The sequence below is a fragment of the Eretmochelys imbricata genome, chromosome 22, assembly GCF_965152235.1.
Source record: "Eretmochelys imbricata isolate rEreImb1 chromosome 22, rEreImb1.hap1, whole genome shotgun sequence".
NCBI lineage: Eukaryota > Metazoa > Chordata > Testudines > Cheloniidae > Eretmochelys > Eretmochelys imbricata.
Window position 1 is genome coordinate 103561 of NC_135593.1, and position 144179 is coordinate 247739.

General features: G+C 46.5%; 2 protein-coding genes and 4 pseudogenes across 2 annotated transcripts; 5 read left to right on the plus strand and 1 right to left on the minus strand.

The window, feature by feature from the left end:
- Window positions 1–51750: 51750 nt before the first annotated feature.
- Window positions 51751–70284, plus strand: LOC144278362 (zinc finger protein RFP-like; annotated as a pseudogene).
- Window positions 70285–71463: 1179 nt separating this feature from the next.
- Window positions 71464–83780, plus strand: LOC144278363 (zinc-binding protein A33-like; annotated as a pseudogene).
- A 5648-nt stretch (window positions 83781–89428) lies between these two features.
- On the plus strand, window positions 89429–91827 carry LOC144278364 (uncharacterized). Its single transcript, XM_077839629.1, has 3 exons — window positions 89429–89462; window positions 90071–90184; window positions 90513–91827. The coding sequence occupies exons 1-3, from the start codon at window positions 89429–89431 to the stop codon at window positions 91661–91663; spliced, it is 1299 nt and encodes a 432-aa protein (XP_077695755.1). The 3' UTR covers window positions 91664–91827.
- A 6815-nt stretch (window positions 91828–98642) lies between these two features.
- LOC144278365 (class I histocompatibility antigen, F10 alpha chain-like) lies at window positions 98643–102910 on the minus strand (annotated as a pseudogene).
- Window positions 102911–113646: 10736 nt separating this feature from the next.
- Window positions 113647–114420, plus strand: LOC144278366 (olfactory receptor 14A16-like; annotated as a pseudogene).
- A 14701-nt stretch (window positions 114421–129121) lies between these two features.
- LOC144278367 (olfactory receptor 14A16-like) lies at window positions 129122–129913 on the plus strand. The gene has a single exon (XM_077839630.1). The coding sequence runs from the start codon at window positions 129122–129124 to the stop codon at window positions 129911–129913; it is 792 nt and encodes a 263-aa protein (XP_077695756.1).
- The last annotated feature ends 14266 nt before the right edge of the window (window positions 129914–144179 follow it).

Consider the following 144179-nt stretch of genomic DNA (forward strand, 5'->3'; position numbering starts at 1 on the left):
AGAATGCAATTGTTTTTCCGGTGGATGATTCCATGGGAAATTCATCAGAAGACGGGTGAGGAAGCAATTTTCTCTTTCCTACTAATTTTCACAAGCCGATTTTATTCACAATCACCAGGAGTTAATTATCAAAGGATTTGGGAGGATGATTCCAAGTGTCATTAATAACTAACATTGATCAGGAAGAACTGTCTCATTTGGAGTAATTTTCATCAAATCATGAACTGATAGCTACCAAATCCCAAGAAGCGAATCTGAAAGGCTTTTGGGGGGTGATTCCATTTGTCACTGATTTTTAACATTTAACAGTTATAACTTTCTCATTTTTAGCAATTTTCACGATCAATCGCCACCAAATGCTGAAGAGAGAATAGACTTGTGTTTTGGTGGATGTTTCCATGAGAAATAGATCAGGATACCAGATTAGGCATGTCTTTCTCATCTGGAGTAATTTTCACGAACTGCTCTGTACCATAGGACGAGAAGTGACTCCTCGGGTCTTTCAGGAAGATTTCTTCTCCAATTTATCTGTCGCGCACATCCAAGATGAATTTCTCATTTTGAGTATATTTCAGGAACTGATTTCTTCCAAGTCAACAGGAGCGAATTGGAATGTACAAAGGAGGCTCATTATGTGAGGAATGAATGACTACCACGAAGCCGTTCAGAATTGATTATTCTTCGGAATTTTCGAGACTCGACCTATCACCAGAAATCACCAGAAGCAAATCTGAAAGGATTTTGGAGGATCATGCCAGATGGAGTTAATGACTAGCAGTGATCAGTAATTACTGTTGAATTTTTGTAATTTTCATGAACCCATCTCTACCAAAGGATCAGGAGAGAATCCGAATGGCTTTTCGAGGAAGCGTGCATGAGACATCAATGGCTACATCTGATTCGTATTGAAGGGCTCATTTTTAGCAATTTACACTACCCGTCTCTACCAAGTGACCAGCAGAGTATCTAAAAGGTCTTGGAGGATGATTCCATGAGGTACTAATTATATGCAGTGATCAGTAATAAATGTTTGATTTTTTAGTAATTTTCATGAACCGATCTCTACAAAGTCAGGAGGCGAGAATCTGGATTGCCGGAGTCTTTACCACGAGGTGCTTGTAAAGAATGATTTTCGTTCTTTGAGTAATTTGCACAAACCGATCTGTTCCAACGCACCAAGAGAGAATGCAATTGTTTTTCCGGTGGATGATTCCATGGGAAATTCATCAGAAGACGGGTGAGGAAGCAATTTTCTCTTTCCTACTAATTTTCACAAGCCGATTTTATTCACAATCACCAGGAGTTAATTATCAAAGGATTTGGGAGGATGATTCCAAGTGTCATTAATAACTAACATTGATCAGGAAGAACTGTCTCATTTGGAGTAATTTTCATCAAATCATGAACTGATAGCTACCAAATCCCAAGAAGCGAATCTGAAAGGCTTTTGGGGGGTGATTCCATTTGTCACTGATTTTTAACATTTAACAGTTATAACTTTCTCATTTTTAGCAACTTTCACGATCAATCGCCACCAAATGCTGAAGAGAGAATAGACTTGTGTTTTGGTGGATGTTTCCATGAGAAATAGATCAGGATACCAGATTAGGCATGTCTTTCTCATCTGGAGTAATTTTCACGAACTGCTCTGTACCATAGGACGAGAAGTGACTCCTCGGGTCTTTCAGGAAGATTTCTTCTCCAATTTATCTGTCGCGCACATCCAAGATGAATTTCTCATTTTGAGTATATTTCAGGAACTGATTTCTTCCAAGTCAACAGGAGCGAATTGGAATGTACAAAGGAGGCTCATTATGTGAGGAATGAATGACTACCACGAAGCCGTTCAGAATTGATTATTTTTCGGAATTTTCGAGACTCGACCTATCACCAGAAATCACCAGAAGCAAATCTGAAAGGATTTTGGAGGATCATGCCAGATGAAGTTAATGACTAGCAGTGATCAGTAATTACTGTTGAATTTTTGTAATTTTCATGAACCCATCTCTACCAAAGGATCAGGAGAGAATCCGAATGGCTTTTCGAGGAAGCGTGCATGAGACATCAATGGCTACATCTGATTCGTATTGAAGGGCTCATTTTTAGCAATTTACACTACCCGTCTCTACCAAGTGACCAGCAGAGTATCTAAAAGGTCTTGGAGGATGATTCCATGAGGTACTAATTATATGCAGTGATCAGTAATAAATGTTTGATTTTTTAGTAATTTTCATGAACCAATCTCTACAAAGTCAGGAGGCGAGAATCTGGATTGCCGGAGTCTTTACCACGAGGTGCTTGTAAAGAATGATTTTCGTTCTTTGAGTAATTTGCACAAACCGATCTGTTCCAACGCACCAAGAGAGAATGCAATTGTTTTTCCGGTGGATGATTCCATGGGAAATTCATCAGAAGACGGGTGAGGAAGCAATTTTCTCTTTCCTACTAATTTTCACAAGCCGATTTTATTCACAATCACCAGGAGTTAATTATCAAAGGATTTGGGAGGATGATTCCAAGTGTCATTAATAACTAACATTGATCAGGAAGAACTGTCTCATTTGGAGTAATTTTCATCAAATCATGAACTGATAGCTACCAAATCCCAAGAAGCGAATCTGAAAGTCTTTTGGGGGATGATTCCATTTGTCACTGATTTATTGCATTTAACAGTTATAACTTTCTCATTTTTAGCAATTTTCACGATCAATCGCCAGCAAATGCTGAAGAGAGAATAGACTTGTGTTTTGGTGGATGTTTCCATGAGAAATAGATCAGGATACCAGATTAGGCATGTCTTTCTCATCTGGAGTAATTTTCACGAACTGCTCTGTACCATAGGACGAGAAGTGACTCCTCGGGTCTTTCAGGAAGATTTCTTCTCCAATTTATCTGTCGCGCACATCCAAGATGAATTTCTCATTTTGAGTATATTTCAGGAACTGATTTCTTCCAAGTCAACAGGAGCGAATTGGAATGTACAAAGGAGGCTCATTATGTGAGGAATGAATGACTACCACGAAGCCGTTCAGAATTGATTATTTTTCGGAATTTTCGAGACTCGACCTATCACCAGAAATCACCAGAAGCAAATCTGAAAGGATTTTGGAGGATCATGCCAGATGGAGTTAATGACTAGCAGTGATCAGTAATTACTGTTGAATTTTTGTAATTTTCATGAACCCATCTCTACCAAAGGATCAGGAGAGAATCCGAATGGCTTTTCGAGGAAGCGTGCATGAGACATCAATGGCTACATCTGATTCGTATTGAAGGGCTCATTTTTAGCAATTTACACTACCCGTCTCTACCAAGTGACCAGCAGAGTATCTAAAAGGTCTTGGAGGATGATTCCATGAGGTACTAATTATATGCAGTGATCAGTAATAAATGTTTGATTTTTTAGTAATTTTCATGAACCAATCTCTACAAAGTCAGGAGGCGAGAATCTGGATTGCCGGAGTCTTTACCACGAGGTGCTTGTAAAGAATGATTTTCGTTCTTTGAGTAATTTGCACAAACCGATCTGTTCCAACGCACCAAGAGAGAATGCAATTGTTTTTCCGGTGGATGATTCCATGGGAAATTCATCAGAAGACGGGTGAGGAAGCAATTTTCTCTTTCCTACTAATTTTCACAAGCCGATTTTATTCACAATCACCAGGAGTTAATTATCAAAGGATTTGGGAGGATGATTCCAAGTGTCATTAATAACTAATATTGATCAGGAAGAACTGTCTCATTTGGAGTAATTTTCATCAAATCATGAACTGATAGCTACCAAATCCCAAGAAGCGAATCTGAAAGGCTTTTGGGGGGTGATTCCATTTGTCACTGATTTTTAACATTTAACAGTTATAACTTTCTCATTTTTAGCAATTTTCACGATCAATCGCCACCAAATGCTGAAGAGAGAATAGACTTGTGTTTTGGTGGATGTTTCCATGAGAAATAGATCAGGATACCAGATTAGGCATGTCTTTCTCATCTGGAGTAATTTTCACGAACTGCTCTGTACCATAGGACGAGAAGTGACTCCTCGGGTCTTTCAGGAAGATTTCTTCTCCAATTTATCTGTCGCGCACATCCAAGATGAATTTCTCATTTTGAGTATATTTCAGGAACTGATTTCTTCCAAGTCAACAGGAGCGAATTGGAATGTACAAAGGAGGCTCATTATGTGAGGAATGAATGACTACCACGAAGCCGTTCAGAATTGATTATTCTTCGGAATTTTCGAGACTCGACCTATCACCAGAAATCACCAGAAGCAAATCTGAAAGGATTTTGGAGGATCATGCCAGATGGAGTTAATGACTAGCAGTGATCAGTAATTACTGTTGAATTTTTGTAATTTTCATGAACCCATCTCTACCAAAGGATCAGGAGAGAATCCGAATGGCTTTTCGAGGAAGCGTGCATGAGACATCAATGGCTACATCTGATTCGTATTGAAGGGCTCATTTTTAGCAATTTACACTACCCGTCTCTACCAAGTGACCAGCAGAGTATCTAAAAGGTCTTGGAGGATGATTCCATGAGGTACTAATTATATGCAGTGATCAGTAATAAATGTTTGATTTTTTAGTAATTTTCATGAACCGATCTCTACAAAGTCAGGAGGCGAGAATCTGGATTGCCGGAGTCTTTACCACGAGGTGCTTGTAAAGAATGATTTTCGTTCTTTGAGTAATTTGCACAAACCGATCTGTTCCAACGCACCAAGAGAGAATGCAATTGTTTTTCCGGTGGATGATTCCATGGGAAATTCATCAGAAGACGGGTGAGGAAGCAATTTTCTCTTTCCTACTAATTTTCACAAGCCGATTTTATTCACAATCACCAGGAGTTAATTATCAAAGGATTTGGGAGGATGATTCCAAGTGTCATTAATAACTAACATTGATCAGGAAGAACTGTCTCATTTGGAGTAATTTTCATCAAATCATGAACTGATAGCTACCAAATCCCAAGAAGCGAATCTGAAAGGCTTTTGGGGGATGATTCCATTTGTCACTGATTTATTGCATTTAACAGTTATAACTTTCTCATTTTTAGCAATTTTCACGATCAATCGCCACCAAATGCTGAAGAGAGAATAGACTTGTGTTTTGGTGGATGTTTCCATGAGAAATAGATCAGGATACCAGATTAGGCATGTCTTTCTCATCTGGAGTAATTTTCACGAACTGCTCTGTACCATAGGACGAGAAGTGACTCCTCGGGTCTTTCAGGAAGATTTCTTCTCCAATTTATCTGTCGCGCACATCCAAGATGAATTTCTCATTTTGAGTATATTTCAGGAACTGATTTCTTCCAAGTCAACAGGAGCGAATTGGAATGTACAAAGGAGGCTCATTATGTGAGGAATGAATGACTACCACGAAGCCGTTCAGAATTGATTATTTTTCGGAATTTTCGAGACTCGACCTATCACCAGAAATCACCAGAAGCAAATCTGAAAGGATTTTGGAGGATCATGCCAGATGGAGTTAATGACTAGCAGTGATCAGTAATTACTGTTGAATTTTTGTAATTTTCATGAACCCATCTCTACCAAAGGATCAGGAGAGAATCCGAATGGCTTTTCGAGGAAGCGTGCATGAGACATCAATGGCTACATCTGATTCGTATTGAAGGGCTCATTTTTAGCAATTTACACTACCCGTCTCTACCAAGTGACCAGCAGAGTATCTAAAAGGTCTTGGAGGATGATTCCATGAGGTACTAATTATATGCAGTGATCAGTAATAAATGTTTGATTTTTTAGTAATTTTCATGAACCAATCTCTACAAAGTCAGGAGGCGAGAATCTGGATTGCCGGAGTCTTTACCACGAGGTGCTTGTAAAGAATGATTTTCGTTCTTTGAGTAATTTGCACAAACCGATCTGTTCCAACGCACCAAGAGAGAATGCAATTGTTTTTCCGGTGGATGATTCCATGGGAAATTCATCAGAAGACGGGTGAGGAAGCAATTTTCTCTTTCCTACTAATTTTCACAAGCCGATTTTATTCACAATCACCAGGAGTTAATTATCAAAGGATTTGGGAGGATGATTCCAAGTGTCATTAATAACTAACATTGATCAGGAAGAACTGTCTCATTTGGAGTAATTTTCATCAAATCATGAACTGATAGCTACCAAATCCCAAGAAGCGAATCTGAAAGGCTTTTGGGGGGTGATTCCATTTGTCACTGATTTATTGCATTTAACAGTTATAACTTTCTCATTTTTAGCAATTTTCACGATCAATCGCCACCAAATGCTGAAGAGAGAATAGACTTGTGTTTTGGTGGATGTTTCCATGAGAAATAGATCAGGATACCAGATTAGGCATGTCTTTCTCATCTGGAGTAATTTTCACGAACTGCTCTGTACCATAGGACGAGAAGTGACTCCTCGGGTCTTTCAGCAAGATTTCTTCTCCAATTTATCTGTCGCGCACATCCAAGATGAATTTCTCATTTTGAGTATATTTCAGGAACTGATTTCTTCCAAGTCAACAGGAGCGAATTGGAATGTACAAAGGAGGCTCATTATGTGAGGAATGAATGACTACCACGAAGCCGTTCAGAATTGATTATTTTTCGGAATTTTCGAGACTCGACCTATCACCAGAAATCACCAGAAGCAAATCTGAAAGGATTTTGGAGGATCATGCCAGATGGAGTTAATGACTAGCAGTGATCAGTAATTACTGTTGAATTTTTGTAATTTTCATGACCCATCTCTACCAAAGGATCAGGAGAGAATCCGAATGGCTTTTCGAGGAAGCGTGCATGAGACATCAATGGCTACATCTGATTCGTATTGAAGGGCTCATTTTTAGCAATTTACACTACCCGTCTCTACCAAGTGACCAGCAGAGTATCTAAAAGGTCTTGGAGGATGATTCCATGAGGTACTAATTATATGCAGTGATCAGTAATAAATGTTTGATTTTTTAGTAATTTTCATGAACCAATCTCTACAAAGTCAGGAGGCGAGAATCTGGATTGCCGGAGTCTTTACCACGAGGTGCTTGTAAAGAATGATTTTCGTTCTTTGAGTAATTTGCACAAACCGATCTGTTCCAACGCACCAAGAGAGAATGCAATTGTTTTTCCGGTGGATGATTCCATGGGAAATTCATCAGAAGACGGGTGAGGAAGCAATTTTCTCTTTCCTACTAATTTTCACAAGCCGATTTTATTCACAATCACCAGGAGTTAATTATCAAAGGATTTGGGAGGATGATTCCAAGTGTCATTAATAACTAACATTGATCAGGAAGAACTGTCTCATTTGGAGTAATTTTCATCAAATCATGAACTGATAGCTACCAAATCCCAAGAAGCGAATCTGAAAGGCTTTTGGGGGATGATTCCATTTGTCACTGATTTATTGCATTTAACAGTTATAACTTTCTCATTTTTAGCAATTTTCACGATCAATCGCCACCAAATGCTGAAGAGAGAATAGACTTGTGTTTTGGTGGATGTTTCCATGAGAAATAGATCAGGATACCAGATTAGGCATGTCTTTCTCATCTGGAGTAATTTTCACGAACTGCTCTGTACCATAGGACGAGAAGTGACTCCTCGGGTCTTTCAGGAAGATTTCTTCTCCAATTTATCTGTCGCGCACATCCAAGATGAATTTCTCATTTTGAGTATATTTCAGGAACTGATTTCTTCCAAGTCAACAGGAGCGAATTGGAATGTACAAAGGAGGCTCATTATGTGAGGAATGAATGACTACCACGAAGCCGTTCAGAATTGATTATTCTTCGGAATTTTCGAGACTCGACCTATCACCAGAAATCACCAGAAGCAAATCTGAAAGGATTTTGGAGGATCATGCCAGATGGAGTTAATGACTAGCAGTGATCAGTAATTACTGTTGAATTTTTGTAATTTTCATGAACCCATCTCTACCAAAGGATCAGGAGAGAATCCGAATGGCTTTTCGAGGAAGCGTGCATGAGACATCAATGGCTACATCTGATTCGTATTGAAGGGCTCATTTTTAGCAATTTACACTACCCGTCTCTACCAAGTGACCAGCAGAGTATCTAAAAGGTCTTGGAGGATGATTCCATGAGGTACTAATTATATGCAGTGATCAGTAATAAATGTTTGATTTTTTAGTAATTTTCATGAACCAATCTCTACAAAGTCAGGAGGCGAGAATCTGGATTGCCGGAGTCTTTACCACGAGGTGCTTGTAAAGAATGATTTTCGTTCTTTGAGTAATTTGCACAAACCGATCTGTTCCAACGCACCAAGAGAGAATGCAATTGTTTTTCCGGTGGATGATTCCATGGGAAATTCATCAGAAGACGGGTGAGGAAGCAATTTTCTCTTTCCTACTAATTTTCACAAGCCGATTTTATTCACAATCACCAGGAGTTAATTATCAAAGGATTTGGGAGGATGATTCCAAGTGTCATTAATAACTAACATTGATCAGGAAGAACTGTCTCATTTGGAGTAATTTTCATCAAATCATGAACTGATAGCTACCAAATCCCAAGAAGCGAATCTGAAAGGCTTTTGGGGGGTGATTCCATTTGTCACTGATTTATTGCATTTAACAGTTATAACTTTCTCATTTTTAGCAATTTTCACGATCAATCGCCACCAAATGCTGAAGAGAGAATAGACTTGTGTTTTGGTGGATGTTTCCATGAGAAATAGATCAGGATACCAGATTAGGCATGTCTTTCTCATCTGGAGTAATTTTCACGAACTGCTCTGTACCATAGGACGAGAAGTGACTCCTCGGGTCTTTCAGGAAGATTTCTTCTCCAATTTATCTGTCGCGCACATCCAAGATGAATTTCTCATTTTGAGTATATTTCAGGAACTGATTTCTTCCAAGTCAACAGGAGCGAATTGGAATGTACAAAGGAGGCTCATTATGTGAGGAATGAATGACTACCACGAAGCCGTTCAGAATTGATTATTTTTCGGAATTTTCGAGACTCGACCTATCACCAGAAATCACCAGAAGCAAATCTGAAAGGATTTTGGAGGATCATGCCAGATGGAGTTAATGACTAGCAGTGATCAGTAATTACTGTTGAATTTTTGTAATTTTCATGAACCCATCTCTACCAAAGGATCAGGAGAGAATCCGAATGGCTTTTCGAGGAAGCGTGCATGAGACATCAATGGCTACATCTGATTCGTATTGAAGGGCTCATTTTTAGCAATTTACACTACCCGTCTCTACCAAGTGACCAGCAGAGTATCTAAAAGGTCTTGGAGGATGATTCCATGAGGTACTAATTATATGCAGTGATCAGTAATAAATGTTTGATTTTTTAGTAATTTTCATGAACCAATCTCTACAAATTCAGGAGGCGAGAATCTGGATTGCCGGAGTCTTTACCACGAGGTGCTTGTAAAGAATGATTTTCGTTCTTTGAGTAATTTGCACAAACAGATCTGTTCCAACGCACCAAGAGAGAATGCAATTGTTTTTCCGGTGGATGATTCCATGGGAAATTCATCAGAAGACGGGTGAGGAAGCAATTTTCTCTTTCCTACTAATTTTCACAAGCCGATTTTATTCACAATCACCAGGAGTTAATTATCAAAGGATTTGGGAGGATGATTCCAAGTGTCATTAATAACTAACATTGATCAGGAAGAACTGTCTCATTTGGAGTAATTTTCATCAAATCATGAACTGATAGCTACCAAATCCCAAGAAGCGAATCTGAAAGGCTTTTGGGGGATGATTCCATTTGTCACTGATTTATTGCATTTAACAGTTATAACTTTCTCATTTTTAGCAATTTTCACGATCAATCGCCACCAAATGCTGAAGAGAGAATAGACTTGTGTTTTGGTGGATGTTTCCATGAGAAATAGATCAGGATACCAGATTAGGCATGTCTTTCTCATCTGGAGTAATTTTCACGAACTGCTCTGTACCATAGGACGAGAAGTGACTCCTCGGGTCTTTCAGGAAGATTTCTTCTCCAATTTATCTGTCGCGCACATCCAAGATGAATTTCTCATTTTGAGTATATTTCAGGAACTGATTTCTTCCAAGTCAACAGGAGCGAATTGGAATGTACAAAGGAGGCTCATTATGTGAGGAATGAATGACTACCACGAAGCCGTTCAGAATTGATTATTTTTCGGAATTTTCGAGACTCGACCTATCACCAGAAATCACCAGAAGCAAATCTGAAAGGATTTTGGAGGATCATGCCAGATGGAGTTAATGACTAGCAGTGATCAGTAATTACTGTTGAATTTTTGTAATTTTCATGAACCCATCTCTACCAAAGGATCAGGAGAGAATCCGAATGGCTTTTCGAGGAAGCGTGCATGAGACATCAATGGCTACATCTGATTCGTATTGAAGGGCTCATTTTTAGCAATTTACACTACCCGTCTCTACCAAGTGACCAGCAGAGTATCTAAAAGGTCTTGGAGGATGATTCCATGAGGTACTAATTATATGCAGTGATCAGTAATAAATGTTTGATTTTTTAGTAATTTTCATGAACCAATCTCTACAAAGTCAGGAGGCGAGAATCTGGATTGCCGGAGTCTTTACCACGAGGTGCTTGTAAAGAATGATTTTCGTTCTTTGAGTAATTTGCACAAACCGATCTGTTCCAACGCACCAAGAGAGAATGCAATTGTTTTTCCGGTGGATGATTCCATGGGAAATTCATCAGAAGACGGGTGAGGAAGCAATTTTCTCTTTCCTACTAATTTTCACAAGCCGATTTTATTCACAATCACCAGGAGTTAATTATCAAAGGATTTGGGAGGATGATTCCAAGTGTCATTAATAACTAACATTGATCAGGAAGAACTGTCTCATTTGGAGTAATTTTCATCAAATCATGAACTGATAGCTACCAAATCCCAAGAAGCGAATCTGAAAGGCTTTTGGGGGGTGATTCCATTTGTCACTGATTTTTAACATTTAACAGTTATAACTTTCTCATTTTTAGCAATTTTCACGATCAATCGCCACCAAATGCTGAAGAGAGAATAGACTTGTGTTTTGGTGGATGTTTCCATGAGAAATAGATCAGGATACCAGATTAGGCATGTCTTTCTCATCTGGAGTAATTTTCACGAACTGCTCTGTACCATAGGACGAGAAGTGACTCCTCGGGTCTTTCAGGAAGATTTCTTCTCCAATTTATCTGTCGCGCACATCCAAGATGAATTTCTCATTTTGAGTATATTTCAGGAACTGATTTCTTCCAAGTCAACAGGAGCGAATTGGAATGTACAAAGGAGGCTCATTATGTGAGGAATGAATGACTACCACGAAGCCGTTCAGAATTGATTATTTTTCGGAATTTTCGAGACTCGACCTATCACCAGAAATCACCAGAAGCAAATCTGAAAGGATTTTGGAGGATCATGCCAGATGGAGTTAATGACTAGCAGTGATCAGTAATTACTGTTGAATTTTTGTAATTTTCATGAACCCATCTCTACCAAAGGATCAGGAGAGAATCCGAATGGCTTTTCGAGGAAGCGTGCATGAGACATCAATGGCTACATCTGATTCGTATTGAAGGGCTCATTTTTAGCAATTTACACTACCCGTCTCTACCAAGTGACCAGCAGAGTATCTAAAAGGTCTTGGAGGATGATTCCATGAGGTACTAATTATATGCAGTGATCAGTAATAAATGTTTGATTTTTTAGTAATTTTCATGAACCAATCTCTACAAAGTCAGGAGGCGAGAATCTGGATTGCCGGAGTCTTTACCACGAGGTGCTTGTAAAGAATGATTTTCGTTCTTTGAGTAATTTGCACAAACCGATCTGTTCCAACGCACCAAGAGAGAATGCAATTGTTTTTCCGGTGGATGATTCCATGGGAAATTCATCAGAAGACGGGTGAGGAAGCAATTTTCTCTTTCCTACTAATTTTCACAAGCCGATTTTATTCACAATCACCAGGAGTTAATTATCAAAGGATTTGGGAGGATGATTCCAAGTGTCATTAATAACTAACATTGATCAGGAAGAACTGTCTCATTTGGAGTAATTTTCATCAAATCATGAACTGATAGCTACCAAATCCCAAGAAGCGAATCTGAAAGGCTTTTGGGGGATGATTCCATTTGTCACTGATTTATTGCATTTAACAGTTATAACTTTCTCATTTTTAGCAATTTTCACGATCAATCGCCACCAAATGCTGAAGAGAGAATAGACTTGTGTTTTGGTGGATGTTTCCATGAGAAATAGATCAGGATACCAGATTAGGCATGTCTTTCTCATCTGGAGTAATTTTCACGAACTGCTCTGTACCATAGGACGAGAAGTGACTCCTCGGGTCTTTCAGGAAGATTTCTTCTCCAATTTATCTGTCGCGCACATCCAAGATGAATTTCTCATTTTGAGTATATTTCAGGAACTGATTTCTTCCAAGTCAACAGGAGCGAATTGGAATGTACAAAGGAGGCTCATTATGTGAGGAATGAATGACTACCACGAAGCCGTTCAGAATTGATTATTTTTCGGAATTTTCGAGACTCGACCTATCACCAGAAATCACCAGAAGCAAATCTGAAAGGATTTTGGAGGATCATGCCAGATGGAGTTAATGACTAGCAGTGATCAGTAATTACTGTTGAATTTTTGTAATTTTCATGAACCCATCTCTACCAAAGGATCAGGAGAGAATCCGAATGGCTTTTCGAGGAAGCGTGCATGAGACATCAATGGCTACATCTGATTCGTATTGAAGGGCTCATTTTTAGCAATTTACACTACCCGTCTCTACCAAGTGACCAGCAGAGTATCTAAAAGGTCTTGGAGGATGATTCCATGAGGTACTAATTATATGCAGTGATCAGTAATAAATGTTTGATTTTTTAGTAATTTTCATGAACCAATCTCTACAAAGTCAGGAGGCGAGAATCTGGATTGCCGGAGTCTTTACCACGAGGTGCTTGTAAAGAATGATTTTCGTTCTTTGAGTAATTTGCACAAACCGATCTGTTCCAACGCACCAAGAGAGAATGCAATTGTTTTTCCGGTGGATGATTCCATGGGAAATTCATCAGAAGACGGGTGAGGAAGCAATTTTCTCTTTCCTACTAATTTTCACAAGCCGATTTTATTCACAATCACCAGGAGTTAATTATCAAAGGATTTGGGAGGATGATTCCAAGTGTCATTAATAACTAACATTGATCAGGAAGAACTGTCTCATTTGGAGTAATTTTCATCAAATCATGAACTGATAGCTACCAAATCCCAAGAAGCGAATCTGAAAGGCTTTTGGGGGGTGATTCCATTTGTCACTGATTTATTGCATTTAACAGTTATAACTTTCTCATTTTTAGCAATTTTCACGATCAATCGCCACCAAATGCTGAAGAGAGAATAGACTTGTGTTTTGGTGGATGTTTCCATGAGAAATAGATCAGGATACCAGATTAGGCATGTCTTTCTCATCTGGAGCAATTTTCACGAACTGCTCTGTACCATAGGACGAGAAGTGACTCCTCGGGTCTTTCAGCAAGATTTCTTCTCCAATTTATCTGTCGCGCACATCCAAGATGAATTTCTCATTTTGAGTATATTTCAGGAACTGATTTCTTCCAAGTCAACAGGAGCGAATTGGAATGTACAAAGGAGGCTCATTATGTGAGGAATGAATGACTACCACGAAGCCGTTCAGAATTGATTATTTTTCGGAATTTTCGAGACTCGACCTATCACCAGAAATCACCAGAAGCAAATCTGAAAGGATTTTGGAGGATCATGCCAGATGGAGTTAATGACTAGCAGTGATCAGTAATTACTGTTGAATTTTTGTAATTTTCATGACCCATCTCTACCAAAGGATCAGGAGAGAATCCGAATGGCTTTTCGAGGAAGCGTGCATGAGACATCAATGGCTACATCTGATTCGTATTGAAGGGCTCATTTTTAGCAATTTACACTACCCGTCTCTACCAAGTGACCAGCAGAGTATCTAAAAGGTCTTGGAGGATGATTCCATGAGGTACTAATTATATGCAGTGATCAGTAATAAATGTTTGATTTTTTAGTAATTTTCATGAACCAATCTCTACAAAGTCAGGAGGCGAGAATCTGGATTGCCGGAGTCTTTACCACGAGGTGCTTGTAAAGAATGATTTTCGTTCTTTGAGTAATTTGCACAAACCGATCTGTTCCAACGCACCAAGAGAGAATGCAATTGTTTTTCCGGTGGATGATTCCATGGGAAATTCATCAGAAGACGGGTGAGGAAGCAATTTTCTCTTTCCTACTAATTTTCACAAGCCGATTTTATTCACAATCACCAGGAGTTAATTATCAAAGGATTTGGGAGGATGATTCCAAGTGTCATTAATAACTAACATTGATCAGGAAGAACTGTCTCATTTGGAGTAATTTTCATCAAATCATGAACTGATAGCTACCAAATCCCAAGAAGCGAATCTGAAAGGCTTTTGGGGGATGATTCCATTTGTCACTGATTTATTGCATTTAACAGTTATAACTTTCTCATTTTTAGCAATTTTCACGATCAATCGCCACCAAATGCTGAAGAGAGAATAGACTTGTGTTTTGGTGGATGTTTCCATGAGAAATAGATCAGGATACCAGATTAGGCATGTCTTTCTCATCTGGAGTAATTTTCACGAACTGCTCTGTACCATAGGACGAGAAGTGACTCCTCGGGTCTTTCAGGAAGATTTCTTCTCCAATTTATCTGTCGCGCACATCCAAGATGAATTTCTCATTTTGAGTATATTTCAGGAACTGATTTCTTCCAAGTCAACAGGAGCGAATTGGAATGTACAAAGGAGGCTCATTATGTGAGGAATGAATGACTACCACGAAGCCGTTCAGAATTGATTATTCTTCGGAATTTTCGAGACTCGACCTATCACCAGAAATCACCAGAAGCAAATCTGAAAGGATTTTGGAGGATCATGCCAGATGGAGTTAATGACTAGCAGTGATCAGTAATTACTGTTGAATTTTTGTAATTTTCATGAACCCATCTCTACCAAAGGATCAGGAGAGAATCCGAATGGCTTTTCGAGGAAGCGTGCATGAGACATCAATGGCTACATCTGATTCGTATTGAAGGGCTCATTTTTAGCAATTTACACTACCCGTCTCTACCAAGTGACCAGCAGAGTATCTAAAAGGTCTTGGAGGATGATTCCATGAGGTACTAATTATATGCAGTGATCAGTAATAAATGTTTGATTTTTTAGTAATTTTCATGAACCAATCTCTACAAAGTCAGGAGGCGAGAATCTGGATTGCCGGAGTCTTTACCACGAGGTGCTTGTAAAGAATGATTTTCGTTCTTTGAGTAATTTGCACAAACCGATCTGTTCCAACGCACCAAGAGAGAATGCAATTGTTTTTCCGGTGGATGATTCCATGGGAAATTCATCAGAAGACGGGTGAGGAAGCAATTTTCTCTTTCCTACTAATTTTCACAAGCCGATTTTATTCACAATCACCAGGAGTTAATTATCAAAGGATTTGGGAGGATGATTCCAAGTGTCATTAATAACTAACATTGATCAGGAAGAACTGTCTCATTTGGAGTAATTTTCATCAAATCATGAACTGATAGCTACCAAATCCCAAGAAGCGAATCTGAAAGGCTTTTGGGGGGTGATTCCATTTGTCACTGATTTATTGCATTTAACAGTTATAACTTTCTCATTTTTAGCAATTTTCACGATCAATCGCCACCAAATGCTGAAGAGAGAATAGACTTGTGTTTTGGTGGATGTTTCCATGAGAAATAGATCAGGATACCAGATTAGGCATGTCTTTCTCATCTGGAGTAATTTTCACGAACTGCTCTGTACCATAGGACGAGAAGTGACTCCTCGGGTCTTTCAGCAAGATTTCTTCTCCAATTTATCTGTCGCGCACATCCAAGATGAATTTCTCATTTTGAGTATATTTCAGGAACTGATTTCTTCCAAGTCAACAGGAGCGAATTGGAATGTACAAAGGAGGCTCATTATGTGAGGAATGAATGACTACCACGAAGCCGTTCAGAATTGATTATTTTTCGGAATTTTCGAGACTCGACCTATCACCAGAAATCACCAGAAGCAAATCTGAAAGGATTTTGGAGGATCATGCCAGATGGAGTTAATGACTAGCAGTGATCAGTAATTACTGTTGAATTTTTGTAATTTTCATGAACCCATCTCTACCAAAGGATCAGGAGAGAATCCGAATGGCTTTTCGAGGAAGCGTGCATGAGACATCAATGGCTACATCTGATTCGTATTGAAGGGCTCATTTTTAGCAATTTACACTACCCGTCTCTACCAAGTGACCAGCAGAGTATCTAAAAGGTCTTGGAGGATGATTCCATGAGGTACTAATTATATGCAGTGATCAGTAATAAATGTTTGATTTTTTAGTAATTTTCATGAACCAATCTCTACAAATTCAGGAGGCGAGAATCTGGATTGCCGGAGTCTTTACCACGAGGTGCTTGTAAAGAATGATTTTCGTTCTTTGAGTAATTTGCACAAACAGATCTGTTCCAACGCACCAAGAGAGAATGCAATTGTTTTTCCGGTGGATGATTCCATGGGAAATTCATCAGAAGACGGGTGAGGAAGCAATTTTCTCTTTCCTACTAATTTTCACAAGCCGATTTTATTCACAATCACCAGGAGTTAATTATCAAAGGATTTGGGAGGATGATTCCAAGTGTCATTAATAACTAACATTGATCAGGAAGAACTGTCTCATTTGGAGTAATTTTCATCAAATCATGAACTGATAGCTACCAAATCCCAAGAAGCGAATCTGAAAGGCTTTTGGGGGATGATTCCATTTGTCACTGATTTATTGCATTTAACAGTTATAACTTTCTCATTTTTAGCAATTTTCACGATCAATCGCCACCAAATGCTGAAGAGAGAATAGACTTGTGTTTTGGTGGATGTTTCCATGAGAAATAGATCAGGATACCAGATTAGGCATGTCTTTCTCATCTGGAGTAATTTTCACGAACTGCTCTGTACCATAGGACGAGAAGTGACTCCTCGGGTCTTTCAGGAAGATTTCTTCTCCAATTTATCTGTCGCGCACATCCAAGATGAATTTCTCATTTTGAGTATATTTCAGGAACTGATTTCTTCCAAGTCAACAGGAGCGAATTGGAATGTACAAAGGAGGCTCATTATGTGAGGAATGAATGACTACCACGAAGCCGTTCAGAATTGATTATTTTTCGGAATTTTCGAGACTCGACCTATCACCAGAAATCACCAGAAGCAAATCTGAAAGGATTTTGGAGGATCATGCCAGATGGAGTTAATGACTAGCAGTGATCAGTAATTACTGTTGAATTTTTGTAATTTTCATGAACCCATCTCTACCAAAGGATCAGGAGAGAATCCGAATGGCTTTTCGAGGAAGCGTGCATGAGACATCAATGGCTACATCTGATTCGTATTGAAGGGCTCATTTTTAGCAATTTACACTACCCGTCTCTACCAAGTGACCAGCAGAGTATCTAAAAGGTCTTGGAGGATGATTCCATGAGGTACTAATTATATGCAGTGATCAGTAATAAATGTTTGATTTTTTAGTAATTTTCATGAACCAATCTCTACAAAGTCAGGAGGCGAGAATCTGGATTGCCGGAGTCTTTACCACGAGGTGCTTGTAAAGAATGATTTTCGTTCTTTGAGTAATTTGCACAAACCGATCTGTTCCAACGCACCAAGAGAGAATGCAATTGTTTTTCCGGTGGATGATTCCATGGGAAATTCATCAGAAGACGGGTGAGGAAGCAATTTTCTCTTTCCTACTAATTTTCACAAGCCGATTTTATTCACAATCACCAGGAGTTAATTATCAAAGGATTTGGGAGGATGATTCCAAGTGTCATTAATAACTAACATTGATCAGGAAGAACTGTCTCATTTGGAGTAATTTTCATCAAATCATGAACTGATAGCTACCAAATCCCAAGAAGCGAATCTGAAAGGCTTTTGGGGGGTGATTCCATTTGTCACTGATTTTTAACATTTAACAGTTATAACTTTCTCATTTTTAGCAATTTTCACGATCAATCGCCACCAAATGCTGAAGAGAGAATAGACTTGTGTTTTGGTGGATGTTTCCATGAGAAATAGATCAGGATACCAGATTAGGCATGTCTTTCTCATCTGGAGTAATTTTCACGAACTGCTCTGTACCATAGGACGAGAAGTGACTCCTCGGGTCTTTCAGGAAGATTTCTTCTCCAATTTATCTGTCGCGCACATCCAAGATGAATTTCTCATTTTGAGTATATTTCAGGAACTGATTTCTTCCAAGTCAACAGGAGCGAATTGGAATGTACAAAGGAGGCTCATTATGTGAGGAATGAATGACTACCACGAAGCCGTTCAGAATTGATTATTTTTCGGAATTTTCGAGACTCGACCTATCACCAGAAATCACCAGAAGCAAATCTGAAAGGATTTTGGAGGATCATGCCAGATGGAGTTAATGACTAGCAGTGATCAGTAATTACTGTTGAATTTTTGTAATTTTCATGAACCCATCTCTACCAAAGGATCAGGAGAGAATCCGAATGGCTTTTCGAGGAAGCGTGCATGAGACATCAATGGCTACATCTGATTCGTATTGAAGGGCTCATTTTTAGCAATTTACACTACCCGTCTCTACCAAGTGACCAGCAGAGTATCTAAAAGGTCTTGGAGGATGATTCCATGAGGTACTAATTATATGCAGTGATCAGTAATAAATGTTTGATTTTTTAGTAATTTTCATGAACCAATCTCTACAAAGTCAGGAGGCGAGAATCTGGATTGCCGGAGTCTTTACCACGAGGTGCTTGTAAAGAATGATTTTCGTTCTTTGAGTAATTTGCACAAACCGATCTGTTCCAACGCACCAAGAGAGAATGCAATTGTTTTTCCGGTGGATGATTCCATGGGAAATTCATCAGAAGACGGGTGAGGAAGCAATTTTCTCTTTCCTACTAATTTTCACAAGCCGATTTTATTCACAATCACCAGGAGTTAATTATCAAAGGATTTGGGAGGATGATTCCAAGTGTCATTAATAACTAACATTGATCAGGAAGAACTGTCTCATTTGGAGTAATTTTCATCAAATCATGAACTGATAGCTACCAAATCCCAAGAAGCGAATCTGAAAGGCTTTTGGGGGGTGATTCCATTTGTCACTGATTTTTAACATTTAACAGTTATAACTTTCTCATTTTTAGCAATTTTCACGATCAATCGCCACCAAATGCTGAAGAGAGAATAGACTTGTGTTTTGGTGGATGTTTCCATGAGAAATAGATCAGGATACCAGATTAGGCATGTCTTTCTCATCTGGAGTAATTTTCACGAACTGCTCTGTACCATAGGACGAGAAGTGACTCCTCGGGTCTTTCAGGAAGATTTCTTCTCCAATTTATCTGTCGCGCACATCCAAGATGAATTTCTCATTTTGAGTATATTTCAGGAACTGATTTCTTCCAAGTCAACAGGAGCGAATTGGAATGTACAAAGGAGGCTCATTATGTGAGGAATGAATGACTACCACGAAGCCGTTCAGAATTGATTATTCTTCGGAATTTTCGAGACTCGACCTATCACCAGAAATCACCAGAAGCAAATCTGAAAGGATTTTGGAGGATCATGCCAGATGGAGTTAATGACTAGCAGTGATCAGTAATTACTGTTGAATTTTTGTAATTTTCATGAACCCATCTCTACCAAAGGATCAGGAGAGAATCCGAATGGCTTTTCGAGGAAGCGTGCATGAGACATCAATGGCTACATCTGATTCGTATTGAAGGGCTCATTTTTAGCAATTTACACTACCCGTCTCTACCAAGTGACCAGCAGAGTATCTAAAAGGTCTTGGAGGATGATTCCATGAGGTACTAATTATATGCAGTGATCAGTAATAAATGTTTGATTTTTTAGTAATTTTCATGAACCGATCTCTACAAAGTCAGGAGGCGAGAATCTGGATTGCCGGAGTCTTTACCACGAGGTGCTTGTAAAGAATGATTTTCGTTCTTTGAGTAATTTGCACAAACCGATCTGTTCCAACGCACCAAGAGAGAATGCAATTGTTTTTCCGGTGGATGATTCCATGGGAAATTCATCAGAAGACGGGTGAGGAAGCAATTTTCTCTTTCCTACTAATTTTCACAAGCCGATTTTATTCACAATCACCAGGAGTTAATTATCAAAGGATTTGGGAGGATGATTCCAAGTGTCATTAATAACTAACATTGATCAGGAAGAACTGTCTCATTTGGAGTAATTTTCATCAAATCATGAACTGATAGCTACCAAATCCCAAGAAGCGAATCTGAAAGGCTTTTGGGGGATGATTCCATTTGTCACTGATTTATTGCATTTAACAGTTATAACTTTCTCATTTTTAGCAATTTTCACGATCAATCGCCACCAAATGCTGAAGAGAGAATAGACTTGTGTTTTGGTGGATGTTTCCATGAGAAATAGATCAGGATACCAGATTAGGCATGTCTTTCTCATCTGGAGTAATTTTCACGAACTGCTCTGTACCATAGGACGAGAAGTGACTCCTCGGGTCTTTCAGGAAGATTTCTTCTCCAATTTATCTGTCGCGCACATCCAAGATGAATTTCTCATTTTGAGTATATTTCAGGAACTGATTTCTTCCAAGTCAACAGGAGCGAATTGGAATGTACAAAGGAGGCTCATTATGTGAGGAATGAATGACTACCACGAAGCCGTTCAGAATTGATTATTTTTCGGAATTTTCGAGACTCGACCTATCACCAGAAATCACCAGAAGCAAATCTGAAAGGATTTTGGAGGATCATGCCAGATGGAGTTAATGACTAGCAGTGATCAGTAATTACTGTTGAATTTTTGTAATTTTCATGAACCCATCTCTACCAAAGGATCAGGAGAGAATCCGAATGGCTTTTCGAGGAAGCGTGCATGAGACATCAATGGCTACATCTGATTCGTATTGAAGGGCTCATTTTTAGCAATTTACACTACCCGTCTCTACCAAGTGACCAGCAGAGTATCTAAAAGGTCTTGGAGGATGATTCCATGAGGTACTAATTATATGCAGTGATCAGTAATAAATGTTTGATTTTTTAGTAATTTTCATGAACCAATCTCTACAAAGTCAGGAGGCGAGAATCTGGATTGCCGGAGTCTTTACCACGAGGTGCTTGTAAAGAATGATTTTCGTTCTTTGAGTAATTTGCACAAACCGATCTGTTCCAACGCACCAAGAGAGAATGCAATTGTTTTTCCGGTGGATGATTCCATGGGAAATTCATCAGAAGACGGGTGAGGAAGCAATTTTCTCTTTCCTACTAATTTTCACAAGCCGATTTTATTCACAATCACCAGGAGTTAATTATCAAAGGATTTGGGAGGATGATTCCAAGTGTCATTAATAACTAACATTGATCAGGAAGAACTGTCTCATTTGGAGTAATTTTCATCAAATCATGAACTGATAGCTACCAAATCCCAAGAAGCGAATCTGAAAGGCTTTTGGGGGGTGATTCCATTTGTCACTGATTTATTGCATTTAACAGTTATAACTTTCTCATTTTTAGCAATTTTCACGATCAATCGCCACCAAATGCTGAAGAGAGAATAGACTTGTGTTTTGGTGGATGTTTCCATGAGAAATAGATCAGGATACCAGATTAGGCATGTCTTTCTCATCTGGAGTAATTTTCACGAACTGCTCTGTACCATAGGACGAGAAGTGACTCCTCGGGTCTTTCAGCAAGATTTCTTCTCCAATTTATCTGTCGCGCACATCCAAGATGAATTTCTCATTTTGAGTATATTTCAGGAACTGATTTCTTCCAAGTCAACAGGAGCGAATTGGAATGTACAAAGGAGGCTCATTATGTGAGGAATGAATGACTACCACGAAGCCGTTCAGAATTGATTATTTTTCGGAATTTTCGAGACTCGACCTATCACCAGAAATCACCAGAAGCAAATCTGAAAGGATTTTGGAGGATCATGCCAGATGGAGTTAATGACTAGCAGTGATCAGTAATTACTGTTGAATTTTTGTAATTTTCATGACCCATCTCTACCAAAGGATCAGGAGAGAATCCGAATGGCTTTTCGAGGAAGCGTGCATGAGACATCAATGGCTACATCTGATTCGTATTGAAGGGCTCATTTTTAGCAATTTACACTACCCGTCTCTACCAAGTGACCAGCAGAGTATCTAAAAGGTCTTGGAGGATGATTCCATGAGGTACTAATTATATGCAGTGATCAGTAATAAATGTTTGATTTTTTAGTAATTTTCATGAACCAATCTCTACAAAGTCAGGAGGCGAGAATCTGGATTGCCGGAGTCTTTACCACGAGGTGCTTGTAAAGAATGATTTTCGTTCTTTGAGTAATTTGCACAAACCGATCTGTTCCAACGCACCAAGAGAGAATGCAATTGTTTTTCCGGTGGATGATTCCATGGGAAATTCATCAGAAGACGGGTGAGGAAGCAATTTTCTCTTTCCTACTAATTTTCACAAGCCGATTTTATTCACAATCACCAGGAGTTAATTATCAAAGGATTTGGGAGGATGATTCCAAGTGTCATTAATAACTAACATTGATCAGGAAGAACTGTCTCATTTGGAGTAATTTTCATCAAATCATGAACTGATAGCTACCAAATCCCAAGAAGCGAATCTGAAAGGCTTTTGGGGGATGATTCCATTTGTCACTGATTTATTGCATTTAACAGTTATAACTTTCTCATTTTTAGCAATTTTCACGATCAATCGCCACCAAATGCTGAAGAGAGAATAGACTTGTGTTTTGGTGGATGTTTCCATGAGAAATAGATCAGGATACCAGATTAGGCATGTCTTTCTCATCTGGAGTAATTTTCACGAACTGCTCTGTACCATAGGACGAGAAGTGACTCCTCGGGTCTTTCAGGAAGATTTCTTCTCCAATTTATCTGTCGCGCACATCCAAGATGAATTTCTCATTTTGAGTATATTTCAGGAACTGATTTCTTCCAAGTCAACAGGAGCGAATTGGAATGTACAAAGGAGGCTCATTATGTGAGGAATGAATGACTACCACGAAGCCGTTCAGAATTGATTATTCTTCGGAATTTTCGAGACTCGACCTATCACCAGAAATCACCAGAAGCAAATCTGAAAGGATTTTGGAGGATCATGCCAGATGGAGTTAATGACTAGCAGTGATCAGTAATTACTGTTGAATTTTTGTAATTTTCATGAACCCATCTCTACCAAAGGATCAGGAGAGAATCCGAATGGCTTTTCGAGGAAGCGTGCATGAGACATCAATGGCTACATCTGATTCGTATTGAAGGGCTCATTTTTAGCAATTTACACTACCCGTCTCTACCAAGTGACCAGCAGAGTATCTAAAAGGTCTTGGAGGATGATTCCATGAGGTACTAATTATATGCAGTGATCAGTAATAAATGTTTGATTTTTTAGTAATTTTCATGAACCAATCTCTACAAAGTCAGGAGGCGAGAATCTGGATTGCCGGAGTCTTTACCACGAGGTGCTTGTAAAGAATGATTTTCGTTCTTTGAGTAATTTGCACAAACCGATCTGTTCCAACGCACCAAGAGAGAATGCAATTGTTTTTCCGGTGGATGATTCCATGGGAAATTCATCAGAAGACGGGTGAGGAAGCAATTTTCTCTTTCCTACTAATTTTCACAAGCCGATTTTATTCACAATCACCAGGAGTTAATTATCAAAGGATTTGGGAGGATGATTCCAAGTGTCATTAATAACTAACATTGATCAGGAAGAACTGTCTCATTTGGAGTAATTTTCATCAAATCATGAACTGATAGCTACCAAATCCCAAGAAGCGAATCTGAAAGGCTTTTGGGGGGTGATTCCATTTGTCACTGATTTATTGCATTTAACAGTTATAACTTTCTCATTTTTAGCAATTTTCACGATCAATCGCCACCAAATGCTGAAGAGAGAATAGACTTGTGTTTTGGTGGATGTTTCCATGAGAAATAGATCAGGATACCAGATTAGGCATGTCTTTCTCATCTGGAGTAATTTTCACGAACTGCTCTGTACCATAGGACGAGAAGTGACTCCTCGGGTCTTTCAGCAAGATTTCTTCTCCAATTTATCTGTCGCGCACATCCAAGATGAATTTCTCATTTTGAGTATATTTCAGGAACTGATTTCTTCCAAGTCAACAGGAGCGAATTGGAATGTACAAAGGAGGCTCATTATGTGAGGAATGAATGACTACCACGAAGCCGTTCAGAATTGATTATTTTTCGGAATTTTCGAGACTCGACCTATCACCAGAAATCACCAGAAGCAAATCTGAAAGGATTTTGGAGGATCATGCCAGATGGAGTTAATGACTAGCAGTGATCAGTAATTACTGTTGAATTTTTGTAATTTTCATGAACCCATCTCTACCAAAGGATCAGGAGAGAATCCGAATGGCTTTTCGAGGAAGCGTGCATGAGACATCAATGGCTACATCTGATTCGTATTGAAGGGCTCATTTTTAGCAATTTACACTACCCGTCTCTACCAAGTGACCAGCAGAGTATCTAAAAGGTCTTGGAGGATGATTCCATGAGGTACTAATTATATGCAGTGATCAGTAATAAATGTTTGATTTTTTAGTAATTTTCATGAACCAATCTCTACAAATTCAGGAGGCGAGAATCTGGATTGCCGGAGTCTTTACCACGAGGTGCTTGTAAAGAATGATTTTCGTTCTTTGAGTAATTTGCACAAACAGATCTGTTCCAACGCACCAAGAGAGAATGCAATTGTTTTTCCGGTGGATGATTCCATGGGAAATTCATCAGAAGACGGGTGAGGAAGCAATTTTCTCTTTCCTACTAATTTTCACAAGCCGATTTTATTCACAATCACCAGGAGTTAATTATCAAAGGATTTGGGAGGATGATTCCAAGTGTCATTAATAACTAACATTGATCAGGAAGAACTGTCTCATTTGGAGTAATTTTCATCAAATCATGAACTGATAGCTACCAAATCCCAAGAAGCGAATCTGAAAGGCTTTTGGGGGATGATTCCATTTGTCACTGATTTATTGCATTTAACAGTTATAACTTTCTCATTTTTAGCAATTTTCACGATCAATCGCCACCAAATGCTGAAGAGAGAATAGACTTGTGTTTTGGTGGATGTTTCCATGAGAAATAGATCAGGATACCAGATTAGGCATGTCTTTCTCATCTGGAGTAATTTTCACGAACTGCTCTGTACCATAGGACGAGAAGTGACTCCTCGGGTCTTTCAGGAAGATTTCTTCTCCAATTTATCTGTCGCGCACATCCAAGATGAATTTCTCATTTTGAGTATATTTCAGGAACTGATTTCTTCCAAGTCAACAGGAGCGAATTGGAATGTACAAAGGAGGCTCATTATGTGAGGAATGAATGACTACCACGAAGCCGTTCAGAATTGATTATTTTTCGGAATTTTCGAGACTCGACCTATCACCAGAAATCACCAGAAGCAAATCTGAAAGGATTTTGGAGGATCATGCCAGATGGAGTTAATGACTAGCAGTGATCAGTAATTACTGTTGAATTTTTGTAATTTTCATGAACCCATCTCTACCAAAGGATCAGGAGAGAATCCGAATGGCTTTTCGAGGAAGCGTGCATGAGACATCAATGGCTACATCTGATTCGTATTGAAGGGCTCATTTTTAGCAATTTACACTACCCGTCTCTACCAAGTGACCAGCAGAGTATCTAAAAGGTCTTGGAGGATGATTCCATGAGGTACTAATTATATGCAGTGATCAGTAATAAATGTTTGATTTTTTAGTAATTTTCATGAACCAATCTCTACAAAGTCAGGAGGCGAGAATCTGGATTGCCGGAGTCTTTACCACGAGGTGCTTGTAAAGAATGATTTTCGTTCTTTGAGTAATTTGCACAAACCGATCTGTTCCAACGCACCAAGAGAGAATGCAATTGTTTTTCCGGTGGATGATTCCATGGGAAATTCATCAGAAGACGGGTGAGGAAGCAATTTTCTCTTTCCTACTAATTTTCACAAGCCGATTTTATTCACAATCACCAGGAGTTAATTATCAAAGGATTTGGGAGGATGATTCCAAGTGTCATTAATAACTAACATTGATCAGGAAGAACTGTCTCATTTGGAGTAATTTTCATCAAATCATGAACTGATAGCTACCAAATCCCAAGAAGCGAATCTGAAAGGCTTTTGGGGGGTGATTCCATTTGTCACTGATTTTTAACATTTAACAGTTATAACTTTCTCATTTTTAGCAATTTTCACGATCAATCGCCACCAAATGCTGAAGAGAGAATAGACTTGTGTTTTGGTGGATGTTTCCATGAGAAATAGATCAGGATACCAGATTAGGCATGTCTTTCTCATCTGGAGTAATTTTCACGAACTGCTCTGTACCATAGGACGAGAAGTGACTCCTCGGGTCTTTCAGGAAGATTTCTTCTCCAATTTATCTGTCGCGCACATCCAAGATGAATTTCTCATTTTGAGTATATTTCAGGAACTGATTTCTTCCAAGTCAACAGGAGCGAATTGGAATGTACAAAGGAGGCTCATTATGTGAGGAATGAATGACTACCACGAAGCCGTTCAGAATTGATTATTCTTCGGAATTTTCGAGACTCGACCTATCACCAGAAATCACCAGAAGCAAATCTGAAAGGATTTTGGAGGATCATGCCAGATGGAGTTAATGACTAGCAGTGATCAGTAATTACTGTTGAATTTTTGTAATTTTCATGAACCCATCTCTACCAAAGGATCAGGAGAGAATCCGAATGGCTTTTCGAGGAAGCGTGCATGAGACATCAATGGCTACATCTGATTCGTATTGAAGGGCTCATTTTTAGCAATTTACACTACCCGTCTCTACCAAGTGACCAGCAGAGTATCTAAAAGGTCTTGGAGGATGATTCCATGAGGTACTAATTATATGCAGTGATCAGTAATAAATGTTTGATTTTTTAGTAATTTTCATGAACCAATCTCTACAAAGTCAGGAGGCGAGAATCTGGATTGCCGGAGTCTTTACCACGAGGTGCTTGTAAAGAATGATTTTCGTTCTTTGAGTAATTTGCACAAACCGATCTGTTCCAACGCACCAAGAGAGAATGCAATTGTTTTTCCGGTGGATGATTCCATGGGAAATTCATCAGAAGACGGGTGAGGAAGCAATTTTCTCTTTCCTACTAATTTTCACAAGCCGATTTTATTCACAATCACCAGGAGTTAATTATCAAAGGATTTGGGAGGATGATTCCAAGTGTCATTAATAACTAACATTGATCAGGAAGAACTGTCTCATTTGGAGTAATTTTCATCAAATCATGAACTGATAGCTACCAAATCCCAAGAAGCGAATCTGAAAGGCTTTTGGGGGATGATTCCATTTGTCACTGATTTATTGCATTTAACAGTTATAACTTTCTCATTTTTAGCAATTTTCACGATCAATCGCCACCAAATGCTGAAGAGAGAATAGACTTGTGTTTTGGTGGATGTTTCCATGAGAAATAGATCAGGATACCAGATTAGGCATGTCTTTCTCATCTGGAGTAATTTTCACGAACTGCTCTGTACCATAGGACGAGAAGTGACTCCTCGGGTCTTTCAGGAAGATTTCTTCTCCAATTTATCTGTCGCGCACATCCAAGATGAATTTCTCATTTTGAGTATATTTCAGGAACTGATTTCTTCCAAGTCAACAGGAGCGAATTGGAATGTACAAAGGAGGCTCATTATGTGAGGAATGAATGACTACCACGAAGCCGTTCAGAATTGATTATTTTTCGGAATTTTCGAGACTCGACCTATCACCAGAAATCACCAGAAGCAAATCTGAAAGGATTTTGGAGGATCATGCCAGATGGAGTTAATGACTAGCAGTGATCAGTAATTACTGTTGAATTTTTGTAATTTTCATGAACCCATCTCTACCAAAGGATCAGGAGAGAATCCGAATGGCTTTTCGAGGAAGCGTGCATGAGACATCAATGGCTACATCTGATTCGTATTGAAGGGCTCATTTTTAGCAATTTACACTACCCGTCTCTACCAAGTGACCAGCAGAGTATCTAAAAGGTCTTGGAGGATGATTCCATGAGGTACTAATTATATGCAGTGATCAGTAATAAATGTTTGATTTTTTAGTAATTTTCATGAACCAATCTCTACAAAGTCAGGAGGCGAGAATCTGGATTGCCGGAGTCTTTACCACGAGGTGCTTGTAAAGAATGATTTTCGTTCTTTGAGTAATTTGCACAAACCGATCTGTTCCAACGCACCAAGAGAGAATGCAATTGTTTTTCCGGTGGATGATTCCATGGGAAATTCATCAGAAGACGGGTGAGGAAGCAATTTTCTCTTTCCTACTAATTTTCACAAGCCGATTTTATTCACAATCACCAGGAGTTAATTATCAAAGGATTTGGGAGGATGATTCCAAGTGTCATTAATAACTAATATTGATCAGGAAGAACTGTCTCATTTGGAGTAATTTTCATCAAATCATGAACTGATAGCTACCAAATCCCAAGAAGCGAATCTGAAAGGCTTTTGGGGGGTGATTCCATTTGTCACTGATTTTTAACATTTAACAGTTATAACTTTCTCATTTTTAGCAATTTTCACGATCAATCGCCACCAAATGCTGAAGAGAGAATAGACTTGTGTTTTGGTGGATGTTTCCATGAGAAATAGATCAGGATACCAGATTAGGCATGTCTTTCTCATCTGGAGTAATTTTCACGAACTGCTCTGTACCATAGGACGAGAAGTGACTCCTCGGGTCTTTCAGGAAGATTTCTTCTCCAATTTATCTGTCGCGCACATCCAAGATGAATTTCTCATTTTGAGTATATTTCAGGAACTGATTTCTTCCAAGTCAACAGGAGCGAATTGGAATGTACAAAGGAGGCTCATTATGTGAGGAATGAATGACTACCACGAAGCCGTTCAGAATTGATTATTTTTCGGAATTTTCGAGACTCGACCTATCACCAGAAATCACCAGAAGCAAATCTGAAAGGATTTTGGAGGATCATGCCAGATGGAGTTAATGACTAGCAGTGATCAGTAATTACTGTTGAATTTTTGTAATTTTCATGAACCCATCTCTACCAAAGGATCAGGAGAGAATCCGAATGGCTTTTCGAGGAAGCGTGCATGAGACATCAATGGCTACATCTGATTCGTATTGAAGGGCTCATTTTTAGCAATTTACACTACCCGTCTCTACCAAGTGACCAGCAGAGTATCTAAAAGGTCTTGGAGGATGATTCCATGAGGTACTAATTATATGCAGTGATCAGTAATAAATGTTTGATTTTTTAGTAATTTTCATGAACCAATCTCTACAAAGTCAGGAGGCGAGAATCTGGATTGCCGGAGTCTTTACCACGAGGTGCTTGTAAAGAATGATTTTCGTTCTTTGAGTAATTTGCACAAACCGATCTGTTCCAACGCACCAAGAGAGAATGCAATTGTTTTTCCGGTGGATGATTCCATGGGAAATTCATCAGAAGACGGGTGAGGAAGCAATTTTCTCTTTCCTACTAATTTTCACAAGCCGATTTTATTCACAATCACCAGGAGTTAATTATCAAAGGATTTGGGAGGATGATTCCAAGTGTCATTAATAACTAACATTGATCAGGAAGAACTGTCTCATTTGGAGTAATTTTCATCAAATCATGAACTGATAGCTACCAAATCCCAAGAAGCGAATCTGAAAGGCTTTTGGGGGGTGATTCCATTTGTCACTGATTTTTAACATTTAACAGTTATAACTTTCTCATTTTTAGCAATTTTCACGATCAATCGCCACCAAATGCTGAAGAGAGAATAGACTTGTGTTTTGGTGGATGTTTCCATGAGAAATAGATCAGGATACCAGATTAGGCATGTCTTTCTCATCTGGAGTAATTTTCACGAACTGCTCTGTACCATAGGACGAGAAGTGACTCCTCGGGTCTTTCAGGAAGATTTCTTCTCCAATTTATCTGTCGCGCACATCCAAGATGAATTTCTCATTTTGAGTATATTTCAGGAACTGATTTCTTCCAAGTCAACAGGAGCGAATTGGAATGTACAAAGGAGGCTCATTATGTGAGGAATGAATGACTACCACGAAGCCGTTCAGAATTGATTATTCTTCGGAATTTTCGAGACTCGACCTATCACCAGAAATCACCAGAAGCAAATCTGAAAGGATTTTGGAGGATCATGCCAGATGGAGTTAATGACTAGCAGTGATCAGTAATTACTGTTGAATTTTTGTAATTTTCATGAACCCATCTCTACCAAAGGATCAGGAGAGAATCCGAATGGCTTTTCGAGGAAGCGTGCATGAGACATCAATGGCTACATCTGATTCGTATTGAAGGGCTCATTTTTAGCAATTTACACTACCCGTCTCTACCAAGTGACCAGCAGAGTATCTAAAAGGTCTTGGAGGATGATTCCATGAGGTACTAATTATATGCAGTGATCAGTAATAAATGTTTGATTTTTTAGTAATTTTCATGAACCGATCTCTACAAAGTCAGGAGGCGAGAATCTGGATTGCCGGAGTCTTTACCACGAGGTGCTTGTAAAGAATGATTTTCGTTCTTTGAGTAATTTGCACAAACCGATCTGTTCCAACGCACCAAGAGAGAATGCAATTGTTTTTCCGGTGGATGATTCCATGGGAAATTCATCAGAAGACGGGTGAGGAAGCAATTTTCTCTTTCCTACTAATTTTCACAAGCCGATTTTATTCACAATCACCAGGAGTTAATTATCAAAGGATTTGGGAGGATGATTCCAAGTGTCATTAATAACTAACATTGATCAGGAAGAACTGTCTCATTTGGAGTAATTTTCATCAAATCATGAACTGATAGCTACCAAATCCCAAGAAGCGAATCTGAAAGGCTTTTGGGGGGTGATTCCATTTGTCACTGATTTTTAACATTTAACAGTTATAACTTTCTCATTTTTAGCAACTTTCACGATCAATCGCCACCAAATGCTGAAGAGAGAATAGACTTGTGTTTTGGTGGATGTTTCCATGAGAAATAGATCAGGATACCAGATTAGGCATGTCTTTCTCATCTGGAGTAATTTTCACGAACTGCTCTGTACCATAGGACGAGAAGTGACTCCTCGGGTCTTTCAGGAAGATTTCTTCTCCAATTTATCTGTCGCGCACATCCAAGATGAATTTCTCATTTTGAGTATATTTCAGGAACTGATTTCTTCCAAGTCAACAGGAGCGAATTGGAATGTACAAAGGAGGCTCATTATGTGAGGAATGAATGACTACCACGAAGCCGTTCAGAATTGATTATTTTTCGGAATTTTCGAGACTCGACCTATCACCAGAAATCACCAGAAGCAAATCTGAAAGGATTTTGGAGGATCATGCCAGATGAAGTTAATGACTAGCAGTGATCAGTAATTACTGTTGAATTTTTGTAATTTTCATGAACCCATCTCTACCAAAGGATCAGGAGAGAATCCGAATGGCTTTTCGAGGAAGCGTGCATGAGACATCAATGGCTACATCTGATTCGTATTGAAGGGCTCATTTTTAGCAATTTACACTACCCGTCTCTACCAAGTGACCAGCAGAGTATCTAAAAGGTCTTGGAGGATGATTCCATGAGGTACTAATTATATGCAGTGATCAGTAATAAATGTTTGATTTTTTAGTAATTTTCATGAACCAATCTCTACAAAGTCAGGAGGCGAGAATCTGGATTGCCGGAGTCTTTACCACGAGGTGCTTGTAAAGAATGATTTTCGTTCTTTGAGTAATTTGCACAAACCGATCTGTTCCAACGCACCAAGAGAGAATGCAATTGTTTTTCCGGTGGATGATTCCATGGGAAATTCATCAGAAGACGGGTGAGGAAGCAATTTTCTCTTTCCTACTAATTTTCACAAGCCGATTTTATTCACAATCACCAGGAGTTAATTATCAAAGGATTTGGGAGGATGATTCCAAGTGTCATTAATAACTAACATTGATCAGGAAGAACTGTCTCATTTGGAGTAATTTTCATCAAATCATGAACTGATAGCTACCAAATCCCAAGAAGCGAATCTGAAAGTCTTTTGGGGGATGATTCCATTTGTCACTGATTTATTGCATTTAACAGTTATAACTTTCTCATTTTTAGCAATTTTCACGATCAATCGCCAGCAAATGCTGAAGAGAGAATAGACTTGTGTTTTGGTGGATGTTTCCATGAGAAATAGATCAGGATACCAGATTAGGCATGTCTTTCTCATCTGGAGTAATTTTCACGAACTGCTCTGTACCATAGGACGAGAAGTGACTCCTCGGGTCTTTCAGGAAGATTTCTTCTCCAATTTATCTGTCGCGCACATCCAAGATGAATTTCTCATTTTGAGTATATTTCAGGAACTGATTTCTTCCAAGTCAACAGGAGCGAATTGGAATGTACAAAGGAGGCTCATTATGTGAGGAATGAATGACTACCACGAAGCCGTTCAGAATTGATTATTTTTCGGAATTTTCGAGACTCGACCTATCACCAGAAATCACCAGAAGCAAATCTGAAAGGATTTTGGAGGATCATGCCAGATGGAGTTAATGACTAGCAGTGATCAGTAATTACTGTTGAATTTTTGTAATTTTCATGAACCCATCTCTACCAAAGGATCAGGAGAGAATCCGAATGGCTTTTCGAGGAAGCGTGCATGAGACATCAATGGCTACATCTGATTCGTATTGAAGGGCTCATTTTTAGCAATTTACACTACCCGTCTCTACCAAGTGACCAGCAGAGTATCTAAAAGGTCTTGGAGGATGATTCCATGAGGTACTAATTATATGCAGTGATCAGTAATAAATGTTTGATTTTTTAGTAATTTTCATGAACCAATCTCTACAAAGTCAGGAGGCGAGAATCTGGATTGCCGGAGTCTTTACCACGAGGTGCTTGTAAAGAATGATTTTCGTTCTTTGAGTAATTTGCACAAACCGATCTGTTCCAACGCACCAAGAGAGAATGCAATTGTTTTTCCGGTGGATGATTCCATGGGAAATTCATCAGAAGACGGGTGAGGAAGCAATTTTCTCTTTCCTACTAATTTTCACAAGCCGATTTTATTCACAATCACCAGGAGTTAATTATCAAAGGATTTGGGAGGATGATTCCAAGTGTCATTAATAACTAATATTGATCAGGAAGAACTGTCTCATTTGGAGTAATTTTCATCAAATCATGAACTGATAGCTACCAAATCCCAAGAAGCGAATCTGAAAGGCTTTTGGGGGGTGATTCCATTTGTCACTGATTTTTAACATTTAACAGTTATAACTTTCTCATTTTTAGCAATTTTCACGATCAATCGCCACCAAATGCTGAAGAGAGAATAGACTTGTGTTTTGGTGGATGTTTCCATGAGAAATAGATCAGGATACCAGATTAGGCATGTCTTTCTCATCTGGAGTAATTTTCACGAACTGCTCTGTACCATAGGACGAGAAGTGACTCCTCGGGTCTTTCAGGAAGATTTCTTCTCCAATTTATCTGTCGCGCACATCCAAGATGAATTTCTCATTTTGAGTATATTTCAGGAACTGATTTCTTCCAAGTCAACAGGAGCGAATTGGAATGTACAAAGGAGGCTCATTATGTGAGGAATGAATGACTACCACGAAGCCGTTCAGAATTGATTATTCTTCGGAATTTTCGAGACTCGACCTATCACCAGAAATCACCAGAAGCAAATCTGAAAGGATTTTGGAGGATCATGCCAGATGGAGTTAATGACTAGCAGTGATCAGTAATTACTGTTGAATTTTTGTAATTTTCATGAACCCATCTCTACCAAAGGATCAGGAGAGAATCCGAATGGCTTTTCGAGGAAGCGTGCATGAGACATCAATGGCTACATCTGATTCGTATTGAAGGGCTCATTTTTAGCAATTTACACTACCCGTCTCTACCAAGTGACCAGCAGAGTATCTAAAAGGTCTTGGAGGATGATTCCATGAGGTACTAATTATATGCAGTGATCAGTAATAAATGTTTGATTTTTTAGTAATTTTCATGAACCAATCTCTACAAAGTCAGGAGGCGAGAATCTGGATTGCCGGAGTCTTTACCACGAGGTGCTTGTAAAGAATGATTTTCGTTCTTTGAGTAATTTGCACAAACCGATCTGTTCCAACGCACCAAGAGAGAATGCAATTGTTTTTCCGGTGGATGATTCCATGGGAAATTCATCAGAAGACGGGTGAGGAAGCAATTTTCTCTTTCCTACTAATTTTCACAAGCCGATTTTATTCACAATCACCAGGAGTTAATTATCAAAGGATTTGGGAGGATGATTCCAAGTGTCATTAATAACTAACATTGATCAGGAAGAACTGTCTCATTTGGAGTAATTTTCATCAAATCATGAACTGATAGCTACCAAATCCCAAGAAGCGAATCTGAAAGGCTTTTGGGGGATGATTCCATTTGTCACTGATTTATTGCATTTAACAGTTATAACTTTCTCATTTTTAGCAATTTTCACGATCAATCGCCACCAAATGCTGAAGAGAGAATAGACTTGTGTTTTGGTGGATGTTTCCATGAGAAATAGATCAGGATACCAGATTAGGCATGTCTTTCTCATCTGGAGTAATTTTCACGAACTGCTCTGTACCATAGGACGAGAAGTGACTCCTCGGGTCTTTCAGGAAGATTTCTTCTCCAATTTATCTGTCGCGCACATCCAAGATGAATTTCTCATTTTGAGTATATTTCAGGAACTGATTTCTTCCAAGTCAACAGGAGCGAATTGGAATGTACAAAGGAGGCTCATTATGTGAGGAATGAATGACTACCACGAAGCCGTTCAGAATTGATTATTTTTCGGAATTTTCGAGACTCGACCTATCACCAGAAATCACCAGAAGCAAATCTGAAAGGATTTTGGAGGATCATGCCAGATGGAGTTAATGACTAGCAGTGATCAGTAATTACTGTTGAATTTTTGTAATTTTCATGAACCCATCTCTACCAAAGGATCAGGAGAGAATCCGAATGGCTTTTCGAGGAAGCGTGCATGAGACATCAATGGCTACATCTGATTCGTATTGAAGGGCTCATTTTTAGCAATTTACACTACCCGTCTCTACCAAGTGACCAGCAGAGTATCTAAAAGGTCTTGGAGGATGATTCCATGAGGTACTAATTATATGCAGTGATCAGTAATAAATGTTTGATTTTTTAGTAATTTTCATGAACCAATCTCTACAAAGTCAGGAGGCGAGAATCTGGATTGCCGGAGTCTTTACCACGAGGTGCTTGTAAAGAATGATTTTCGTTCTTTGAGTAATTTGCACAAACCGATCTGTTCCAACGCACCAAGAGAGAATGCAATTGTTTTTCCGGTGGATGATTCCATGGGAAATTCATCAGAAGACGGGTGAGGAAGCAATTTTCTCTTTCCTACTAATTTTCACAAGCCGATTTTATTCACAATCACCAGGAGTTAATTATCAAAGGATTTGGGAGGATGATTCCAAGTGTCATTAATAACTAATATTGATCAGGAAGAACTGTCTCATTTGGAGTAATTTTCATCAAATCATGAACTGATAGCTACCAAATCCCAAGAAGCGAATCTGAAAGGCTTTTGGGGGGTGATTCCATTTGTCACTGATTTTTAACATTTAACAGTTATAACTTTCTCATTTTTAGCAATTTTCACGATCAATCGCCACCAAATGCTGAAGAGAGAATAGACTTGTGTTTTGGTGGATGTTTCCATGAGAAATAGATCAGGATACCAGATTAGGCATGTCTTTCTCATCTGGAGTAATTTTCACGAACTGCTCTGTACCATAGGACGAGAAGTGACTCCTCGGGTCTTTCAGGAAGATTTCTTCTCCAATTTATCTGTCGCGCACATCCAAGATGAATTTCTCATTTTGAGTATATTTCAGGAACTGATTTCTTCCAAGTCAACAGGAGCGAATTGGAATGTACAAAGGAGGCTCATTATGTGAGGAATGAATGACTACCACGAAGCCGTTCAGAATTGATTATTCTTCGGAATTTTCGAGACTCGACCTATCACCAGAAATCACCAGAAGCAAATCTGAAAGGATTTTGGAGGATCATGCCAGATGGAGTTAATGACTAGCAGTGATCAGTAATTACTGTTGAATTTTTGTAATTTTCATGAACCCATCTCTACCAAAGGATCAGGAGAGAATCCGAATGGCTTTTCGAGGAAGCGTGCATGAGACATCAATGGCTACATCTGATTCGTATTGAAGGGCTCATTTTTAGCAATTTACACTACCCGTCTCTACCAAGTGACCAGCAGAGTATCTAAAAGGTCTTGGAGGATGATTCCATGAGGTACTAATTATATGCAGTGATCAGTAATAAATGTTTGATTTTTTAGTAATTTTCATGAACCAATCTCTACAAAGTCAGGAGGCGAGAATCTGGATTGCCGGAGTCTTTACCACGAGGTGCTTGTAAAGAATGATTTTCGTTCTTTGAGTAATTTGCACAAACCGATCTGTTCCAACGCACCAAGAGAGAATGCAATTGTTTTTCCGGTGGATGATTCCATGGGAAATTCATCAGAAGACGGGTGAGGAAGCAATTTTCTCTTTCCTACTAATTTTCACAAGCCGATTTTATTCACAATCACCAGGAGTTAATTATCAAAGGATTTGGGAGGATGATTCCAAGTGTCATTAATAACTAACATTGATCAGGAAGAACTGTCTCATTTGGAGTAATTTTCATCAAATCATGAACTGATAGCTACCAAATCCCAAGAAGCGAATCTGAAAGGCTTTTGGGGGGTGATTCCATTTGTCACTGATTTTTAACATTTAACAGTTATAACTTTCTCATTTTTAGCAATTTTCACGATCAATCGCCACCAAATGCTGAAGAGAGAATAGACTTGTGTTTTGGTGGATGTTTCCATGAGAAATAGATCAGGATACCAGATTAGGCATGTCTTTCTCATCTGGAGTAATTTTCACGAACTGCTCTGTACCATAGGACGAGAAGTGACTCCTCGGGTCTTTCAGGAAGATTTCTTCTCCAATTTATCTGTCGCGCACATCCAAGATGAATTTCTCATTTTGAGTATATTTCAGGAACTGATTTCTTCCAAGTCAACAGGAGCGAATTGGAATGTACAAAGGAGGCTCATTATGTGAGGAATGAATGACTACCACGAAGCCGTTCAGAATTGATTATTTTTCGGAATTTTCGAGACTCGACCTATCACCAGAAATCACCAGAAGCAAATCTGAAAGGATTTTGGAGGATCATGCCAGATGGAGTTAATGACTAGCAGTGATCAGTAATTACTGTTGAATTTTTGTAATTTTCATGAACCCATCTCTACCAAAGGATCAGGAGAGAATCCGAATGGCTTTTCGAGGAAGCGTGCATGAGACATCAATGGCTACATCTGATTCGTATTGAAGGGCTCATTTTTAGCAATTTACACTACCCGTCTCTACCAAGTGACCAGCAGAGTATCTAAAAGGTCTTGGAGGATGATTCCATGAGGTACTAATTATATGCAGTGATCAGTAATAAATGTTTGATTTTTTAGTAATTTTCATGAACCGATCTCTACAAAGTCAGGAGGCGAGAATCTGGATTGCCGGAGTCTTTACCACGAGGTGCTTGTAAAGAATGATTTTCGTTCTTTGAGTAATTTGCACAAACCGATCTGTTCCAACGCACCAAGAGAGAATGCAATTGTTTTTCCGGTGGATGATTCCATGGGAAATTCATCAGAAGACGGGTGAGGAAGCAATTTTCTCTTTCCTACTAATTTTCACAAGCCGATTTTATTCACAATCACCAGGAGTTAATTATCAAAGGATTTGGGAGGATGATTCCAAGTGTCATTAATAACTAACATTGATCAGGAAGAACTGTCTCATTTGGAGTAATTTTCATCAAATCATGAACTGATAGCTACCAAATCCCAAGAAGCGAATCTGAAAGGCTTTTGGGGGGTGATTCCATTTGTCACTGATTTTTAACATTTAACAGTTATAACTTTCTCATTTTTAGCAATTTTCACGATCAATCGCCACCAAATGCTGAAGAGAGAATAGACTTGTGTTTTGGTGGATGTTTCCATGAGAAATAGATCAGGATACCAGATTAGGCATGTCTTTCTCATCTGGAGTAATTTTCACGAACTGCTCTGTACCATAGGACGAGAAGTGACTCCTCGGGTCTTTCAGGAAGATTTCTTCTCCAATTTATCTGTCGCGCACATCCAAGATGAATTTCTCATTTTGAGTATATTTCAGGAACTGATTTCTTCCAAGTCAACAGGAGCGAATTGGAATGTACAAAGGAGGCTCATTATGTGAGGAATGAATGACTACCACGAAGCCGTTCAGAATTGATTATTCTTCGGAATTTTCGAGACTCGACCTATCACCAGAAATCACCAGAAGCAAATCTGAAAGGATTTTGGAGGATCATGCCAGATGGAGTTAATGACTAGCAGTGATCAGTAATTACTGTTGAATTTTTGTAATTTTCATGAACCCATCTCTACCAAAGGATCAGGAGAGAATCCGAATGGCTTTTCGAGGAAGCGTGCATGAGACATCAATGGCTACATCTGATTCGTATTGAAGGGCTCATTTTTAGCAATTTACACTACCCGTCTCTACCAAGTGACCAGCAGAGTATCTAAAAGGTCTTGGAGGATGATTCCATGAGGTACTAATTATATGCAGTGATCAGTAATAAATGTTTGATTTTTTAGTAATTTTCATGAACCGATCTCTACAAAGTCAGGAGGCGAGAATGAGGATTGCCGGAGTCTTTACCACGAGGTGCTTGTAAAGAATGATTTTCGTTCTTTGAGTAATTTGCACAAACCGATCTGTTCCAACGCACCAAGAGAGAATGCAATTGTTTTTCCGGTGGATGATTCCATGGGAAATTCATCAGAAGACGGGTGAGGAAGCAATTTTCTCTTTCCTACTAATTTTCACAAGCCGATTTTATTCACAATCACCAGGAGTTAATTATCAAAGGATTTGGGAGGATGATTCCAAGTGTCATTAATTACTAACATTGATCAGGAAGAACTGTCTCTTTTGGAGTAATTTTCATCAAATCATGAACTGATAGCTACCAAATCCCAAGAAGCGAATCTGAAAGGCTTTTGGGGGATGATTCCATTTGTCACTGATTTTAACATTTAACAGTTATAACTTTCTCATTTTTAGCAATTTTCACGATCAATCGCCACCAAATGCTGAAGAGAGAATAGACTTGTGTTTTGGTGGATGTTTCCATGAGAAATAGATCAGGATACCAGATTAGGCATGTCTTTCTCATCTGGAGTAATTTTCACGAACTGCTCTGTACCATAGGACGAGAAGTGACTCCTCGGGTCTTTCAGGAAGATTTCTTCTCCAATTTATCTGTCGCGCACATCCAAGATGAATTTCTCATTTTGAGTATATTTCAGGAACTGATTTCTTCCAAGTCAACAGGAGCGAATTGGAATGTACAAAGGAGGCTCATTATGTGAGGAATGAATGACTACCACGAAGCCGTTCGGAATTGATTATTTTTCGGAATTTTCGAGACTCGACCTATCACCAGAAATCACCAGAAGCAAATCTGAAAGGATTTTGGAGGATCATGCCAGATGGAGTTAATGACTAGCAGTGATCAGTAATTACTGTTGAATTTTTGTAATTTTCATGAACCCATCTCTACCAAAGGATCAGGAGAGAATCCGAATGGCTTTTCGAGGAAGCGTGCATGAGACATCAATGGCTAAATCTGATTCGTATTGAAGGTCTCATTTTTAGCAATTTACACTACCCATCTCTATCAAGTGACCAGCAGAGTATCTAAAAGATCTTTGGAGGCACTAATTAATTGCATTAATTGCACTAATTCCATGAGGCACTAATTAATTGCACTTTTCCGGTATAACTGGCTCCTTTGTAGTAAGTTTCACTGACCGATATTCACCAAATCCTCAGGCGAGAATCCTTATGGCTTTCTCGGATGACTCAATGAGAACTAGATTAGAAGCCCTGAGAAGGCATTACTTTCTCATTGTTCAGGAAATTTCAGGACTGGAGCTGCAGCTTGGAGCAGAAGTGAATCCTACGGGCTCTTCAGACGATTCTTTGAGAAGGTTATCAGTCGCACACATCGATGATGAATTTTTCATCTTTAGAAATTTTCACGAACCGATTATTTCCACATCATCCTCAGAGACTGGAAAAGAGTGTTGTGTGAAAGCAGAATAAATTGTATTGAAATTATAAGTCTTTAAAGATATGCTGTTTGAAGGCTTTCTTGAAATAGAGTTGTCAGGAAGAGAAATATTAAGGCCTGTGAGTCCATGGGTCCTCAAACTAATTAAGTTAGAGCTCCCCCTGAGGTAGGAAACTGGTAAAAGTTCGTGTGAAAATAAGATATGTATGTAAAGTTCTCAGTTTCCGCTTCCTTTTGTCTCCTATGTTAAACTGGTTTAGAGTAGCTATATAAATAAGTTAGCTTGAGTTTTGGAGGAGACTCACATCTGTCTGGGTGCATTGGCAATGCGTTTTGCTAATATAGAGAGTGGTCTGACAAATTCAGTGAGTCTTGAATCTGACTTTGACAGCTGGAAGATGATTGCTGGAGTCTTTATCACTAGTACTTGTTAAGAATGATTTCCTCATGTTTAGTCATTTTCACCAAGCTAGCTTTACCAAATCCTGAAGAGAGAATACAATTGTTTTTTGCTGCATGATTGCATGAGAAATATAGCAGGAGACCTGAGGAGGAATAACTTTCTGATATGAATTTTCACAAACTGATCTGTAACATAGCGTGAGAAGTGAATCCTCTTGGCTTTCAGGAAGATTCCCTCTCAAATTTATCTGTCGCACAGGTCAAAGATGAATTTCTCTATTTTAGTAGATTTCAAGAAACGATTTCTTCCAAATCACCAGCAGGGAATCGAAAAGCGTTTTGGTGAATCATTCGAGGAGAAATTGATCACTAGTACTTGTCAATAATGTCTGTCTCATTATGAGTAATTTTCTTGAACAGATCTCTACCAAATGATCAGGCGAGATTACGTATGTCTTTTCGAGGAAGAGTGCATGAGACATCAACGGCTCCATCTGAATAGTAATGAATGTCTCCTTTTTAGCAATTTACACTACCCATCTGTATGTCTGACGTGTTCTGTGTGTGTGTGTCGGTGTCGTGCTGTGTGTGTTGTCTTGGGTGGCCACACAGGGTAATGCACAAAGCATTCCCCTCCTGGAGGAAGAGTGACACGACGTGGCCACTCAGGAGTAACACACAAACAATCCCCCGCCTCCCCCCCACCCCCCACCCGGAGCAACAGTGATGTGTGTGGCCAATTCTGGTCATGCACAAAGCATTTCCCTCCTGGAGCAACAGTGACACTGGGTGGCCAGTCAGTGTCATGCACAAATCATTTCCCTCCTGGACCAACAGTGACACTGGGTGGCCACTTGGAGTAATGCAGAAAGCATTTCCCTGACGGAGCAATGGTGACACTGCGTGGCCAATTCAGGTAGTGCTCAAATTATTTCCCTCCTGCAGCAACAGTGACACCGGGCAGCCCCTTGGAGTAATACACAAATCATTTTCTCACGGAGCACCAGTTGCACAAACTGAGTTGAATAATAATAATAATAATAAAAATTAAAAAAAAAATAGACAGGTAGATTTTCAGTGATTAGAAGGGAGAGCAAACAGAAGAAGGCAGATTGCTAAGCAGCTCCAAATACGCACGCATACTGAGCCTAAGATCTTCAAGAGACTGGATTCAAGAAGTAATTTCATATCCTACATTCTTTCGGCAACTTGAAGAGTTTCTGTAGCTTAGATTTCCCGTTGTTTCTCTTTACAGACTAGACTCCTATTTTTGGCTGGACTTCCCCCTTCTCATTTCCTTTGTCTCTTCTGGTACTTTCAGCAGCCTTTCTACTGCCCTGCATGATTTTCGTCCGCTCCGACTTTTCCATGGCTCCCGAGACCTCCCTTGTGGGAATGCACACCTACCCGTGTCCTGTGAAGGGACACGGCACGAGGAGAGAAGAAGAGAGAAGAGAAAGAGAGAGTTGGCGAACACAGGAGAGAAAACAGAGAAACAGGAGAGCAAGGCGAGCAACTCACCACCTGGAGTCATCCTCTTGGATCCAAGCAGCCCGGAGCAGCAAGAACAAAAGTGGCAGCAGCTCTTCACGCCCCCACCCCCAGGTCCACCTGCGGAAGGGGCAGCTGTGTGACGGCTGCTGCTCTCAGTGGGGTTTGCGTGGCTCAGGCCAGACACCTGGGCTGGGGACCCCCCCCCATATCACTGGGAGAGCGTCTGGGCCCAGGGTGTTCACATCCCGTCCTCAGCCCTCCCTCAGCCCAGCCTGGCTCCTCACCTGGAACAAAGCAGTGGTCTCCATCGGCCTGGCTGCTGCCAGAGGCCCAGGTGCTGCCGCTGTCCCCTGCTGAGCTGCCGGTGCTGGGACAGGGACCTTCCACCTCCTGGGCTGCGGGGGCTGGAAGGTCCTCAGTGAGCAGGCAGGGCGATGCCTCCTGATGGGAAGGAGGCCTGGGCTCCTGGGGCCGCTGCTGCCCACACAACAAGCCCCAGAGCCACCCTGCCCGGCGCCCCTCCTGGGCTGGGTCCTGTCTGCAAAGCTGCAGCCTGGGCCAGCTCCACTGGGGCCTGGTCGGGGCCGCTCCCAGCTCGGCGCCTGCGCCGGGAGCCGGGGTCCTTTTCCAGAAGGCCGGGCACTTCCGCCGTCTGGCCTGGACGGGAGCTGCTTCCCCGCCAGCGGGGACACAGGGCTTGCTCTGCCCCTTGGGAAGGTGGCAGCTGCTTCCCTCAGGCTCTGGGGCCACCTGCAGAGCCTTCCTCCTGAACATCCGCAGGAGCCTGGCCATCCTGGAAACGAGCGGGGAGCAGGGGTGAGTCTGGGCTCAAGGCAGCCTTTCACTCCTGGCCCTTTTCCGTCCCTCCTCCTCCCTGCTCCAACCACAGCCGCCCCCTCTGCCCCCACAGGAGTGCAGGGAGTGCCATCTACACACACGGGCAGGAGTTCATTGCATGATCTGCTCCCAACATTCCCCCTCGTAATCCCTGCTGCTGCAATATCCAGGAAGTCTCATCCTTTTCGAGCAGTGGGGTCAGTCCCAAACACCACCGGTTCCTCTGGACAAGCAGCCTGCTCCTGTCATCCCAGACCACTCTCCCACCCGGCTAGAGAAGGAAGAGAACCCAGGAGCCCGAACTTCTCCTGGGAAACCATTCCCCACATCAAAGTCACAAAGAGCCAAGGCACAGGAAGCCCAGGGCCCTCCTCGTTCCCCATTGATTTCCAGGCTCAGCAGCTCACAGGGTCTGGCCCAGCTCCGAGACTCTCAGCCTGGGGAACAGTGTCCCACAAGGGAAGGACTAGGAGCCCCCTTGCTGGAACCTTTCCAAACACACTGGAGACGGCTCTGGAGAAGCCCCTGCCTGGCCTAAGAGTGAGGGGCTCTTGGGGGCTGTTTGCAAAGGAAATCCCCCTTTGGAGATAGTCTCTCCCCTCTTTTCTGCCTCTCCCCAGACAGACAGGGGAAGCCACTGAGGAACCCGAATGCCACTCACTTGCTCTCAGTGATGGGATAATGGATGGCGGATGTTCAGGGTCAGCAGACGTCCCTCGCCCTCCTCCTCACTCTCCAAGCCCAAGGCAGGCTGGAGAGGATGGTGACCTCAGGAGTTACCCTGCCCAGCCAGCAGGCAGGGTGATGACACGAGGGCGATCTACTGGCTGTGAAAACAAGAGTCTGTCTGATTGCCAAGGGACGGAGAAACTCAGCCAGCAGCAGGGGGGTGCAGAACACGGCCCTAGGGCGGAGGTGACAGCGCCTCCAGGATCCTGACATCCCAGCACTTTACACACCTTCCTGGAGCCTCCCAAGCCCACTGGACTGTAGCCATGGGACCCCAACCCTACTGATGGCAAACGGGCCTCAGCTACCAGCTCAGGGTCACACTGAGTGTCAGAGCCATGGATGGACCCCTTCACTAACCACGGCCGCACACTCCCTCCCACAGCTGGCAATTGCAACCAGGCCCTAATGTCTGGTCCCCCTGCCTTTGAGAGGGAGTGTCACTCCTGCTTCCATTGCTGCCTATTGATCTGTGGGACTTTGGGCAAGTTGCTCCCCCTCTCTATGGCTCTCTGGGACTCACATCCCTGAATGGGCTTTAAAAAAGACAATGGTTCAAGTTTGGCCCCAACTAGTTCTTATTTCTCGAGACTAGCCATTTTAGCAAAGTTTACAATTCTTGACATTCAACACCTGGAAACATCCTCTTCTCCTTCGCAGATGGCCTTAACATCCTTTATCTCACCCAGGCTCCCTGCTGCCTGGAGTTAGAGAATTGACCCTGTTCCCATTGGACCTACCCAAGGTGTCACACAGCAAAGCGGTGACGGAGCCAGAAAGAGAAGACAACAGTCCTGACTGCTGTTCTAACAGACAACAACCCCACCCCACCCCGGAGGCAGGGATAAAGCCCAGGAAATCAGGTGTGAACATTTTCATGGAAACCGTTTTCTGTCAGAAAATCCATTCCGACGAAACCACTTTGTTTCTTGAAATCATAAGAAGTAGGATGAAATTTCTTTGCAAAAATATTTGTTTGCAAAACAAGACCATCTCCTGTTTGTCACAGTGCATTAAACTGTCTCGTCATTCACAGAGGGGAGACACTATGATCTAGCAAAAAGAAAAAGGAGTACTTGTGGCACCTTAGAGACTAACGAATTTATTTGAGCATAAGCTTTCGTGAGCTCCAGCTCACTTCATCGGATGCATCTGTAGCTCACGACAGCTGTAGCTCACGAAAGCTTATGCTCAAATAAATTGGTTAGTCTCTAAGGTGCCACAAGGACTCCTTTTCTTTTTGCGAATACAGACTAACACGGCTGCTACTCTGAAAACAACTATGATCTAGAAAATTAGACGAGATGCTTCAGTCTGAGCTAAGTAGTTGCTGCTCTTCACAATTTCAAAAGAATAAAATACAAATCCATTTGAATATTAGGTCATAATTGGATATGGCTCAGTGTGATAGGACACCCCTAGTCTGCACTGCTCCGAGTGACACTCTTCAGTGGATCCCCAGCATCCACCCATGGCGAGGTAGGTGGGAGAGGATTGTTATTCGTTCTTGACAGAAGGAGAAACGAAGGCTGAGAAAGGAGCAGGGACTTGTCTTAGCTGATGCAACCAGTCAGCAGCAGAGTTGCTCTCAAATGAGCTACAGACCAACAATTGTTCATAGTGATTATTCAGCAAGTATTTGAGAAGAATTGGAATGTTGGAGAGGATCATGAACTGCTCCAGGACAATGAATGGAGACCAGCATCAACATTGGTCAAACATTTAACTGGTTGTGACTTATTTGCTTGGTCATAAAAGAGAACAACAAAGACTAGAGTTTCCTCCCTGTCAATAGCCCCCTCCTCAGCCAATCAAGGTTGAGACTTTGAGGGGTGGGAGGCTAAGGGTTCTCATCAAATAGCCCAAAGAATGGCCCTGGTTACCACCGAGGGGATCACTCTCAGAGCACTATTCCAGTTTCACCTCTCTGTGTGGGCCTCCCACAACCCCCCTCCCCCCCCCATCCAGCCCCCGCTCCACACACAGAGCTCCTGGTTGTGGGAGGAGAGCAGAGGAAAAGGAAAAAGGAAGCAAGAAGAGAAAGGTAGGAGGGACAGAGAAAAAGGAGAAACCCCAGTGATTCTAAGGGACAAAGTCCTAGGTCGGAAATAAAATACTGCCCCCACAATCTAATGTTTTCCTTTCCCAAAAATCAGCCGGCACCTGATGGATCAGACTGAACAGGTTCCAAACCTCTCCGAGGCTCTTACCTTCTATATAGGGACGTCTGCTTTCGAGTAAAACCACTAAAAGAAAAGGAGAAAACTCCAAAGAGGGTCCTCCTTGCGCTCACGTACGTGAAAGTGAATGCTCTCTCAGTCCTCCAGGAGAGACCTCGAGAAGGAGACGTGCTGAAGCAAAGCCACAGGGATCTCCGAGGTTGCCCCGTCCTGCACCCCTGTCCTGCCTGGCTGATGTCAAGATCTCTCTGTGAGGTCATCGCCTCCCCACCACCTTTGTCCAATAGGCTGAGGTCCTGCCAAAGGCCCTTGTGATGTCACTGCCACACCCACCCCTCCCCTGCAGTGCTGATGTCCTGCCCCTGTCCAGCCACACTGGATGTTTCAGCTGCTTCCCCTGGATCATCCCACTCAATGACTCTTCCTTGTGAGGTGACACCGACTACACAGTCGAACACAGAGGTTCTTCCCCAGGCTGCAATTCGGTTTTCCAAGTTTCCAAGACTTTATGGCTAGAAGGAACCGTTAGAGCATTTAATCTGATCCCCTGCGTATCCTAAGGCCTCCTGTATGTCAGAAGAGCTGGGCTTTTCTTTTACTCAAACGTTTTCCAGAAAGGCATCTAGTCTTTATTCAAAGAGATCAAGAGATGGAGAAGCCATCATTTCTCTTGGTTCTTTGTGCCAATGACGAACCACCCTCTTACAAATCTGGGTCTTATTGTCATTATACTTTTTCTGATTTCTGCTTCCATCCATGGGGTCTTGTCATGCCTCTGCTACATAAAAAGAGCCATTTACACTCAACATTTTCTCTCCATGAAGTCAAGCAACTCACCTCTCATTCTTCTTTTGTATATACTAAACAGATTGAGCTTTTTTAATGTCTCATTAGAAGGCATCATCCCCATCACTCACTTACGAATCTTTTCTGTACCCTCTCCCATTGTTTTAACATAATATTCAAAATGTGGACACAAGAACTGGATTCAACATTCCAACATCAGTCTCACCAATGCTCTTTCACTTCCCTTTCCATCCTCACTACTCTATCCAGCCAAGAATGGCTTTAACCTTTTTTAACACAGTTTCACACTGACAGATCATGTTGAGCAGCTAGTCCACTATGGCCCCGAAATCCTTTTCAGGGTCAATGCTTTCCAGCGGATTGTCCCCCATTCTGTAGGGTGCCACCTGACTCCTTTGTTACTGGAGCTATGGGGTTGCATTTGGCTTTATTAAAACCTAATTCTTTAGTAAGTGTTTTAGAAGAACTAGCCCATTAGAGAGAGAATCGTGAATTACTCCAAGACAATGAATGGAGAAAAGCGGCAAGAGCAATCAAATACATGTTTGGTTACAGCCTATTTCCTTGGTCTTAAAAGAGGGTAACAAAGACCTGAGCCTCCTCCCTCACAATAGCCCCAAGCTCCCCCAGTCAGCATTGAGACTCTGAGAAGCAGAAAGCTGAGAGTTCTCACCAGATGTCCCGGGTCACCACCGGAGGGAGTCACTCTTAGGGCACCATTCCAGCCACATGTCTTTGGGAGGGCCTCCCGCAATGAGAGTTGGAATGCAACCCCCCCCCCCCACCTCCCCTCCATCCCCAACTCCACATGCACAGACAGGTCCTGGTGGTGAAAGGAAAGCAGGGGAAAGGGACAAAGATGCAAGAGAAGACGAGAAAAGAGGGAGAGACAGGAAAAGGGAAAACAAAAAGGAGAAACCCCAACGTCCCCAGTAATTCTAAGGGACAAAGTCCTAGGTCGGAAATAAAATACTGCCCCCACAATCGAGTCTTTTCCTTTCCTAAAAATCAGATGGCACGTGATAGATCAGACTGAACAGGTTCCAAAACTCTCCGAGGCTCTTACCTTTTCTATAGGGACGTCTGTTTTCAAGCAAAACCACTACAAGAAAAGGAGAAAACTCCGAAGAGGGTCCTCCTTGCGCTCACAAACGTGCAAGTGAATGCTCTCTCAGTCCTCCAGGAGAGACCTCGAGAAGGAGACGTGCTGAAGCAAAGCCACAGGGATCTCCGAGGTTGCCCCTGTCCTGCACCCCTGTCCTGCCTGGCTGATGTCAAGATCTCTCTGTGAGATCATCGCCTCCCCACCACCTTTGTCCAATAGGCTGAGGTCCTGCCAAAGGCCCTTGTGATGTCACTGCCACACCCACCCCTCCCCTGCAGTGCTGATGTCCTGCCCCTGTCCAGCCACACTGGATGTTTCAGCTGCTTCCCCTGGATCACCCCACGCAATGAGCGTTCATTGTGGGCTCAAGCCAACTACACAGTAAAACATCAGAGGCTTCTCCCCATGCTACGCTCAGTTTTTCATACATGAGCAGACTTTATGGACAGAAGAGACAATTAGAGCATGTCATCTGACCCCCTGCATATCACATGATTTCTGGAGAGCATAGGAGCTAGTTTTTGACTACACACGTTCCAGAAAGGCATCTCGTCTTCATTAGAAGACATCAAGAGGTGGGGAATTCCCACCACTTCCCTTTCTAGTTTGTTCCTTTGGTGATTCATCCTCACGGTTGAATATGTGTGCCCTCTTTCGAATACGAATTGGTCTCTTTTGAGTTTCCAGCCACTGTTATGCTTTTCTCTGCTAGATTAATGAGCCCTTTCTTACCCGATATTTTCTCTCCATGAAGTCACTTCAACACTTCAATGACGTCACTTCCCAATCTTTTTTATCATCGAAACAGGCTGAGCTCTTTCAATAGCTCACTCGCAGGCATTTTTCTCCAGCCCACAAAACGTTTCATTGCTTTTTGCTGCCCCATCTCCAAGATTTCCAAATCTTTTTTCAAAGGTGGATGCCAAAACTGAATGCAGGACTCCATGATCCGTCTTCCTCATAGTGTGTCACCTCCCTATGCTCCTCACTGCTCTTTTCATACATCTAATGATGGCTTTAGCCCTGTTCACCACAGCATCCGCCTGGGTGCTCATGTTGAATGGCTTGCCCAGCATGGCCCCGAAATCCTCTTCACGCTCAGAGCTTTCCTGGATACACTTCCCCATTCTGTAGGTGTGGCTTGCATGCTTGTCGCTAGCTATAGGACCCTTCCTTTGGTTCTTTTCCAACTTGTTTTCTTTGAATGGCTCCAGCTTCTCAAGGGATGCGATTGCTCTGTTGCACTGCCCTCTCCTCATCATTAATTACCACTCTGCTACTATTTTATCACCCACCAATGTTAGCAGCAGTGATTTTTTTATTTGGGTTGCAGTTCTATTTGGGGGGGAGGGATAGCAGTTCTATTTGAGGGGGAGGGATAGCTCAGTGGTTTGAGCATTGGCCTGCTAAACCCAGGGTTGTGAGTTCAATCCTTGAGGGGGCCATTTGGGTCAAAAATTGAGGATTGGCCCTGCTTTGAGCAGGGGCGTGGACTAGATGACCTCCTGAGGTCACTTCCAACCCTGATATTCTATGATTCTTTGATATTTATTTTCAAGAATTAGTCCTTGAGAGCCTCTTCTTATCCCTCGTGCTCAGAACCTGCTCCGCACAGCACAGCGAGAAAAGGCCGCCCAGCCCAGCTGTGCCCTAGGGGCTAAGCACAGAACAAACGTAGGGACCTTCTGTCATCCACAGCTTCTGAACAACATGTGGGGGTCATCAGCTTACAGATACACTCTAGACCAGTCGCGTAGACAGGCCCCAAATGTATCTAAGTGTCCCGCCTTGAAAAACAGGAGAGAAAAAAACATAATCTTGAGTAACTTTATTTTATAGTCGTGAAAACTGAGGCACACAGAAGCAAAGAGATTCGCTCATGGTCCAAAAGCCAGGAAGAGAAAACGGCAGATCTGCTGATAGTCAGTCCTGGGCCCTAGCCGCGTTTGTCCTGGCCTCTCTGCTTCAGCTCCAGTAACAACCCGAGTCGAGGTTTTCTTCTTCTCCGTGTCCTTTAACTTCACGTCACTGGAGAAGAAAGATTTTTTCTGACCAGCTGGCTCTAATGCTTGGAGATGTCTTTCCAGAAGTTGTGCTCTGGCTCAGTCCCACGTAGTAGGTTTTCTGGAGGAAGCACCCGGTGACGTTCTAGGGCTTGTGTTACACAGAAGATGGACAGAATGGTCCTTTCTGACCTTCAATTATTTCTTTCGCTAGGAGGATAACGCTGGACATTTTCTCTCATTCACTTTCCTTTGGAATAATTTCAATCCAGTCCAAAGGATTTCCTCTTCCATTGCGTCTTCAGCTCCTTTCCTAGCAAACAGTTACTGTTCGAGCACAGGTTTCCAGTTTCAGGCTGCCCCAGGGTGAGATGGCCATGAAAGCGGTAGTAGCTCAACTGAACCTATCCCCAGGTGAAGGGAATAAGTGCAGGGGTCACATGAGAAGGAGCAGCATGTAACTAGGTTCCAAGCCTGTTGGACGATATAAGAACAGCCTGTGCTCGGCCAGGAGAGAGACCCACAATGGGAGCAGGCCTGGGAGGGGCTTGGATAGTCCTTTCAAGTCAGTTTCGGTACACAGTAGGGCATGGAACAGCCAAGCTGCTAGGGTTGGGAGCTGAGCCTATCGTTGTCACTATCATTGACCCCATTTTAGAGGTGTGGAAACTGAGGTCCAGAGAGGGGTCTGGCCTTAAACCTGAATCTGAGCCCAGGTTTACTATGTGGTGTAGAATCTGTCGACTGTGTGGTTCTTCCATCTTCCTCAGAGACACCTGGTGCCGACTGCTGCTGGAGACAGGATTCTGGTGTAGTTGGGCCCTGGATTTGATCCCGCCTGGATCAGCATCACTATGTTCCAGTGACAAAATTGAGGCAGCAGAATGAGTAGCCCCATTATAGACACTAAACCAAAGCAAAATCGGAGGTGGATTTAAGCAACTTTTTACACATCAGTTTCATTCCTCTCCTCAGACAGACAAGGTTTAATTTCTGCCTACGTTCTCCACCCCTCCAAATCACCCAAAACAAGCCAATCTGCTTTGGGTCGGCACCGGTCCATGTCCGTCATGCCAGTGGCCGACCGCTAGTACAGCCGTAATACCACCGGACCCCCAAAAAACCCCCCTCAACAGCGCACCACCCCATCAGAAATGCCCCAAGCATCACTGGCCAACAGCGGTGGTGCTGTGCACGCCACTCCCTCCCCCCACAACCCCCAAACCCAGCCTGGCCACTCCCCAGTCCTCCCCGGCCCCAACTTGGCCCAAGCTATGCTGCAGCTTTGCAACACCCTGTCACCCACTGCCTGCGTCCCCCCTCCCCCATGCAGGTGCAACACCACCACCAGAAATGCACCAACAGAAAGATCACTGACCACAGCCCACTGTTATCAGCTCACCCAACCCCCTGAGCAGTCCAGGCAGGAGGCAGGCGGTGGGGAGAGAGTAGGCTCTGCAGGGCACGGACACACACACACGCATGCATGCAACACTCTCACCGCGAGGACCTCACTTAGGGAAGACGAACCCAACCCACAGCTGACTGAGCTGGATTCCAGGTTCCCTCCTTCATCTGTAATGCCCTATCGGGCTGACCTGTCTCACTGGCCTCTCCCCCATTGGCCCTGGGCACTGTCAGTCTCAGAGTCCTGGTTTCTTCCCCTCTCCTTGCTTTGGGTGTTGGGAGAGGGATTGGGCAACAGGGAGCCAATCATGTTCTCCGGCAGGACATTTGGGGGAAAAAAAAAAAAAAGCAGCCAAAAAAGCCCCCAAAGAAGCCATGTGAAAAACGCCCTGTTGGGGTTAAGCCACATCTTAGATCCCTGTGACACTGTCTGCAGGGAGCCATGGCTGCAGTGAATCCTCTGAAAAGCTTCTGAGATGAAGCAACTTGCTCCATCTGTCTGAGTTTTTATAAGGATCCCGTGTTTTTAGATTGCGGGCACAGTTTCTGCCAAGCCTGCATCGCCCAGTGCTGGGAGGGATCGGATACAGCTGTCTCCTGTCCTCAGTGCAGAGAGACCTTTCCCCAGAGGACCCTCAGGCCGAACAGACAACTGGGGAACTTTGTAGAAATTGCCAAGCAGCTGAGTTTCCAAACAGCAGCAGGAGAAGTTGGTGCAAGGTGCACCAGGAGCCTTTCAAACTCTTCTGTAACCAGGACCAAATGCTCATCTGTGTGATCTGCAGAGAGTCCCGGGCTCACCGTACTCACAGCGTGGTCCCCACAGAGGAGGCCGCCCAGGCCTACAAGGTAGGAATCTGCTGTGCAGGGTAATTACTTCGGTTTGGGCATGTTTGCAATTTTTATTACAATAGCTCCTAAAGGCACCAAGATCAGGGCCCTTGTTGTGCGAGGCTCTGTACAAACACACAGAGAGTCTAAACCAGTGGTCCCCAAATTTTTCCCCTCAGGCTCTCCCTTACCCTGGCTATGGCCCCCCACCCGCAGCTGCGGTTAGGAGCTGTGAGTGGGGCCACAGTCAGAGGCTGGGGCCACAGCTGTGGGGGTGTCTTGGGGTTGGAGGTGGGGCTGCCGGGAGTCGGGGGCTCAAACTGGGTTTGGGAGCAGAGCCAGGGTCAAGACTGGGGCTGGGAGTGGAGCTGGGGTAGGAGCCAGGGCCAAGGGGGCCATAGCAGATCTGAGGGGCACTCCCTTCCTGCCCCTTGTGGGGGCTGGTCTTGGCCCTGCCATGCTCCCTCAAATGTTCCTCTATGCTCCAGTTTGGGGACCACTGATGTAGACAGTCAAGGTAGACAAAGGCTGGGGATTCTGAAAGGTACTTAAGGTGTCTATACCCCAGATTTAAGTGGATAAATCTGGAGTTTAGGCACCTAAATGCCAGTTTTAGGCTCCACTGCAATCCCCAGAATTCCTGTAGGAGCCCAAAAAGAAAAGGAGTACTTGTGGCACCTTAGAGACTAACCAATTTATCTGAGCATAAGCTTTCGTGAGCTACAGCTCACTTCATCGGATGCATAAAAGTGGAAAATGCAGTGAGGATGTTTTTGTACACACAGAGCATGAAAAAATGGGTGTTTATCACTTCAAAAGGTTTTCTCCCCCGACCCCACTCTCCTGCTGGTAATAGCTTATCTAAAGTGATCACTCTCCTTACAATGTGTATGATAATCCACTTTTATGCATCCGATGAAGTGAGCTGTAGCTCACGAAAGCTTATGCTCAAATAAATTGGTTAGTCTCTAAGGTGCCACAAGTCCTCCTTTTCTTTTTGCGAATACAGACTAACACGGCTGCTACTCTGAAACCTGTCATTATGGAGGAGCCCAGACTCACTCAGTGCCTGTGTATTCAGGGTACAACTTCTTTCAGTGCCTGTGTTTCTGTCTCTGGGCATGTGCACAGCTGCCCCCCATGGCATCTGGCTGCCTGTCTCCTGGCCACACCCAGAGCAATCCATGAGCTGGGGAAAACCAGGCATTCTGCTTCTCTCCTCTACGGGGCCTGATCTGGTGGGCATGCTCGGAGACAAGTCAAAGGAGTGGGAGTGAAACAGAGGCACAGAAGCGGCAGTGACTTAACCAAGCTCACAAAGCAGCTCAGTAGGAGAGCCAGGAATTAAACCCTGGCCTCCCCATGCCCATCCTAGTACCCTAGCCACTCGACCACACCGCCTCTCATCACTCCTGTCATGCAGTTCTCTACCATCACATTACCAACATCTCAGCACAGCTGCAGACTGGAGGCGTAGCGCCCCAGCTTGAGCATTTCACAGCTGATGACCGCTGCTTTCAGGCGAGCCACAGGAAAATAACACATGGTCAGCAGTGTTCTCAAGGAGTTTGTTCTCTGCTACTTTCTGACGCATAAGGTGCCCTGAAAGATTTCTGTTTAAGAAACAAAGGTTAATCTGCGTAACTTTTTCCTCAAGGAAAAACCAGGATGATGAATTCCCGTTTTCCCAGGTTTGCTGAAGGATGGTCACTTTGCTGCTCCTGAAGCAGAAATCATGGGCGACGGGTATGACGGGCCAGGGGAGGCACAGCCCTGCGTGGCCCCCTCCACCCCCAGACTCCCTCTTGCTTCCTGCCGGGGATCTGCAGCTCTTCCCCCATGGCTGGTCTGGGGGGGCCTCTGGCAGAAGGGGCCGGACTGGGGGTTAGCCTCCCTGAACCAGTGGCTCACGTCCTGCCCATACAACCTTTGAAGTTTTGCAACATTCTAGGGCCCATGAAGCCCAAGTGGACTGGAACCTTAAAAAGCCTGTTGGACAGAGCAATCCCCTCGGGGCAGAATCCGCTGTGCTGTACGCCACTCTAGCTGTAAGGACGAAGTGGGCTGTAGTAGTGCCACAATAAGATTAAAGGAAGAAAATGGCTGATTCCCAGGACAATGTTGAACAAGCCCTTTCCCCCATGCCGAACAATCGAGCACAATATTTATGCACCTTGTGAGTGTGTTGGATTTTTAACCAGGAGTCTCTTTCTCCCAAGAGTTCATTAGGCACCGGAGTTTAATGTACTATTTTTTTTTTAAAGTGTGTTAAACATTCTTACCAAAACTCCCTTCCCTTTAAGTTGCTCAGCTTTAAGTCTCTGATGTCCAGCTTTCTTCATATAGTTTTCTCTGTCATTGCCTGGGAGCAGGGCACCCTACCCTACACTGCTGCAAAATGGATACGACTTCAACCCTTTGCCCTGCAGCACTTGGAGGATTTGCTGGAGGCAAAGGGCTGTTCTAGACAGAGTCCCTAGGTCTCTATATTAGGTCTGGTGCCCCCAAAGGCCTCTCTCTTTCCTGGCAGCATGACATATACAGCATAGAAGGAAAGTAAGCAGGGCTGAGAATGGGGCCTGAGATGCCCAGCTGCCATGAAATGAACGGGAGCTGTGCTTTTAAATCCTCTCTGTGACTCTGCAACACCTCACCCCCGGGGAATTATAGAAGAAGATCCTTCGAGCACATTTTCAAGAGCACCAACTGACTTTAGAGCCGAAGTCCCATTTGCAAAGGAGATTTAGGCCCGAATCCCCAAATGCACTTGGGTGTTGTGATGCTCAGCACTGCAATGCCTAACTTTTAGACACCTAGAAAATCACTAAGGACATAAGAACGGCTGCACTGGGTCAGACCAATGGTCCATGTAGCCCAGTATCGTGTCTTCCAACAGTGGCCAATGCCAGGTGCCCCAGAGGGAATGAACAGAACCCGGCAGTTATCAAAGGATTAATTCCCTGTTGCCCAGTCCCAGCATCTGACAATCAGACAAGCCCTTACGGTTGCCGGCCTGTAATTGCCAGGATTTCCTCTGCAGCCTTTTTAAAAAAGCTGGCTTTCCATCAGCTATCCTCCAGTCATCTGGTACAGTTTGGAACAACAAATCCTGAATTAGGCATTTGGGGGGAGAGAGGCATCCACAAAAGCCAGCATGCTAGCTGGGGAGACTAGCCCTCCGGAGATACTGATGAGAGGGGTGTGTCCTAAGCCCCAACTCCCTCAGAGTTTGGTGTAGGAATGGGCCTGTCTCTGATCCACACCTGGGAACCCCTCTCCTGGAGTCGAGTTGCTTAGCTACCTAAGCTGTTTCATGCAAGATGGAGTTCTGCACCTGTGTTGCTCCGCACAACGTGGCCGGGGAAGAATCATAGAATATCAGGGTTGGAAGCGACCTCAGGAGGTCATCTAGTCCAACCCCCTGCTCAAAGCAGGACCAATCGCCAATTAAATCATCCCAGCCAGGGCTTTGTCAAGCCTGACCTTAAAAACCTCTAAGGAAGGAGATTCTACCACCTCCCTAGGTAACGCATTCCAGTGTTTCACCACCCTCCTAGTGAAAAAGTTTTTCCTAATATCCAACCTAAACCTTCCCCACTGCAACTTGAGACCATTATTCCTTGTCCTGTCCTCTTCTACCACTGAGAATAGTCTAGAACCATCCTCTCTGGAACCACCTCTCAGGTAGTTGAAAGCAGCTATCAAATCCCCCCCTCATTCTTCTCTTCTGCAGACTAAACAATCCCAGTTCCCTCAGCCTCTCCTCATAAGTCATGTGTTCCAGACCCCTAATCATTTTTGTTGCCCTTCGCTGGACTCTCTCCAATTTATCCACATCCTTCTTGTAGTGTGGGGCCCAAAACTGGACACAGTACTCCAGATGAGGCCTCACCAATGTTGAATAGAGGGGAACGATCACGTCCCTCGATCTGCTCACTATGCCCCTACTTATACATCCCAAAATGCCATTGGCCTTCTTGGCAACAAGGGCACACTGCTGACTCATATCCAGCTTCTCGTCCACTGTCACCCCTAGGTTGAAGACTTTCTTCATAACCGTTAGCCTGGGGGTAGGGCACTCACCTTGTATGTGGGAGACTCCAGTTCAAGTTCTCCCTCTGCCTGGTGAGGAGAAGAGATTTGAGTCTCCCACCTCTCAAGAGTCAGTTGTGACATTGCCATGAGCACCGTCCTAGAGCAACTTGAGAGGGAGATGGAAATCAATGGTAGGTGAGAACCCAACTTCATGAGACTTCTTTGAAAATCCCAGCTTCAGATAATGAAATCAGCACTGCAATGTATATAAATTGCACAGAGGACAGACTCCTTAGCAGGTTGACCTTCCCCCCCACCCCCAACATTGTTTTACTTGCCTCAGGAACAAATTCAAACCCAGTTGAACACACTGAAGCAAGAGAGAGGAGAACTTCTGGAGTGGAAACAGGATGCAGAGACGCAAAGCCAGGAATATCTGGTAGGTCCCCATTGTTATGGTCCAGAAGTTACATCAATCAGGGGTGATATTTCTCTCTGTGGGGAGAGTGTCAGCCCTTGTCTACACGCAGCACTGCTTTGATTTAGCTATGGCTACATCTACACGGCACACCGCTGGGGGCATCCTGTAGGGTATGTGTAGCTACACAGCACAGTGAGAAACAGGCTGTGTCCACACCGTCATGTGTAGCTACATGTGTGAATAAAAGACTCAGGGGGAGGCAGCAGAGCAGCCGGAGCCTTCCTCCACTCCCTGGAGCCTTTTCCTGTGGTGGGGAAAGGCTCTGGCACTGGGGAAGCAGCGGGACACTCAGTGTAGATGGGGGAGGCCCTGCTTGGAGGCGTATAGAGTCCTGTGTGTAGGGTTTATACCCAGAGGGTTCAGGCATATCGCGACTCTACTTGCTTAAGCCATGCCTCGCCATCTACACTGCTATTTATGCCCATGTTAGCGGGTGCATATAGTGTACGTCCTCTACACACCACCACAACATTTGTGTAGTACAGATGTACCTTAAATCACTTTTTAATGTAATGTCTTTATTCTGGTGCAAGGCCCTCACAGGCAAACATTTTGAACCTAGTTTAATTTGACCCTAGTGTGGTGTGTAGGGTTCACCTTGTCCAGTTAAACTGAGATAAAATGTGCTAACTGGGAGCAAGGTCAAGTTCAGATCAGGGTTAGCTGTGATGTAATAGGGACCGAGAGACTTTGTCCGTTGGACCATATGAACTGGAACCATAAACTCACTGAATGTTAAATCTCACAAAATGAGGGTCAGTCCATCCTCATGATTGTATCCACTCATTATATTCCACACCTGAACATAGCTATTATATGAACAACGTACCCTCATGTCTCAATGTCTATACTTTGACCCCTTAACCTCTTACCCCCAATCGGGGATATTGCAGAGTATGTATTCCTTACGCCACTCGATCTGAAACCGAACTTTGCTCCTCTTGATAATCCGTACATTATTTCCTGGTATCCAGAAACGTCTACTCCGGGGGTTCTCAAACTGGGGGTCAGGTCCCCTCAGGAGGTCGCAAGGTTATTACATGGGGGGTCGTGAGCTGTCAACCTCCACCCCAAACCCCGCTTTTCCTCCAGCATTTATAATGATGTTAAAAATATTCAAAAGTGTTTTTAATTTATTAGGGGGGTCGCACTCAGAGGCTTGCTATGTGAAAGGGGTCGCCAGTAAAAAAGTTTGAGAACCACTGTTCTACTCTGTACTGTTCACGGTTTTTTTTTTTTAAACATCATCTTGATAACCTCAAGCACTTTGTCTCTTGTTGAGACACCCTTGCAGGGTGTGATCATGTTTATCTTTGTTTATCATCCCTCTGGGCTCATTCCTCCACTGGCTTCCAGTTTCAACTCAAAACACTGATCTTATTCCCCACACATCCAGCTACAAACACTGATTGCAGGGGAGATTTTCAAAGGCACGTATGGTGATTAGGTGCCTAATTCACATGGACTGTCAGTAGGACTTAGGCACCCAGTGGCTGTTTTGTATCTCAGAAATCTTCCTCCTGAATCTCCACCAGGCACAACTGGTTTCCTCTGGGACAGTGTAATTAACAGAATGCCAGATGAAACATGCAAAAGCTGGAGAAGAAGCATTTTGCATGGTGTGTTTTGTAACTGGTGTTTTATGTGGATAACCAGCAGAACCCTTTCCTTCTTCAGTCTTCTCCACAACTCTCTGCCAACGTATTTCTGATTCTGAGTCAGACCTCCCCCCTTCCAACCTTTCTGCTATTGGAAGATTCTAGATGATCAACAGAATATATTAAGCCACTCAGACCTGAAAACTCATCATTTTAGAGAGATTGGGTGACATTTTCAGAAGTGCCTAAGTGATTTTGGAGCCTAGGGTTAACAATTTTGCAGGTGGTTAAGGGCCAGATTCTCAAAGGTATTTAGGGGCTTAAAATGCAGGGAGAGCTGTCCCATTTTCAAAAGTCACTTTCAAAGAAACTTAGGCTCCTTAGCATCCAAAGTGACCTTTTGAAAATGGGAACTGGACGCGTAAGTCCTGAAGGCGCTTCGGAACATGTTGTTCGTTCAGGCCAGCTGAGAGACTGTCAGGCATATTCTCCTGAAATCTCAACCATGTGTTTGTAGTAGGTTGATATGAAAAGAGGGCTCTAAGAACTGTTCCTATCAGGGACATGGGGAGAGTCTGGGATGTCCAACTTTCTCATTTGTGAAAACCGGATGCTGAGCACTGGAACCTGCCCTGTGCCCTACCGCCACTTTCCCTTGAGGCCCCGCCCCCCACTCCTCTTTCCCTCTCCCACTGTCGCTTGCTGCTCTCTCCACCTCCCTCCCCCTGCCAGCTGAGCAGAGCTCTAGGGGTGTGGTGGAGGTGACTGGGGCAGGGTGGGAGAGGGAGAGCCACGCTCCAGGGGTGGAGGGGTGATTGGAGCAGGATGGGGGAGATGCTGGTACTTTTCTCCTCCCCATGGAGCCATCCCTAAGTGCTCCTCCAGGCTCCAGCAGCAGCTGCTGCTCTTCTCGCCCTCTGGTGGTGGAAGCCAGTTACTGTGGGTAACCGGACTTCTCATGTCCAGTCAGCAGTGCTGACCGGACACTGCCAGGTTTCCCTTTTGACTGGACTTCCCAGTTGAAAACTGGACATCTGGCAACCCTTGTCCTTGATCTGTCCTTTCCTGTTCGTGTCCCTTCATTATAGGGAAAGATAGAAGCTGAGAGGCAGAAGATCATGTCTGAATTTGAGCAACTGCGGCAGTTCCTGGACGAGCAAGAGCGACTCCTGCTGGCCCAACTGGAAGAGCTGGACAAGGAAATTGTGAAGATACAGGATGAAAATGTCACCAAACTGTCTGGGAAGATTTCCCGTCTCGGTGACTTGATCAGTGAGATAGAAGAGAAGTGTCAGCAGCCAACAAGTGAATTCCTGCAGGTGAGACAGTTAGAGACACCCAGATCCCTGCCCAGGGAAGGGAGAGATTCTGATTGATTAGCTTTGGAGTTTATTAAGTTCTTGGAGAGGTCCTACTCCACAATGGAGACTGTCAGTGTGTCCTTTAGCGAAGCGAGGGAAAACAAAATGTGACATTTCTAATACTTCCAATGTGGAAACAGTTTTGCTATTTTAAAGGCAGATGTTTCAGGCCTTTTTGAGACATCCTGTGTAAGCCCCTTCATTTTCAGTTTAAACCAATTTTTACCAAAAAATTTCTGGGTTTTACAAAAAAGTATTATTCAGGTTATTCTGATTTTCATCGTACTTTTGTATCATTCAAATATACGCAAAAAAACTTGTTTTATTAAGAAAATACAATGCATTGCATGAGATCTCTGTATTCCGATAATACATTAGTCTGTGTGTATATGCAAAGCTGCCTGCTGAAGTAAGAACGTATTGTTCTAGAAGATGCACACAATAAACCAACAGGCACGCACGCAAGCTCTGAAGTGCGTGTGCGTCTGAACCTACTGATAAATCACACGCCCACCAAGTACACATTTCAAACTGTTAGTAGACAATGGGTTAAAGATTTGACGCACTAAAATGGGAAGTAAATGAAAATGTACATCAGAATACATTTCAGAACACAAGGAAGTATTCAAAAGGGCTAAAGAAACAACAACAGGAGAGAAGGATGAAGTTGAGTGTATGCGCTGCAAATGGTATGGCCCAATTATCAAATGTGAATATTTATAGACTAATTGTTCTAATCAAAGCTTTTGATACGGTCTCCCACAGTATTCTTGCCAGCAAGTTAAAGAAGTATGGGCTGGATGAATGGACTATAAGGTGGATAGAAAGCTGACTAGATTGTCGGGCTCAACAGGTAGTGATCGATGGCTCCATATCTAGTTGGCAGCCAGTGTCAAGCAGAGTGCCCCAAGGGTCGGTCCTGGGGCCGGTTTTGTTCAATATCTTCATTAATGATCTGGAGGATGGTGTGGATTGCACCCTCAGCAATTGCACCTGCAGATGACACTAAACTGGGAGGAGGAGTAGATACGCTGGAGGGTAGGGATAGGATACAGAGGGACCTAGACAAATTAGAGGATTGGGCCAAAAGAAATCTGATGAGGTTCAACAAGGACAAGTGCACTTAGGACAGAAGAATCCCATGCACTGCTACAAACTAGGGACTGAATGGCTAGGCAGCGGTTCTGCAGAAAAGGACCTAGGGGTTACAGTGGATGAGAAGCTGGATATGAGTCAACAGTCTGCCATTGTTGCCAAGAAGGCCAATGGCATTTTGGGATGTATAAGTAGGGGCATAGCGAGCAGATCGAGGGATGTGATCATTCCCATCTATTCGGCATTGGTGAGACCTCACCTGGAGTACCATGTCCAGTTTTGGGCCCCCCGCTACAAGAAGGATGTGGAAAAATTGGAAAGAGTCCAGCGGAGGGCTACAAAAATGATTAGGGGGCTGGAGCACATGACTTATGAGAAGAGGCTGAGGGAACTGGGATTGTTTAGTCTGCAGAAGAGCAGAATGGGGGAGGATTTTTTGATAGCTGCTTTCAATTACCTGAAAGGGGGTTCCAAAGAGGATGGATCTAGACTGTTCTCAGTGGTAACCAGATGCCAGAACAAGGAGTAATGGTCTGAAGTTGCAGTGGGGGAAGTTTAGGTTGGATAGTAGGAAAAACTTTTTCAATAGGAGGGTGGTGAAGCACTGGAATGGGTTACCTAGGGAGGTGGTGGAATCTTCTTCCTTAGAGGCTTTTAGGGTCAGGCTTGACAAAGCCCTGGCTGGGATGATTTAGCTGGGGAGTGGTCCTGCTTTGAGCAGGGGTTTGGACTAGATGACCTCCTGAGGTCCCTTCCAACCCTGATATTCTATGATTCTACACCAGTAACCTGTTTGTTCAAATGAAACGTTTTATTTGGGGATTTCAGATATATTGTTTTCTTAAACTCAGGGGGACCCTTGTGCTTTGAGTTCTGTTTTAGTTCTGCAGCAAACCACAGGGATGAACAGAATTCAAAGCATTCATCTACTGAATACTTTTTCTCCCTGTCTTTCCATCCACCAAAACAAACCCCGATATTTAACCAGAAAACTTAATAGTTTTCTGCACTGATTTGCACCTGTTTTTATTGTGGTAATAAACACTGATAAAATCCCAGGAAAAATTAACTAAAATAAAAACAGAAAATGAAGGGCCCTAACGATATGAAAGCAATAAAAAGCACAACTCCACTTTCTAGGAAGTGGGAGATTAGGAAAGCAAAGTTCTTTGCAGGGCCTATTAAGAAAGGAGAATGAATCCAGCTTCCAGAACTGCTGAGCAGAACTGCATACATGGAGAAAGGCAAATGCTCTGGACACAGCAGTTGCATGTGGCAGTCAGGGATTCATGCGTCTGATCAGTCTGTTTGAGCAAATGCCATTGGCACAGGCAAAATAGAATTTAGAAGGAGAAAACCCACAATCATGGTGTGTGCTTAGGGGTCCCATTCCATCGAAATCTGTGAATGGACTTTTGAAGTTGCTACCTGCAGAGAACTGCATCTCGAGCTCAACTAGGGATGGCAAAGCAAGTCCCCTGCAGAGCAGGAGCGATCCGCATCTTGTGGCACTTGGGACTGAACTCTTTCTCTTTTCTAGGACATCAAAAGCACTGGAGCAGGTACGTGACTCCTTCCCACTCCCCCTCACGTGTCGTGATGCTAGAAGGGGATTTCCCCCCAGGGTCAGATTTTGCAGGGCATTTAGTCACCTGAGACGTAGCTAGGTACTTGGTGGGGTTTTCCAAAGCAGCTAAGCAAGTTAGGCACCTCCCATTGTGATCAGTGGCAGTTGGGAGCCTGACTTGGTTAGGTGCTTTTGAAAATCCCAGGAGGCACCTTTAAAAATCAAGCCTTAAGTGACTTGCCCAAGGTCATGCAGGGAGGCTGTGGCAGAGCAGGGAGTGGAACATAGGTTTCCAGAGTCCTACAGCAACCCCTTAACCACTGGAGCATCCTTTCCTGTGAGATTAGGCCCTTCTCTCTGAGGGGCAGCTTGTGGACCCCTTACTCTCTAATTCCCATTGGAGGAGCTAGGCATTTAAAAACTCCAGTGAGGAGATGAATTGTCTCACCAGTGGGAGTTAGAGGCTCTCATTGAGCCCACAAGAGAGCAGCCTCTGGTAGCTCATTCTCAAGAAAGAAAAGATTTAGGGTGTTTCCCCTTTCCCCCCCCCAGGTGTGAGAAGGTGAAGTTCGAGAAACCAATGGCTGTGTCACAGGATGTGAGCGAGAGAGTTGGCGTCTCTTTCCAAAGAAATATTTGTCTACAGGAGGCTCTGAAGAAATTCAAAGGTAACTTAACAGTTATTTGGGCTCATGATATGGTGATGGCACATCGAGATGTGCCTCTGACTGTGGAAGGAGTTGGACTCTGGCCTATTAGTTCTCAGCTCGTCACAGCTAGACGTCTGTGGGTGGGATGGGGAGGGCTCAGGGCTGATGCCAGTTCGCCAGGCCTCCACTTGGATTGTCTCAGACCCAAACATGGGTGTCAAAATTGGCCACTCAGCATTTCAGAGACACACAATCGCCAGATGTTTTCGAAAATGTTGAATTTCACCTCCATGGCTGGGATTTTCCGAGGGACCTAAGGGATTTAGGCCCCATCTCTCTCTGACGGTCAATGGAAGTTGGCCACCACGTGGCCTGAGCCCTTTTGAAAATCCCAGACTCTGTACCTCAAGTTCCTCCATCTTGAAAAAGGAGGAAATAATGGCCAACCTACCTTGTTGTGCTAATTAGTGAATGCCACCGAGTGCTTTGAGATCGTTGGAGTAAGGCAGGAGATGGACGATATATTTTGGACGATGATTTCACTTTAGTTTGGTCTCATTGGAAAGGTCTCCCCATTTCAATCTGCCTCTTGTTCTGTGGTATTTTCCTTTGGGCTGTCTCTCAGAATTACAGCACGGTTCCATGCCGTGCTGTGACAGCCATGTCAGCCCCAGGATATTAGACAGGGTGGGGGAGGTCATAGCTTTTATTGGACCAACTCCTGTTGGTGACAGAGACAAGCTTTCGAGCTACACGGACCTGAAGAAGAGCTCTGAGTAAGCTCCAAAGCTTGTCTCTCTCAATCACGGTTACATTAATTAACGGTAGAAATGTCACCAGAGTCAAGACAACATGAAATCACCTCTCTTCCAATCCTTCCTTTCTCTTGAGACCCGGCCCTATGAACTGAGCTCAAATGCAGAGAGAAGGGGTATGGGCTAGATTCACAAAAGGACTTGGGGTGGGGGTGGGGGGGTCTACTTGCCATTTTAGGCACCTCAGTCCCAGAATCAGACCACACTGGGATTCACAAAGACCCCCACTCAGCTGCAACCAAACCTTGTAGGTGCCTAAAATTACTCATCACCTCTATTTTTGCGGTAAAAGTCCCCTAGTCACCTATGTTTCTGCCTCTGTGCATTCGCACTGCAGTTCCAGTCCAGCTACCAAGACACCTAAGCCCCAGAGAGATACACGAACTGGGAAAAGAAAGGGGTTCCTCCTCCTAACTCACCTACAGGGCCACAATCTGAAATGCCTGCTCTGAGCACGCTTACTGACTCAGGCCCTATATGTGAACTTACCCAAAAGAACCAGGCTCTAGGGAAAGAGGAGCTCCCTTATAATGTATAGTTCTGTGATTAGGGTACTGACCTGGGATGTGGGAGATCCCCAGTTCCAATCCTCTGTCCCCCCGAGGTGAAGAAGGGATTCCAACAGGGGTCTGATATAGGCCTCTCTGTTGCCCCTTTTGAATCTGATCCACTGTGTAGAAATAATTGAGCAGCGGGACAGGCTTCTGGGCGTCCCTCCGAAGAGCATGCTCTAACCACCTGGGACGTTCTCACGATTTCTCTCTGCCTCTGGCCCAATGAATTATTGATTATCCCCAGTGGAACCTCTCCCACAGGAGAGCATGTGGGCACCCCACATCAGACAATCGTGCAGCCCAGAGATTAGGGCGCTCCTTGAGAGGCGGTAGATCCCATTTCAAATCCCTGCTCCCTCAAGGCTTGACTTGAACCAGGGGCACTTCCCACTGGCTGGCGTAAGCAGGGAGTCGCCTAGCATGCTGACTTTTATGAAGCTCATTCCAAGGCGCATCTCTCTCCCCATTCATGGTGCAGATTGCCTGGGAGCCTGACTCTGGCTTTGTGAATCACAGTGACTTTCTAGGTGCCTAAGCGTTGGGTGTTGTGATGCTAAGCGTCAGCTTGTCTAAGTTTCTTTGTGAATCCAGCCCCATTTTCATGAGGCTATTTTCCTACAAGAAAGGGGCAAATCACCTCTCCTCTGATCTTTTCTTCCTCTAGAGACCCTGCCCTATCAACTGAACTTTTTGATCTCCAAGGCAGAGAAAGAGGGTAAGTTTCCATAAGGATATTTTCCTACAACAATTATTAATTAAAATCTCCTGATTAATTTTTTAGAAGACACTTCTGAATTCAAACAGGAGAGGTTTCCACCAATACAGAGTCTTGGATTCCAAGGTTAGAAGGAACCATTATATCATAACGGCCAGACTGGGTCAGACCAAAGGTCCATCTAGCCCAGTATCCTGTCTTCCAACAGTGGCCAATGCCAGGTGCCCCAGAGGGAATGAACAGAACAGGGAATCCTCTAGCCCATCGCCCATTCCCATTCAGTGATGTATGAACGTGCACATACTATTTACAATTGGAAAGTAGGGTACATTTTTTAGGTCCAATAATCAGCCTTTAGGGCACACTCAGGTCACATTTTTCTGCTTCTCTCGGCAATTATAAGGACTAGAAATTTGCTCTATTTTTATTTTTTATATGAAAGACAAGCTTCACTACTGGAAAACATCATTAACACAGAGTGCAGGTTGACCATCAGTGCCTTGTACTCTCCCAGAACGTGAAAGGAACCCATATTTCTACCTCTGAAAACTGGGAAATAAAGAGTTAAGGAAGTGTCTCCCACCAGTTCCTATGCTATACTTCCCTCTCACCCTAGTGTCAGGAGCATGGACTCATGTGCTGGGCTCTATCCATCCCCAGCTGGTAGAAGGTCCCTTGCGGGAAGACCATGCTAAGGCCAGTACTGAAGCAGGCAGAGAATCAGGACTGCAGCGGCAGTCAAAAAAGCAAACAGAATGTTGGGAATCTTTAGGAAAGGGATGGATAATAAGACAGAAAATATCATATTGCCTGTATATAAATCCCTGGTATGCCCACATCTTGAATACTGCGTGCAGATGTGGTTGCCCCATCTCAAAAAAGATATATTGGAAAAGGTTCAGAAAAGGGCAACAAAAACTATTAGGGGTATGGAACAGCTGCCATATGAGGAGAGATTAATGAGATTGGGACTTTTCATCTTGGAAAAGGGGCGACTAAGGGGGGATATGATAGAGGTCTATAAAATCATGACGAGTGTGGAGAAAGTAAATAAAGAAGTGTTGTTTACTTCTTCTCATAACATAAAAACTAGGGGTCACCAAATGAAATTTCAGAGTAGCAGCCATGTTAGTCTGTATCCGCAAAAAGAAAAGGAGTGCTTTTGGCACCTTAGAGACTAACAAATTTATTTGAGCATAAGCTACAGCTCACTTTGAGCTGTAGATCACGAAAGCTTATGCTCAAATAAATTTGTTAGTCTCTAAGGTGCCACAAGTACGCCTTTTCTTTTTTCAAATGAAATTAATAGGCAATAGGTTTAAAACAAACAAAAGGAAGTATTTCTTCACGCAACACACAGTCAACCTGTGGAACTCCTTGCCAGAGGATGTTGTGAAGGCCAAGACTAACAGGGTTCAAAAAAGAACAAGATAAATTCATGGAGGATAGGTCCAGGAATGGCTGTTAGCCAGGATAGGCCGGGATGGTGTCCCTAGCCTCTGTTTGCCAGAAGCTGGGAATGGGCAACAGGGGCTGGATCATTGGATGATCGCCTGTTCTGTTCATTCCCTCTGAAGCACCTAGCATTGGCCACTGTCAGAAGACAGGTCCATCAGTGGCTATTAGTATCCTATCTTCCATGAATTTAGCCATCGTTCAAGGAGTATTGTCTCTCCCTGGGGGTTGGTGCTCCCTGTGGTACTGGGAACTGTCCCTTTAAGTGGTTTGGCTTCCCAGACAGGAAGGAGGAGCATAGCAGAAGCTCTGTGATACAGAACCCTGGATAAAGAGGGTTTCATTCAAACATCATGCTCCCAGCACGATTACTGAACACCACACTTGCAACCGTGTTGTGTCCCCATCCTTGTCCCATGAGCACCACTGGAAGCTGGGCAAGGGGCTCTCTTCGGATCTCACAGTTACCTATCTGGCCCCCCACAACTGCATCTGAATACCTGGCATCTTTTATGCCCATTTGACAAAAAGGGAAGCTGGACTGCAGAGAGAGGAAGGGACATGCCTGAGGTCACACGGCATGTCAGTAGCAGAGTGAGGAATAGAGCCCAGAAGTCCTGGCTTCTAACCTCTACACCATGCTCCCTCCCCGAAATGCGTGTAGTGCATTGGATGACTGTTACACATCCCTCGGGTGTGGACATTTAGTGCCACCGAGAAGTCGAATTCCCAGTGCACCAGAGAGCCCAGTGTCTCTCTAGCAGGGCTGCTCGCTACTTTCTCCTGGTCCAAGTGGGTGGAGGGGTTCTCACCCCATGTGCTGTACTTTTGGGCTGGGGACTTTCCACCAGGAGATGAGGGATGAATAGGGCAGCATGGAAATGCATGAAAAGCTGAAGCTGGTGTCCCTGTTAACATCCTCTGCCTGCTGTCTGCTGCCTCCCCTGCTCTGTTCTGTTGCTGGATGTGGAGCACCCCCAGCAAGGGCGAGGGATCGGGGGAGGAGACCGAGATCCCCTCTGCCACGGATCCACAGGATTCGTGCTGCAGCCCCCGCTTTGGAACAGTCTCTGGGAGGAGCCCCTTCGATGGGCCAGACCCCCAACATCAGCCCCCTCTTCCTCCAGGGTAAGCCACGTGGCTTCACCGACTCCTTAGGCTGGACCTCTGGGCCTTCAGCTCTCCTGCCTCACAACATGAGCTGTGTTCAGTGCGTCCACCTGAGACCGACCCCTGCGGGAGCCCTCTGTGATCTCAGGGAGCAGCACAGCTCTGCAAGCACCTGCAATGACACTCAGCCACCGCCGTCACTGTCAAGCCCCTGGGGTTATTAGTCCCCTGCTCTGCACCACAGCACAGGAAGACCTTGGTTAGCTCAGAGAAATGAAGGTTACAGTATAGTCCATTCTGGGGAGCTGGTGCCCAGCCCTGCAGTGCAAACCCCGTGGTTCAAGCTCTGTCTCCCTGTCCATCTGATCTGCTTTCTCAGACTCCCAGGTGTGCCCCCCACCATAGGTGCCGATTCTGTAGGTGCTCCGGGGCTGGAGCACCCATGGAAAAAAAATAGTGGGTGCTCAGCACCCACCGGCAGGATCAGATCCTCCCCCTCCTCCCCTCCCACCCGCTGGTGGCCCTGCCAATCAGCTCCTTCCCCTCCCTCCCAGTGCCTCCTACCTACCATGATCAACTGTTTGGGCAGGGGGAGGAGCAGGGGCAGGAAGAGGTGGGGTAGGGTGGAGACTTGGGGGAAGGGGTGGAGTGAGGGTGGGGCCTGGGGCAGAGCAAGGGTCAAGCACCCCCAGGAAGTCCGCTTCTCTGCCCCCCTACTGCTTCCTGCAGCCAGCACGTAACTTCCGCTTCACCCCTCCCCCACCTCTAGTCCTTTGTTCCCAAGCCAGGGTGATGCAGCTCAGCCACAGAGGCGGGGAAGGCCGTAGCTCTCCGGGTTGCTGATCGTTATGTTTCCATGTCCGGGCAATTGGATTTGCCATTGTCTGCTGAGGACCTCAGGCCCCAGACAGTGACATGGGCAGCTTAGCCTGCCCTGAGAGCAAACACTCCCATATCACTCACTGGGTAACAATGCTGCATATTGGGAAACTGAGGCACATATAGGTTTCATTAAAAAATTGCAAAAAATCCCAGTTTCTCACACCCTCCTAACAATACCTCCTTGATGCCTGGCGGGAACCATGGGGAATTTCCTGCTCAGCTTCAGCCAACAGGCAGCTCCCCAGGACTGACACTCAGGGCCCACCCCAGCCAGCCCATGGCTACTGGGGAGCCTGAGAAATGGTCCTAGCCTCCCCCAGGGCTGAGCTCTGCCTGTAAGGGTCTGTCTGCACTGCAGAGTGAACCCTGGGGCTCAGCACCCAGGTTAGCCTGGGCTGGGTGCAAGGAGCCATGCTGCTGAGCCTGACCTCACTTACTGGGTCCTCATGGGTGCTGCTGTGGCTCTAGGACTCTGGGAGCACATCCCCTGGCTGACCAGCTATTCTGAGTTTCTTTCCCAGTGATTCGTGGGGTACCCAGTCTGTCTTTCACGGGGGAATTGGGGAAGGCACTGGAGGGCTATTTTCCCTCAGGTCAAGCTGGCAGTGGCATTCGGGGGGAGGCTTTTCACCTTCCTCCGCAGCATGTGGCTGCGGGTGATGTGCCAGGATTATCTGGGGGTATCTCACCGAATCATTTCCCTGCATTGCGGGGCCTCGGGCCCTGGTGACCCTCGGTGCCTCCTCTTCTCTGCCTGTGGCACATCATAGCACGGTCGGCTGTAGGCTGTCAGGCTTTGGGCTTATGTTGGTTGTTGGGTTAGGTGGGTGCTGGGTGGAGTTGGTGGCCTGTGATATACGGGGGTCCGATTAGATGACTTGATGGTCCCTTCTGGCCTCAGACTCTCTCACTCTCAGCACTGGAGTGGTTTAGCCTGCACAGAGGTGCCGACTTCCCCAGTTCCCAAGGGGGTGCTTGACCCTTGCTCTGCCCCGGGCCCCACCCCCACTCCACCCCTTCCGCCAAGCACCCACCCCTGCCCCATCTCTTCCTGCCCGGCTCCATTCTGCCCCCTTCCCCTGCCTCTTTCTGCCCCCACTCCTCCCTCTTTCCCGCCCCCCCAGAACCTCCTGCCCACCGCTGAACAATGGATCCGTGGCAGGAGGAAGGCGCTGGGAGGGAGGGGGAGGAGCTGATCGGCGGGTGGGAGGTGCTTTGGGTACTTAACACTCTCCTCCTGCCTCTCTCTCCCCTCGTGCAGTGCAGGCCACTCCGGATCCAGACCTGGGGATTCCCTGTTCCGTCGTGTCCACAGATGAGAGCGTGATACAGAAATACCAAGAAATGGGATATTTAGTGACACAGAACAGGTTTTACCCTGCTGCCTGTGTGCTGGGCTATAAGGGCTTCACCTCAGGGAGGTGTTACTGGCAAGTGGAGGTGGGGAACAAACGTAATTGGGTTTTGGGCATTGCCAAAGAGTCTGTGATACATGAGGGAGCGAAAAGCCGTACACCAGAGGAGGGGATCTGGGCTTTGCAGAGTACAGAGAATGAGTACTCGGCCCTCACCTCCCCTGAGACTGCTCTGGCCCTACCTCATAGCCCCAGTAACACTGGGGTTTATCTGGATTATGAAGGGGAGGAAGTTACATTTTATGACGTTACATCTTCTGGCAGAGAGACGATCTTTACTTTCACATCCTCTTTCCCTGGGAAGATCATCCCCTTCTTTGGGAGCCGGCGTGTAGAATTTGAGTTCACTGGTAAGCATACCGTTATGTGTTCACTGGCCGACATATTGTTAATCCCTGTGACAGAGGAGTAGGGATCACTCAATATGAGATATCTAAAGTAGAGCAAAGACATAGGTAATATATAAATTACAGCTATCACACTTTGCCATTCTAATCACAGTCTTGCCAGCCTGAAGCATTCAAAAAGTGTGTCAGGCTCCCCAGAATCATGAGATTGGCTGAAACATCTTTTTAAATATTGTGTCATTTTCTTTGCCTTCTGGTTTCCCAGCTTTTGGGGTGTTCTTGTTTCCAATTTTCAATCTTTGCTACACAAATGTGAAGGCTGGAAATGTATCTGTAGTATAATCTGAGGGTGCCTTGCAATCTACCTACTCCAGCTGCTGGGACTTTAAGAAAAACACCAAGTGCTGCGAGACTCACAATAAAATGATGAGAGAGGACAAGACTGACTTGCTTAGCATTATACTGGTGACAGGAGTTTCCCGACCCTCTTACATGCCTGTCTCTGTAACTCTGTGATCCTCCAGGCACACAAAAACTGGCCAACCAGGAGCCACTCTCAGGGTCACAGCAGAGCCCGCCTGTCTTAGGGCAGGTCTACACTTAAAATACTGCAGCAGAACAAATGCACCGGTGCTGCTCCGCCGCTGTAATGCTTAAGTGAAGACTCTCCTATGCCAACAGGAGAGCTTCTCCCATCAGTGTAGTTAATCCACCTCTGAGAGGCGGTAGCTATGTCCAGGGGAGAAGCTCTCCCGTCAACGTACCGCTGTCTACCCCAGGAGTTCAGTCGGTATGACTGTGTTCACTGAGGGGTGTGGATTTTTCACAGCCCTGAACGATATGGTTCTACCAATGGACGTTTATAGTGTAGACCTGGCCTAAGTTCTGACTCATTTCAGGTCATCCATCAAAGTCCTCTGTTCTTTACTTCTGAATATAAAAACCATAGTGGTGTTTCCCTCTCCCTCCAATTCCCCAGCTCAATGCTCCTATTTTGCTCTGTTTAGTTATTTGGATGCTGTAGATTCAGATGAGTAAATTCACAGAATAAAGTTTATTTCAATCTTCTGGTCTTGGACTTTGTCACAAGGGTACTAGATCTGCACGGCTCTGCCCTGAAAGGCTAGACAGACCCACCAGCAAATGCCTTGAAGGGGCTTGAAGAAAAGCAGCTGGGTAACTTTAAGCGAAAGCTCGAAAAGCAAAGCTTGAGGAAAGAGTAAATAAAATCAAAGCATCAAGCGATGCTTTCCTCGGGCAAGAAAAGAAGCAACAACATCCTCGCTGTGAAAGAAATCTGTTGGCAACTTCCAGCTGCCGAGGAACAGAAGGAAACTGGCAATAAAGTAGCCAGCTCATATGATCAACTGCAGTAATATTATGGGCTGGAACCTGGCCGCACCATGGTGCTGCAGCAGCGTTTCTTTCCCAAACCAAATTATCCCTTTTTCTTTAAGTTCACATTCGCAGTCTGAGGGGCTAGAAACCTGATCCACCACCTGAGGACAGTGGGAAGGGTCAGGGGTACAAATCTGGAGTCATTTGGTCAAGGGGTGCGTGAGATGCAGCCCTTCCCAACACGAGCTGTTTCCAAAACTGAGCTAGGCTGGAATACCAGCAGAATCCTGGCCAGGGCTGGGTGAGGGAGACTCCCAGCACACCCTGGAGCCAGCCCGGGGCTGGAAGGCAGAAGAACTCAATCTCTTCTGCAGCTGTTTCTCAGCAGTTTGTCTTGGCTGAGGCCTCACACCCTGGGGGAGGTACCTGTGCTTTGCAGATGTGGTAAGAGGCTGCAGAAGGTGAACTCAGACAAAGCTGGGACGATGTTTCATGGATTCCAAGGCCCGAAGGGGCCTCTGTGATCTTCTAGACTGATTTTCTCGTCTCCTGTGTCACACAGGCCACGGAACTTACCCCAAATAATTCCTAGAGCATCATTTTGATTTTTTTTTTCTGAATTTGATTTAAAACTTGTTAGTGACAGAGACTCTGCCTCGCCCCTTGTCAAATTGCTCCAGTGCTTAATTACTCTCACCATTAGAAACGTACACCTTCGTGCCAGGTCTCCGTCAAATACAGCAGACCCACACCTCAATCACTGAACCCCGCGGCCTTTGGAAATGAACCTCCCAGCTCAAGTAGCCCCACAGGCCAGTGGTGCATGGCCCAGCTGCACAACACTGAAACAAGGGTGCAGTCGATTCAGGCTTGGAGCATGGCCTAGACACCCAGCCTGGGACCGGGGGCAGGGGAGGTAGAGGAGAATAGGTTGGCTCTGTGCATGTCCCAGGCACACAGCAGTGCGAGCAGGCTGGGAGAGCCGACAGCCGGCCAACTTGGGGCATGGCAGACACACAGCGCTGAGAACGTGCAGAGTTGGGGCATGACACGGACATAGCACTGACTGGGGCGGGGGGAGCTGCAAACAGTCATGCCTAGTGCTTGGCAGAGACACGTGGTGCTGGAAGTGGGGTGGGAGCAGCCACGCTCTGTGCATGGTGCAGACATGCAGCGCTGAGAACACAGAATCAGCTGAGACTGGGGTGGCTGATGAGAATGGGCAGGCTCGGTGAATGACACAGACTCTGTACCTCAGTTTCCCCATCTGTAAGCTAGCTGGGCTCTTCCAGGGCAGGGCAAGGCAACCTCCTTTGGCTTGCTTGGAGGACAAGAAATAAGTTTGTGTTGTACAGGGCTCTGGTGGGGTTCCACGTTCACAATCGCCCCCTGTTGGGAAGTGAGGGGAGGGCGCGGTGGGGTGCATCAGAAAGGAGGACACTGCAGGGTTGTGCTTGGCGAGACGAATTTTGGATGATCTTCATGTGGCCTTCACTCAGAGTAGCGAGGAAGGGAAATTGCATCTTGTTGCAACATTGTATCCCTCTGCAGAGCCATCCTTGTAACCAGACGGGTCCCCAGCAGTGCTCCAGTCACTGCCCTTTTCCCACCATGGTTACATTACATGTTCTGGGCCCAGGTGGCTGCTTCTCCGAGGCCCCCTCAATCTGTCCCAGGATGCCCCCTCCTGCAGCTGGAATAGACAAGGGAGCTGGGAGACTCTGTGTAACCCCTTACCTGTACAAGGCAGGGGTCCCAGTACCAGTTCCCTTCACATACACTTTCCTGGGCCATTGGTCTTGTGCCCTGACCTGGGCTGAATCTCTTTCTAAAGGGGAAAAAGGAGCTCTGTCTGCACGGTCCATTGAGTCCCTGACCTCTCCGCTGAGCCTCGCACAGAGGGGCACGATCAGTGGAGAGTTTGCTGGTTACCTCGGCGTGTGATGGAGATGTCTACACCCCGAGAACCAGGCTGAGATCCCAGCGCATTTCATGCAGCCCCCTGAGCAGCTCCCCAATGGACTTTCAGCCACTGGCCACATGGATTTGGGTTATTAAACTGAAACAGACCAGCCAGAAAGAAGCATCTTTACTTGGTCCCAACCCCAAGGCTTTGACACTCACTTTGTTTCTCCCCAGAACAAGGGGTTGGGGGATGGCTGAATCTTTCTCAGGTGCCTCTCTGAAGGGAATCCAGAGAGAACTAGGTCAGATGTAAGTCGAGCAGGGGAAAAGAGGGGAGGTGGGCAGTGGGGCCAGGAAGATGAGCCCAGGAAACTCCTGTTTACAGATTGGCCTTAAGATGTTTGTTTGGGCCTGCGGAGCTATGTCTTGCTGCCCCATGGCTGTTCACTATTGCTTAGTCTTTCTAAGGCTGCTCTGCAGAGGGATGGACTAATGATTTTGCATCTGCCCACACAGTGCTCACTAGGGCCTCACTGGTGTAACTGTTCTCTCTTTTCCCCTGGCTTTCTAATGAGTTTGTCTTTTAAAAATGCTAGCATCCTAATGGGGATTTTCTGAGCTGTAGCTGACACTAGAGATTGACAACATTAGCTCCAGCATTTAGTCAAGCTTGTCCCTGTGAATTTCACACCACTCCTAGGGCATGCTGGGTTACAATTCTTACCATAGCCTGCAGGGGCTGTAACTTTAACTATGGCCTGATTCCAGCTCAGCAAATGTGAGTCTCTTCCAGGGTGTAGGGAAAGCCCAGTGTTTACTGCATACGGAGTTTGCGTCCCCAGCAGAGGTTGCATGGGATCCAGGAACAGCTCACCCTCACCTTAACCTGTCTACGGATCAGAAAAGTGTCAGACATGAACACACACGACAGGGCCTGCCCAACAATTCTGAGAGATTTAATTCTGCTGTGTGCACTGGGCTCTGAAGGATTCCTGGCAGGGAAACATCACTGGGAGATGGAGGTGGGGAATAGGGAAAGCTGGACCATTGGTGTGGCCAGAACATCAGTGAAGAGAAAGAGATGGTTCTGTGTAAAACCTGAAGAGGGCATCTGGGCTCTGAGATTCTGCTGGAAGCAATTCCAGGCTCTCACCTACCCACGGACCTCTGTGACTCTGAGCATAAGACTCACAAAGATCAGGGTTTATCAGGGCAAGTGGCACTTTACGATGCTGATAACAAGACCCCAATCTTCATGTTCAATTATTCTTTCACTGAGAAAATCTTCCCTTTCTTTTCTCTTCAGCCTCCGAGATCATATCTTAAAACTGTGCCCCTGAAAGCCAATAAATGGATTTCATTGGGTGTCATTTTTTCCTTACTGTTTACACAAGTCTCCAAGTTACTAAACTGGAAAGAGAAAGGATTTGAGCAACGTTAAAAGAAAGACTCAGATTCACAAAGGGACTTAAACAACTAAGACCTGGTCTACACTACAGAGTTAGGTCGAAGTCTGGCAGCTTAAACGCCGACCTAATAATGTCAGCGTCCAGACTACAGTGTACCTCCCACCGACCTAACTCGCCTGCTGCGTCGACTGAATAACTCCCCCTCCAAGAGAGGTGCGGCGCTTACGTCGACATAGTTAGGTCAACGCAGTGTATATGCTGCATTGCCTACATCAGCTTAAGTGGCCTCCAGGAGGTGTCCAACAATGCCCCATTGTGACCCACTCTGGTCACTGTTTTGAACTCCGCTGCCCATCAGCCAGGGTCACAGGAACAAGCCCCTCCTGTTTAAGGACTGGGAGTTTTTGAAATTCCATTTCCTCTTTGCTCTGCATGGAGAGCTCACCTAGCAACTGCCCAGCTGAGCAGGCTCCAGGCTCCCAATGCTCTGCTGCCGGCACCACTCAGGGGGTGGTAGATCTCCTGGGTCTGTGGGGAGAAGAGGCTGTGCAGGCCGGGCTCTGATCCAGCCTAGAAATGTGGACGTCTATGAGCAGATTGCTCGGAGCGTGGGGGAGAAGGGCTAGAAGAGGGTCCCGCAGCACTGCCATGTGACAGCCACGGGCTGCGCCAGGCGTACCAGGAGGCGAGGGAGGGAAGCAGTCGATCTGATGCGGCTCCACAGACATGCTGCTTTGACAAGGAGCTGCGCGCTGTCCTCTGCGGTGATGCCGTGCCACCCCCGAGCCCCATGGGTACCGGAGGAGTTGGAGTCATGGGCCACCGCAGCCAACCCTGAGGATGAGAATGGGAGACAGGCGAACAGGGGGTTGATTTTCAGATTCAGGGCTTAAATTCAGCTGGAGCTGTCCGGAGTGGAGCTCTAGTAAATATTTTCAACCCTGATGGAGTTTTTATCGCATATTGGAGGAGGGCATGGGGGGCTCCGCGAAATACACTACAAGAATGTAAACCCTGATCAGATTAAACTCTGTGTTCTAATCTGTAATGGACTGAGACTAATAAGAAATAACACCGCCTTCATTCTGGGGTTTACAAACACTTGCCCTGAGGTTTAATGCTGTAGAACATGTTTCCCAATCACAGAGGTACTTTATTTGTGTCCAGATTTAAAATAGAAATGTCAGACTCCTAGCAAATGGTGACAGGAATGCCCCCATCTGTCATAATGCGCTGCCCCTGGACCAGAGCATGAGGAAAGGGAGAGGTAGCACTACTGTGATAGGGGAACCCCCATCATCGCGCTCTGTTACCCCTGGGCCAGGAGATGGGGAAAGGTGACAGGTAGCAAATTGCGATGGGAATGCTCCCTCTGGACGGCAGGATGGGGAAAGGCAAAGGCAGCAAATTGTTTCATGGCAGTAAAAGGGAGAATAGAGATGTCAGTAGCAACTACAGGTTGCAAATTGTGCAGGCAGCAGTTCGTAGTGTTGAACTAACAACTTAAAATGCCTTGTTCAAAAATTTTAAGTAACACTTAACTTTCAAATGCCTGAACAGCAAATGTAACTTTTCTTGTCTGCAGAGTGAACATTGGCATTTTTATCTGTTTGAATAATCAAAGTGGTGCTTTCCGTGCCTTCTGGGCTGCAAAGATTTGAACTGCTTCCTGCTGAAGGTCCACCGTCTGGGCCAGCTCATGCTCTATTGAGATGGTTGCAAGGCCGACCAGCCTCTCCTGTGTCATTGTGGAGCACAGATGTGTTTTTATTAACTGCAGCTTGGAGAAGCTGCGTTCTCCACTGGCAACTGCTACAGGAAGTGTTAGAAGTATGCGCAGAGCAACAAAAGCATTTGGAAAGAGGTGGGTCATCTTCTTTGTGCACATATATTCCAGGACAGCCTTTGGAGTTGATCCTGCTGAAATGTATCTTGAAAGGGCTTTCAGTTCATCACCTAAATCACTCGCATCAATATCGCGCATGTCATCATGTGTCAACACTGTCTTTAGTGCCCTGCATTGCTGGTGTAGGTCTTCTTCAGGTACAGTGAGGAGTTTTGGAATATCATACAACATCCCAAACTTACTGCTGTGTTCCTTGAGTTGCATGAAATGTTCTTCAACTGACTGTATTGCACAATCTAGCACCTGGTTAAAGAATTCAACTTTGAATTGTTGTTTGGGGTCTCTGATGGGATTATCCCGTGCCTCGTCATCAAAATGTCTTCTTCTGCGGTGACTCTTGTATCCTTGAATGGGTGGGAAAAAAGCTTCAGTGTCAAGTTCCTCTAACAACTTCTCTGCACTTTTCAAACATTTTGAAATCCCTCATCTGAGCGGTAAAACTGTAGGTATGACTTTGCTTTGTCCAGTTGTTCCATTGCTCCAGATATGTCAAGGTCAACACCTTGGAGTTGAAGGGTTCATGTAGCGTTCATGCACCTGGAAACAGTCATGGCACACCCTGACTGTTGTGTAGGAGCAATGCACACATTGCTCTGTTCTGTCCAAGGACATGGACCATGAAAACATGGACCATCTGGGAAGTCAAAATAAGGACATCAGCCGTGGGAAGCTTCCTCGGCCGAAGCTCAAGGCCTGAGAATAAAGATTGTAGTAGATAGAGGCTAGTAAATAGGAATATTAATCAAAGTCATATTATTTCCTTTGTTGATGCCTTTTGCGGTCGGTTGGGGTATGTGATGCGCAGGGGGGGGAGAGAAATAAAAGAGGTGGGAAAGCTGACAGGGGCGATCCCATCAGCAGACCAGCCTGCTTGCTTGCCTAAAGCCGTGTCCTGTCTTATATTGAACCGCCACAGGAGTCTCTTGCTTACAACATTTATTTCAAACATTATGTCATGCCACAACACTAAGCTACACAGAAATTTGAAGTTATGTATGTTTCTGGTGATTCCATTTCCCTCTGCCACTGTTCTCCCGCAAACAGTTCCTGTCATAGCATTATCCTCCAGAATAGCAACTATGGCATCATCTATCTTCCCAATTTGGTGTTTGATAGGCTTTATCGCCTCCACTCGACTTTCCTATTGTATGGCTGTCACGGAGTCCCTGGGTGATGCTCTGGAACTGCTCCCTACGAAGCCAGTCAGGACTCTGGGGAAGTCTCCTTTCTGGGAGCAGACTGTCTGCAGGACACACAGCTCACACAGCTTCCACCTTCCTGCATCTGACCTCAGAGCATTCAGCATCCTCTGCCACTCCGTGCGCTTCCCACAGCGAGTCCGCCCAGGCAGGCTCCTGGGGAAGCCAGAGGGTCCTGCACTCCAACTCCGCAGTCAGATGTGACTCTCAGCCAGCCAGTAAAACAGAGGTTTATTAGATGACAGGAACATGGTCTAACACAGAGCTTGTAGGTGCAGAGAACAGGACCCCTCAGCTGGGTCCATTTTGGGGGGCAGTGAGCCAGACAACCACGTCTGTACTTCACTCCATGTCCCCAGCCAGCCTCAAAACTGAAACTCTCTCCAGCCCCTCCTCTTCTGGGCTTTGTCCATTTCCCGGGCCAGGAGGTCACCTGATTCCTTTGTTCTCCAACCCTTTAGTTCTCACCTGGCGGGGGGAAGGGCCCAGGCCATCAGTTGCCAGGAAACAGGGTGTTGGCCATTCTCTGTGTCCAGACCCCTGCACATACCTGCCCTCTAGGGCTCTGCAACGATCATATGCCCTTATCCCACCACCTAGATACTTAAGAACTGCCTAGGGGAAACTGAGGCTCCCCCACAATATTCAGAGGAAACACTACAAATAGTCCCGCTTCGTCACAGTGGCACACTGTGGTTTCAGTATCAGAGAGGATGTTCCCAGATGTTGCTTCAAAATTTGCCATCGATGAGTTGATGCCGAGAAAAATACATAGACGCTTTGAATTACATTAAAAAATTCAGCAGCCTCACTAGAAGCTGATGCTGCATCACTGACCACCAAGTTCAATGAATAAGAACTGCATGGGACAAAAAAAGCTTGAGGGTTTTACTCTCGGATCCGTGTCTGTACTCCTCTGTTCTTTCCTCTCATGTTGGCACCATTATCGTAGCCCTGACCTCTCATGTCAGCTATCGCAATTCCCGTATCTTCCAGCTTTTTAAGAAGCACATCTGTCATACCAGCTCCTGTGGTATCATCAATGTCAATAAATTCTAGAAAATGCTCTCTGACAGTCACCATTGCAGGGACATTTTCACTAGGTTCTGTTGTTGTTACAAAACGCACCATTAAAGTCATTTGTTCTGTATGGCTGATGTCAGGTGTGCAGTCCAGAATAACAGAGTAATATCTTGCTGACTTCAGATCTGCCACCATCTTCTGTTTGACTTTTGTTGCCAGTAACTGTATGATCTCATGTTGAATTGTTTTTCCAAGGTAGTGGTGTGTACACGTTTCTTGGGTGGTGACTCTTCTTAGCTGCTCCTGGAATACAGCATCAAACTCAGCCATCAGCTCCACAATTTTAAGATCAGTTAAGGTTAATTTCCATTGTTTGGCACATACAGCTGATCTGAAGTGCCACGCAGTGCTAGGTTTTGGGTAGCAAGCATTCTCACAATGGCAATGAGCCTTTTCACAACATTTTGCCAGTAAAGACATTCTGATGCAATCTTCTCTTGATGCTGATCATCTATGGTGGCCTTTAACCTTAGTCTCATCTCATGCTCTTTCCACCTATGGAATGCTCTCTGGTGATTTGCTGCCTTCTCATGGCATGCCAGATTTCTAGCCAGATTTTTCCAGTCCTTTGTTTCTGCAGAACCCAATGTGGCTGGAACATGAGACGGGAAGAGTTTGCAACAAAACCAGTATGCAGCATTCTGGGTTTTTGAGTACATAAGCCATGGCCTCTCCACTTTGTCACCATTGGGGATTTCACACCAGTAAAGTGTTGGATGGCAACTTCTCTTTTCATTGTCTTTGGGGAACATGAAGTTTTTCACTTGTTGAGGCCAATGCAGTACAAGGAAGTCCCTCGGGTTACTGCTCAAGTGGGTCCACAGTCCTGGATCATCTAGACTTAAGGAACTTAAGCAGGAGCTGTTTCTTGTGCCTCCACCACACTCTTCTCTGATCTACACTTTTCTTCAGGAATGTGCATGGTTACATCCATTTGAGATGGAGATATGGATGCTGCAGTAGCTGCCAGGTCACCTGCACTCCGACTAACTGGAAGATCAGGCATCTCCTCACCACTCACATCCTCACTGGAGCCGGAAGGCTCACCGTGAACATTTGTGTCTGTGTATCTCAGGAGAGCTCCTTCCTGCTTAGATAGAAAAGCTTCCTTTGCTTTCTTTCTTTTTCTGAGTGCTGCCCCAGAGGGGCGTTTTCTTCTTTCACTCATGACTGCTGTTCTGTGCCAGCTATAGTGGCTCTCAACACTCAGTTGAAGGGGACAAATAAGCAGGCTGGTAACAGGCCTGAGTGAGGGAAGATATCAGCATCTTAAGGGCCTAACTGGCTCCTACTGCTTCAGTTGACTGCTTGTTCTCCCCAGGTGGGTTCAGGGAAGCAGCAGGAAACAGGAAGCTGCCTGAGAAGCTGGGGTTAATCAGTCCAGGCTCCTGGGGGTGCTAGAGAGGTACATAAGAGGCTCCTTCTCCTCTTTCTCCCTGCAGCTCCTGCTGCTTTCTGCTATTCCCTCTCACCTTTTCTCCTGCCTGCCTGTTAGGTCTCTTGTGCCCTCCTTCCTCCAGCACAGCACTCCCCCATCTCTGGGCATCTCGAGCAGAGAATACAGATGCACCAGCAGCAGACACAGTTTTCTACGCTCTGGGTCCTAGTGGTGCCTCCCCACAGCCTGGCACCTGAGGCGGCCGCCTCAGTTCCCCTCATGGTCAGGCCAGCCCTGCACCCTGCCCACCTCCCATCCAGGGCTTAATTTGTGCCCCAGCTTGCGGGGTCTGAGGAAGGCTGCTGTGTAAAGTGATATTTGGATGTTTGTTAATCACTTTTCGCTGCCTCCCAGCTCGCTAGCAAGTCTCCTGCTGTGAGACGTGTTATTAACAAACGTACAAACATCACTTTTCACAGCAGCAGACTTACTCGCTAGCAAGTCTTTAAAAAAGCAACCAAAAAAGCAAAAGAAACAACAATTAAACAGAGACAAGAACATGCAAAGCACCTTACTTGTGTTTCTATTTGGTGTAGGTCCAGTAAAGAATAGAGGCAACTGTACATTATTTTTATTATTGAGTATGAAAACAACCCTACATCAATAAATTGCAATGATTTGGGCATGGATAAGGGCAGATTTATTTATTCCTAAAGTTAATTAAGTATTTTAGACCAAATTGTCAGAGTGGCCACCAGTGGTAGTTGGTGGCCATGCTGTGAGGCCACCAAAACATTTGTTGTGAGAACCCCTGCACCAGAGAGCTAACTGGGGCACGGCTGCATCAGTGGCCATGACCTAAGAGTGCTATTGAATATCTTGATTTATTTTTGGCCTAGCACTTAACTCAGTGGCACTGGTCTGTTTCCATGGCTGCAGCAGATCAATTCCAACATTTCAGGGGATTTTCTAGGTGGCCATCAGGAGAAGGCGGATGATTTTGGTGACAATTGGAAAATGATGAGGGGGAAACAGGTGACAAACCAGTGGGCAGAGCACCAGTCCCTGACCCAGAGCAAGAGGAGCTTCGCTGCTGACATCCAGGTGCCCGATGGGGAGCTGCAGTCAGTGCCCACAGGGGGGAGCCAGCCAGGACATGGGCAGAGGGGATCCCTGAGAGGGGGCAGACAGGAGGGACGTTTAAATAGAGCCCAGGGGTGGGTTCATCTGGACCTACAGGTAACCAGAGGAACCCAGGGGCAAAGCTCTGACAGCTCCATGACCCGAGTGAGGGGAGCAGAGCTGGGAGCCCAGGGCTGGTCGCCAGTGAGCCTGGTGTGGAGAGAAGAGACCAGCTCTGACCACCTGCTCCCTGTGCCAGTCTGTTACCAGAGCGGATCACACAGAGTGTCCCCGGCTCCCGTCACCCCTGGATCCTCTGGAACTACCTGGAGTCTCCCTAGAAACCCCCCTTCTCCCCCCGCCCCGGGATCTGCACGTCTCCTTTCTGTCCCCCCAGTGATCCTGTGGCTTCTAGGCAGGACGCCTACATAGGACTGGGAGAAGCTGCCCCTCCCCAGGGGAGGTGGGGCCCCAGGGGGCAGGGTCTGGGGCAGGGGGCTGCGTTGGTCGCTAGGACCCAGGAGCGGCTGGGGGGCGGCTCTGGGGGGAGCGATCACGGGGCTCAGGCCCGGCCGCAGGAAGTGAGTCTCAGCCGCTGCGGGGACTCTGGCTCCCAGGCTCCCGGCGAGATCCCCGAGCCCCGGCGGCTGGTGCTGGGAGCCTGGAGCCCGGGCTGTAGCCGGGAGAGGGGAACCTCCAGCCGGGCCCTGCCCGCTGCTCCCCGGGAGCCTCCCCCAGGGCAGAGCCCCCAGCCCGGCCAGGGCCCCTTCCGTCCGGGCCCCTGCCCTGGGGGGCCCCGCTCGGAGGGAAGGTAAGAGAGACCCGCCCCCCGTCCCGGGGTGCAGGGGGCGGGTTTGGCCCCAGGCTGCTCCCCACGGAGCTGGCTGCAATTCCCTGCCCCGGGCCCAGGAAAGCTGCCGGAGCTCCCGGTGTGCGGGGCGGGGGGAGCCCGGCCGGGCCGCGCTGGGGCAACACGTGGGGGCAGCCGGGAGGGGTCTGGAGAATCCTAGACTCTCAGGGTTGTCGGGAGCTCCGGAGGGCATCTAGTCCAGCCCCCTGCTCAAAGCAGGCCCGATCCCCAACTAAACCATCCCAGCCGGGGCTTTGTGGGGTGTAGATAAGGGGAATTGAAGGGGGGGGCAGGGATGTGTGAGGGCGCAGGAGGCGGGTTGGGGCCGCACTCGGGGCGGCACTTCTGAAGGGAGGGCACTCCCCCCCCCCCCTTGGGGCGGCAAAAAAACTAGAGCCGGCCCTGGTGCAGGGCGAGTCCAGGGCAACTCATTCATCAGGTGTTGCCACCAGAAGACTCCAGCTCTTGCTAAGCGGGAGGAGGAGGCTGCTGGTGTGTGTCTCTCTGCTCAGGATACAGCTCTGGAGTTGAGCTGCCTGGATCAGAAGCTGCCTCCTGCATTTTGACCTGGGAACCCAAACTGAGAAGCTGCTGCTTATCCAGCAGAGGAGCGACCTTTGTTAAACCCCCTCAGTGCCCCGCTCGGGTGGGGACTTTCTCCGGTGCCTGGAACCAGCCCCGGGGCAGCCCCAGGCTCTGCTGACACCAGCCCCTGAGCCGGAGCCTGCAGGTGAGGGGAGAGACCTGGGGCAAAGTGCTGGGGTGGGTGTAGTATGAGAAACTGCTCCCTGTAGGAATTTGCTACATGTAGCAGACAAGTCCTACTTTGCTAAAAACTGTAGCAAATTTCTACAGATAGATAGCAGTTCCTCACACCCTATAGTGTGAGAAACTGCTATCTGTAGAAATTAGCTAAGTCAGCTAGCTACTCACCTTTCCTGTCTTCTGGGACAGAGGTAGCAAATTGTTAACAGTAGCAGTTACTCATACCTAAGAACATTGTTCTTATGGGCTGACTTGTCGTAATTTGCTGAAACTTGACAGTGGCAAGGGATGGAAGCATAAAGTCGTCGGCTTCCAAACGATCCTGCCTGGTGTACAGATGTATCAATTACCTCTTAATAGAGGATTGTAAAAAATAGGGAGGTCATTGAAACACCACTCATTTTGCAGCGTCACTTGCTGTGCTAACAATGTAGCATCCTGATATTGATATTTCCGTGCAACTGTGGGTTGGATTCATTGTAGTGGGACGCGGGACACATGGAGGATAATTTAAACTCTGGGCTGGTGCGATCTCTGACCGTGACCGTTCATCAGCTGAGCGGGCAGGCCCAGGCAGCAATGCCCTTGTCCTGGTGCCTTGACTGAGAAAGGTTCTGATCCAAGGGAGGGTAGATTCCCGCCAGCTCCTGGGGTAATGTCTCACTGGCGATGAAAGGGCTTGTTCAGACAGAGATTTTGAAATCTGTAGGGTAAAGATGAGCCAGATGGGTTTGTCTTCATGCAGGTGTATTTTAGTCTCTGGGGGCTGGGTAGAAAGGAGAGAGAAATATGTTGGATTTCCTGTTTCCCTTACTGAGGACAATCTATGCTCCCCTGACATTTTTCCTGGCAGAAACAATTCCTATCTATTTGTTACAGGGTCAAAATATGGCTGCCATCACACAGAGCCATTAGTGGTGGTGGAGGTGAGAAGAGGGCCAAGAAGTCCTTTCCCTCCCCAAACACTCCCATGCATGTGGAAGCCGCAATGTTGCTGCTGCCGAAATACCCTGATGGCAAACGGGTGGGGGCAGAAGGCACTGCCAGCTGTCCTGAGCAGCCCAGAGGAGCCATGCACTGTGTGGAGTGTATGCTGCTACACCTATTCTGTACTGGTGAGGGCAACCCTCACTCCCCAGTGCTCCTGGTGGCCCCAGGGCTTCCCCTGGCTTCCACCAGCACAAACACCGCACCTACCACCATTGCTCGAAGATGTATCACCTTCTGCCCCTCTGGAGGGAGGGGGGAAGACCGATGACCGGTGAGATTGTTAGGGTGAAGGTGGGCTGTATGGCACCCTAGTAAAAACTGAAAAATATTTCACAACCATTTTATTAGATTTAGCTCATTTTTAAATCCTCACACAAATTAAAGTTTGCTATACAAGCCTACTGTGCAAACTCTGTTAATGAACTTCTCAAATGCAGGGCATTCATTTTTGGAGGCTTCTCATGTGTCAGATACTTCCTTCCTTCAAGGTATGCTCATGATCAGATAGAAGACAACTTCTTTCAGAACACACAATTCTATTCAATGAGGAACAAGAACACTCAGCTGTAGCTCTTGTGACTGAGAGTAGGAAGAGGTGAATTCCTACTTCTTTCATCCCAGGAAACACAGCACAAAAATTGGGTCGAACCATTAGTGATGATGATGATGAAGAAGTTGAAATCAAATCTTCGTTTGTTCATCATGTGATATTCCACTCTGTGTTCATATTCTCTATTCTGTCCTGATCACATGGCAGCCCCGTTGCTGGGAGTGCCTCACTCCACTCAACTGTCGGTGTTTTATAAGACAGGCATCTGTAAAAGCAACGTAGAGGTTGATAGAATCCAAAAGTTGTTGTAGAGATGTAAGAATCAAGTCAATGTACTGTACTTGTCAGCTGGACAGTGCACTTAACATTGGCCCCCAGTTTGTACAATGTGGTAACTCTTGCTTAAAGAGAAAGTGTGATGTGACAGCCATGTTTGTTCGCATAAACTGTGGTGTGTCTCCAGCATTCTTAACACCTCTCTAAATTCTTCTCAAATTAGCTTTGGCAATGACTGGCTTATGAGGCTTTCTGCATGTCGATGCAGTCTAGAGGATTGGTGTTTTGCAGCCTTTTCACATAGTTTGTCAGCATTGGCTTTGCTGGTCAGTCTGGCAAACCAAGCTCCTCCACTTTTACTTTATAAATCCATGGAACACTCACATCTTGAATACTGTGTGCAAAGGTACAGAGAAGGTAACTAAAATGATGAGGAGTATGGAACAGCTTCCATGGGAGGAGAGATTAAAAAGACTGGACTTTTCAGCCTGAAAAAGAGAGGACTAAGAGGGAATATGATAGAGGTCTATAAAATCTTGACTGGTGTGGAGAAAGTGAATAAGCTCCCTCATGTAACCCAGAACAAGGGGTCACCAGTAACATTAATAGGCAGCAGGTTTAAAACAAACAAAAGGAAGGACTTCTTCACACAACGCACAGTCAACCTCTGGAACTGTTTGCCGGGATGGGGGGGCGGGGGGAGAGGTTGTGAAGGCCAAAACTAGAACAGGATTCAAAAGAGACCGAGATCAGTTCATGGAGGATGTGTCCATCAATGGCTATTAGCCAGGATGGGCAGGGATGCAACCCCATGCTCTGAGAGCCTCTAGTTTTCCAGAAACTGGGAGTGGACGGCAGGGGATGGTCACTCAATAATTGCCTGTTCTGTTCATTCCCTTTGAAGCCTCTGGAGTTGGCCACTGACAGAAGACTGAGTACTGGGCTAGATGGACCCTTGGTCTGACCCAATCTGGCCGTTCTTACGTTCTTGTGCAAAAATTAATTATAATAAAAATGTTTAGTACAGAAACTCCCAACACCAGCCAAAATTGATCACTTGGGCACCGCAGCTCTGTCTGCTGGATACCTCGGCAGAGTAGGTGAGTTCATGTAAATACAGTCTGGTCCTGAAGCCTTCCCCCTACCCCTGGCTCATCACTCGCTGCCAGGGGAGCTCATTCACACCTTGCTTACAAATCATCATTTTAAATGATAAGGTTGGCCAACATTGCCGAAACCAATGTGCCGACGTTGTCAGAAAAAACAATGGCTGTGTGAGGAAGCCAGTCTTTGTTCAGACTTTTCAAACCTATTATACTTTCAGGTACAAGTATTTGATCATACACTGTATGTGTATTTTAAAGTGTGCATTAATGTTTCAATTTCTATTCCAATTTCCAACCAATGACTAAATTGGCAACACTGCGGGTAACTGGTTGATCACTGCGGGGCGGGGAAAGAATGGGCGGGGGGGAGGGGGGGAAGGGAAGTCCCTGTTTCACTGAATTAAGTCTCCTGCAGCACCTTAGTAGGTTACATCAGACAGAGAGGAGCTCCAGTGGCTAGTCATTGGGATACTTGTGCCCTTAAGAACCCAGCCCTGGGAAACCCATGCTGACAGGAGCTGTCTGTGAGAGGAGAAATAAAAAAGACCCTCTCCCCCCCACACACCCTATTTTTGGAAACACTGGTGTCTCAGTCCACCGGGGTAACTCTTACCCCGTCTGCCCCTGCCTCTGCCAGGGTTTTACCCTCTGTCACCTTCTGGCAGCGCCTTACCCCTGGGCTTAACCCCAGCTCCTTCCCCCCAATCCCTGATTTTGCCCTTCAGCCCCTATCCTAACCCTGCTTCCAGCTGCTTGACCCTCCTGACCAATGAATTTTTGCCCCCTGCTCAGAATCTGGCCAACACCTCCCTCCTCCGATTTGCCCCCTTTCCTCCTTTTTAACCCCTGTAAAAACAGTCTGCAGAATCTTATCTTATGGGTAATAAGGGCAGGGTGAAGGGCAGTGACTTCAGCAGATGTTACTGAGTGTGCTCAGTTCACGTCAGCATGCTCAGTGCACCCTAAGTAGCAAATTCCTACAGGGAGCAGTTTCTGCTCCTCCACATGGCAGGAAAGTGACTCTGCACAAAGGGCCCCTTTCAGGGACCTGCTGGCGAGTTTGAAGTACAGGAGGGAGGGGCTCCCCGTGTGTCTGTGAGTCCCAGAGCTGCTGTCCTCATGGATACTGCTAGGGTTCAAACCCCTGTTAGCAGTGTCAGTGGCTGATCTCCCTAAGGAGAGCAAAGGCCCACGTCAATGGAGCAGTCACCAGTTCTCCAGGGAGAGGGAAGATGATAAAAAGGAAGAGTGGAGAGACTGGAAGGAGCAGCAGGAAGAGAAGTTCCCAGATCTGCCCAGATCCATTCCCTGCATTATCCCAGGCAGACTGACTCTCCTGAGCACAAGGAAAGGAGCTGAGAGAGGAAAAGCCAGTTGCTGACTGCCTGGAATCACTGCGTTGCTTGTAGAGTGGAGGGACAGGCGCTGCCTTTGGGGACAGTGTCAGAGGGAATCCCCAAAAGTGGCTTTTCTGGTTCTGCTCTTTTTCCAGCATTTGGCTCAGAGACACTGTTACAGGGAGAGTTTCAAAGTGTCCCGGTGGGTTCAGTTCTGCTGGGAGGGGGCTGGCCTGGGTGGTAATAACCTAACTGGGTTTCTTCCCAGCATGGCAAAGTCCAGAGCGTCTGACTCAAGGGAAAGAGTCTGGGGGGGGGGAATCGGGGTGCGAAATGGACTCAAGCCCCTTTTGAAACCCCCCCATCGCCCCTCTCACCCTGACAGGCTGAGGAATCACGTCCAGATTTTGCTCCAGATCAACCCATCTTCCAGGAGAAAGGGAAGGAAAATGGCCATGATGGAGCCAGCTCAGGTAGGGGATTTTAAGGGAGCTGCTGGGGGGAGGAGAGGAAGGGAGAGGCAGGGAGGAAACAGGGTGTGATAAACCTGCTGTTAGGGGGCTTATTCCTTCACCCACTTACTTCCCTGGTCCTTCTCGCATGAACAGAGACCAACAATACCCGAAGTCCAAAGGTGCAAACAATTCAATGTTTATTGGGGTGAACTTCCAGCAAGCATGCTTCCAGTTTCCTTCTTTAGTGTCCCCCTTCCCAGCTCTGACACCACAGAGCCTTGCCTGTGTCCCTGTTCCCATTCCTGCCCTTAGCCAAACATGATTGCAGTTTCCCCACCCCTCCACACTCACTTCCTGATTGACTGCAGACTAGATAGTAAAACTTGAGTTCTGCTTAGCTATACCTTAACCAATCATTTTCCTGAAATTTAACGAAGCAATCCTAACATATTGTAACATGATTATGTAACCAATTATATCGTGCCACCTTAATTAGTTTACACCCAGCAAAATGAATTATACAGCAGACGAAACAATCTCAGAACCAGACAGAGACCATGCAAATAAACAATAGCAAAGTGGGAACTATAATGACAAAACAATAGAGAAGTGAGGATTTCACATCCCAGCTATTGATAAGTGGGTTCTTGCCAGACAGGATGCTATCAAACTAAGTTTCCTTTTACATTTTGTAGGCACTTCCCTTTCTCTGGAGGCGATGGGCACTATCAGGACAGGATTGTATTCCTAACAGCCCAATAGCACCTTATTTCAATGTGACTAGGTTGAAATGTGAGGAGGTGACCGGTCGCTTCCTGGCTTACGGCTGCCTCTGCTGCTTAGCCAAAGGCCTTAGCCTAAGCACAGGGCCTCAGACTGTCACAGTAAGAGAGACTTCCACCCGCAGACAGTGATTTTGATTCTTTCTTTTATACCACTAGAACTAGCCAAGTGATAAGAATACACCTAAATTCTTAGAGTATCGGCCTTTACAGCCAGGCCTGCATATCTGCATCCTCACACCTGCTGCTTTTCTGAATAGGCCCATTGGCAGCAGGGGAACTTTCCTCATTTATGAAACAGGAAACAGGGCTTGGAACATTTTCCAGACTCCCAGTGCTGGAGCCTGACTCCACTGGCCAGAGGCTGCTGTGAAATACGAAGGGAAGCTGTCGGGATTCCTGTCCCCGGCTCAGAGCTCTGCTTCCCGTATCTGCCTGTGGCTGGCAGGCGTGTGGGAAATGAGAAGACCCTGCCCTGCTCTGTGTGCTGAGGGGACAAGGAGCTCTCACCTTCTCCCACCCCCTGAAGCCACATGGCTGCTGCAGGGTGGGAGAGGGATTCTGCTTCTCTGGCCCTCCCAGAGCTTTTTTTTCTTCCTTTCCCGTGACTAGTGGGATTGTGGCTGGAGCAGCAGGTGCTGAGTGGGGGACTTTTGTTGTTCCAGATGCCGGTGACCTTCGAGGAGGTGGCTGTGTATTTCACCCAGGGGCAGGGGGCTCTCCTGGACCCCGGTCAGAGAGCCCTCTACAGGGACGTCATGCAGGATAACTACGAGACGGTGACCTCGCTGAGTAAGCGATTCCCGTTCCCTCGGTTATTAGAAAGTGTAGGGCCTGCATTTCTGACTCTGGTTACGTTCTTCCCTGGTCAGTTAGATTGGAGGAGATTTTGTCCCATAGTCCACAGTTGCGGCGAGAGAGACTTGCATCTCTGTACCCTCTCCAATGGGACCACAGTGTCAAAACCTAATGGACATGTGAAACCATTCCCACCCACCTCCAGCTTTCAGTGGGGCAGAACTCATGAAGTGTCCTGTCTATTATTTCTCATTCACACACAGCATCTCTGTTCATCTCCCTCCTTGGGTCTAGCTCTCGCCATGGGGAGGGCTCTGGGCTCTGCAGCTTTAGAAGGAGGCAGGGGTTTAACTCTAGAGCTGTATGTTTGTCAGCAAGGCCCGCAGAATGCACAGATCCTGCAAATTCCTAGTGAGGGTGTGACAATTCCCCTCACCTCCCCAGATGTCTGCCTCTCCCAAGGGGGCTCAGTGACCATGTTCCCGTCCCCTTGGATTCCACGTTCCCCCAGCACAGCATTGGGACATGGAATGCCCTTTGTGACAGACTCTCTCTCAATCCTCCATGCACCCTGATCTGGTCTGATTTCACCCCCTGTGCAGGGTTTCCCATTCCCAAGCCTGAGCGGATCGCCCAGCTGGAACGAGGGGAAGAGTTGTGGGTCCCGGATCTCCAGGCCTCTGAGGAAAGAGAGATCCCGAGAGGCACCCGCACAGGTGAGGACTGACACAGAAACCATGTGGTGAATGAAGGAAAAAGTTGAGAATCCCAAATGTGTGGTGTGAGTAAGCGCCCTCTGTTCTTCCTCATCTCAGCCAGGGCAGGGCCGTAGTCAGCAGATATCGCTCACGCCATTCCACCCACCCTGTGAGCTGCTGGAGCTTCCTTCCCAACTTTCCTTCCCTGTGAGTGTTTGGGTGGGAAGTGGAGTCAAAATCCAATTGCTGATTCTTCACAACTTTAGTGTGTTGGGTTTTCCCTCTGTGCTATTCCTCTTTCTCCCCAGCATGATGACTCCTGTCTGGATTGTCTCTCTCCCAGCAGGTGCTAAGAGAGTGAGTGAGAGTGAAGATGGGAATCATCATGAGGACGTTCCTGGGGAAGTTGATGAATCTATTACAGGTGGTGGAGGACACAAGGATCCCACAGCCCAGCAGAGAAATCCCAATGAAGAGAAACCCTATCGGTGCCTCGACTATGGGAAAGGATTCATTCTGAGATCACACCTTGTGACACATCAGACAATCCACACAGGAGAGAAACCCCTTCAATGCTTGGACCATGGCGAAAGCTTCATTAATCGCTCAGACCTGAATAACCATGGGAGAAGCCACACAGGCGAGAAACCCTCTCAATGCCTCAAGTGCTGGAAATCTTTCTACTCAAAGTCAGCACTAATTAGACATCAGAGAACCCACACAGGAGAGAGACCCCATAAGTGCTTAGACTGTGGGAAAAGTTTCACAAAGAAATCAGGCCTTGTTACACATGGGAGAATCCACACAGGAGAGAGACCCCATAAGTGCTTAGACTGTGGGAAAAGTTTCACAAAGAAATCAGGTCTTGTTACGCATCAGAGAATCCACACCGGTGAGAGATGTTATAAATGCCTCTGCTGTGGAAATGGTTTCCTTTGGAAGTCAGACCTTATAAGACATCAGAGAATCCACACAGGTGAGAGACCCCATAAGTGCTTGGAGTGTGGGAAAAGTTTCATACAGAGATCTGCCCTTGTTTCACATCAGGCAACCCACACAGGAGAGAGACCCCATAAGTGCTTGGACTGTGGGAAAAGTTTCACAGATAAATCAGGCCTTGTTACACATCAGAGAATCCACACAGGAGGAAGATCCCATAAGTGCTTAGACTGTGGGAAAAGTTTCATATGGAGGTCAGGCCTCATTAATCATTGGAGAATCCACACAGGAGAGAGACCCCATAAGTGCTTGGACTGTGGGAAAAGTTTCATATGGAGGTCAGGCCTTGTTAATCATTGGAGAATCCACACAGGAGAGAGACCCCATAAGTGCTTGGACTGTGGGAAAAGTTTCACATGGAGATCATCCCTTGTTCATCATTGGAAAATCCACCCAGGAGAGAGACCCCATAAGTGCTTGGATTGTGGGAAAAGTTTCACACTGAGATCACACCTCATTAAGCATGGGAGAATCCACACAGCATTTAAACTTCTGTGACCCATGGCCAGAAAGGGTGAAGCAACTTGCAGGCTAATTGATCTAGGTTCAACCTTTAGAAACATGCTTCTAAGTGTGTAAATGGTATTTAGGGCCATTGCATGTTCTATAGGCTTGAGCTTTGAAATGTAAACTTGTATTCCTAGAGAATTGGAAGATGGTAACCGTAGTAGTCTCTGTTTACCTGTGTCTTGTTAGAGGTTAACAATGTAATCAAACAGTTCCTCTCTAGGGCTGTATTCTGTTAACTTGGAGATCAAAAGGAAATATTAACATTTAGATAAAAGTTAGGTGTAATAATGTCCTTGTCTGCATGTCTCTTTAAAGTTTGTGGTAAACAGTCCATGAACTACTTAATGGATAATCACCTTCTGTTAATCCCTGTAGTTAATTGCCGGTGATGTTTAGGAATTACAAGGTTATTTCAAAAGCCTATTTTTCACCCCAGGACTGCGTGCCATCGAGAGGCTGCAAAAATCTGTATAAAAACTCTTGGGACCTGATCCTTTTCTCTCAGATCTTCTCAAGCTTTATTCAGAGGGAGTTTGAGTCGTAAGACTGAGATCTCCAGTCCCATCTGGACTGCCTTGATAGTGAACTGCCCTGATTTTGACATTAGACTAGAACGGGGGTGGGCAAACTTTTTGGTCTGAGGGCCACATTGGGGTGTCAAACTGTATCGAGGGCTGGGTAGGGAAGGCTGTGCCCCCCAAATAGCCTGGCCCCTGCCCCCTATCCGCCCCTTCCCACTTCCTGCCCCCTGACTGCTCAGTTAACTCAGTTAACTCAGAACCCCTGACCCATCCACCTCACCCTGCTCCTTGTCCCCTGACCACCCCGACCCAGGACTCCTGCCCCAAATTGCCCTCCCCCGGACCCCACCCCCTATTCAACCCCCCTTTCCTGACTCCCCCCTGAGTCCTAACCACAACCGCACCCCCTGACAGGCCCCCCAGGACCCCACCCCCTATCCAACCCCACCCCGCTTCCTGTCACTGGACTGCCCCAACTCCTATCCACACCCCCACCCCCTGACAGGCCCCCCAGGACCCCACCCCCATCCAACCCCTCTCCTGCTCCCTGTCCCCGGACTGCCCCGACCCCTATCCACACCCCCACCCCCTGACAGGCCCCTCGGGACTCCCATGCGTGTCCAACCCCCCCTGTTCCTCGACCCCTGACCGCCCCACCCCAGAACCTCTGCCCCATCCAACCGTTCCCTGTCCCCTGACCACCCCCCCCGAACGTCTGTTGCCCCCACCATTGCTCCCTTACCATGGCGCTCAAAGCGGGGCCATGCCGGGAGCTTGGGGGCCTGGCAGGATGGTCCCGCAGGCCATAGTTTGCTCACATCTGGACAAGAACCTGATGAAATGATTCGAAAAAGGACCCTTCAATTCTAAAGCACCATCCCTGCAGTGAAACTGCCCTAAGGACTCTATTCATGTCTGTGTGTATAATGATCAAGACTCTCTCTTTTCTTCTTTTAATAAGTGTTACTTTAGTTAATAAGAATTGGCTGTAAGCATGTATTTGGGTAAGAACTGAAGTATTCCTTAACTTCTTGGGTAATGTATCCGATCCTTTGGGGTTGGCTGAACTTTTTAGATGATGAACAAGATTTTCAGTAATCTGCATTATATTTAACTGGGCTGTCTGGGCAGGAGCCCAAGGCTGGGTGTCTTTAATGCAGGGGTAGTCAATAGGCAGACATGAGCCAAATCTAGACAACCAGATGCTTTCGAATGGAACCCTGAAATGTTTTTATTTCTCTATTATCATTACTGTTGTGGTTTCTTTATTATTATTTTCTCTGGAGTGTGGACTTTGTCTATAGCTTGACAAGGAAATTTTGACCTTGAAAAAAAGAATTGGCTACCTGTGCTTTCAGGGAACTGTGTTTTGGCTTCTGGGTAACCAGTAAGATAGGCATAGAAGGTGTTCTGTTGCTGGTTTGGTGAATCTAAGTATTGGAATATCCACCAGTTTGGGGGATTGTCTGCCCCATGCTTTGCAGTTTGTCCTAATTGATCAAGTTCAGCGTGCTGCTCCCGGAGCATCAGGCATCTGCAAATCTGCACAGGGAAGTAACCTCTGAGATGTTCTCAGTGTGGAAAATGCTCCAAATGAATGTCCACAGTGGACATCAGAGACGCCTCCATTTCCTCATTCCCACACACATCAGGGGCATTTGGCTCCCAAGGACCCAGCTGCCCATCACTCGGGTAAGGATCCAGCAGCAGCCGAGCATCAGCTGGTCAGTGACCCTCTGGCTCTGCCTGGCCTAAGCAAACCACAGACAAAGGAGCAGAAGCCCCGATCAGCCCCTCCTCCCTGCTGCAGCCCTGGCTGCTGAGCTGATGGGCCACGGGTGGGGGAAGGGAGAGAGAGAAACTTGTCCAGCTGCTTCCTCTGCCTGGCTAAAGTTCCCCCCTCTCCCTTCCCCTCCCAGCCGGGATCTCCCTGCCATGGAGATGAGGAGAAGGACTGTCATAACCATACAGCTAAGGGTAGCCTAGAATTCCTCCTTACCTGTAAGGGGTTAAAAAGCTTAAGTAACCTGGCTAGCACCTGACCAAGAAAAAACAATAAGGGGAGAAGATACTTTCAAATCTGAGGGGAGAGAAGGCTTTTTTGTCTGTGTGATGCCTCTGCTGGAGACAGATCAAGGAAGCAAGCAATCCAACTCCTATAGAATTAGTAAGTAATTTAGCTAGAAGATGCGTTCGATTTTCTTTTCTTTTTGGCTTGTGAAATTCTCTGTGCTGGAGGGAATGTGCATTTCTGTTTTGGGTTTTTTTTTTTGGTAACTTTAAGGTTTTGCCTAGAGGGGGATTCTTTATGTGTTGAAGCTAATTGCCTGTGAGATTATCTTCCATCCTAATCTTACAAGGCTAGTTCTTTGTTTTGTTTTGTTCTTCTAATAAAGTTCTGTTGTTTTTAAAAAAATCTGATTGGGGTTTTTAGGGTCCTAAAAACCCAAGGCTGGTCTGTGCTCATCTTGTTTATTCTCAAGCCTCCCCAGAAAAGGGGGTGTAAGGCTTGGGGGGATATTTTGGGGGAACAGGAACTCCACAGACATGCCGCTTTGACAAGGAGCTGCACGCTATCCTCTGCGGTGATGCCGTGCCACCCCTGAGCCCCATGGGTACCGGAGGAGTTGGAGTCATGGGCCACCGCAGCCAACCCTGAGGATGAGAATGGGAGACAGGCGAGCAGGGGGTCGATTTTCAGATTCAGGCTTAAATGCAGCTGGAGCTGTCTGGAGAAGAGCTCTGGTAAATATCTTCAACCCCCCTGGAGTTTTTATAGCATATTGGAGGAGGGCATGGGGGGCTCTGGGAAATACTCTATAAGAATTTAAGCCCTGATCAGATTAAACTCTGAGTTCTAATCTATACTGGAATGAGACTAATAAAGAAATAACACCGCCTTCATTCTGGGGTTTACATACACACTAACTCCTCACGTAAAGTCGTGCCCAGCTGTGGCCTACCTTATGCTCCTGGGCAGCCTCCTCTATAGGGACCACCCTGTGAGCGCGGTGAGCCTGGGACTCCCTGCAGATCACACAGATGAGCATTTGGTCCTGGTTACAGAAGAGTTTGAAGGGCTCCTGGTGCACATTGCACAAATCTCCTCCTCGTGCTGCTGCTGGGACATTCAGCTGCTTGGCTATTTCTACAAAGTTCCCCAGTTGTCTGTCCGGCCTTAGGGTCCTCTAGGGAAAGGTCTCTCTGCACTGAGGGCAGGAGATGTCTGCATTTGGTCCCTCCCAGAACTCGGTGATGCAGGCTTGGCAGAAATTGTGCCCACAATCTAAAGACACTGGATCCTTAACAAAACCTCAAGGTATGTCTACACTACGAAATTAGGTCGAATTTGTAGAAGTCGGTTTTGTAGAAAGCGGTTTTATACGGTTGATTGTGTGTGTCCCCAGGCAAGTGCTCTAAGTGCCTGTAGTCGGCGGAGTGTGTCCACAGCACCGAGGCACCGTCGACTTCCGGAGCGTTGCACCGTGGGGGGCTGTCCCACCGTTCCCGCAGTCTCCGCCGCCCATCTCAATTCTGGGTAGAAATCCCAGCACCTGATGGGGCTAAAACATTGTCGCAGGTGGTTCTCGGTACATATCATCAGGCCCCCCTTCCCTCCCTCCCTCCCTCCGTGACAGCAAGGGCAGACAATCGTTTCGCGCCTTTTTTCCTGAGTTACCTGTGCAGATGCCATGCCACAGCAAGCATGGAGCCCGCTCAGCTCACTGTCACCGTATGTCTCCTGGGTGCTGGCAGACGCGGTACGGCATTGCTACACAGCAGCAGATTATTGCCTTTTGGCAGCAGACAGTGCAGTATGACTGGTAGCCGTCATCGACATAGTCCTGGGTGCTCTTTTAATCAGGAGCCTGGGCAAACATGGGAGTGACTCAGCCAGGTCATTTCCCTTCTAAGTTTCATCTCGTGGCGATTCAGTCCTACAGGCAGTGCACTGTCTTTTAACCTCCAGCCAACAGAAGATGATGGCCAGTAGTCATACTGCAGCATCTTCTGCCGAGCACCCAGGAGATGACGATGGCTAGTGGTCGTACTGCACAGTCTGCTGCCAGCAAGATGTATAAAGATAGATGAAGTGGCTCAAAACAAGAAATAGACCAGATTTGTTTTGTATTCATTTTCTCCTCCCTCCCTCCTTCCCTCCGTGAAATCAATGGCCTGCCAAACCCAGTTTTGAGTTCTATCTTTGAGGTTTTGAGTTCTATCCTTGAGGGGGCCATTCAGTTTCTCGCAAAGCCACGCCCTTTGTTGATTTTAATTCCCTCTGCTGATGAGCTCTGGCCAGCGTGGCAAGCTGCAGGTGACCATGCAAACAGGAAATGAGATTCAAAAGTTCGCAGGCCTTTTCCTGTCTACCTGGCCAGTGCATATGAGTTGAGAGCGCTGTCCAGAGCGGTCACAATAGAGCACTCTGGGATAGCTCCCGGACGCCAATACTGTCTAATTGCGTCCACAGTACCCCAAATTCGACCCGGCAAGGCCGATTTAAGCGCTAATCCCCGTGTTGGGGGTGGAGTAAGGAAATTGATTTTAAGAGCCCTTTAAGTCGAAAAAAAGAGCTTCATCGTGTGGACGGGTGCAGGTTTATATCGATATAACGCAGCTAAATTTGACCTAAACTCCTAGTGTAGACCAGGGCTCAGACAGATGGAGCAAGTAGCTTCATCTCGGAGGCTCTTCAAAGGATTCACGGCTGCAGCCATGGCTCTTTGCAGACAGTGTAACAGGGTAAGTTTCATTTCCTGCCAGACCCAGCAAGCAGCCTTGTAAAGCAGATTGTTAATGTTATGTTGTTACCTTGCTGATCAATTAGAGAACATGCTCATTTAAAGTTGTGCAATGCTCCCTTATAACGTCCTTTGGCAGCTGCCTGCTTTGTCCACTGCTTGCAGGAAGAGCAGCCCGTTGCAGCTAGCTGGTGGGGGCTTGGAACCAGGGTGGACTGGCAGCCCCCCTATCAGCTCCCTGTTCCCCTAAGTTCCTAGTGTGGCAGCCGCCCAGCAGACTATCAATTGCTAGCAGTTCAGCTGTCCCTCCTCCCACTGCCATATGCTGCTCCTGCCCTCTGCCTTGGAGCTGCTCCCCAGAGCCTCCTGCTTGCTGTGCTGAGGGAGGGGAGGGGAACTAATGTCAGGGTGTCCCCCTGCACCCCACTTACCCCATCTCCATAGAATGTGTGTGTGGTGGTGGGGGAGACACGACAGGGCTCAGGATGGAGGGAGCTTCCTGGATGCAGCTCCCATCTCAACCTGCCGATCTTCTTAAAAAGGCAATGTACTTAGAGTGGGGTCAGAGTACTTAAAGGGGCAAAGTGCATCTCTCTTTCACACACACGGCGTGTGTCTCTGTCTGCCATGCTGTCTCCCTTCCCTCCATTGGTGCTGCCTTGTAGCGTGTGAGGCTACATTAACAGCAATGTGTTAACCCTTGAGGGCTCAGCCGAGTGTTAGTTCATCATTTAGCAGTAAGGCATTCCCTGGGAAATATCCCTTCCTCGTCCACCCTCTAACTTCACCACCTCAACCAAGCTTCACAACCATCATAGCTGTGAACAGCATTAAATTGTTTGTTTAAAACTTAGTGTGTGTGTGTGTGTGTGTGTGTGTGTGTGTACAGTCTTTTGTCTGGTGAAAATAATTTCCCTGGAACCTCACCTCCCCCCCCCCCCTCCCCATTTACATTCATTCTTATGGGGAAACTGGATTCGCTTAACATCATTTTGCTTACAGTCGCATTTTTCAGGAACATAACTACAACGTTAAGAGAGGAGTTACTACACTCGCTCCAAGGTTTAATGCTGTAGAACACATTTCCCAATCACAAAGGTACTTTATTTGTGTCCAAATTTAAATTAGAAATGTCACACTCATAGCAAATGGTAACAGGAATGCCCCCGTCTGTCATAATGTGCTGCCCCTGGACCAGAGCATGAGGAAAGGGAGAGGTAGCACTACTGTGATAGGGGAACCCATATCATCACACTTTGTTACCCAAAAATCCACACAGTCCGCAGGTCTGTAGGTATCTGAGACATTGGCGGTCGTGTGTCAGCCCCCAGAAATCATTTCTTAAAAATGAAAAGCCAGCAAAAAGGTGGAACTGGAGAAGAAATAGGGAAAAACCCGTTCCACATCCCCTCAGCCACAGCCAGAGAGGGATAGATCCTCATCTTTCCGCAAGTCCTGCTCCACACAGAGACGCTAGCCAACCACCGTCTGATATCTGGAGACTCAGTGGCTCAGTTTGGAGCAGATTTTTGTGTGTCAGAAAAGCTGGTGGCATCTCAGACTGGACCTCGATGAGAGCAAAGAGTCTTCTTCCTACAAACCACAATTTCTGCATTCAGTTTTTTCAAGCGGGTCCATTTACCTCACAGATGGAGGTGGCATCCCATAATTCCTCACTGGATGGCCAGGGCCACTCTGAACCTAGCTCCGGGCTCCCATGCTCTGGGTGTCTGTTCCCGATGAAGAGCTGGAAGCAGAAACTTCTCCGATTTTTGCTGCGGTACAGAGAGAGAAGACAATTATTTAGAGATGGCTTTACCTGTTGGGAACCCCAGCTAGGGAAGGCGGATGGGAATTCAGCTGTGGGTTTCCCCCCGCCATGCCCCCTCATGGACCCCAAACTAAGCTCTGTACAGAAACCCCCAGTCCTGACAATGGGCAGGCCTCCAGGAGAGAGCATAACAACCCTACGCACCATCTCCCGGTGCTCCGGGTACAGGCCTGCACTCCTGTCCCCAGAGTCATGCTAAGGGGCACACAGTGCATGCTGGGACGCTGGCCGAGCTTTGCCCTGGGGGGTGACCTTTGGATGCTGTTTCCGCTCTTTGGGGTTCCCTGGGTTTTGAGCGAAGGCAGCGCGTGTGTCAGAGATTGCCGGGGAGCCGGGGAAGGATGATGGCTGGGGCGGCCCCGCAGATTTCCACAGGCCCAGGAATTGTCAGGCCTAGAGTAAACAGCAATCGGCACTCATCTTCAGTCACTACTCCCCTCCCACTATGATGCACTGGGGCATCTGGGCCCTGTACCCCAGATTTACTCACTGGCTGCCAGAGCGTAGCTGGGTCTCCATGGGCCTGAAACACAAGCAGAGAATGAGGATCAGTGCAGGGGAGCAGGGTAACCCCTCCCCCATGGTGACCCCGACTCCCCCTTCCCCAGAAACAAGGCTCTCCGTGACCCCGATTGCACCACGCTGAGGCCAGCCCTACCCCAGTGACCCCCCGCACAATAAGATGCCCAGTCAACCACAGAGCCCACTCTGCCCCCAGCAGGACCAGGCTACTGTGATCAACGCTGCCCCACCTCTCCTTGGGGGTGGGAGGACCCATTCACCCTTGGCTGGCTGGGCTGCCCCATTCCCGAGCCGCCCTCGCATACATCCCAGCTCCACAGGGACCAACTGTTACCTGCTGATTTTCCCCTCCACAGGGTAACACTTGCTCCTACAGCTCCAGCCAGAATCAGCGCAGCCAGGGCAATGGAGGCCAGGACCCAGAGGGGCAGGGAGCCCTTCTTCCCAGGGGCTGTGGGATGGAGAAGGACTCAGGTCAGCGAGGGGAGTACCCACTGGACCATCCTCCTGGGTCAGCCACAGGCCTTTGCCTTGAACCTCTCCCCAAGGGCCTATACAGAGACCTGGCCTCCAGAGGAGAGGAAAGTCTGAGGCAGGAGGCGGACAGGGATGGGGCACAAGACCGGGCACTCTGCCAGGCACTGCCAGCCATACACGCCACACAGTTGCTGGGCCTTTCACTTGTAATAACATCAGCCTGTGGAACTCACCGTCACTGGATGCCACCATGGCCAGAAAATCAGATTCTCTGAGGGATCGGCCATTTCTGTGGATCACACAAATCCCCAGACTAGAAGAGTTCACACTGATGATGGGCAGGGATATTGACCCTTCTGCTACAGGGGCTCACCCCATCTCTGAAACTCCAAGAGGGCTGTGCCCCCACCCCCCGCCATTCGCCCCACCCTTACTCCAGACAAGCGCAGGCTCTGCCAGGCTGCTGTGCTCTACCCGGCAGGCATAGCGGTGCCTGTCCTCCTCCTGCAGGGAGATCTCAAGAGATGACTGCATGTAGTAGGTGCCGTCAGCGTTGGGCAGGATCCCGCTGGACTCTTTCTCCACCAGGATGTCTTTTCCATCCTGCATCCAGGAGATGTGGATGGGATGTGGGTAAGAACCCCTGGTGTGGCAGGAGAGGGTGATGGAGCCATCGGGGGCATCTCTGCGGGAAACTGAGACCTTGGGGTGCACTGGGAGGAGACACGGGGCGTTAGCCAGACGCCAGGGGCTGGGACCATGTAATAGAACAGGTAAAGGCCCTGCAGAGTGTCTGATAGACTTTAAGGTTAGAAGAGACCATTGTGGTCATCTAGTCTGACCTCCTGCACATTGCAGGCCACAGAACCTCACCCACCTGCTCCTGGAACCGACCCCTAACCTCTGCCTGAGCGACTGGAGTCCTCAAATCATGATTTAAAGATTTCAAGTTACAGAGAATTCACCACTGACACTAGTTTAAAGCAGCAGTGACTCGTGCCCCATGCTGCAGAGGAAGGCAACAACCCCACCCCCCAAGGTCTCTGCCAGTCTCTCCTGGCGGAAAATTCCTTCCTGACCCCAAATCTGGTGATCAATTAGACCCTGAGTATGTGGGTGAGACCCACCAGCCAGATATCTGGGAAAGAATTCTCTGTAGCAACTCATAGCCCTCCCCATCTAATGTCCAGTCTCTGGCCATTGGGGATTTTTGCTACTGACAGTCGCCAATGGGCCACACACCACTGTAGGTGGACCCATCATACGCTCCTTGATTAGGCTCAACAAGCCAACCTCTTTGAGTCTCCTCTCATAAGGTAGGCTCTCCATTCCTCAGATCATCCTAGTAGCCCTTCTCTGCACCTGTTCCAGTTTGAATTTGAGGAATACTCACATGTGAGAGAGACCTGGTCTGCACCCATTTACATTGATTCGTAAATAGAGTTAGTTAATCTGGTGTCAATCCCCTCTGTTCTAATCCTTTCTCATATTGGTGTAGCTGAACTGGGTAGTTACCAGCAGAAGCCTGGGCCCAGGTCTCCTTCACTGCGCACGCTCCTGCACTGTAACCCAGCTACATCCAGGCAGGTTTTCACTGGACCCTCCAAACATGCATGTGCGATTTAGGGGGCTAAGAGCCAGTTGGATTTCCAACCCCCCTCGGTGCCTAACCCCGGTGATTTCACAGGGAGTCAGGCGCCTCCCTTTGGAAATCCCAGCAGGTCCCTCTCTGCATCCTCGGGCACTTCAATCCCGCTGCCACACTGCCCCGAGTCCCTGGCCCTTTCCACGCCTCTGCCCTCGACTGAGGAGGTGCTAGCACTGGGCAAAAGAAGCTCAAGGCAAGTGTTTTTTCTTTGTCAAATGACAAAATGCATCCCCCGCCCCATTCCCAGTCTGCTGCCTTCACACGCACAGACGGCTGGGCCTTTTCCGGCTCAAACTTGCCAAAATTAATCAACTCACAACCCAGGGCTGAAACGGTTCAGCCCAAAAAGGAGATGTTGGAGGGAGCTGGAAGCCAACAGGAAAGGGCTTGCAGAATGGAGGCGCCCAGGCAGCCAGAACTGCTAGCACCAGCTAATAAACTGTCTGCACTGGTAACAATTGAGAACAACCCACAGTTCTCGACAAGCTCGTCATTGCTCCATCTCCATGCACTTTACAAAAAAAGGTCAGCTTCATTATCCCCATTGTACAGATGAGGAAACTGAGGCACAGAGATGGGTTGTGACTGGCCCAGGGTGACCCAGCAGGCCAGGGACAGAGCTGGAATAGAACACAGGCGCGCTTCATCACAGTCCATCTGCCCAGCCACACCACCCTTTCCGGAGATACCCAAGCATAGGCGTCGGCTCCGTGGGTGCTCCGGGGCTGGAGCACCGACAGGAAAAAACATGGCGGGTGCTCAGCACCCACCAGCAGCCCTCCCGATCAGCGCCTCCCCCTCCCCCACAACGCTGTCTGCCCGCCACAGTCAGCTGTTCTGTGTCATGCAGGAGGCTCACGGGGGAGGGGGAGGAGCGAGGGGGCGGCGCACGAGGGGGAAGGGGGCGGAACAGGGTGGGGAGAAGCAGAGGGGTTGGAGTGGGGGGCGGAGCAGGTGTGGGAAGAGGTGGGGCAGGAAGCGGTGGAGTGGGGGGAGGGCCTGGGGCAGAGTGGGGGTCGAGCATCCCCTGGAGCATTGGAAAGTCGGCACCTCTGTACCTAAGTCCCATTGGTGTGACTGTGCCCCTCCCACACCCCATGCTAGCTCCTTGCAGGCTCACTCACCCTGCTGCCGCAGGACCCCACTCCCCTGCTGCACCGGGCTCTGCAGGGTGTCCAGACACTCGTTTCAGGTACAACCGGACGTACTGAGTCCACGTCTTGCCCGTCTCCCAGCTCTGCTTCTGAGGGAAGGCCGGCTGCTCGGCCGCGACCCACGTCCCCGTCTGGTCGTCAAAGCTGATGAAGTCCCTCCCATCGTAGGTATACTGGAACCTCGGGGGTCCACGAGGGCCTGGCCGCTCAGAGCGCAGCCCACGGGAACCTGCTCGGTGTGAAACCCTGGAGGCGGGGGAGGGAGAGAGCTCAGACCGGGCACTGAGATCTGGGAAACGTGTCCATAGGGTGGGGTGGGGTCAGTGACACCGGCCATCTCTGACCGGTGCTGAGCGAGCGACCAGTTCCAGAGGACGCTGAGAAGCAGGAGGGTTCAGAGCAGAACCATGACCAGGGCCCTCCTCGTTCCCCATTGATTTCCAGGCTCAGCAGCTCACAGGGTCTGGCCCAGCTCCGAGACTCTCAGCCTGGGGAACAGTGTCCCACAAGGGAAGGACTAGGAGCCCCCTTGCTGGAACCTTTCCAAACACACTGGAGACGGCTCTGGAGAAGCCCCTGCCTGGCCTAAGAGTGAGGGGCTCTTGGGGGCTGTTTGCAAAGGAAATCCCCCTTTGGAGATAGTCTCTCCCCCCTTTTCTGCCTCTCCCCACACAGACAGGGGAAGCCACTGAGGAACCCGAATGCCACTCACTTGCTCTCAGTAATGGGATAATGGATGGCGGATGTTCAGGGTCAGCAGACGTCCCTCACCCTCCTCCTCACTCTCCAAGCCCAAGGCAGGCTGGAGAGGATGGTGACCTCAGGAGTTACCCTGCCCAGCCAGCAGGCAGGGTGATGACACGAGGGCGATCGACTGGCTGTGAAAACAAGAGTCTGTCTGATTGCGAAGGGACGGAGAAACTCAGCCAGCAGCAGGGGGCTGCAGAACACGGCCCTAGGGCAGAGGTGATCCTGACATCCCAGCACTTTACACACCTTCCTGGAGCCTCCCAAACCCACTGGACTGTAGCCATGGGACCCCAACCCTACTGATGGCAAACGGGCCTCAGCTACCAGCTCAGGGTCACACTGAGTGTCAGAGCCATGGATGGACCCCTTCACTAACCACGGCCGCACACTCCCTCCCACAGCTGGCAATTGCAACCAGGCCCTAATGTCTGGTCCCCCTGCCTTTGAGAGGGAGTGTCACTCCTGCTTCCATTGCTGCCTATTGATCTGTGGGACTTTGGGCAAGTTGCTCCCACTCTCTATGGCTCTCTGGGACTCACATCCCTGAATGGGCTTTAAAAAAGACAATGGTTCAAGTTTGGCCCCAACTAGTTCTTATTTCTCGAGATTAGCCATTTTAGCAAAGTTTAGAATTCTTGACATTCAACACCTGGAAACATCCCTTTCTCCTTCTCAGACGGCCTTAACATCCCTTATCTCACCCAGGCTCCCTGCTGCCTGGAGTTAGAGAATTGACCCTGTTCCCATTGGACCTACCCAAGGTGTCACACAGCAAAGCGGTGACGGAGCCAGAAAGAGAAGCCAACAGTGATGACTCCTGTTCTAACTATGAGACAACAACCCCCTGGAGGCAGGGATAGAGCCCAGGAAATCAGGTGTGAACATTTTCATGAAAACCGTTTCTGTCAGAAAATCCATTCAGATGAAACCACTTTGTTTCTTGAAATCATAACGAGTAGGATGAAAATTCTTAGCAAAAATATTTGTTTGCAAAACAAGAGTGTCTCCTGTTTGTCACAGTGCATTAAACTGTCTCGTCGTACACAAAGAGGAGACACTATGACCTAGCAAATAGAAAAAGGAGGACTTGTGGCACCTTAGAGACTAACGAATTTATTTGAGCATAAGCTTTCGTGAGCTACAGCTCACTTCATCGGATGCATCTGTAGCTCACGACAGCTTCTGCTCATATAAATTGGTTAGTCTCTGAGGTGCCACAAGTCCTCCTGTTCTTTTTGCGAATACAGACTAACACGGCTGCGACTCTGAAAACAACTATGATCTAGAAAATTAGATGAGAAGCTTCAGTCTGAGCTAAGTAGTTGCTGCTCTTCACAATTTCAAAAGAATAAAATACAAATCCAATCGAATATTAGGTCATAATCGGATATGGCTCAGTGTGATAGGACACCCCCTAGTCTGCACTGCTCCGAGTGACACTCTTCAGTGGATCCCCAGCAGCCACCCATGGTGAGGTAGGTGGGAGAGGATTGTTATTCGTCCTTGACAGAAGGAGAAACGAAGGCTGAGAAAGGAGCAGGGACCTGTCTTAGCTGATGCAGCCAGTCAGTAGCAGAGTTGCTCTCAAATGAGCTACAGACCAACAATTTTTCATCGTAATTATTCAACAAGTATTTCAGAAGAATTGGAATGTTCGAGAGGATCATGAACTGCTCCAGGACAATGAATGGAGACCAGCATCAACATTGGTCAGACTTATAACTGGTTGTGACTTATTTGCTTGGTCATAAAAGAGAACAACAAAGACCAGAGTTTTCTCCCTGTCAATAGCCCCCTCCTCAGCCAATCAAGGTTGAGACTTTGGGGGGTGGGAGGCTAAGGGTTCTCATCAAATAGCCCAAAGAATGGCCCTGGTCACCACCGAGGGGATCACTCTCAGAGCCCAATTCCAGTCTCACCTCTCTGTGAGGGCCTCCCACAACCGCCCCCCCTGGCCCTCGCTCCACACACAGAGTTCCTGGTGGTAGGAGGAGAGCAGAGGAAAAGGACAAAGGAAGCAAGAAGAGAAAGGTAGGAGGGATAGAGGAAAAGGGAAAACAAAAAGGAGAAACCCCAATGTCCCCAGTAATTCTAAGGGACAATGTCCTAGGTCGGAAATAAAATGCTGCCCCCACAATCTAGTGTTTTCCTTTCCTAAAAATCAGCCGGCACCTGATGGATCAGACTGAACAGGTTCCAAACCTCTCCGAGGCTCTTACCTTCTATATAGGGAAGTCTGCTTTCGAGTAAAACCACTAAAAGAAAAGGAGAAAACTCCGAAGAGGGTCCTCCTTGCGCTCACGTACGTGAAAGTGAATGCTCTCTCAGTCCTCCAGGAGAGACCTCGAGAAGGAGACGTGCTGAAGCAAAGCCACAGGGATCTCCGAGGTTGCCCCTGTCCTGCACCCCTGTCCTGCCTGGCTGATGTCAAGATCTCTCTGTGAGGTCATCGCCTCCCCACCACCTTTGTCCAATAGGCTGAGGTCCTGCCAAAGGCCCTTGTGATGTCACTGCCACACCCACCCCTCCCTTGCAGTGCTGATGTCCTGCCCCTGTCCAGCCACATTGGATATTTCAGCTGCTTCCCCTGGATCATCCCACTCAATGAGCGTTCATTGTGTGCTCAAGCCGAACACAGTAAAACATCAGAGGCTTCTCCCCATGCTACACTCAGGTTTTCATAAATGAGCAGGCTTTATGGACAGAAGAGACAATTTGAGCAAGTCATCTGACCCCCTGCATATCACATGCTTTCTGTTGAGCATAGTAGCTAGTTTTTGACTGCAGACGTTCCAGAAAGGCATCTCGTCTTCATTAGAAGACATCAAGAGGTGGGGAATTCCCACCACTTCCCTTTCTAGTTTGTTCCTTTGGTGATTCATCCTCACCATTGAATATGTGTACCCTCTTTTGAATACGAATTGGTCTCTTTTGAGTTTCCAGCCACTGTTATGCTTTTCTCTGCTAGATTAATGAGCCCTTTCCTACCCGATATTTTCTCTCCATGAAGTCACTTCAACACTTCAATGATGTCACCTCCCGATCTTCTTTATCGTGTCTACACAGGCTGAGCTCTTTCAATAGTTCATTCGCAGGCATTTTTCTCCAGCCCTCAAAATGTTTCATTGCTTTTTGCTGCCCCATCTCCAAGATTTCCAAATCTTTTTTCAAAGGTGGATGCCAAAACTGTATGCAGGATTCCATGATCAGTCTTCCTCATGGTGTGTCACCTCCCTATGCTCCTCACTGCTCTTTTCATGCATCTAATGATGGCTTTAGCCCTGTTCACCACAGCATAACCCTGGGTGCTCATGTTGAATGGCTTGCCTAGCATGGCCCCTAAATCCTCTTCACACTCAGTGCTTTCCTGGATACACTTCCCCATTCTGTAGGTGTGGCCTGCATGCTTTGTTGCTAGCTATAGGACCCTTCATTTGGTTCTTTTCCAACTTGTTTTCTTTGAATGGCTCCAGCTTATCAAGGGATCCAATTGCTCTGTGTCACTGCCCTCTCCTCATTAATTACCACTCTACTACTATTTTATCACCCACCAACGTTAGCAGCAGTGATTTTTTATTTGGGTTGCAGTTCATTGATATTTATTTTCAAGAATTAGTCCTTGACAGCCTCTTCATATCCCTCGTGCCCAGAACCTGCTCCGCACAGCACAGCGAGAAAAGGCCACCCAGCCCAGCTGTGCCCTATAGGGCTAAGCACAGAACAAACGTAGGAGCTTGTGTCATCCATAGCTTCTGAACAACATGTGGGGTCATCAGCTTTCAAAGACACTCTAGTCCTGTAGCGTAGACAGTCCCCAAATGTATCTAAGTGTCCCGCCTTGAAAAACAGAAGAGAAAAAAACAGAACCTTGAGTAGCTTTATTTTATAGTCTTGGAAACTGAGGCACAGAGAAGCAAAGAGATTCGCTCATGGTCAAAAAGCCAGGAATAGAAAATGGCAGATCTGCTGATAGTCAGTCCTGGGCCCTAGCCGTGTTTGTCTTGGCCTCTCTGCTTCAGCTCCAGTAACAACCCGAGTCAAGGTTTTCTTCTTCTCCGTGTCCTTTAACTTCATGGCACTGCAGAAGAAAGATTTTTTCTGACTAGCTGGCTCTAATGCTTGGAGATGTCTTTCCAGAAGACGTGATCTGGCTCAGTCTCATGTCGTAGGTTTTCTGGAGGAAGCATTCAGTGCCATTCTAGGGCCTGTGTTACACAGAAGATGGACTGAATGGTCCTTTCTGACCTTATTTTTTTTCTTTTGCTAGGAGGATAAAGCTGGACATTTTCCCTCAATCACTTTCCTTTGGAATAATTTCAATCAAGTCCAAAGGATTTCCTCTTCCATTGTGACTTCAGCACCTTTCCTAGCAAACAGTTACTGTTCGAGCACAGGTTTCCAGTTTCAGGCTGTCCCAGGATGAGATGGCCATGGAAGGGGTAGTAGCTCAAGTGAACCTATCCCCAGGTGAAGGGAATAAGTGCAGGGGCACATGAGAAGGAGCAGCATGTATCTAGGATCCAGGCCTGTTGGGTGATATAAGAACAGCCTGTGCTCAGCCAGGAGAGAGACCCGCAATGGGAGCAGGCCTGGGAGGGGCTTGGATATTCCTTTAAAGGCAATTTGGGTACACAGTAGGGGATGGCACAGCCAAGCTGCTAGGGTTGGGAGCTGGGTCTCCTGGCAGTGTCCAGGAACGAAAGCACAGCACCTGCCAGGAAGGGAGTCCCCACAGAGGGACGCCGTAGTCTCCCAGGGAGGGAAAAGGCTCTCACTGCCATTTCTTAACCTCATGGGGTGTTCTCCTGCTCTGCCAACCCCACCCCTATTCCAGGTGCCTGAGGGAGCAGGAACCAGAGGCCATCCTGTAGCTGGGGCAGAGATGGAGGTTGATGACCTACCTGCCCGTGGTGACCATGGTGCAGGACAGCCCTCAGGACATGCGAATGCAGCTCCAGATCTGCAGAATGAAGCTTCCCTTTGCTGGCACGAGACCTTGCAGGTTGCGGGGAGTGAGACAGGCACTAACGTTTGGTAACCCTCAGTGGGATCAGAGGGTAATGGTTTGTAGAAAGTGGTGTTGGAGAGCTTTACAAAAACTAGGCAAGCCATTTACAACACACACTTTGTTTCTCTACAAAAGAAAAAGGACACTAAACTCTCTAAACTACTACATGCCACAAGGGGCCACAACAGTGGTTCCCTCAACCCACCCAGCAATATTGTTAATCTATCCAACTATACTCTTAGCCCAGCAGAAGAATCTGTCCTATCTCGGGGCCTCTCCTTCTGCCCCTCCACCCCCAGGAACATGATACAGTTCTCTGGTGACCTAGAATCCTATTTTCGACGTCTCCAACTCAAGGAATATTTCCAACACACCTCTGAACAACATATAAACCCACAGAGACCTTCCTACCAAGACGACAAAAAGAAGGATTCTGGGTGGACTCCTCCTGAAGGTTGAAACAACAGACTGGACTTCTACAGAGAGTGCTTCCGCCGACGTGAACGACCTGAAATTGTGGAAAAGCAACATCACTTGCCCCATAACCTCAGCCGTGCAGAACACAATGCCATCCACAGACTCAGAAACAGCTCAGACATCATAATCAAGAAGGCTGACAAAGGAGGTGCTGTCGTCATCATGAATAGGTCGGAATATGAACAAGAGGCTGCTCGGCAGCTCTCCAACACCACTTTCTACAAGCCATTACCCTCTGATCCCACTGTGGGTTACCAAAAGAAACTACACCATCTGCTCAAGAAACTCCCTGAAAAAAGCACAAAAACAAATCTGCACAGACACACTCCTCGAACCCCGACCAGGGGTCTTCTATCTGCTACCCAAGATCCATAAACCTGGAAATCCTGGACGCCCCATCATCTCAGGCATTGGCACCCTGACAGCAGGATTGTCTGGCTATGTAGACTCCCTCCTCAGGCCCTATGCTACCAGCACTGCCAGCTATCTTTGAGACACCACTGACTTCCTGAGGAAACTACAATCCATCGGTGATCTTCCTGATAACACCATCCTGGCCACTATGGATGTAGAAGCCCTCTACACCAACATTCCACACAAAGATGGACTACAAACCATCAGAAACAGTATCCCCGATAATGTCACGGCAAACCTGGTGACTGAACTTTGTGACTTTGTCCTCACCCATAACTATTTCACATTTGGGGACAATGTATACCTTCAAATCAGTGGCACTGCTATGGGTACCCGCATGGCTCCACAATATGCCAACATTTTTATGGCTGACTTAGAACAACACTTCCTCAGCTCTCGTCCCCTAATGCCCCTACTCTACTTGTGCTACAATGATGACATCTTCATCATCTGGACCCATGGAAAAGAAGCCCTTGAGGAATTCCACCATATTTCAACAATTTCCATCCCACCATCAACCTCAGCCTGGACCAGTCCACACAAGAGATCCACTTCCTGGACACTACGGTGCTAATAAGCGATGGTCACATAAACACCACCCTATACTGGAAACCTATTGACCACTATGCTATTGGCCTTGTTAGAACTACCTGCCCGTGGTGATCATGGTACAGGACAGCCCTCAGGACATACGAAGGCAGCTCCAGATCCAGGAGCAGCTTCCCTTTGCTGGCAGGAGACCTTGCAGGTTGAGGCGGGGTGAGACAGGCACTAACATGGGCATGGAAGTTTGGGGAACAGGACAGAGGCCGGGGCTGGGCAAGGAGGGCAGGGACCTGGGAAGAAAGAGGGAAGATCAACCACTTTCTGAATGTGGGTAAGGATTATCCCCACTTTAGAGAGTGGGAAATTGAGATGCCACATGGAAGCTGGATTGCCATTTGGCCGAGCGTCTGAAGAATCGCTACAGCTAAAATAGAAAAGCTATTAAGTGTCAGAAGAAGATGAATCATGGAATTCAGAGTTCAGGGCTGACCAGCAAAGATGTCGTATATGTCATAAACCAGTCTGCGCTCTGCCACGTCCCTGGTCTCGGAGACAGGGGTCCATCCCTTGGACAGGGGTTAAAAAATCTTTCTCTCAGACACACAACTATGAATAGTTTGGAAAACAAACCCTACTTATAATGTTGTTCACTGGCCCTGCTAGAAACTCCACCCTCCAACCATTGTGAACCAGGACCAGGGACACCATTCCCCTCTCCTGTCTACGGGTATCTGTGAACCTGCAGACATTGCAGCTGGCACATGCATTGGTGCAGGCTCTGTCACGGAGCTGGATGAATCACCCTGCTGGCCCACATACCCAGCATTCTCTCCCTGAGCAATCCGTCCCACTGTCTGCTCCACCTCTCTTCATCCAGGAACCTCTAGAGCAGTCTCTCTTGATGGATTGTGTCCTTCTCCTCTTTGGCTCTTTTGGAAGCCAGGTGCTTTTGGCTTCTCTTTGCCTCTATTGGCAAACCTCCTGCACGGTCCTCGTCCTTCTGGCCCACTGCTGGCCACTTGTAGCACCCACAGTCCCACGCAGCAGTCTTGGCCCAGCAGGCGTGCAAGTGTCTTCCAGTGGAAGGAAACAGAGACTATATTCATTGTACTGCCTGGGGTGGGGGGAAGAATCCTCACTTTGCTTTCTGTCTGTACACACTGTGGAATGCTTCTAGATCACTCTTTCATAAATTCTCGTGTACTCTCCATCTCACTTCCGTCCCTGGAAGATTCACAGAGGCACAAGCAACCTGTCTGCTGACAGTGGCCAATGCCAGGTTCTCCAGAGGGAATGAACGGAACAGGTATTCATCAAGTGATCCATCTCCCGTTGACCATTTCCAGCTTCTGGCAAACAGAGACTAAGGACACCATTCCCACCCATACTGGTTAATAGCCATTGATGGACCTTTCATTCATCAATTTCTAGAGTTATTTTTTGAACCCTGTTATAGTCTTGGCATTCACAACATCCCCTGGCAAAGAGTTTCACGGGTTGACTGAGCATCAACCTCTTGTTTTACTTTAAATTAATTACAGATAATTAAGACGCTGGATCTGACTGATGCAGGGTAGGCTGCAGTTGTGTTTTGGGGACCTTTACCAATCCTGGCTCTGACTTTGGGGAATCCCTTAATATTTTAGAACTATCAGAAAACCAAGTAATTTTCCAGGCATGTGATAGGATCGCATCAGAGTACGCGGAGGAGCTATTGAGGGCAATGGCGTGTGAACAGCACATCAATGAGTGCAATGGTTTCATGAGATACTGGGGACAAGGGGAGGGTGACCTACAAAAGCTCTCTCTATCCAAACATTTGAAAAAGTCATCCAGAATTCATGCTTCAAAAAAAAATTCCGACTATCACCTTCCAGGAGCGGAAGGAAATCAGGACAAAAAGTAACAAACTTTTGAATTAGAATGCAGTCTTCTGCAGGCTGCAGAGTGGATTCTCTCTTACCCTCCTCCCGAGCCCGGTAATGGAGATGCCAGGATGACACAGGGCAAAAGAATGTCTGCTGCATGAAGCATCATCTAAAGTCACCTTCCAAAGAGTTCAAGAGAAACCAGGATAAAATCAAGGATTCAAAATTCCTATTGTTACTGCTAGGTGGGGTAATAATTTGCTACCTAAAGAATACACCTGAAGAATTAGATAAAAGTACCAATAGAACAAAAAGCTCGAAAGCTTGCAAAAATAGCCCCTCAGGCCTGCTAGGCTTGTTAGCCGTTAATAGTATGGAATGCTGTACCTTCAAGGGTTTCCCCCCTCTGTTTGGATTTGTGATGAGGAATACAAATCCCACGCTGGGCAAGAAGGGGTTAAGGAGCTGCTCTGGCTTCAGCCAGACCCACCCCAACACATCTGCAGGGTAGCCACAGACCGGAGGGAGGATTTAAAAGGGAGCAGAACAGCTCACTTGTGGGCAGACCTGGCAGAGGAAGGTCCTTTATCTGGCAGATCCTGAGGGAAGGCTGGCTCTGTCCCTCAGCAACTGCCTGAAGGTCCCTCCCTGACATGGGCAGCGAGTTCTATGGGCCTGTGGAGCCCGGGCACCAGGAATATTCCTGTCCCAGGGGCCCGGCTCCACCAAAGTTTCCAACCTCACACACACACACACACACACACACACACACACTCCCCCCGCACTTCCCCCAGCCCCACCTGCTGTCCCCGGGCAATTTAAAACAGCCCGGCGCCTCCCGCCGCCACCCACAGCGCAGTGGGGCTGAGCGGCTTCCTGCGCGCTCGTTGGAACTTTTGCACCGAGTTTTCAGTTTCTTTAAAAAAGAATCCCGAAATGTTTGAGGGAAGCAGACAGGTTCTAAGATGTTGTTGTTGGCGGTATTGTTTAGCTGAAAAAACAATCTCCATTAAAAAGAACCCAGCTGAAAATTTCCAACCAGCAGTAAATGTTAAATAAATTGGGGAACATTAATATTGCCTGATAAGAGCCTGATTTCAAACTCATTGATTCGATCTCATCTCTGATTTCTCTTTCAAGGGGATAGTTGCATGGAGGTAACAATTGAATAAGTAGTAAAGTTGGCAGCACACAGAATGTTTTTTACAGAAGAGCCCCTTTAAACCCTGGCTTAGAGTTGAACCAAGCAGCCAAAGCCTGTCTATCCTGACCCCGTTCAAGGACACACGGGAGCTGACTGGGAGTGGAACCCAGAGTTCCTGGCCTAGCTCCACACTGCTGCTGGCTGAGTATAAATGGTGTAAATGGGTGTACAGAACTTACACAGAAGACACAGAAGACACGGAGCTGTGTTGGCATTTTATTCTATTAGATTCATGCCCAAGTGGTAAGCTTGGTGATGGTCGCAATGGAGGGACCTTCTTTGCAAGAACTGTTGGATTTGGAGCGTGCTTTGTTCCATCCTTCATACTGCATTTTATCAAGCCACACCTTGTGCCGAATCCTCAGATTGGGTAAAGTGATGAAGGAGGTTACACAAGTGTGATAATATTACTGATTGATTGTCAGAGGTGAGGAGCACTAACAACACCTACTCATTGTAAGTGATGAGTTCTATGTATCTTTGACATTCCTAGAAAGGAATCTAGGAGGGAAAGGAGAAACAGGGGAAAGGAGAAACAGGGCCATTCCCTTTGTCACTCTAGTCCTGATCATTGTCCTTCTCATTCCCTCCACAGACATCACACAGTGTACTGAGGAAGAAAATGTCCAACCAAACCTCCATGATCGAATTCTTTCTCCTGGGATTCTCTGATGTTCGGGAGCTGCAGATTTTACAAAGCAGTGGTGTTTCTACTGCTTTACCTGATATCCCTGTTGGGGAACCTTCTCATCATCACAGCCAGAGCCTGCAACCACCACCTTCACAACCCCGTGTACTTCTTCCTGATGAATCTGTCCATCCTAGACTGTGGTTCCATCTGTGTCACCATTCCCAAATCTATGGCCAATTCCCTCATGAACACAAAATCAATTTTTTATTCTGGATGAGATACCCAAATCATTCTTTTCTTATTCTTTGCTTCAGCAAATTTTCCCTTACTGACCATCATGCCGTACGATCGATACATCGCCATCTGCCAACCATTGCACTTGGAGACAGTAATGAACAGGAGAGCTTTCGTCCAAATGGCAACCAGTGCCTGGATCAGTGTTATTCTCTACTCTGCAGTGCACACCAGGAACACATTTGCAATACCCTTCTGTGGAGGCAACGTGGTGGACCAGTTCTTCTGTGAAATCCCCCAGCTCCTCCACCTCACCTGCTCTGACTCGTATCTCAGGGAAATTGTTGTTATTTCTTTTCATGTGCTTTTAGGTTTAATCTGCTTTGCATTTATAATTGTGTCATATGTTCAGATCTACAAAACAGTGCTGAAAATTCCTTCGGAGCAGGGCCAGCATAAATCCCGCTCCACCTGCCTCCCTCACCTCACTGTGGTCTCTTTGTTCCTTTTCACGGGCACCTTTGCCTTCCTGAAACCAACCTCCAACTTGACCTCAGATCTGAATCTCTTGGTGGCTGTTCTCTGTTCTGTGTTGCCCCCAATGATGAATCCGATCATCTACAGCATGAGAAACAAGGAAATGAAAGGTGCACTGAGTAAACTGATAGGTTGGAGGTTATTCAGCAAGAATATAATGTCTATATTTCTCCACTGATTGCGAGTTCATTCTGTGTTTCTTTATGAATAGAATCATCTGATGACATTATTGCCTTCATGAGAACATACTTTGCAATCTTTTTATGCAGAATTGGGTATTTGCATTCATAAAAATCCAGACAAATTTAACCCAAGAAAATTGGAGTTACTCTAGGTTTACATCAATGTAATTAAGATCGGAATCTATCTATCTATCTATCTATCTATCTATCTATCTATCTATCTATCTATCTACTGCTAGACACCACCATTCAATGTGATAGTCACTAGCCATAGCAATGTTCCTAGTGGGTTCTCTGGCTCTTCTTTGTCAGGATAATAACTCTGACGGAGGTATCAACACATTTGTTCTTTGGTTTTTGTTTGTCAGTTTTTTAGTTTAATTTTGCTGAGTTGTTTGTTGCTTTTATTTGTTTCTTTGTTCCAGGTGGGTTTGCAGGTGGAAAGGCCTGTTGAGATGGTGAGAGTTTAGTTTGACAGGATTTTCAATGTTTGCCTTCTCTTGAGAGTGTTCATATGTCATCTCTTTGATGGGATTTTCTTAGTGAGCTGAAGGTTTGCTCCCCACCATGATAAAAGGGTACAAAAATAGTTTCTGCGTGGCTAAGTTCCTCCTGACTCGATTATGTATATACTGTTGGGATATTATTGTATTATGAATGACGTCTTAGGGGAGAAAGAGCCTCAGGTAGCTGTCTTTTATTATTTTAACCTGAAGAAGAGCTCTGTGTAACTCAAAAGCTTGTCCCTCTCACCAACAGAAGATTGTCCAATTAAAGTTATTACCTCTCCCATCTTCTCTGTGTAAGAGCTGTGTCATTCTTGCTATGGTGCAAAGACTGTTTGGAAGAGAAACTTTTTCCAATGTTTTCTAAAGAGAATCCAACTTGAGATAATGAGGCCAGGTTTGGATCCCATTGAAGTCACTGAGGTTTAGCCCCTCACTTCAAAGAAATTAGGATTTGGCCAAGAGCCTGTCTACACAAGGATCCAGAATTGGCTGACAGACTCCTGGAGAAAGTGAGTGTGACCGAAATGTAAGGGTCTGATATCCCAACTCATCTGAACCAGCACCAATGTACAGTAAACACATTCACATCACCAATTTAATACTTCTGAGGTTTCTGGCCCAAAGTCTCTGGGCTACACTCAGCAGTGACATGAACACTGGTGTAAGTTACTTGGTTGGGATCATTTTGTTCTAGCCTTGATGTAAGTGGAAAAGTGCCGTCACATGCACTGATCTGGTGTTCCATACGCTATCCCATGTAGATCTACTCATTTCCAAGCTGAGAAAGGATCTCAGAAGTTGTTACTATTAGAATACCATCTTTGTGCATGGTTCTGTACATTACATATATGACGGACAAAAACAGATCATGTGATTAGATAGAGAGACAGACAGATAGGATCATTTATTCTCCTAACACACAACCTCATTTAGTCATAATGACAGATTTCTCTTTAATTGTGAATTACGTTAGCTAGCTAGATAACAAATCACGGATGTAAATTATTGTGCTTCTTCCTGTTAATGATTGTCTTTGTCCACTTCATGATTCTCTTATAAGTACTCATTATTAAACATTATTTAGCAAAGATGGTTTATGACTCTGTCTTACTCCATCGCTCATTTACAAAGAGCTCATCAAAAGTACTCGGTGTTTAGACTTCCAGATGTTTTGACTGGATACATTTTAAACATGCTGTGTTTTGTTTCTCTGAATAAATGAACATATCACACATGGGTTCCTGAAAAACCAAGGGGCTAATTCTCAGCTGGTTTAAATTGTCATCGCTCTGTTGAAGTCAATAGATCTCTGAGAATTTACACCAGCTGAGGATCTGGTCCAAACACATGAGTGGCCCCATTGAAGGTTTAAAGAAAAACTTATACTTAAGTCCCTGTTGGTAATGGGTTAGGGCTATGAATAGGGCTTAAGGAGAACCCCAAACTGGTGTCAGACCCTGACACTGTGCAAGGTACTCTCCTTTCCCAATCAAATAAAGCCCTGCAATTGGTGCACTGGAATTATTCTCCCTTTCTGGGTTCTGGATGATTAACATGAAATAACAGTTTATCCCAAAGCCAGAATCTCTGGGTCTTCTTCTCCAAACTCACCAGTACAGTGTGCCGCTTCCTAACCAACCTCTCCCTCCTGGACGTCCTGCTCACCAGCATGGTCATCCCCATGGTGAGCAATCAGGAGACGAGTTCCTTCCCTAGCTACCATGCCCAGGCCTACTTCCACTGCCTGATGGACTGCATGGAGTTCTTCTTCTTTGATATCAGGTCCTCAGACTTCGAAATGGCATCTCATACCTGCTGCAATACCTCACTATCGTGAGCAATCGGATCTGCCTCTTCCTGGTGGCTGCCTCATGGCGAGGGGTAACATTTGCAGAAACACTTCTGTGACAAGTGCAACATGCCTTAGTCACTCAGGCCAGATTTTTAAAGGTATTTAGGTGCGTTGTGAGATCTTCAGAAACATCTTATCACTTAACACCCATGGATTTCTATAGGTATTAAGCATCTAGGTTCTTTAGGTAATCCTCCATAGGCACCTAAATACCTTTAAAAATATGGCCAGTATTATAGGTAGAAGTGCCAAAGTCACGTTTGAAAATAAGACTTTGGTACCTAAATAACTGGGTGAGGGATGATAATTTTACCCAGTGGCTGTAAATGGAGGAGAATCTCTGTGCGTGTAAGTGTGTGTGTGTTTATATGAGAAGAAGAGGGAGAATGTCTAGTGAGACAAGGTAGAGCCAGGTCTACACTGGAAAAGTTTTGCTGATATAGCAATACAAACAAACTCTCCTACTGTAAATGGACTAGTAGTTTTGCTGGTATTACTTACACTGGTTCTCTGAGAGAAACAAGCCACACCGCAGAAGCATTTGTAAGCTGGTTTAACCATGTTTACACAAGGGGTTTTACCGGTATAGAAATGTTGCCCAAAAAATCACACTTCCAAGCTGATATTGCTATGATGGTGAAGGTTTCTCGTGTCAATCTGTCTTATGTGTTTCTTTTTGTGAGATTACATGATAAGTGCAATGTACTGAGACATTGCTTTCAGTGTGTGTTTGCTAGTCAAGTACACTGCTCACATGTGTGGTGTTGTCAATGTACATTATTGTGAGTGTATACCTGAGTTGAAATCAATGTCCATGTGAGTTTTCTGTTCGTGTGCGTCCACGAGAATGTACAATAACATGTGTTTATTACAAAAAATATTGCGGAACTTTTGTGTGTGTTGTCAGTGCTTCTTCTGGCGTGCAAGTTTGCATTATTGTTGTGTTTGTGAACACACAATATTGTGTGTTTATTAGTGAAAAATATTGTGTGAATACATGAGTGTTATGACTGTGGATTATTGTGCTTGTGTTTGTACGGGTACATGATTGCATATTTATGGGAAAATATGATTTTGCTGCATGTGTGTGTTTGGAAGTGAACATTAATAAGGACTTACCGCTGAGCCTGGGATAAACATCAAAAGCTGCTGTCTTCCTGCAGCTCCTCAGATAGTGAGATTTGAGTCCTTTCAAAGGTGATGTCTCCAATGCATCATTTCCTCCCATGCCAAGTGCAGCTCATTTCAGGAGTCCTTCAACCTTTGTATTTGCTATCTTGTTAATTTTAAAACAAAATTTGCAAGAATTATTTTGAGCCACATTTTCAAATGTCACTTTTATTCTGCATCCTGAAAGGACTCCAGAATGGTGCAAAAAATTCCATATTTGGGCTTTTATTTTCAAGGGAGTCTAAAGAAGTTAGTATGTTACACCAATAAAATAAAAACCAGCAGAATCTTATTAAAGGGGAAAAGGCAAAATACCACATTTATTGTGAATACAGAAAGAATCATAGTAAGCAGTTAGTTATAGCTATAACATTCCATTCAGTCTCATATTTATTCACACATTCATTCATACACACACACACACAGGTTCTGCAAGGTTGTTATCATAGTTATCAGCCTTAGAGTTGCTCATGCCAAGCCACTGGCCAGGTGGCCTGGACATGAGGAGGGAGCAGGGCCTTGTCAGATACTCATCTGATGCTCCTGGAAGTTGGTTTGCAGAATCAGACCCCCAAAGTTCTCACTTTCTAGAGTCTATTTTTATAGGAATTTCTTCCTTTGCCAGTCTATGGGAATTGCTTCATCATGCAGATGGCACATTCCTGAGGGCTCTGTGCTGCTAGATGTTATCTTGTTCTTTGGTTCTCCCATCCTTGAGGCTGTTGGGTGGATTCCAGTCTGCCCTCTGGGGGCCCTCTGGTTATTTCCACTTGACGCCTTCTTCAGCCGATGGACACTGGATTCTTAGGCTGGCACCTCCCTAATCATTCATTTATTATCCACACCAAGCATCCATCCACATCCATCCATTTTAATCACAACTGTTAACAAAGCAAGAGGAATATAACAAAAGGGTAGGGAGTCTCTGGGTGCTGTTTCTGTTGTTACAGAGTATTGTTTTAAGTCTCTCTCTGTGTGAGTAGTTGTTACAAAGAATTGCTTTGAGAACAGACTCTGTCTTAGAATGTACTAACACAATTAGCAGCTTGCAAGTTTCACATATAGAGGGAGAGAAACAGTACTAAAAACCAAGAGACTTCTTAATTACTAATACCCTGGAATTTAAACTATGGAGAATCAAACTCATTTGTGATTTTAATACAGAACTTCTTTAATATGATTCAACAAGTGCAGTAGATAGGAGTTCAGAACTTGTTCCAGGCCCAGGTCCTCCAAAGTATTATGCACCCAGCTCTCATGGGACTTGGTTTTTGGTTTTGCCACTGACATACTTGGTGGCTCTGGGCAATAGCCAATACTTGGTGCTTCACAGCAGGTGAAAAATCAACTCATCCAGTGCTGAACATGAAATGTAACTTATTTCTTATGCCCAGAGGCCAGCTCAGAAGAACTCAGGTCCCATTCAGGCATCAAATTAAATGGTACCCATGGATGAATTTAATCTGAGAATGACATCAGCCTCATGATAGCTTCGAATGGACGGAACTGTTATAATTCAACTCTATAGATGATGTGAAAGTAGAATGAATTATATTGAAATTATAATTCATTAAAGAAATGCTGCTTGAAGGGTTTGTTGAAATATAGTTGTCAGGAAGAGAAACATTAAAGAGTGTGAGACAATGGGTCCTCAAACTAATTAACTCAGAGCTCCTACTGAGGTAGGAGATTGGTAAATGTTAGTATGCAAATAAGATAGTGTTAGCCGACGGCCAAGGATGTTTGGTGAGGTGCCAGCTATGCCCGTTTATACCATCCGTGACTTTAACCGCTAGGACGCACTGTCCCTTCGCGGCGGGCAGCCCGGGCTAGGCTGACGGATGCCCCAAGGTCCTAACCACCCGTGACTTTAACTGCTAGAGCTCAGAGCTCCTTCGCAGCGGGCAGTCAATACTGACTGACAGGTGCCCCAATGGCAGCACTAAGAGCCTCTCCACACCCGTGACTTTAACTGCTAGAGCTCGGAGCTCCTTCGCAGCGGGCAGCCAGGATTGACTGACAGGTGCCCCAAGAGTTTGCCCCGTGGAGGCGGCACAACTCAACACTAGGCTCTTAGTACTCTCACCTAATGGCCAGGCTTTAGAGCCAAAACGGCTGAGGTTCTTTCATTGTGTCGGCTGCTTTACAGTAAACCAGAGAAAACAAGTCAGGCTTATGCACAAATGGTTACCAAAATTTATTAAGCTAGATTCTAATCGTATGGTTACAAAATTGCTAGTGCCTACTTATTTAAATGTAGAGATGTTACACACACAAACAAGTTACAAAACTGAAGCCACAATCCCAAAGGAAGAAAACAAAGTATAGAGCTCTATTTCAAAATATGTGTACACTAAAGATAGGAGATCAGGTGTGGGTGCTTCTTACCCTCCTTGCATCTCTCGATTCCAGCGGTACCAAGCCAGGATCGGTCACTCAATTCTGCGGAAAGACGAATAAGGGACAAGGCATAGGGACCCTCTTAGCTGCAGAAGCCTTGGGAGGCTGTCACTTATCTGACCAGCAGATAGATAGTGAAAAGCACTCAAAAATCATGGTGCTGTAGGTCCCCTACTTATACCTCTGTACTCCTTTATTCTCTTTCTCCTTTCTTATGCCAAATTGAGGCTGGTCTGTCTGGGTGACGCCAGCTTTCGCAAGAGTAGTTTACACTTGCAAGGGAGAGAAACAATAAGTGTTGACTACTGGACATTTCTTTTATCAGGGTAAATATTTTCCCAACTAGGATGTTGGTGTGTGTGCATCACGCTAGTTAGTAGGGGCTAAGAGCCATGTCTGTCACAGGGCCTCTGCCTGCTGTGAGCTTAATCGTTGTATCTGCCCCCAGAGGCACATTGTAGCAGCACACCTGTGCTTCTCACAGCTTCAAAGGCTGTGCTGGAATATATGTTAAGTGCCCTGTTCCGGCTTCCTCCTGTGTTTCCAGCAATGCTGGTCTGAGGGGGGGGGCTGGCTGTCTGGCTACAGATAGGCATGTATATTTGTCAGTTTCTGCTTCCTTTTGTCTCTTATGTTAAATTGGCTTTGGCTTATCTGTTTAAACAAGTTAGCTTGAGCTTTTGCAAGAGGCACACATATCTGGGTGCATTGGCAAAGCGCTTTGCTAATAAACAGAGTAGTCTGACAAACCTTCTGAGTCTTGAATCTGACTTTGACAATGATCAGGAAAAAAAGTCCCATTATTCACTGCTCTGTCTATCTAAAGTGTCTATATGGCTGCCATGACTGCATTCCATCATGATGTTTTCCAATGTATAAATTGCAGGTTTCACCAAACAAAATTTTCACAGAAAGTCTTCACTTTCCTTGAACATTTTCTGTTTTTCATTTAAAGAAATGAAAACTGGAAAAACAAATAGTTTTGCCTGAAAATTGTATTTTTCATTTAATTTAATTTAATTTAGTTTAATTTAATGTTTTTTGACAGTTTTCAGACAAAAAAGTTCAGTTTTGAGAAATGTTGGGGATTTTCTTTAACAAAAAAAACCCACAAAATATTCATGAGGAAACAAAGTTTCCAACCACCTCTGTTTTAACCACTAACTCTTTAATATATTTATCCTCCCCGCAACCCTACAAGGCAGGGCAGTACTATTATATCCATGTTATAGATGGGAACTGTTGTCCAGACAGAATGACGTGCCCAAGATCACACAGGAAACCCATGGCAAAGCAGGTAGCTGAGCTGGGTCTCTCAGGTTCCATGTTAGCGTCCAGACCACCTGGACCATTCTTCCTCAGTCATTGCTGTCACGCTGTCTGGAACGGCTCACAACCATGAGTGCCAATCGCAGGTCAGACGGTCAGAACACAGGGCAGACACCCCAAACTGGTGGTATATTTGGTAATTAGATTTCACCAAGCCAGTAATAAATGTGAACTCCTGGATCACTATATTAGTATTACCATGGAGTCACAGACAGTCCCCTAGGATCTCGAGCCACTTTTACCAACCAGATAAACTGGACTTTGTGATAAAAGGTTATTAAAACAAAGAATCACATTATATTGGGTTACTCTCAACCCCAGTGGGTCAGTCACTTATCCCAGGTCAATGGATACTCTTGATCTCACATCAAAGGCAATGCTGGCAGCAAATTTCTCTAGTAAACTAACTAAAGTTTTATTAGCTAAGAAAAGAAATGAAAGTTATTGAGAGTTTAAAGCAGGTAAAATACATTAACAGGTTTGGACAGTCCAAGTTTGTCAGTCCAAAGTGACAGCAGAGATGTGGTATCTGCTAGTTTTCCATAAGTCTCTCAGGGTTACGCAAGATAACTTTGGGGATCTCTGTCTTGCATCTTTTCAGGTTTCAGAGTAGCAGCCGTGTTAGTCTGTATTCGCAAAAAGAAGAGGAGTACTGGTGGCACCTTAGAGACTAACCAGTTTATTTGAATAAACTTTCGTGAGCTACAGCTCACTTCATCGGATGCATTTAGTGGAAAACACAGTGAGGACATATATATACACACAGAGAACATGAGAAAAAAAACAAACCAAAAAACCAAACCTGTAAGGAGAGTGATCAATTAAGATGAGCTATTACCAGCAGGAGAGCGGGGTGGGGGGAAGGAGGGGGAAACTTTTTGTAGTGATAATCTAGGTGGGCCATTTCAAGCAGTTAACAGGAACAACTGAGGAACAGTGTGGGGTGGTGGGGGGGAGGGAAGAAATAAACAAACATGGGGAAATAGTTTTACTTTGTGTAATGACCCATCCATTCTAAGTCTCTATTCAAGCCTAAGTTAATTGTATCCAGTTTGCAAATTAATTCCAATTCGGCAGTCTCTCGTTGGAGTCTGTTTTTGAAGTTTTTTTGTTGTAATATAGCGACTTTCATGTCTGTAATCGCATGACCAGAGAGATTGAAGTGTTCTCCAACTGGTTTATGAATGTTATAATTCTTGACATCTGATTTGTGTCCATTTATTCTTTTACGTAGAGACTGTCCAGTTTGACCAATGTACATGGCAGAGGGGCATTGCTGGCATATTGCTTGCATCTGGAATGTTCCCTGAAAGTGTCCAAACATCTCAGAGAGACAGAACCATTCCCTGGATCCATTCTCACAGCTGTATTCCCCGGAAAGCAATCTGGCAAGTGTTTCCATCACAGCATGGGTTTTTCCTCTGATGACTAAACGCAGACTGGGTCTGTGGATTTCCATTTGTGCAACACAATGACCCGTGCTTTGAAGGTAGCATGTTCTTCATTTACATTTCCAAGGCTCCAATCGCATTTGATGAGCAAACGTAATTACCGGGATACATGCGATGTAAATTACAATGTAACAGCAGACAACAATCCTTCCTTAGTTTTCATGAAGTTCACACATCAAGTAAATTCACACTTTTGATCTAGGGTTAATTAAGTAGAGGGATATACATAATGTAAAGGGATAGCATTCAACAGGTTACAGATAAGTGAAGGCAATATCATTCCCATTTCCTTTGAACTAAACACTTGAGTGAATTAGTACACTTAACATTTCTTTGATAGTCATACGTTAGTGATGGTAATATAGTATGTAGTCCTGTTTATTTGCCTGAGATAGAATTTTGGGTTTTGTTTGCCCACTTGAATTTTGAGGTTTTTAAAATAGAATTGTTTGTGTCTTATACCCTTATTAACATATGTGAACAAGGGGTGGGGGGGACACCACTGTGTGTTGCTTCTGCCTACAGATGGGGGTTTTTCAATACAAAGAGAAAAGATAAGAAATAGGGTTCCAGTGTTGCCGGATATGGCGGGAGTTTGATATACAGTGTATAATTGATGGCTGCCTGACTCCTCTCCCAAGACAAGGTCAAGTAACCAGTTTGGGGGGGCCAGGGAGATGGGGGAAGCTATAAGGAACACTAAAAAACAATGAAAAAGGTAACCCTGACCGGTGCATAACTTCACTCCCTACCCCTCCCACAGGGTACAAAAGAGGTGGTACCGAAGCCCCCAGACTCAAGACCCTCCAAAACGGAATATGACCATAAATTGCAAGGGTGGTACCAGGGTTCAGGGTACCGGGGCGTACACCTCAGGTATAACTAAGCCCACTACAAAGGAGGAGGGAGAGGAAGCTCTGTTGGTGTAAAGAGCTGGGGTTATGCATTGCCGGCAGTTTGGACACTGGCTACCTGCTTTCTGTCTGCATGACAAGAACCAAGGGAGGGTAGGGGAAGCCCTAACAACACACAAGTGAATCGGCCTATTGCTCTGACCTGAGCTGGCCTGTCAGTGTCACAATTGCTACGTGACCAGAGGGAGCGACATTACTCAGGTATGCCTTCACAGGGATTAATAAACCCATGGCTGGCCTGGATCTGCCGACTCGAGCTCATGGGGCTTGGGCTCCGGGGCTGATATATTGCTGTGTAGACATTCGGACCCAGGCTGGAGCCCGAGCTCTAGGATCCTACACAGCAATTTTTAGCCCCACAGTCTAAGCTCTGCAACCCTGAGTCAGATGACCCAGGCCTGCCGAAGCCATGCCACAGGGCTTTTATCCCCGTGTAGACATACCTGAAGGGACTGGGACTCATGACACCCGGGTTATATTCCTCAGAGCTGCTGTGTGACCTCTAGCCAGTCACTTCCCCTCTCTGTACACTCTGTAAAATGAGGATGATGATCCTGACCCGGCTTGATAAATCACTTTGAGATCTACAGCTAAGTTGTATTGTTATCTAGATCTACAGGGTAACCAGGCACAGAGCAGGGAAGAATACCTGAAGAATGCAGCTGGGTGGGAAATGGGTTTCCCATCCTGCAAGACCTTTCAAGATTTTGAGAGAGACAAAGAAGGTGAGGTATCATTTTTTATTGGACCAACTTCTGTTGGTGGATGGGACAAGCTTTTGTGCTTCACAGAGCTCTTCCTCTGGTCTGGAGAAGAGAAGCATAGTGTCCATGATCAGTACAAGGTGGGACAGATTGTTATGCATAAGGGGATCACACATATTGTAGGAGACCACTTAAAATGAAGTGGGCAATTAACATGAAGTGGGCGATTAACACTCTGCAGAATAGGCAGCAGGGCCCATTGGCTCCAAAGGAGCTACAGCCAATTTACACCTGCTGGGCGACCAATGTGAATTCAATATTTTTTAAAACGCTTGCAGCGTTGCATCTGTAGCCCATTGAGCTTTTTAGTTTAGTGCTGTCTGTAGCAAGAGAAAAATTAATGTAATGGCTGAGAAAGAAAGAAAGAAAGAAAGAAAGAAAGAAAGAAAGAAAGAAAGAAAGATTTGGGCCATTCATCCCAACAGAAGTTGAAGATGAGATACTTGAAAACTGTGCAACACTGAATTTCTCCAAAGTTCTATCCCTAGAGGGACTGAACCATTCTCCGCCACCAATAAAAGTTACATTTGTAATTAAACCCATGGGGCAAAGAGCTAAGAAAGTGCAGACAGGTTCAGAACTTTCAAATCAGCTTCGGATCACATTGGCAGGCAAAAAATATGGATTTATAACTGTGTAATGGACTAGATCCCCAGCTGATGTAAATTGACATCGCTCGACGGAAATCCAAGGCCCAGATTCCCAGTTGGCATAAATAGGCCAAACTACCATGAACTCAATGGAAGTGTAACAATTTACACAAGCCCATGACCTGGTCCTTAGTTTTTAGTCTTCACCTTTGGGTACCTCTTGGTGAATGACTTCAGTCAGACAAGGCAGCCTGAGCTGTGGGTTCCTGTAGCAGAGGCATCCCAAGAGCTGCTGATACAATGCAGGAGGAAAAAAAAGTCTCTGCTCCCCCAGAAGTGATTACGTGATGTTAATGAAGGAACAGGCTATTCCAGGCCAGCTGAGATTCTGGTGCGACAAGGCTCTTCGCTATTGTGGATCATGTGTCTCTGTTAGAAATCGCTGTTTTAGTCCCTTCCAACCCTGAGATTCTATGATTCATTCATTCTATGATTCATTCTACAAACAACTTGGGACATGCTTTGGGCCTCTGCCCTGCCTTGTTTTTAGCCAAGGGTCCTTCCAGGGATGCTGCCATCAAGTGAGATAAAGGGCAGGTACTGTTCTCCCTCTGTGGGGTTAGTGTTGGGCAGGTTGTCAGGGTGGTTTGCTCCAGAGGTGAGATCAGAGCTGGGCGTAAAGCCTTGAAGACCGGATTCAACTGTTTAGCCCCAGAGTAGGGACATCCTGGGCTGTGGCAATATCTGAACCCTGCACAAGACAGGATCAGCTCTAGAGCTGGGAGGAGTTTTCAGTCTCTGATCCCATTTAGTCCTTCGTCTCCCAGCCAAGCCTGTCCAAGGAGGGGAGCAGGGAGCGCCCCTCTGTGGAGTGGATCCCTGTCTACCAGGAACTGCAGAGAGACTCAGGAAATCCAGTGAAGGGACATGAAAACTGCTGCTGGATAATACAGTGATGGGGGCATGAGAGAGAGATGACCAAAGAATCCTGGTGCTGGAGGATCAAAAGCATCGCATGTTGGGAAAAAATCCACAAAGACCAACAGACTACATTTTTGCTTTCAATTCTACACGTGAAGGTATTAATATACAGACAAATTTAATAATAGAGATATGAATTGTAATTGGAACTTTTAAAGACTTTTATTATCAAACAGCTAGAGCCTGTCAGATTTCTTTTCAGCAGAATGTAAGAACTGAAATTTAAGTTAGAATTTGAACTCTTTAAGGAATTAACTCTCAGTCTAGTCAGACATCTAGATCCAGTCAGAGAAAAAGAAGGGGGACAATGACTTTGCAACAGAAATCAGAAATGTTTGCAGGGTTTAGCAAGCAACAACTAATTTCTTTTCAGCTAAAAACTACTGTAAACTGGAAATTGCACATTGCAAACCAAAGAATATTGGGATTTGCAGATTTCAAAAAAACCGAAACCAAATATCTGAGTATAGGAGATACTTTCCCTGAACATTTTTGTTTAGTTCAAAAACTCGTTTTCCTACAAAAAAACCTCATTTTCCTACTACTACAAAAAAAATCTAAATTTCCAAACATCTCTAATTTGGAATGGAGCTTTAAACAAGGGAGGGGAACACTAATACTGTTCAATAATAGCATAATTTCAAAACCATTTTTTCTCTTGAAACTGGGTTTGTTTCTGTGTCAAAGGGATAATTACTGGAAGGTCAAAATTGAATAAGCAGCAGAGCTGATAGCCACAGTTGATATGTTATGCACACTAGCATCTTTAGACTCAGAGTTGAACCACCAGTTAAAGCCAGTCTATCTCAATGTTTCCAAAGGACATACAGGAGGTAAATGGGACTAGAACCCATATTTCCAGGATTTCCTTGGAAGTTAACAAGATAGACACAGGCCCAGGATTACAAAGGGTTTAAGCACCTAAAGAAGGAGAAAGGTGCCTTTGGGGATTTACAATAGCATCTGAGCAGGTTAGGTGCTATCTTTAATCACAGGTTTCATAGTAACAGCCGTGTTAGTCTGTATTCGCAAAAAGAAAAGGAGGACTTGTGGCACCTTAGAGACTAACCAATTTATTTGAGCATGAGCTTTTGTGAGCTACAGATCTGATGAAGTGAGCTGTAGCTCACGAAAGCTTATGCTCAAATAAATTGGTTAGTCTCTAAGGTGCCACAAGTACTCCTTTTCTTTTTATCTTTTAATCGTGGCCCACAGATAACACAGAAGCTTGGCTGGAATCAGGGAACCCCGGTGGCGATTGTACTCCCTGTGTTATGCTGGGGTCAGACTACAGGGTCTGAATGGCCCTTTTGGTGTTATCACCTTTGTTTCTGTGCCCTTGCCTCTGAATCTCTGCTTCTGAGCTCTGCAGGGCTCCAGGGCGTGAGTCTTGCTAGCCCTCAGGAAATAGACGTGGATAAATCACCTTCCCGTAGCATCAGTCCTTTAATCTCAGTTCAGCTCAATGCCAGCTACTCACAGCTCGTCTGCAGAGAGAAATCGGTTTGAGTCTAGTTCAATCGCTGAATGAGGCTGAAAGGATTCTCAGATACCTGTGCCCTTAGCTTCTAGATTCTGCTATATAGATAGTGACCAAAAAATCCTAGTGCTGGATGACTGAATGTGTCTTCCGTTGGGAAAAAGGCACAAAGGTTAGCACAGGAAGTTTGCTGTTTCAATTAAATGTGTTGGGGGATCAACATATAGGGAAGAATTAAGATGATAAATATGAATTACAATATGAACTGGTTAAGACCTTTCCCATCAGTTTAATCAAATACCTACTGCTGACTGGAATTTTTCCTCCCATCAGGAAAATGTTTACTTTTCACTGAACACCCTAAATCCATTCCCCGCTCCCCCCTCCCCCCCCCCCAGTTTTTGGCAAATGAAAACTTTCTGCTGAAAACTGATTTTTTTTATTCCAAAACCAATATAGTTTGTTTTTTTAAGTTTTCATTTTTTTTACAAAACAATCCCAAACATGTTTGAGAAAAGCAGACAGATTGTGAGATGTGTTGTTATTTATCTTAAAAACCAATCTCCATTAAAAAGAACACAGCTGAAAATTTCCAACCAGCCTCTATGCACAGAGTTTGGGGTGGAAAAATGACAGATGAGCTGCTATTTACGATGCTGGGTGAGTCAACATCATATTGCCCTGCAAAGTGAGAATCAGGCTGTGTTAGAATTTTAGTTGATCAGTTTCATATCCAAGTTGTGAGAATTGTTGGGTTTGGAGTGTGCTTTGTTCCATCCTTCATATTGCATTTTATCAAGCCACACCTTGGGCCAAATCCTCAGATGAGATAAAGTGACGAAGCTCCATTGACTTTAAAGGAGCTGACCTAATTTACACTAGTGTGGTAACGTGACTCCTTGATTGTCAGAGGCGAGGAACACTAACAACACCTACTCATTGTAAGTGATGAGTTCTGTGCACCTTTGACATTCATAGAATGAGATATTAGGGAAAGGGGAATCAGAGCCATTCCCTCTGTCGCTCTAATCCTGACCATTGTCTTTCTCGTTCCCTCCACAGACATCGCACAGTGTACTGTGGAAGAAAATGTCCAGCCAAACTGTCGTGACCGAGTTCCTTCTCCTGGGATTCTCTGACATTCAGGAGCTGCAGATTTTACACTTTGTGGTGTTTCTACTGCTTTACCTGATATCCCTGCTGGGGAACCTTCTCATCCTCACAGCCATAGCCCTTGACCGCCACCTTTACACCCCCATGTACTTCTTCCTGATGAATCTGTCCATCCTAGACCTCGGCTCCATCTCTGTCACCATCCCCAAATCCATGGCCAGTTCCCTCACGAACACCAGATCGATTTCTTATTCTGGATGTGTCACCCAAGTCCTTTTCTTCATCTTCTTTGCTGAAACCGACTTTGTCTTACTCACCATCATGGCATACGATCGATACGTCACCATCTGCAAACCACTGCACTATGAGACTATAATGAACAGGAGAGCTTGTGTCCAAATGGCAGCCAGTGCCTGGATCACTGGAATTCTCTACTCTGCACTGCACACTGGGATCACCTTTGAAATCTCCTTCTGTGGAGGCAACGTGGTGGATCAGTTCTTCTGTGAAATCGCCCAGCTCCTCAATCTCGCCTGCTCTGACTTGTACCTCATTGAAGTTGGGTTTCTCATCTTTAGTTCATTCTTAGGCTTAAGCTGCTTTCTTTTCATCATTGTGTCATATGTTCAGATCTTCAAAGCAGTCCTGAGAATCCCCTCTAAGCAGGGTGAGCATAAAGCCTTCTCCACCTGCCTCCCTCACCTCACCGTGGTGTCTTTGTTTTTTAGTACTGCTGCCTTTGCCTACCTGAAACCCACCTCCAGCTCAACCTCAGGTCTGAATTTCATAGTGGCTGTTCTCTATTCTGTGTTGCCACCAATGATGAATCCGATCATCTACAGCATGAGAAACAAAGAGATCAAAGGTGCACTGAGTAAACAGATAGGTTGGAGGTTATTCACTAAGAACAAAATGTCCATATGTCTCCTTCGGTAGCAATTTCATTCTGTATTTCTTTATAAATAAAATCTGATGACATTATTGCCTCCATGAGAAAATACTGTGCACTCTGTTTATGCGGAATTGGGTATTTGCACTAGTAAAGATAGAGACAAACATGACTCAGGAAAAAAAGGAGTTTCTATAGGTTTACACCAATGTAAATAAGATTGGAATATATCATATACTGCTACCGATCACCATACTACCTGAGACCCTTGCCTATAAAATCAGTAGCCATAGCAGAGTCCCTGGTGAGGTCTTTGGCTCTTCTTATATTTTGGGATAAAAACTCAGATGGAGGTATCGATGCATTTGTTCTTTGTGTTTTTTGTTTGTTTGTTTGTTTGTCAGATTTTTAGCTTATTTTTGCTTAACTGGTTGATTGGTGGTTTGGTTTGTTTGTTTGTTTTAGGAGGTTTTGGAGGTGGAAAGGCCTGAGAAGATGGTGAGTGTTTGATGAGATGGGATTTTCAATGTTTGTCCCTTCTTGGGAGTATCCATATGTCATCTCTTTGATGGGTTTTCTGAGCGAACTGAAGGTTTGCTCCCCACAATGACAAAAGAGTGCAAAAGAGGATTATGCATGGCTTAGTTCCTACTGACATGATTATGTGTAGATTGTTGGGATATTATTGTATTATTAAAGATATGTGTCATAAATATAAAGGGAAGGGTAACCACCTTTCTCTGCACAGTGCTATAGAATCCCTCCTGGCCAGAGGCAAAACCCTTTCACCTGTAAAGGGTTAAGAAGCTAAGATAACCTTGCTGGCACCTGATCAAAATGACCAATGAGGAGACAAGATACTTTCAAAGCTGGAGGGTGGGGGGAACAAAGGGTATGTCTGTCTGTGTGATGCTTTTGCCAGGAAGAGATCAGGAATGCAGCTCAGAACTCCTGTAAAAAGTTAGTAAGTAATCTAGCTAGAAATGCATTAGATTTCTTTTGTTTAATGGCTGGTAAAAAATAGCTGTGCTGAATGGAATGTATATTCCTGGTTTTGTGTCTTTTTGTAACTTAAGGTTTTGCCTAGAGGGATGCTCTATGTTTTGAATCTGATTACCCTGTAAGGTATTTACCATCCTGATTTTTAGAGAGGTCATTCTTTTACCTTTTCTTTCATTAAAATTCTTCTTTTAAGAACCTGATTTCTTTTTCTTTGTTCTTAAGATCCAAGGGTTTGGGTCTGTGTTCACCTGTACAAACTGGTGAGGATTTTGATCAAGCCTTTCCCAGGAAAGGGGGTGTAGGTCTTGGGGGGATGTTTTGGGGGAAGATGTCTCCAAGTGGGCTCTTTCCCTGTTCTTTGTGTAACACACTTGGTGGTGGCAGCATAGGGTTCAAGGACAAGGCAAAGTTTGTACCATGAGGAAGTTTTTAACCTAAGCTGGTAAGAATAAGCTTAGGGGATCTTTCATGCAGGTCCCCACATCTGTACCCTAGAGTTCAGAGTGGGGAAGGAACCTTGACAATATGTAAGGCATCTTTTTATTATTTTAACCTAAATGAGTATAGCATCATAGAATATTAGGGTTGGAAGAGACCTCAGGAGGTCATCTAGTCCAATCCCCTGCTCAAAGCAGGACCAACGCCGACTATATCACCCCAGTCAAGGCTTTGTCAAGCCAGGCCTTAAAAACCTCTGAGGATGGAGATTCCACCACCTCCCTAGGTAACCCTCCTAGTGAAATAGTGTTTCCTAATATCCCACCTAGACCTCCCCCACTGTAACTTGAGACCACTGCTCCTTGTTCTGTCATCTGCCACCCCTGAGAACAGCCTAGCTCCATTCTCTTTGGAACCCCCCTTCAGGTCGTTGAAGGCTGCTATTAAATCCCCCCTCTCTCTTCTCTTCTGCAGACTAAATAACCCCAGTTCCCTCAGTCTCTCCTCATAAGTCATGTGCCCCAGCCCACTAATCATTTTCATTGCTCTCCACTGGACTCTCTCCAATTTGTCCACATCCGTTCTGTTGTGGGGATGTAAAAACAGTGTCATTCTTGCTATGGTGGAAAGACTATTGTAAAGTAAGTGACATGAACACTAGTGTCTCGGGTCTTCTTGTCTTCTTGTCTGGGGTCATTTTGTTCTAGCCCTGGTGTAAGTGGACAAGTGCCATCATGTGCACTGATCTGGTGTTCCATACGCCTTCCCATGTAGATGTACTCACACCCAAGCTGAGAAAGGATCTCAGAAGTTGGCCTGTTAGTAGTATTAGAATATCATCTTTGTGCATGGTTGTGTACACTTCATATATGACAGACAAAAGCAGAGTATGTGATTAGCTAGAGAGACAGACAGACAGGACCATTCCTTGTCCTAACCCACAACCTCATTTAGTGATAATGATAGATTTCTATTTGATTGTGAATTACATGAGCTAGCTAGCTAGTGTGACAAAGTTTCTCCTCTACCTTGGTGGGTCTTGCGCTTATTGGCAGATTTGTTCGCCTTTGAGCTTCACGGCAGCCCTCAGTTTGGCCGTTTTCGTGAACCCACAGTCCAGGTCAACTCCTCCTGTGTCTGACCAGGAGTTGGGAGGTTTGGGGGGAACCCGGGCTCGTCCTCGACTCCAGGGCCCTGCGGAATGCAGCTGTCTAGAGTGCCTCCTGGAACAGCTGTGCGACAGCTACAACTCCCTGGGCTACTTCCCCATGGCCTCCTCCCAACACCTTCTTTATCCTCACCATAGGACCTTCCTCCTGGTGTCTGATAATGCTTCTATTCCTCAGTCCTCCCACAGTCCACATTCTCACTCCTAGCGCCTCTTGCTCTCAGCTCCTTACACGTGCACCACAAACTGAAGTGAGCTCCTTTTTAAACCCAGGTGCTCTGATTAGCCTGCCTTAATTGATTCTAGCAGCTTCTTGATTAGATCAGCCTGTCTGTCTTAATTGTCTCCAGAAGGTTCCTGATTGTTCTGAACCTTTCCTGTTAGGAAACGGAACGTCCTTTGCTTGCTCCTCAGCTATCTGCTTTCTATTCTTTCCTAAAGCCCCCTGGCCTGGATTTTTCTTACTTTTTGCACCCGCCTTAGTCCCCCCCCGACTGGGCCAGACGCTTTTTTTTGTTTTCTTTTGATTTTTTGGTTTTTTTCCGTCTACGTGCTTCGGCCCTTAGTTTGCCAGCACCCGCCCCCCCTCCACGCCTGCTTTCGGGCGCAGCTATTTGCCTCAGCTGAGCCCCCGGAGGAGGGGGGGGGGAAGATTGCCGATTTTGCTGTCCGGAGGGGGGAGTGGAAACCCCAAGACCCAGCCGTTTTGCCAGCAGATCGGACTTTACAACATTCTTAGCATGCCGGAAGCCTTGGAACACAGCCAACACAGCCGGAGAAGAAGGTTTCAGCAGACAGGAGAAATAATCCAGGAGAGCTATAAATCATCGTGAAGGGGGCCGTAAGACTGAGTAATTTTCTGAATTATACTCTCGTGGGGGGGAGTTTGACTGTGGTTACTTGCGTTTGTGGCGGCACAGGGGGTGTGGCGTGGAGACCCCCACCCCCGACCCATCGGTGCCCCTACCCCCCCATCGTTATTACTACTGTCACGGCCCCCCCGCCGTCTGTCCCTGCTGGCAACCTGCCATCTCCCTTCGGATCCAGCTGTTCGCTTTGAACTTTGCCTTCCGGACCGAACATAACAGCCGACCAACCGAGACTCTTTGGACAAACGTGTGTGGGTCTGCACCCCCCCGCCCCGGATTGCTTATCCCACAGCTTGCCCCTATTACTGGACCCCGATTTTGTTTCCCCCCCCTCCCAGTCTAACCCCCTCGGCATTCCCCCGCTCCCTGCCCGCAGCCTAGCGGAAGGAGGGGCTACTTCGCTTTTTCCCCTCCCCCTCCTCCTTCCGGTCTCTCCCTGTCTCTCCCTGCTCACAATGGCGGGGAACGAGAGGGGCGAGACTGCTTCAACAAAATTAGTTGTCCCTCCCCCACCACCACCCCTGCCCGACCCCCAAGGTCCCCCCCCCACTATTGTCAAGATACTTGCCACCCCCCCTGCTGGGGCACTGGTAGCAGGAGGCACCAGGATGATTGCTGCTGCTGCTGCACCCACCGCCCACCCAGATTCTAGGAAACCCCCCTGGGTTGGCCGGAAGGGCCAGGGCGGGATGAAAGGAAAGGGCCCCGCTAAAACCACTAAGCCCTCCATGGCAGAGGCTGCCCCCACCGCTGTGGCCTCGTCATCAACCGTGGTGCCCCTCCCTCGTTTCCCTCCACCAGCTCTGCGATTGTCCCTCCCCAGCCCCCAGGACATATGCCCGGGCGGCAACGTGCTCCCCCCTGCCTGCCGCCTCGTCATCTCGCCCCTCCCCGCCTCCGCCACCATCACCAGCGGCCGGGGCCCTTTCCCCACCGTGACCAGGAGGCACGGTGTCCATTGCCTCCCGGTGCCCGCCTCGCCCCACGTGGAGACATACGTGCAGGCGTTGGCGAAGGTGGTAGGACCCACGGCTATTGTGACGGCCTCCAAGATGTATGGGAAGTTCGTTTTTTTCTTAGCTTCGGAGGATGCCGCCCAGGAGGCGGTGGAGAGGGGCCTGACGGTGGGGGGGGTGTTTGTCCCCCTAGAACCATTAGAAGACCTGGGCGTTCGCCTCGTCCTCACCTCCGTTCCTCCCTTCTTACCCAATGCTGCCCTGTTACCTGCTCTCTCCACTCTGGGGAAACTTGTCTCTGTCATCAGCCCTCTCCCGTTGGGCTGCAAGGACCCCACCCTCCGTCACATTTTTTCGTTCCGCCGGCAAGTGCAGCTTCTACTGCCGGCAGGAGTGCGTGACGAAGAGGCGCTCGAGGGATCTTTTCTAGTCCCCTACCAGGGAGCCCGCTATCGGGTCTTTTACTCTACCAGAGAGGCCTGGTGCTACCTCTGCCGCTCAGTGGGGCATGTCCGCAGAGACTGCCCTTTGGCCCGGGGGGGAGGGGCACCCGAAACCACCGAGACCCGGCAGGACATCGGCCCCGTTGCTGCCGACGCCCCTGGCTGCCCGGCACCTGAAACCAACCCTCCTCCTACTCGACCCATCGCTGCTCCCGTCCGGGCCCAAGAGATACCTTCCCTAGAACGCCCGGGCGAGCAAGGGAGTTCCACCCTTGCTATTACCAATCCAGCAAAGCCTATGGAGGAGGGTGTGGCAAGGATATTATCGGGTATAGGAGAGGGCCCGCCCCAAGGAGAAACCCCTGCCCCTCATGCTGCCTCACCGCTACCCCCCCGAACCCCTGAACCATCACCTCCGCCCCCTGACACGACCCCTGCTAACCAGCCCCCAGATGACGCTATGGAGGGCTGGACCCTAGTCCAGGGGAAGCGAGGCAAGCGGAAGGCTCGAGCTCCGCTGCATCCATTCGACGCGGAAGCCCTCCAGAAGACCAGGAAAGGAGGCACTGACATCGAGCCTCCCGCCACGGCCACGAGTGAGATCCATCCGCTGGTGTCGAGAGGGGAAGACGGACTGGCATTGGAGGGCAGAATCCCCCCTCCACGGGAGACTCTCCCCTCCGAGACTTCTGAGGATGCCCCTTCCGCCTGGATACCACCTGAACCCCCCGCGGACCCCGAGGCGACCGTTGAGGCGGGCCCTGGAGGAGAGGCCCCCGGGGTGGCAGGAGCTGGCCTCTCCCCCGTGTATGCGGAGATTGAGGCCCTAGATTTGACCCCGGTCACCCAGGGAGGGGATGATCTGCTGCTGGCTGGCCTCGAGCTGGGCAACCTTACCCCAGCCTCCCTTTCCCCATGCTCCCTCCCCCTAATTGCCTTCCCGGGTGAGCACCCTGCAGAAGGTGGTCCACCACCTGATGCCATGGCCGCTAAGACCACCATGGAGCCAGTGCCTAGCATTATTGGGAGCCCCCTCCCTTACCCCTTAACCCTTGACTCTGCTCAGGAGGCACTTTCCTTTAGCTGCTTGCCTCCTGAACCCCAGAGCCTTACCCCTGCCCTTGCCCCCACCCCTGTCCCTGCCCAAGTCCCCTCCTCCTGCAATGCTAATGCCACCCCTGGGGTTATTTCCTTTCCGCCTTTCGCAGATTCCCCCCAGGGAGCAGTCTTTGCACTTTCTAGCCGCGACCCATTAGGAGTGGTAATTTTTCCCCTGCCATCCCCCTCCACCTCAAGGCGTGAAATGAATTTAATAACCCCAGCCTGTCAGACGCCCCGTCGGTGGTCCGCACCCTGTTTACCCGTCTTAGCGGACCACGAGGCTGTATTAAGAGTCCCACCAAGGAACACCTCGGGAATTGTAACCCCACCCCCCCATGAGCTGCGGCATGCACTATGGAAGTTCCTATAGCACACCCGTGGTGCCCGCGATAGGGCACAGCTGGCTCTTCAGCTATGGGGGGACTTTGATCAAATCCTCCAGGCCACAAGGGCCCTTATAAAGGAGGGCAGGGGGCAAGGAAGGCGCGGTGCTGCGGCCTACGAGTGAGCCCGCAGCTTCCGACGTGATCTACTCACCCACGGGATGGGTCACGGGTTGCTGCGCAACCCACCAGGGGCCCTGAACACCCCCGCCAACACGAAACCCCCACCCCCCCAGCCCTCCGCATGACGCCTCTTATTATTGCGACCCTGAATACCAGGGGCTGTAGGATGGCTCTCCGCAGGTCCCAGGTGCTCTCTTACCTTCGGGAAGGGGGGTACTCTGTAGTTTTCCTGCAGAAGACCCATACGGACCCGGCCGCCGAGGACAGGTGGCGGCTGGAGTGGGGGGACGGGGTATACTTTAGCCACTTCGCGACCTGGCAAGCTGGAGTGGCAACCCTGTTCTCCCCCAACCTACGGCCTGAGGTGCTAGGGGTCAACGAGGCCGTGCCGGGCCACCTGCTGCACCTTCAAGTCTGTATGGAGGGGCTCGTGGTCAATCTTGTTAACATCTATGCCCCGCAAACGAGCTCCAGGCGGCCACAATTTTATCAGCGGGTGTCCGACTTTCTCGGCACCCTGGATTCGCACGAGTGCCTGGTCCTGGGAGGGGACTTTAACACCACCCTTGAGGAACGGGACCACTCAGGGGCCGAACCGAGCCCGGCCGCCGCGAATATTCTCCAAGGGATAGTTGAACATCACTCCCTAGTGGACGTCTGGCGTGACCATCACCCAGATGACACCTCCACGTTCACCTTTGTCCGGGTGGAGGCCCATCGGTCACACCACTCTCGGTTGGACCGTATTTACTTCTCCCGTTTCCATCTTTCACAGGCCCACTCCTCCACCATTCGGCTGGCCCCATTCTCCGATCATCATTTAGTCACCGTAACGGTCTCCCTCCGTGCAGAGAGACCGGGGCCGGCCTATTGGCACTTTAATAACAGCCTGTTGGAGGACGAGAGCTTCGTGACGTCCTTCCGGGAGTTCTGGCTGGCCTGGCGAGAGCAGTGGAGTGCCTTTCCCTCGGTGCGGCGATGGTGGGATCTCGGGAAGGTGCGCGCCAAGCTCTTCTGCCGTGACTACACCCGGGGCACCAGCCGACGGCGAAATGCGGCGATCGAGCAGTTGGAACGGAAGGTCTTAGAGATGGAGAGGCGCCTGGCCGCCGATCCCGAGGACCCGTCCCTCTGCGGAGCGTGCCGGGAGAAGCGGGAGGAGCTCCGGGCCCTCGAGGACCACTGGGCCCGAGGTGCCTTCATTCGGTCCCGCATCCGCCTCCTTCGGGAGATGGACCGCGGCTCCCGCTTCTTCTATGCCCTGGAGAAAATGAGGGGGGCCAAGAAACACGTCACCTGCCTTCTTGAGGAAGACGGCACCCCCCTCACGGATCCGGAGGAGATGTGTGGGAGGGCCCGTGACTTCTACACAAGCCTTTTCTCCCCGGACCTGACCGATCCTGGCACTTGCGGGGTGCTCTGGGAGGAACTCCCCACGGTCTGCGTGGGCGACCGAGACCGACTAGAGCTACCTCTCACCCTGGCCGAGTTCTCGGAAGCCCTCCGTCGCATGCCCACCAATAAATCTCCGGGCATGGACGGGCTGACCGTGGAGTTTTACCGCGCGTTCTGGGACATTCTTGGCCCAGACCTAGTCACCGTCTGGGCTGAGTCCTTGCAGAGCAAGGTCCTCCCTCTGTCGTGCAGGCGAGCAGTGCTCTCCTTGCTGCCAAAGAGGGGGAACCTCCTCAATCTACGAAACTGGCGTCCCGTCTCACTCCTTAGCACGGATTACAAAATCGTAGCGAAAGCAATCTCGCTGCGGCTAGGGTCCGTGATGGCGGATGTGATCCACCCAGACCAGACCTATACTGTCCCGGGTCGCAGCATTTTTGACAACCTCTTTCTAGTCCGAGACCTTTTGGAACTCGGGCGGAGAGATGGTCTGTCGTTCGCCCTCCTGTCTCTTGACCAGGAGAAAGAGTTCGATAGAGTAGACCATGGGTACCTCCTGAGCACTCTGCAGGCGTTTGGATTTGGACCTCAGTTTGTGAGTTTTCTCCAGGTGCTGTATGCCTCCGCGGAGTGTTTGGTTAGGCTCAACTGGACCCTGACTGAACCGGTCAGCTTCGGGCGAGGAGTGCGGCAGGGGTGCCCCCTCTCGGGCCAGTTGTACGCTCTGGCGATCGAGCCTTTCCTCTGTCTCCTCCGCAGGAGGATGACAGGGTTGGTGCTGCGGGAGCCGGAGCTGCGGCTGGTCCTGTCGGCGTACGCCGATGACGTACTCCTCGTGGTCCAGGACCCGGGCGACTTGGCGCGAGTGGAGGCATGCCAAGCCATCTATTCGGCAGCCTCCTCCGCCCGAGTCAACTGGGTCAAGAGCTCTGGCTTGGCGGTGGGGGACTGGCGGCAGGTGGGCTCCCTCCCACCCGCACTTCAGACCATCCGGTGGAGTGCGGGTCCACTGCTCTATCTCGGCGTTTACCTTTCCGCCATGCACCCTTCCCCGCCGGAGAACTGGCAAAATTTAGAGGGCGGGGTGATAGAGCGGCTCCGGAAAAGGACAGGACTACTCCGATGTCTCTCCCTCCGAGGGAGAGCACTGGTGCTTAACCAACTAGTCCTGTCCACGCTCTGGTACTGGCTCAACACCCTGGCCCCGGCCCCGGGTTTCCTGACCCACCTCCGGAGATTGATTCTAGAGTTCTTCTGGTCAGGAATGCACTGGGCCCCTGTTGGGGTTCTTCATCTACCCCTGAAGGAAGGAGGGCAGGGCCTGAAGTGTCTGTACACTCAGGTCCGCGTTTTCCGCCTCCAGGCCCTGCAGAGGCTCTTTTATAGTGCAAGTAGTTCGGCGTGGAGCACACTGGCGCACGCCTTCCTGCACCGCTTCCAAGGGCTTCGATACGACCGGCAGCTCTTTTACCTTTCTCCGAGGGGTTTTCCGCGAGACCTCTCCGGGCTGCCGGTCTTCTACCAGGACCTCCTCCGGACCTGGAAACTGTTTCTAACAACCAGGTCCGTGGCGGCCACCGTGGGAGCAGATCTCCTCACGGAGCCCCTGCTACACAACCCCCAGCTCTGTGTGCAGGTGGCGGAGTCCCGCTCGGTGCGCCAGAGCTTGGTCCTGGCTGAAGTCACGAGGGTCGGAGACCTCCTGGACTACGACCGGAGAGACTGGCCGGATCCCCTGACGCTCGCTCGGTGCATGGGGCTCTCCAGCCCCCGTACCCCCCGGCGCGTACTTCAGGAGGTGAAGGCTGCCTTGACCCCCGGCTTATGTTAGCCGAGCCTTGTGCGAGGGCGCACCCCGCCCATCTTTTACCCCAGGCCCGCCGGACCTTTCCATCGGGCCCCTACCTCGTAGATCCCAACAAACCCCTCACCCTTTCACTGCAAGCCGGCTGCACGAACTGCAGCCGGTTAGTTTTCAAATTGCACCATGGAAATATTTATATACACTTACGCTTCACACCCTTCACTCCCACACCCTGGTGTCCCACCCCGATACAAAGTGGCGGGACCTCCTGCCACCTTTGGAGGGTGAGCAACCTCGGTGGGCCAGCCTGTATTCCACCTTGGTCCCGAGGCCCATCGGGGACATCAGTTGGCGGCTCCTTCATGGAGCTGTGAGTACGGGCGTGTTTCTGACACGGTTTACCCCCATCCCAGACACTTGTCCTTTCTGTAATGTGAGGGAAACCCTGGCGCACGTATATTTAGAGTGTGCCAGATTGCAGCCCCTTTTCCGGCTCCTCACAAATATTTTATTACGCTTCTGGCTTCATTTCTCCCCTCACCTTTTTATCTATACACTTCCCATCCATGGCCCCACAAAGTCGCGGGATCTTCTGGTCAACCTCCTCCTAGCCTTGGCTAAAACAGCCATTTATAAAACCAGAGAGAGGAGGTTGGCCCATGAAACGTCCTGCGATTGTGGGGCCTTCTTCCGATCCTCAGTACATTCACGTATCCGGGCGGAGTTCCTCTGGGCGGCGTCCACCGACTCCCTTAATGCTTTCGAGGAGCGGTGGACGCTGTCCGGGGTTCTCTGCTCGGTGACCCCATCCGGTTCCCTCCGTCTGACCCTTTGATTGAGGGGAAGAGCGAGAGATGCCAGCCCCAGCCGTTGCCACTGTGGATACCATCATTCCTGTCATCTAGGAGGGGTCCACTAATACATGGGTGTCTACCCCACCCCTATCCCTAAACCACCCACCCCGCAGCCGTGCCCATCTTACCGGGCACTCTCAGAAGAGGGAGGATCGGTGACACTGGGCGCGGCACTAGGTAACTCGAGGGGGTGGAAGACCACAAGTGTCGAGGAAGCCCTCCTGCTCTGGGCCCAGGCTAGCCTGAACACTTCTCCCTCCTGAAAGCTGCTGTGTTATACCTTCTGTTTGCGTTGTTTTGTTGCATAGTTGTTTTGTTTCCTTTGGTAATTTTGTAAGTGTTACCAATAAACTTCTTTTCTGTTTCAAAAAAAAAAAAAAAAAAAAAACCCTTCCCTGTTACCTTACCCAGGGGAAAGGGACCTACTTAACCTGGGGCTAATATATCTGCCTTCTACTACTCTCCTGTAGCCATCTGGCTCGACCCTGTCACACTAGATAATGAATAATCTATGGAAATTTTTGTGCAAATTATTGTGCTTCTTTTCCTGTTAATGATTGTCTATGTCCAGATCATGATTTTCTTATAAGTACTCCTTATTACACATTATTTCGCAAAGATTTTGTATGACTATATCTTACTCCATCGCTCATTTACAAACAGCTCATCCTAACGCACTTAGTGTTTGAACTTTGAGCTGTTTTGACCGGATATATTTTTAACATACTCTGGTTTGCTTGGAAGTATCACAGACAGGTTGGAAGAGACCTCAGGAGGCCATCTAGTCCAATCCCCTGCTCAAAGCAGGATCAACACCAACTAAATCATCCCAGACAAGGCTTAGTCATGCCGGGCCTCAGGCCAATGCTCAGCTGATTTAAATTGGCATAGCTCTATTGAAGTCAATAGATCTCTGAGAATTTACACCAGCTGAGGATCTGGTCCAAACACTCATGATTATGAATTTAAAACTCATTTCCTTTGAATATTCTGTACAATGGTCCTGATTCCGCAGCCACTTCAGCACGTTCTTAACTTTAACCATATGAGTGGTCCCATTGAAGGTTTAAAGGTAAACTCATGTTTAAGTCCCCGTTAAATATGGGTTAGGGATATGGATAGGGCTTAAGGATAACCCCAAACTGATGTCAGACCCTGACACTCTTTCCATTTCTCTCCTTTCCCAGTCAAATAAAGCCCTGCAATTGGTGCATTGGAATTACTCTCCCCGTCTGGCTTCTTTCAAAAATTAGGATTCTGGGACCTGACGTGTCAGTGACTTTCGGCACCACACCGATGAATGGAGTAGAGAGAGAGAGATCAACATTGACAAGGACTTGCACAGAGAAAGGATGCTGTGCCACTGTCCATGTCATCAGTGTTAGGGGTATTCTGATGTGAGGCTCCCAAAGTCACTCCAGTTGAAGCTGTTCCAGTCTGGAAAAATAATTAAAGAGTTATTGGAGCAGGGGGTGTGGACACGGGGTCTCCCAGGTGAATGCTTTGGCCACCAGGCTACAGGGTAATTCTCATGTGCTCTCTCTCCCTCTCTGACCCAATGATTCTTTAATGATTTAATCCAAAGTGGAACAGCTTGAACAGGAGAGGTTGAGGGAGCCCCACATCGGAATATCCCACAGCCCAGTGATTAGGACACTCACCCAAAAGGTGGCAGATCCCCCTTCAAATCCCTTCTCCTCCTCAGGCAGAGGGGGGACTTGAACTGGGGGTTTCCCCATGGCCAGGTAAGTACCCTAACCACTGGGCTAAAAGTTAAACAGGAGGGCCTTCTCCTTCTCACACAAAACACCAGAGGTGCCTGACCCAAGGAGAGGGTTCCCAGGTATGCATCACAAGCAGGGATAGGCGCCACCCAACAGTTCGACATAGGCAACTATCTCTGTGAGGGGGTGGAGCTTGGCACACCCGCGTCTAGTCATCATCTCCCAGTGGTCAGGTTAGGCACCTCCCCACTGCCTGCTGGCAACTGTGGATCCCATTTAGGTGTTTACCTCTCCTGTCATTGAACAGGGAGCCTGGGCTCCGAACACAAGCTTTAGGAATCATGGGGATTTTCTAAGTGCCTAAATGTTAGGTGCTGCAATGCTCATCGTTAGAATACCTAAAGGTAAGATTTTTAAAGGTATTTAGGTGCCTGGTGGGATTTTCAAAAGCATTTAGGTACCTAAATCCAATTGAAATCAAAGGGTGTTTTGAAAGTCCTACTAGATGCTTAAATACCTTAAAAAATCAGGCCCTAATTCCTTCTGTGAATCTAGCCCTGAGTGTCTGATATCCCCGAAGAGGCTTTAACAATATCATCCCAGAAGACTGAAGACAGATCCAAAAACCATATTTTTGAGCCCTTCCTAACACTGAAGGGCTTTGTAAACTGCAGCCATATCCAGACATGGATTCTACAAATGGCCCTGTCCCTTTAAAATGAGCCAGACACAGACCCCAGGACCAAAGACTCATGAGTTTGAGGTTTTAAAATATAAGGCTGCTCCCATCTCAGCTGAGATAGGGACCACCGCACCTCTAGATCATGCAGAACAATCTGGTCCCAGCAGGGTACACGAGAAAGGCTGATATTCATTGGATAGCTGACAGTCAGTGGTAGCTGGGTAGCTTTGAAAATGAGTCCTCTTTGAAAATGCCAGCTGAGGGCTTTGTCAAGTGGAAAATGATCTATTGTCAGATTTTACAAATGGCCCCTCTCTTCATCATTGGCCAAACAGAAACATCCATCCCTGAGCTTTGCAGTGTTCAACATCCAGCCTTGCCTTCATCACTTCTTAGGGGTGCACTAGGCCGCGAGTGACTATATTGGCATAAGCATCAAAGTTTGTGCCTTGTGATGGCTTCATGGTGGCCTTAAGAAATGGACTGGGGGTCTTTGTGCGGTTCCTAGAAGACGTGTCCCCAACACACAAACATCATCATTACTGGAAATAGATTTGCATCCTTGTGCTCCATTACTATAGAGAGGTCCAGAAGTATGCAGAAAGGAATCCTCTGTCCTATATAGCAAGGGTCCCTCCACGGCAGGGGAGAAGCACACGTCCGGGGAATGGGGAGCGAGGGAAGATCGCACAGCTGCCACCTGGGCTTCTATACGTACTACTGAAAAATGTCAGACTTCAGAACCTTGGCTAATCATCTGGCCACTGAGGGTTAGTGTGGTGCAAAGAAAATTAGGATACAAAGGGACAAGACAGAAATCTCTGTATATTAAGTCTGGGATATTCAAAGGGGTCTAAGGACATTAGTTGCCTAACTCCCATTGTGCAGTCAATGGGAGCTGGGCACGTAATTCCCTGAAGCCACTCTGAAAAGCCCTGTCACAGCTCATGGCCCTCAGTGAAAGTTCACTGTACGGTTCCAGATTCTGCAGCACCCACAGCCCCTTGTGTCTGCTCTAATTGCACAGGATGCTGGAGAGTCAGTCACTGGTTCCTCCAGAGGGCCAAGCCCATTCCTCCAGGGGTCTCTCCAGGGAAATCGGTGATTTTGCACCCAGGATACATTGGGTCCCTTCTGCTGAGCTGTTTTCTACTCTCTCCCCTGCTAGTGCCCCCTGGGGATAATCACAGCTCTGTGCTCCTCACAGGGGTTTCCTAGGGATGCCCCACTTGGTCTGATTGCTTTGGTTGCTCTCAGTAACTGAATCCCTGGGCTGATGTTATGTCCCTGGCACACCATGCTTGGTGCACCATGCTGCGGCAGGGCCTGGGAATAGATTGTGCCCCAATAAGGCAACTATAGAGAGCATTC

Excerpts from the sequence above, each read along its gene's own strand:
- LOC144278364 (XM_077839629.1), top strand. The coding sequence starts at position 89,429 with ATGCAGGATAACTACGAGACGGTGACCTCGCTGA. Across the intron at positions 89,463-90,070 it reads CGAGACGGTGACCTCGCTGA|GGTTTCCCATTCCCAAGCCT; the intron begins GTAAGCGATTCC and ends CCCCCTGTGCAG. Across the intron at positions 90,185-90,512 it reads CCCGAGAGGCACCCGCACAG|GTGCTAAGAGAGTGAGTGAG; the intron begins GTGAGGACTGAC and ends CTCTCCCAGCAG.
- LOC144278367 (XM_077839630.1), top strand. The coding sequence starts at position 129,122 with ATGTACTTCTTCCTGATGAATCTGTCCATCCTAGACCTCGGCTCCATC.